This window comes from Diplotaxodon limnothrissa, linkage group LG17 (genome assembly GCF_057381915.1).
Source record: "Diplotaxodon limnothrissa isolate DT_005_m linkage group LG17, D_limnothrissa_male_GT1.1, whole genome shotgun sequence".
NCBI classification, from domain to species: domain Eukaryota; kingdom Metazoa; phylum Chordata; class Actinopteri; order Cichliformes; family Cichlidae; genus Diplotaxodon; species Diplotaxodon limnothrissa.
The window spans coordinates 27258972-27401174 of NC_140612.1; the positions used below are offsets into that span (position 1 = coordinate 27258972).

At 41.0% G+C, this 142203-nt stretch overlaps 8 protein-coding genes across 10 annotated transcripts; 5 read left to right on the plus strand and 3 right to left on the minus strand.

The window, feature by feature from the left end:
• Positions 1 to 5967: 5967 nt before the first annotated feature.
• On the minus strand, positions 5968 to 58626 carry lhfpl3 (LHFPL tetraspan subfamily member 3). The gene is made up of 3 exons (XM_085375715.1): positions 58191 to 58626; positions 7954 to 8184; positions 5968 to 5990 (listed from the first exon to the last, which is right to left on the minus strand). Exons 1-3 carry the CDS (start codon positions 58624 to 58626, stop codon positions 5968 to 5970), a joined length of 690 nt encoding a protein of 229 aa, XP_085231841.1.
• A 2130-nt stretch (positions 58627 to 60756) lies between these two features.
• On the plus strand, positions 60757 to 72713 carry orc5 (origin recognition complex, subunit 5). Its single transcript, XM_085375714.1, has 14 exons — positions 60757 to 60870; positions 61653 to 61745; positions 64264 to 64449; positions 64770 to 64844; positions 67786 to 67897; positions 68185 to 68315; positions 68404 to 68452; positions 70224 to 70314; positions 70419 to 70474; positions 70629 to 70741; positions 71045 to 71092; positions 71182 to 71292; positions 72406 to 72518; positions 72668 to 72713. The coding sequence occupies exons 1-14, from the start codon at positions 60757 to 60759 to the stop codon at positions 72711 to 72713; spliced, it is 1338 nt and encodes a 445-aa protein (XP_085231840.1).
• Positions 72714 to 74634: 1921 nt separating this feature from the next.
• Positions 74635 to 80873, minus strand: guca1aa (guanylate cyclase activator 1Aa). Its single transcript, XM_085375479.1, has 4 exons — positions 80676 to 80873; positions 78725 to 78874; positions 78532 to 78625; positions 74635 to 74762 (listed from the first exon to the last, which is right to left on the minus strand). The coding sequence occupies exons 1-4, from the start codon at positions 80871 to 80873 to the stop codon at positions 74635 to 74637; spliced, it is 570 nt and encodes a 189-aa protein (XP_085231605.1).
• Positions 80874 to 83267: 2394 nt separating this feature from the next.
• Positions 83268 to 103200, plus strand: golgb1 (golgin B1). Of its 2 annotated transcripts, none has more exons than XM_085375592.1 (20): positions 83268 to 83365; positions 85776 to 85854; positions 85980 to 86171; positions 86261 to 86374; positions 86563 to 86730; positions 86809 to 86931; positions 87406 to 87519; positions 87742 to 88435; positions 88515 to 88591; positions 90515 to 90572; positions 91863 to 96861; positions 96944 to 97355; positions 97434 to 97667; positions 97749 to 98582; positions 98697 to 98890; positions 99204 to 99363; positions 100441 to 100541; positions 100634 to 100705; positions 101274 to 101364; positions 101480 to 103200. In XM_085375592.1, the coding sequence occupies exons 2-20, from the start codon at positions 85786 to 85788 to the stop codon at positions 101615 to 101617; spliced, it is 8844 nt and encodes a 2947-aa protein (XP_085231718.1). In that variant the 5' UTR covers positions 83268 to 83365; positions 85776 to 85785; the 3' UTR covers positions 101618 to 103200. The 2 variants fall into 2 exon arrangements, with proteins under 2 accessions (XP_085231718.1, XP_085231719.1); XM_085375593.1 differs by having other exon boundaries at positions 86566 to 86730.
• Positions 103201 to 106255: 3055 nt separating this feature from the next.
• Positions 106256 to 113770, plus strand: hcls1 (hematopoietic cell-specific Lyn substrate 1). Of its 2 annotated transcripts, none has more exons than XM_085375924.1 (15): positions 106256 to 106339; positions 106445 to 106518; positions 107137 to 107260; positions 107406 to 107516; positions 108498 to 108552; positions 108640 to 108750; positions 108837 to 108947; positions 109023 to 109133; positions 109218 to 109273; positions 110515 to 110584; positions 110716 to 110876; positions 110949 to 111110; positions 112856 to 113018; positions 113102 to 113170; positions 113375 to 113770. In XM_085375924.1, exons 1-15 carry the CDS (start codon positions 106256 to 106258, stop codon positions 113509 to 113511), a joined length of 1599 nt encoding a protein of 532 aa, XP_085232050.1. In that variant the 3' UTR covers positions 113512 to 113770. The 2 variants fall into 2 exon arrangements, with proteins under 2 accessions (XP_085232050.1, XP_085232049.1); XM_085375923.1 differs by having other exon boundaries at positions 110716 to 110867; positions 110946 to 111110.
• A 1482-nt stretch (positions 113771 to 115252) lies between these two features.
• On the minus strand, positions 115253 to 117288 carry llph (LLP homolog, long-term synaptic facilitation factor). Its single transcript, XM_085376158.1, has 3 exons — positions 117204 to 117288; positions 115896 to 116123; positions 115253 to 115762 (listed from the first exon to the last, which is right to left on the minus strand). The coding sequence occupies exons 2-3, from the start codon at positions 116110 to 116112 to the stop codon at positions 115599 to 115601; spliced, it is 381 nt and encodes a 126-aa protein (XP_085232284.1). The 5' UTR covers positions 116113 to 116123; positions 117204 to 117288; the 3' UTR covers positions 115253 to 115598.
• Positions 117289 to 117416: 128 nt separating this feature from the next.
• Positions 117417 to 120107, plus strand: pex26 (peroxisomal biogenesis factor 26). Its single transcript, XM_085376361.1, has 5 exons — positions 117417 to 117682; positions 117764 to 117901; positions 119327 to 119652; positions 119754 to 119894; positions 119995 to 120107. Exons 1-5 carry the CDS (start codon positions 117510 to 117512, stop codon positions 120105 to 120107), a joined length of 891 nt encoding a protein of 296 aa, XP_085232487.1. The 5' UTR covers positions 117417 to 117509.
• Positions 120108 to 123461: 3354 nt separating this feature from the next.
• usp18 (ubiquitin specific peptidase 18) lies at positions 123462 to 130976 on the plus strand. The gene is made up of 10 exons (XM_085376257.1): positions 123462 to 123607; positions 125360 to 125456; positions 125575 to 125717; positions 125795 to 125874; positions 125964 to 126098; positions 126535 to 126630; positions 126945 to 127106; positions 127187 to 127318; positions 127489 to 127532; positions 130512 to 130976. The coding sequence occupies exons 2-10, from the start codon at positions 125362 to 125364 to the stop codon at positions 130582 to 130584; spliced, it is 960 nt and encodes a 319-aa protein (XP_085232383.1). The 5' UTR covers positions 123462 to 123607; positions 125360 to 125361; the 3' UTR covers positions 130585 to 130976.
• The last annotated feature ends 11227 nt before the right edge of the window (positions 130977 to 142203 follow it).

Consider the following 142203-nt stretch of genomic DNA (forward strand, 5'->3'; position numbering starts at 1 on the left):
GCGGAGGCCTTGGCGGACTGATCCCTGGCTGCCAAGACTGGCAATCGGGACATGGAATGTCACCTCTCTGGTGGGGAAGGAGCCTGAGTTAGTGAGTGAGGTTGAGAGGTACCGGCTAATCATAGTCGGGCTCACCTTTACGCATGGCTTGGGCTCTGGAACCAGTCTCCTGGAGAGGGGCTGGACTCTGTCTCAGTCTGGAGTTGCCCCTGGTGAGAGGCGGCGGGCTGGGGTGGGTATTCTAATATCCCCTTGGCTTGCTGCCGGTACGTTGGAGTTTTTCCCGGTGGATGAGAGGGTTTGTTCCCTGCGCCTTAGGGTGGGGGAGCGGGTCCTGACTGTCATCTGCACTTATGCGCCGAGTGGCAGTTCAGAGTACCCAGCCTTCTTAGAGTCCCTAGGTGGGGTGCTGGAAGGTGCTCCACCTGGAGACTCTGTTGTCCTGCTGGGAGACTTCAATGCTCACGTGGGTAACGACAGCGAGACCTGGAGGGGCGTGATTGGGAGGAACGGCCTCCCTGATCTGAACCCGAGCGGTGTTTTGTTATTGGACTTCTGTGCTAATCACAGTTTGGCCATAACGAACACCTTGTTCGGACATAAGAGTGCCCATAAGTGCACGTGGCACCAGGACGCTCTAGGCCGCAGGTCGATAATCGATTTTGTAATCGTATCACCAGACCTGCGACCATATGTTCTGGACACTCGGGTAAAGAGAGGGGCTGAGCTGTCAACTGATCACCACCTGGTGGTGAGTTGGATCAGGTGGCGGGGGAGGACGCTGGACAGACCTGGTGCACCTAAACGTGTAGTGAGGGTGTGCTGGGAACGTCTAGCAGAGGCCCCAGTCTGTGAGATCTTCAACGCACACCTCCGGCAGAGCTTCAACAGCATTCTGAGGGAGACTGGGGACATTGAGTCCGATTGGACCATGTTCAGCGTCTCCATTGCCGAAGCTGCTGCATTGAGCTGCGGCCGCAAGGTGGTTGGTGCCTGCCGTGGTGGTAAAACCCGAACCAAATGGTGGACACCAGAGGTGAAGGGAGCCACCAGGCTGAAGAAGGAGTCCTATCGGGCTTGGTTAGACTGTGGGACTCCGGAGGCAGCCAACAGGTATCGACAGGCCAAGTGGAATGCAGCTCGGGCAATGGCTGAAGCAAAAACTCGGGTGTGGGAGGAGTTCGGAGAGGCCATGGAAAAAGACTTTCGGACTGCCTCGAAGAGATTCTGGCAAACCGTCAGGCGTCTCAGGAGGGGAAAGCGGTGCTCTACCTGCACTGTGTATAGTGCTGGTGGAGCGCTGCTGACTTCGACTGAGAAAATTGTTAAGCGGTGGAAGGAATACTTCGAGAACCTCCTTAATCCCACTGACACGTCTTCCGAGGAGGAAGCAGAGTCTGGGGATGAGGGGAATGACCCGACAATTTCCGGAGGCGAGGTCACTGAGGCAGTTAAACAACTCCTTGGTGGTAGAGCTCCTGGTGTGGATGAGGTCCGCCCCGAGTTCCTGAAGTCTCTGGACGTTGTAGGGCTGTTCTGGTTTACTCGCCTCTGCAATTTTGCGTGGAGATCAGGGGCAGTACCTGTGGACTGGCAGACCGGGGTGGTGGTCCCCATCTTTAAGAAGGGGGACCGGAGGGTGTGTTCCAACTACAGGGGGATCACACTCCTCAGCCTCCCTGGGAAAGTCTATGCCAGGGTGCTGGAAAGGAGAGTTCGTCCGCTAGTCGAACCTCGGATACAGGAGGAACAATGCGGTTTTCGTCCTGGTCGCGGAACACTGGACCAGCTCTTTATCCTTTCAAGGATACTTGAGGGTGCATGGGAGTTTGCCCAACCAGTCTACATGTGTTTTGTGGACTTGGAGAAGGCATTCGACCGTGTCCCTCGGGGTGTCCTGTGGGAGGTGTTGCGGGAGTATGGGGTGTCTGGCCCATTGCTATGGGCCATTTGATCCCTATACAACCGTTGCAAGAGCTTGGTTTGCATTGCCGGCAATAAGTCGGACTCCTTCCCGGTGGGTGATGGGCTCCGCCAGGGCTGCCCTTTGTCACTGATTCTGTTCATAATTTTTATGGACAGGGTTTCTAGGTGCAGCCAAGTGGTGGGGGGCTTTCACTTCGGTGGCCTCAGAATCTCATCTCTGCTTTTCACGGATGATGTTCTGTTGACTTCGGGTGATGGCCTCCAGCTCACACTGTAATGGTTCGCAGCCGAGTGTGAAGCAGCGGGAATGAGGATCAGCACCTCCAAATCTGAGGCCATGGTTCTCAGCTGGAAAAGGGTGGAGTGCCCACTCCGGGTCAGGGATGAGTTCCTGCCCCAAGTGGAGGAGTTCAAGTATCTCGGGGTCTTGTTCGCGAGTGATGGGAGAAGGGAGCCGGAGATCGACAGACGGATTGGTGCTGCGGCTGCAGTAATGCAGACGCTGCACCGGTCCGTCGTGGTGAAGAGGGAGCTGAGTGTAAAAGTGAAGCTCTGAATTTACCGGTCGATCTACGTCCCTACCCACACCTATGGCCACGAGCTGTGGGTAGTGACCGAAAGAACGAGATCGCGGATACAAGCGGGGGAAATGGGCTTCCTCCGAAGGGTGGCTGGCCTCTCCCTTAGAGATAGGGTGAGAAGTTCGGTCATCCGGGAGGGGCTCAGAGTAGAGCCGCTGCTCCTCCACATCGAAAGGAGACAGCTGAGGTGGTTCAGGCATCTGACAAGGATGCCTCCTGGGCGCCTCCTGGGTGAGGTGTTCCGGGCATGTCCCACTGGGAGGAGGCCCCGGGGCAGACCCAGGACACGCTGGAGAGATTATATCTCTTGGCTGGCCTGGGAACTCCTTGGTGTTCCCCCGGATAAGCTGAAGGAGGAGGTGGCTGGGGAGAGGGAGGTCTGGGCTTCTCTGCTTAGGCTGCTGCCCCCGTGACCCGGCCCCAGATAAAGCGGATGAAGATGGATGGATGGATGGAAGTCAAAATCTTTTCCTAACATAAGATTTGAATTGTAAAAATTTGATTCTTTTTGGCCTTTGAATATTTTAAGGACTCATTTTGCAGTATTTATTTAGACCCTTCATACTTAGATCAAAATTTTTTTTGGGGGGGGGGCAAAAAATACCTCAGAAATTGCAACAAACTGTAATCTGTATGTTATTTTTATCTTTATATAAATGCATAATATGCAGTTTAGACTGTATGCACACATAAAGATGCTCAGGTAAATGCCCCATGTTACATACTAAGGTTTAGAGAGCTTCATAAACTTATTACAAGACTTATTCTTATACGAAAGAACAGACAGACTGATTATTTTCAACTGTTTTCTTTCATCTCTATTTTACAGATTTTATGCATGCTTCACATTTTGGTTTAAATAGAAGCTGACGTGACATTGTTAAAACACGCACCATTTCTCATCGTTTCTCTATTGACTTAGATTACTAAATGTGGCTTAACTCACAGTTAGTGTGGCCGTATAGTGGTATGATAAAAAGCGCCTGTGCTCGCCTGCAGTCTGAGAGCGTTGCCTGAGTTTAATTGCTGATTGTCTGCACCTGACAAGGGGTGGATAACAGCATGCCTGAGGTTGGCAAACTCTGGTGTCCTGGATTTAATGTTAATATTTGGCTCATATGCTGCAACATAAAATGGAGACAGACACCAGCATTTTTAGAAATGTTATTTTATGAGTCGAAAAAAAAGTTGATTTTTTAAGATTTTTATAGATAAACACTATAATATACAGTCCTGTACAAAGTCTTGAGTTGCCTCAAAATTGTTGTCATTTTTTAAAAAGTGGTTCTGAGCAATAGTTCTCCAAGCTTTCTGAAGGTCTTTCAAAGTTTTCAGTCCAGTGATTGTACCTGACCATTTTCAGTGGAAAGTCTTTTTTTGTTGTTGGTTGAAACACTCAGCATTGACTTATAAAGAATGAAGAAGCTTCTTCAGTTCAGAACTGAAGAAGCTCAGAACTGAAGAAGCTTCTTGGATGAGAGGTGAAAGGTGTTCACTAAACTTGAAGAAGTCCAGTTGTTTTCTTTCCAAGCTCCATATGCATACCAGGATAGAAAAACACACACAATGAAACACTTATTGGCCTCCCCAGAACCCAGACCTACATTGCTGAAGCAGTGTGGGATTATCTGGACAGAAAACAGAAGAAAGGGCAGCCAACATTCCAACAAGAGCTTTGAGTGTCCTTCATAAAGCTTCGAGAGCTACTTAAAGAAATTACAAGAAAGCATGGCTTCAGGCTGCGTTGAAGAAAAAAGGCAGTAACACCAAATATTGACTTTCAAGCTCATTAGAGTTGTACAAACTCCACTTTTGCCTTATATACTCAGTTTCCATGCATGCACATTGTTCAATAAGTTGCTGTAGAACCTAAAGAAGTGACAGGTTGCTCACAATACTGCACATTTCTGAATGGATATATGAGAGGTATACGCCCCATCATCTTATTCAATTAAGAGTGCAAGCTGGGGCACTCTTAACCTAACCAATGCCTATCTTTGAACTCTGTAAGGAAGCTAGAGTACCCATGGGTATGGCCCCAATTGACCAGTAGATTCAAACCAAGGACTTTCTCTATGTGAGGAAACAAAGCTAACTGTCTCACTGTGCTGCCCCAGCAGGAGACATATCGGGGCTAAATACAGGTCAGGCAAGTGTCTGGGCATGCTCCTGATCCAGAAAGACCTTCCATGATCTGGCGCTGTGGGTGTGGGCACAGTCATGGGTAAGGTTTTGCCACAAGAATGGCAGAAGTACAGTTTTAAGTGCCTCATCTCAGCACCTCTATCCAATCACATTTCCACCAAGAACAGTCAGCTCAGAGATGGTGCTCTCATGGATGTACAAGGCTTCAGCAAGAGCCGATGACAGAGTCTTGTACACTGTTCTTTTAGTGCTCTGACACCACTGGCCTGGGAATACAGCACGCTGAATCAGTTCTGAGTTGTACAAGTGAGTTCATTTGTGCTCGTTAAGCAAAATTACCAATCCCATCACTGACTAAAACCAATAAACCAGAACCGAAAACTACTCAGATAATCTGTTTGGGTGTTCTAAGAGATTAAAATTAGATACTGAGCAATGGATTTAAAACAAAAACATAAAACTCACCTCTCTTTTTTCAGTGTACTATATTTCAAATTACTACATATGAGAAGCCAGCATCAGGCATGCCGTTATCCACACCTTAGACAATCAGCAGTTAAACACCAAAAACACCAAACGCTCTCACACTATTACTGTAAGGTAAGTAGGGGTTGCAGAGGGGGGTAATGCGAGAGTTTGAACATAACGTGACAGACTGTCAAAAATATATTATTGCTTTATTATTAATAGATTATCATTTCTTATTGCTTGTGGCGACGGTGGTGGTGGTGGTTGTAGCTTAAAAAGTAAGACTGCTACCTTTCATGAGCTGCGGCCACTGTTTGCACTTCAATCAACTGCTTTAAACTTTCAGCCGCTTTAAACTTTAAAGCGGCTGATCGAGGAGATTGAGGTGTCTTTAAAGTTTAAAGGCACAGTCAACAGGCGAACTGACTCATGAGGCGAGAGGGACCACAGCCAGAAAATGAAGTCAGTAAATTAACTGAGTAATACAGCAACACATCTGCTGTTTCTAGACAGCTTTCTAACATTAGCCAGTACAGGCTCAAAAAACCCCAAGTTTATTGACTAATTTTATTACTCAGGAATTCAGGTATTGATTTGTAAGAGAGGCAGAATGCTTTAAAATTCATAGTCTCACTTTAATTGCCACGAAACCCTTTATTTCACCTCAATCAGTAAATTAGGCTTTTAGGTTTTAGTGGGCCTAAGAAGGAGAAAAAAGGATGGGATAAAATGTTTTTGTAATGAGGAAAGACATTATTATTTTTATTTGAATGTTTAGAGATTGTTCTTGTGCTCTACAATGACACACTTACCTGTGTGTGTGTTGCTGCAATGGCATCAGCAGACGTTATATGGCATTATTACCGCTCTCTGTGGGGGTGGAAGAAGAAAGGGATGTGAGTGGAAAGTATGAAGAAGTTGTCATAACCAGCAGGCGGCAGTATTGCATAACATTCCTGCCCCTACAGAATCAAACATCATACAATTAGCCCACCTCCCCCTCCTCTGATTTCCTCAGGTTTCAAACTTGGACAGGTGTCACAATCTATCCTCCTGAGTGACAGGATAAGAAAAACATCCCATTTACACTTCATCTGCTGTTTGATGAATCCCCCATTTTCACTTTGGGGATCATATTTCATCTACATTTGCCTCTCTCCCTCTCTCATTGTCCTCCTCGCCTCATTATCCCTCTCCCTCTGTCTTGTCCTCACTCTCCGGTCTCTAGGTTGATAATGGCTTCTTCCTCTCAGTCACTTTGCTTATATGAGCTAACAGGCAACTGTGTCCCGGCTGATAGGGTGGCTGTGATTCATTTAGACAGGCTGGCAGCAAGCTGTGTAAACAGCCATTAGTAATTCATGACTCTGTCCAGCATCCCCAGGCTTCAATTAACCCTTGCTATTGGTGCATTCTTCCATTCAGTTGCCCGTCTTTTTCTTTCTGCCCATCTCCGATTGCTTTTCATCTCTGTCCTCCTTCATCTGCATTCCTGCCTCCTTCCAGCCTCCTCGCGGTTTTAAATCATCCTCTTTGGGTTCGAGCGTAGTTGTCATTGAGCCCAGTCAAAGAAAGAAAAATCTCACTGGTAACAGGAGCAAACAAAACCAGCCGAGCAGGTGGTGTATAACGTCCCGTCTAATGTATGCAAATTAAGAGCTCGTGCATGTGAAATCATGCAAGCAAATAAAAGGCATTTTCTTTATTTAAAGCTGCTGCTGGGATGTGGGGAAACATGATGTCTTTGATGTGAGAAGAAAGGCCAGTTAAGCAGAAAAACACAGCAAAAGTAGTGAGGACTGAAGTCATAGGTTTAATGTCTCCAGGCTTGACAAAACAAACAAAATGCTTTGACTTCACCTGAGACTTTGAATACTTATGAAACATCCCCCAGGCCAGAAGTGGAATAAAATCTTGGTGGGACCTGCTGCTTATTCTCTTAGTCCAGCAGTCAAATTGATTTTTTAATAAGTTCAGTAGCACCTCTTTTGTTTTTCTTTGAAAACAGCCCGGATCTCATTTCAGGTATAATTGCACTGCAGCCGTTATTTGTTTGCTGTATACCCAACTGCCTCAATTACTATAAAATGGGTTTGGAAAGTAATAAAGATATTTATTTATTTATTCTTAGAAATTGCATTTGCAATGACGACACAAATCTGACGAACAACGGGTAATGACTTTCTGCAGGGCTTAGATGTTCAATCACAGGAAAACTTTTCCAGCTTATTTTTGAGCAGGTTGTATAAGTGTGCCTAACAACAAGTGTTTTGATGTGATTGACTGATTCATCTGAACCGAATTACCAGCAGGCTCATATTATCAGCCAATATTACCGATTTGTCAATTTATTGGCCTCTGCATTTATATGAAAATGTAAAAAATAAAGAGACAGGAGATACACCCTTTAACCACGTTATGAGTGTTGATGTTGCATAGTTTATCCACCAGAGGGCACTCTGCAGCTTCCCTGTTTGAATCATTTATTTGAATAAATAACTACACATAGCAAATATTAGAGAAATTTGATTGTGTTTTTGTTTGTCTGAAAGAAAATGTAATCGGCTGACATACTGGAATGTTGGTTTTGGTATCGGTATACACATCGATATCAGTCTTAAAAATTCTACCATACCATAGGTATATATATAATTTATATTGTTAAACCTCTCTGCACCCCTTATCGTCTTTTCAGACACTTCAGGTGTTGCCTAGGCTTAATTGCTAATTGATCACACCTGGTGAGGTGCAGATAATGTAATTTCTTGAAATATTACCATAAAACACCATAAAAACTGCCCCAAAGAGGAAGCGTGTGCAGGTGTCTTCTTACTGTCTCCTAGCAGCTCCTCAGACATCAGACTGTCCTGGCGGTTTCCTAAGACGAAGGCCAGAAAGGAGAGGATGAGAGCATCCAGGATGCCCATGATGGCCAGGATGTAGGCCCAGCGCACCGAGCAGGCGCCTAGTGTGTACTTATCCGTCTGTTCGCCACACATCCTTTTCACCTCGTCGCTGTCCCAGCCATCTGGGTAGATCATGCAGCCCAGAATCAGACACGTACCTGGAGCAGGAGGACACAGTGACAGACAAGTGATATTAGATGTCAGTGTTACACATTGCTGTGTAGTAATACATGTTATTCAGTGTACACTGTGGTCTGAGGAGGTGATGTAGGGCTTTATGCACATTTTAACCTTTAGGTATAGTAAATAAGCTGCATAAACTGACCTTTAAGCTGGGAAATTCAACCAGGATGTCACACTTTGATTTATAATTGGTCAAATTATGAATGTCACTGACTACAATTAATGTAAAACACAGAGCACACACATTCACTTATTGTGCATTCCATGATTTCCAATCAAGTCTGCTTTGAGAAAAAACTCGCTAAACTCCACCACCTTTGTTAAGGAAGAAAATAAACAGCCAAAAAACATATTGGAACAAAATTCCTCTTTAACAATGTGAGAGACTGATAAAGTCACACAGAAACGATCACTTCCAGTTATTGATGCTAAAGGTGGATCTACAGGCTGGTGTACTTAACTGTGACATTTTTTTTTTCAAAGGTAACCTAAATAGCCGACAAAGCTACTTTGCACAGAAAGGAAGAGGCAGTCACAAAGTGCCTTACAGGATAAAATAAGATACAACAATACAACTGGAAACAAATCCCACAACTTGGAGGCTGCATCTCAAAAACACGATCTTCTTTTGTCGTTAACCTGGACTGAAGTACCTCTAAGAAGCATCGATCAGCTCACTTCATACACCCCGTAGTTAGGTATGGATGTAGGCATTTACTAATTTAGGGAAGCATCTGACCATGAAGAGCTCTGAGAGTGAAAAACCTTAAACCTAATGAGGAGCTGGTGTCAACAGGACAGAATTGGTGTCACATGGGAGGTTTTAGATGACCTGGTGAGCAGTCTCATCTGTAAGCGATCCAGGGATGATTTGCTCAGGCAGAGTAAGAATGAATTCCAGAAAGTTCTGTTTTTCTTCTATATTTAAGGACAGGTAATTGTCTGCCATCAAATTCTTTATCCAATCTTAATGCAGTCATCAAGGACAGAAATGTGGCTGCATTCTGGTATCGCATCCTCTCCTCAGCCAGTGTGGGCTGCCAGTTTATGGTGGACATTCAACTTCAACTTTGTCTATGACCTCACTAGCCTGTAGTTTAGCTTAAAGTCTCTGTGTCACACACAGTTAAGTCCAGCAGCTATTTTTTTTTAACAAAGTGTTTAATGTGAAAGCATTTTGCTATGCAATTCTTCTCAAATATGTCTTATGGGTGTTCTCAGCATTTAAAAAAGGATAACTCACATTTATTTTGGATTAAAGTGGACTGCCTACAAGAATTTGGCATATACGAGTCCTCATGGTGCATTTCTGCATGACAGTGATGCCTTCGTGAGCAAATGATAGGACTGGGTGACCGAAGAATGATTATTATATATATATATTTATAGCCCACAGCAATGTGCTGTTGAAAAAGGCTTCATTCCAAGAGCCATCAGCTCTCATCAGGTTGACAGATGAGAATTTTTAAGCCAATGACATTTACATTTGTTTACTTTTTATGTTGTTCTTCTTCCTGTTTGTTGAGCTGAAGAAGAATTCACAATGAATATTTATTCCCTCTTAAAAGGAGACACATCCTCTGGAGTGCAGAGTCACCAAACAAAGTTGGTGAAGGAGGCACGAAGATGCCAGCACATGTCACACGGCACCATGTGGCGACTCGGGCTGCCTTCGTTAGCCGTCTGCTTGCACGGCTGACGTTGACACAGCGAGCTGTTACAGAGTAGAGTCATCTAACAACACTTGGAGTTGTTTTCACAATCGCACGCTCGCACTCACTCTCACACTCGCTCTCACAGTCGGTTGAGGCAGCGAAGTCAACGGTGAGGCTGTGAGGTCTGTAGTAATTGTGACACTGCTGCCAAAAGCTAAGTCAGAGGATCTGGGAGGGTTTGTGTGTGCATGCTTATGCTCATTTGTGTCTCATGGAGAGACAGTTTGGCCTTTTCGGAAAGGCACAAAACCTTCACGAGTAGATTTTTTTATGATGAATGATGAATTTTAATTCCTGTGCAGTTAGGCTGGGAGTCGTAGGGTTTTTCATCATTAAAGAAAACTTTTTAAAAAAAGCTGTCATTTGGGTTGAATCTGACCTTTGCTGGGCTGCATTTAGCACACTGCTGGGCTAAAGATAAAGGGGCAATCCACTGATTTTTATCTATAATTTAGCAGCCTTAGGCAGACGTATCTATGGCTTTATCCCTGATCGTCACTAAAATTTTAAGTGTGAGCCAGTTTTAACAACGGAACTTTAAAAGAAAGGATTAATTGAAATTGTGGTCTGCAATTTTGCACTTTTGTCATCCATTCCTATATTTTCTACCAATGTATCCATATATTTAAATGACTTTAATAATATATTGATTGAATTCCCCTTAGTCCACCTATCAATTTTCCTAACAGCCTAGCCAACAAGCATTGTGGGGGGGCTGAAGTCTATCCCAACTGACATTTGGCAAGAGGCAAGCTATGTTTAAATCTATCTATCCATCACAGGGATAATAGGAAGACACAGATAACTGCTGTCACTCAAATCCACACCTACTGCCAATTTAGAATCGCCAATTATCCTAACATTCATGTCTCTGCACTGGGGGAGGAAGCTGGAGAGAGCCCATGCAGGCACAGGCAGCCACCCAGAACCTTCTTGATATGAACTACATCCACTGCACACCCCAAATCCACATTACTTTATTTCAAATTTATGCTGAAGCCCTCCCTTTAGGGAAATGTGTATAACGTAACACACAAAAACATGTTGAAGCGGGTTTGTTCTCCTTGTGCCTGCAGGGATTTACTAATGAAGTCCAGGAACATGCACGTTAGGTTAATTGGTGCCTGTAAATTGGTGCTGATGTGAGAGTGTGTGATTGTGTGTCTCTCTGTGGTAACTAGTCCAGAGTGTGTCCTGCCTATCGCCATATGACTGCTGGGATAAGCTCCCTATATCAGATAAGAGGTTAAAAAAGATGGGTGGATGGTCTTTGGTATAAATATTTTATTTTATCATGAAGCTTCAGTGAAGAATTGGGACAGGCTGACAGAGATGATACAGTCCTGTCAGTGTATATTTATTGAAACATTTCAAACTAAATCAAAAAGAGGAAACTATGCCCAGGGGATGATATGAAGGAGCAGATATATTTACGATTTATGATGTTTAGTTATAGGAGTCCAAAGGGGGAAATAAATGCTACAGAAATTAAAATGAGTTAAGGACTAGCAACAAAGCATTTGATTGTTTTACAAAAGAAGGCTCTGGATTAAAAAAAACCATTCTGGTCATCTGGGGCCTGTCTGTGTTTACTTTGCATGTTCTCCCAGTAACTGCATGGCTTCTCCTCCCACAGTCCAAACACAGGCTTGTAAGGTTAACTGGTTGCTCACTTTGGCATTTCATTAACAGAAAAACAAACAACAACAACATAAAAATACATTCACAGAGTCACTTATGTGCAGCTGTGCTTGCACAGTAAGAGCCATTAAATTTACATTTAAAAGAACACTGCAAAATACTTTCTAATTAATAAACTTATGCACTGGGTCACCTTTACAGGGCACATAACAAGCTACTTTAAACCACACAGTTAACCTTAATGTAAAATTCTAAACACATTTTGTTTATAATTTTCTTTCTTATCCTGTCAAGATGACTCCACACTGTTTTGAGGTCCGGGCTCTGGGGAGGCCAGTCCATGACTGATGCGTTCCACTGTGTGTTTTCCTATCCAGGTGTGCTTTTACTGCACTGGCAGTGTGTTTGGGATCATTGTCATGCTGAAAAATGAAGCTGTTGTTTCAGATGCTTTCCAGATGGTACTGAATGATTTCATTTTGATTTCTCTTCCCTTACTTAATATTGGGTTTTTGACAGCGACCCTTTCACTGAGACCATTTCTGCTGAGGCTTCAGGGATCAGTAGATGATTGGCTGAAAGGACAGATGCCTGTGTCTGGATTTTTTCCTGTTTCTCAAGGACACGACTTTCCGATAATGTTCATCTGCTGTAGACAGTTTTTTAAGCATGTCACTTCTTCTTTTGTTCTCCACTTATCCAGTTTCCTCAGTTTTTTAAAGGCATATATGCCAATTTCCCAGCCAATAGCTCTTTGGGATATTTGGAAACAAAATACAAAGAAATAATGGGTGACTCAAGACTTTTGCACAGGAAAAATGGATTCAGATTTTTGTTTCTCATCCAGCAGTTCCACATGTTTTCCTGTGATTTTAACAGACTGCTTCCTTAATTGCTTTCTTTTTGTCACGGTGTGCAGATTGCAGATTTTGTCGTTATCTCAGCTGAACTGCAGGAAGAATTAAGAAGTGATCCAACAAATAAAAAGAGGAAGAAAAAACAAGATGACGCTTCAAAACAAAAGACAGCACATGGCTTCCGCATGCTTTTCTCATCCTAGCATCAGGGTCTTGTAAGGGATATTGTTTCTAATGTGAAAGCATTATGCCATTCACTGTCCTCACAAACACAGATGCCTAAACCTGTGTGAGTGTATGCACCAAGTTAGGACACTAATGTGAGCTTGCAGTAGCTTAAAAAGATGGATGATCTCTTGAAATGTCAGAGACTCATGCCTCTCAATCCTGCTCCTTTCCCTTCATCATCTCTAAGCAGTGAACATGAGAAGTTGATGGTACAGTAGTGACATGTGTAGTCTTTGTTATTCAGAGATGAACTACACAACCAGCCTTCCTCCTCACAACAGCAACAGGCTACCGTAATGATAACCAGTATTGATGTAAAAGCACTCTAATCCATTTGTAATGCCTACAATTCCCAGGAGGCAATGAGGGTATTGACTTCCCCCGCTGCCTTCCTGAGTTTGGAGATCAATTTCCTCAGTGTCAGGGAATTAAAGCAGCGTTGTGTTTGTTGGCAATTCATTTCTTTATATTATCTGTATTAGACGCAGCACAAACACAGGAACCTCAGAGTTCTGTCTTTTTCTGCAGGGTGGTTATAAAGCATTCATTAGGTATTTTTTCCTAATGAGCTTCCACTCATTTGGCGTCCGATCGCATTCATTAATATATTCCCCACTCGGCTTGTGATCGTGTCAACACAGAGTTCAGCACGTCATCCAAACAAAGACAGAAAGACAAAGATTCGAATGTGTAAAGAGTGAAATTCACAAGAAAACATTTCATGTTTTTTCTACTGAGGGTGAAAAGGAGATATTTTAAGTATTTCTTTATTTTGACATGCTCAAAGCTGCTGCTTGGTGTTTCCCTTTTTTCTTTTTCCAGCAGTGTTTGTCATGATCCAGGAGAGAGGATGCAAGAACAAACAAAATGAGGGAACAAAAAAAGCTTTAATTTGTTAGCCAAAAAAGCAAAATAATACACAAAAGTCAAAAGGAGGGTAACAAAACCAGCAAATTCCAAAACAGAAACAGGAGAAACACCTGCAGCTTTTCTATGTCCTTCTCCCTTTAACCCAAACATCAATCTCAATGTGTCACATTGAAGGTTGTCTCAATACCTCTGGAGGACAGTGGAGGCTGGCCTTAATCGAGGATACACAGGTGTGTCCTTTACCGAGGTGTTTTTACCTTTGCTGGGCTGAATGGGATCTTTTGCAGGTTTACATCTTGGACTCATTTTAAACAGAGACATGTTGGCTTTAAATTCTGATCATCACCAAAATGTTATGCAAAAGGCAGTTGAACAGCTGACAGCTGAAGTTTAAAAGAGAGGAAGCTGTAGGATACATAATGTTGGATGATTAAGCCCTGCTAGGGGCTGCAAGTCAAAATATCTTGATGCAACAGTTTTGCCATTCATCCGTAATCTGTCTCTTGCAGGTTTCCAGACATTTGAGTAATGCAGTACCCCTCCACAGTTATATGCTGACAGAAATCTGCCACCCTGCAGAGAGTACTTCTACACATTTCCTGCCAGTATATCTGACCATTTAACTGAAGGCTCAGAGGCAAGGATGTCTCACTTTATTACCATTTTATTGCTTTGATTCCTCTCTTCTGCCTCTTGCGCAACCTTGATTCCTCCCCTCACATCCTAGTCCCTAGTCCATGGCAAAAGCTCCGTCTAAAAAGACATTAGCTCATCATTCATTCGTCTTAAAGTGAAGTTGGGGAAAAGGTTGTGCAAAGAGACAAATGATAAAGCAGAACATTAGGCACAAACACAGGCGATATTTGAGGCGGGGCAGTAATTCACAGAGAAAGGAAGGCAGAGGAAAAGCAATCACCATGATACAACAAGATATCTGCATGGGGAGGCATGGTTGGATAGTCAATACTAATTCTCCAAATACTAAAGACAAGTAGTTAAGTGCTTCCTTTATTATTTCATTTAGCGGAAAATACGCTGAATTGTACATACAAATTTACAGTGATCTCCTTCCCTATCCTCCCATTTTGCTCAATCCTTTATTTATTGACTTGTTTGTTTGTTTGTTTTTCAAATTACTCATAAAATTACTTTATTAGCTTTTATTTATGCATGAGGATTATGTGCATGTGAATTAGGGTTTCTTGTTTTTTGTTTTTTGAAAGTAAAACCAAAGTAATGGTTACTTTATCAGTGATTTTTTTTTTCTGTTGTACTTGCTTGGTTTGGCTTTTTTGTCTTAATAAATAGATTTCAAATAAAATAAAATCTGCTTCTTGTCAAAGTGTTGGCATGCATTCATATAAGCTCTCTAAATCAAGACTATGAGCTATATTAATTAATCAAAGTATGTTTAAAGTTCATTTTACTTCACTTTGCTTCAGTACTGGTCACAGTAATCCTAAACAAGTTGCAGTTTAGGATCTCTCTCCAGCAGAGGAATCAAAATAAAATAGGATTTATTTAATTTTAATAGGATCTGTACTCATTGTTCTTCAGCAAAGAAAACACAAGAACACAGGACTGTGACAGCACTTTTGTTTTTTCAAGTGAAAAACAACTTGAATACAAAAATCAAACCAAGAACATGATCGCTGAAGAGACCCAAACAAAATGTCCAAAATCACCTCTCAACTCAAAAAGAGCTTTCTACAAACAGCATTTTAGGAAATAGTTGCTGAAACTCAAACGTTTCACCATGTCCTCACCACTACATTAGTGATTACTTCTTCTTATTTATATCAGAGGATTTGGTACAGTGAACAGTCTCCTGTGTAAACAACCTGCTCCTGTAGGCTTTCTGCTGTAATATTAATAGAATAAGATGAAGCGCACAGCATCTCAACGGCAAGCCTTAAATCTCCCACAGAGCCAAATACAGGAGATCAAAGAGACACCGGGTTTGTCTTCCTGACTCTCATCTGAAAGCCTGGAGATATGCAGTGTTGTTCCAGGCTCCAGCCTCTGGTAGACAGAGGTTTGATGCCACAAAAGTCAACATATATCTGAACTAAAGCCAAATACACACGGTTCAGTCTTTGCACGAGGGTACTAAAGAATTAGAATGTATGTCCCTCTTTACCTCACTAACTGATCGCACTGCTTTCCTGTTAGATGCCATCTTTAATAGTAAATACTGTTTTTTCCTGCTTTCAAACATGTTCTGAATCTGAGCTTCAGATAATGTGTAACTTCTGTCTTCTGCTGTTATCTCCAAAGCTGGAAACGCTCAGACAAACATTGTTTTTTTTTCCTATAAATACCTTGGAGTACACATTGACAATAAACTGGACTGGGCTAAAAACACCACAGCACTTTACAGGAAGGGCCAGAGTCGTCTCTATTTTTTGAGGCGACTGAGGTCCTTCAACATCTGCCAGAAAATGCTGAGGATTTTCTATGAGTCTGTTGTGGCCAGTGCGATCCTCTATGCTGTTGCATGCTGGGGGAGCAGGCTGAGGGTCGCAGATGCCAACAGACTTAATAAACTGATCCGTAAGGCCAGCAATGTTGTGGGGATGGAGCTGGACTCCCTCAAGGTGGTGTCGGAGAGGCGGATGCTGTCCAAGATAAAGACAATGTTGGATAACACCTCCCACCCACTCCATGACATGTTGGTCAGTCACAGGAGCTCGTTCAGTGAGAGACTGAGATTACCGAAAAGCACCACTGAACGACACAGGAAATCATTCCTGCCTGTGGCCATCTCCCTGTACAACGCATCCACTTAACACACTGTTTGCTGCTACAGCTACACATGTTTCTTTTCCAACTATTTATTTATGAGTGACTTATGTATGTATGTATGTATATATATGTATATATTGTACTATTCTTAGTTAGCGTATTGTCTGTCTTGTCTTAATGTTGGTTTAAAATGGAGCACTGTAACAAAAAAATAATAATTTCCCCCAGGGATCAATAAAGTATTCTGATTCTGATTTTATCCCCAAAACTGTCTAAAAAAGAAGGCTGCGAGCAATCGTTCATCTTCATGCCACGCAGCTACAACAATCCTACAGATGGCATGCAGCTAAAACAGTAAAAACATGCAGCAACAACAGGGTCAGCCTCTTCATCTCCTGTTTGATAAAGCCCCCTCATCTCAGCCGCAGAGGAGAAAGTAGCTGCCTGCACACAATCGCTGTCATGAATAATGAAAAATATTATGAAATCCTCCACCGAGGACTCGTGTCAGCTCAGTTTGAGTCTTCAAATGAGTGATGTTCTGAAACGGCGCAGACTAAAAGCTGACTGTGACATTTATATTGGCAGAAAGCAGCTGAGGGATCCAGGTTTTAAAGTCTCCTGATGTTTGAGGTCGACTTACGAAAAAATTAAATAAATAATAATAAAACAAATCGAGCAGTTCAGAAATGTTCCAAACAAGGTTCTTAACTGAAGGCCTCATTCAGAATGGCAGCACTCGCTGCAGGGGATGAGGAGTAATGAGCTAAATTTCACATTGGACTCCTGAGAGCAACTCTCCACCACGGAGAGGAGATGAGCTCGATTACTCTCATTCCTCTCTGGTCACTCTGGAGACTGTACGCCTGTTTGGTCAAGACAGAATGAAAGAGATTGAATTCACAGACGGATTAATTTTGCTTTTTCATACATATTGCAATGGTAATTTCATGTTTTACTGTGCTAGCAATGCAGAAATCCACTGAAGCAAAGTGGAATTAACCCTGTGAAGCCTGGCACATCAAATAATGGGCAGATAACATGGCAACAACACTGCTAAAAGAAAAAAATGAGTCATCTTATCAGGGTTAGAGACTCACTTCTTCAGAGTAGTATCTAGAGACCAGATGATACCCGATGATCTCTCTATAAATAACCTTTTGTAATATTCAAATGGTGCTCTAGAACATCTTAAGCAGCCGTGCACGATAAATAATATACTTAAATGGAGAATTGTCCTTAGTCAACCTTCTTCCTCTCTTTTCGTCTTCTTCTCTCTTGTAGATTTTCTTTCTCTTAACATAAACAAATCATTTTTTGGTCTCAAATTTCAGATATAAAGTATTTATGACTCAAAGAAGAGAAACTTTTTTAAACACTTTATTTCACCTGAAGAAATGATTTTTTTAAAAATCCCTGTGAAATATTTCTGATGATAACGTATATATATGATCACAGGTTTAATTAAATGATCAAAGCACTGACTTTATAACTGTAGCATTATGAAACATAATCATGAAAAATACCTGTAGTTTTATATTAGATACAATGTTACGACATGAGAATATCTGGAAAGACTGATCTTATATTAAATTACTTATAATCTTACCTAAAAATGGCAGATCAGACAGCATGAAAGCAGGAAGTGGTGCCCCCACAAAGCCACCCTCAGACATGTGTTTATCCTCACCTCCTTTACTTTCCTGCTTTCCAGCACTATATTCCTGCTAATTTGTGCTGGCGGTCCCTACTGTTACATTTATAAAAAACAACAACAACAAAAAAAAATCCAACCAAACAACTGGACAAAATGGATAAGTTACTCCACCAGCTGCTGCAGGGGCTCATTCAGTTGCCCCCAGGCTGCGGTCTTACTTGTGGTTCTCAGGAGTTTGTCAAAGTATAATAGTAGGGAGAACCTTCAGCTTTCAGGCTCCTCTCCTCTGGAACCAGCTCCCAGTTTGGATTCGGGAGGAGACACCCTCTCTACTTTTAAGGTTAGGCTTTAAACTTTCATTTTTGATATAGCATATAGTTATAGCTGGATCAGGTGATTCTGCATTTCTTCTCTACCCTCCTCTTTTCACTAGTGTTGTAATACAGCGGTCCCCAACCCCCGGGCCTCGGACCAGTACCGGTCTGTGAGTCGCTTGGTACCGGGCCGCGAAGGTTGAGGCTCAGGTGTGAAATGTATGGTTTTCAGGGTTTTTATCGGTTTTCAGCGTTATTTTGTTATCATTTTTATCGTTAACTCTGTTTTCCTGGGTCTTTTCACGTGTGTTATGAATAAATCTTTTTTTCGGTACCGGTACTAGTTTTATTTTGTTGTATTTATCGGCGACACCTTAAAGGCCGGTCCGCGAAAATATTGTCGGGCATAAACCGGTCCGTGGCGCAAAAACGGTTGGGGACCGCTGTTGTAATATATGCCCCTATGTGGTAGGACTCGACTTAAGCGGTCAAAGAAGTGCAGGAGACTGATGCTGTCCAGTGTAGCAAGTGATTTATTCACCATTCTGTGGCCCAACAATATTTACAAAGAAACAAATAAGAAACTCAACTCTATAATTAACTCAATTCAACTAAACATAACTGAACTTAAATCAACGGAAATTAAGGTCAAACTGCACACAGCTACACTGACCTGAACCCTTCTTCTGAAACACCTGAGTTCGTCTGCTTAAATAGTCCCCTTAATCAAACACTTTCTCCCCTGGACTATTCCATTCAGTAGGTAGGTGAGATGAACATGATTATATTCATCCTCTACTACTCCTCTTGACTGGCAACATAAACTCTGGTGTAATCAATACATATCACAACATTAAATCTATTTCTTTATAAACCCTTTAAAATCAACTTTATTAAATTATAAGAATTCTTCCCCTCCTGCCCTTGGTCCCTTCCTGTGACCTCAGATGAACCCAGAAGGTATAAAGCAGGAAGTAGAACTACATTTCCTCCTTTTGCTTCTGGAAGACAGGTAGGTAAAGGTAAGTTCAAAACAATACAAATTAACAGTTGAAATAAATAACATGTTAACTTAACAAACTTGTATGAATTGATTTAAACCAAGATGTTATATTATATAATCTGTAAAAGTGCAGAACATAAACAAACCCGGGATAGTAGATGTTTGCCTATTGCAGATTACATGTGAAATATGGTTAAATCAAAACAAGAATGTTAACTAAGAATGTAGACAAATGGTCTTCTCACCCACTTTGTCACATCCTATTTCTTCCCATAGTTTGTTTTGTCCTTTTCTCTCACCTCCCAACCAGCTGCCGTATATTATAGCCCCTCCCTGACATTGATTGTTTAATCATTGTCAGGGAGGGGCTATCAGGTCTTTTCCTGTTGGAGGAGGTTCTTTCTCCCCACCATCCACAAATGCAGCTCATAAAGAACAATCTGATTGCTGAGGTTTTCACTCCAGTGCCAGAGGATCTTTACCTTGCAGTATAAATCACCCATAGGAAACTGTAGTTGTAAAATGAAGCTATATAAAATATAATATCTAATGTGTTCATGTGAGGATATAAACTTTCTAAAGGAAAACGCCAGCAGATTTTAAAGCGGACCTACTATGGTCATTTCCATCTCTGGATTTGATTCTCAGTGTCAAAAAAGCTCCTATGGCTCCTCCCCCTTAAATCCAGCTTTCTTCTGACACTGTATCTGCAAACACAAGGTTTGAACAGCAGGCTTTAGGCTTGAGATAGCATTAGGGATGTCCACTCTTTCTGACATCACACAGAGCCAAAAGTAAAAAACAAACAAACCCTGAAGCTTGACAAGGAGTACTTTTACATTATTATTTGAAGCTTCAGTTGGATTTACAATGACAGTATATGCATGTGACAGAAAATAAGGAAAAGCAGAGTAGTTCCACTTTAAATAACTGTGACTTGACTTCCCTGGCTTAAAATATTGCATTAAGCCAACCTGGCAGGTTTCACATGTGCGCACCTAACTTTTCATTCAGGTGTGTGCGTCGCTACTGTCACACTTGTGCAGGCTCGGGAGCTGTGAGCCGCAGAGAGATCAAAAAGGACTACAGATTTCTCGTCTCCCACGGGCGCTCGCTCATCATACTACTCCTGACTCTACACACCTCTGGCTGCGCTGAGGGAAGCTGATAATGAGACGGGATGGTATGTAGTTCAACTCACTATATGATATCTAATGTTGTTAGATTCTTTTCCACATACTGACACTCAGCGGGAAATCATCTCTTCTCACTGAGGTCAGAGGTTATGTAGAAAAAATAAATTTGCCACTGAAAAGTTTCTCAAACATCTCTTCAGTGATTACATACGACCTTGAAGTCTCTGTAACTCTCCACACACACGCACACACACGTCCTCATTGCACTTCCTCTCTCCTTGAAGGCTTTCCAGCTGACAGCTGTTGGCAGCGACACCAGGACAATCAGAGGAGGAGGTGCTGTAATCTAGACCTCAGTCCAATCACCACATGATGTTACACACACACACACACTGATACACACACTGATACACACACATATACACACTCACACACATGTGAAGCCACTCATTGTGATGCATTTCACAGGCCCAGCTTCATCTGACTTCTGTGCACATATTCAGGTGAGTGTGCGCTCGTAAGGTATGCATGTGCATCAGCTTCAAGGTGGAGCATGGCAAGTGATATTAATGGGAGTTAATTGGGGCAGAAACTGGCAGATAAATGAAAGGGGACTAGAATACCTCCTCCACCTCCTCCTACCTCTCTCCACCCTATTGCCCTGAATCCTTCTGCCCTGCAGAGGGGCGAGAAAGTGCGTGTGTGTGTGAGAAAGAGAGCTGAGAGATAAGGCATGATTTGCGACATGAATCCTGCTGCATGCCCCCATCCTCATTAACACCTCTTGTATTACGTTCACTGCTTCACATGGCTGGTGTGCGCTATCGACTGCTGGCACAGCAGATTAATGAGCTGCTTAGAAGTCGCTGCACTTCCAGGCTTCATGTCTTACAGCGTCACACATTGTGTGCTACAGTAGAGTGGAAAATATGATTTCATGTGAAAAGAGGTAAATGTCAGCTAAAGCAGCACTTGAATTGCAAACTCACACCTGTAACAGGCGATACTGCAAATACTGCAAAGCTAACAACAAAATGCAGTGATGCGAATGCAACAGAGTGAGTGCCTGCATGCTCAGCCCATAAAATCTATATGATCATCATTTTATGAGCATTGGCATTACTACACACTTTGTTCAGCACTTCATCTGCATCACTAAAAGATATGCATGGAGCCAGAAGTGTAACTGCTGTCATCTTAATGCTCACATAACTTAAACAGGGATCCTAAAATACTGAATGCGGGACAAAATGGGATATGCTAGCAGTTCATGTCCAACGTAAAAATAAAAATGGAATGAGAAGCAGGTTTCTGGTTTTGCATTTAGCACATTAAACACAAATAAATGTTGAATGTGACTTTTCCAACTCTCTTTTTTTTTTTTTTATAAATACAAAAAGAGTAAAGCTTGCTCTGATAGTCTCTTATTTCACTAGCAATTTTCTTTTGGCCTGATACACTTATACTCTTACTCCTTTTGTGAAATTAAAAGGGGAAAAAAGTATCCAATGAGACAAAGAATTACAGAGCCCCGCAAGGGACATTGGAGAAAAAAAAATAAAGATGAACTTTTGCGAGATCTCGCAAAAGTTCATCTTTATTTATTTTTTCAATGTTCATTGCGGGGCTCGGTAAAAATAAAGTATTTACCAGTCAAAAAACCCCACATTTTCTCTGTGCTAGTTTCCATCATATTCACCAAAAATCTGCATTAGATTTGATAAGAATAAAATGCTTTCCTCACATGGACTGGGTAAAAGACAGACTATAGTTGAGCACACATCCTGCAGAGTCAGTGAAAGAATCATGGGAGCCTGTCTCGAGGTGTGGGACAAGACGAGGGTTATAAATACTGTAGTTCGACATAAAGAGGGACATCAGGTCAACATAAATTTATAATTAATTTTCTTTCGCTACAGCCAATGTCATAACGCCAACGTTTCTATTTATATTATTATTTATACCTATATTCCTTCAGGCTTCCGTTTAAGTCTCTTTGGTCTGCTTCCATGCAAGTCTAGTAGCGTGGGCATCTTCTATGTATTAGTTGAAACTGAAGTTACTTAACACTGATTTTAAGTTGGCTTGGACGGTTATAAGGAAACCTCTGCAGACTTTACTGTGGACATTATTTATTGCTCACGTAGTGTTTGAAGTTTTCCGATTGATTTCGAGAGAAGCATTTAAGCTGCGCTTCAGATGAACTATGAGGAGTCTAAAGTAGGTTTAAATTTATTCAAATATTGATAAGTCAGTGAAAAGAGTTTCGTTTTAATGGCCTCTTATTTCTTTAGAATTTAGTGAGAAAATTGGAAACAGGATTTTTTTGAACCACTGACATGTGTGAATGTTCTGGGAATACAACATACAAAGCAAAAACAGAGTTTGTGTAAGTGAATATTTGTTGTAACCACCTTCATTCTACAACACAACCTCGTAATTTCTTCTTAAAGTATTTTCCTTCTTTGGATGTTGGCTCACTTTTGTTGTTCACACACTGCTTGAATAAAACACACTTTAAAACCTATTTTTTTTTTTATGTTGAGGTCCCGGCTGTTCTTAAGGACTTTCATATACTGTTCACCTGCTGCTGATAGTTTTTTGGCCTACCACTTTCTCTTTTATCTTCCACTTGTCCAGTTTCTTCAGTTTCTTTAAGGACATCATGCTGAGATTTGCTGAAATACTATTTTATGCCTGTCAAACTGTGTTATTGTTGGAATTTTCATAGACCCAACTAAAGAAATGGGGAAAAAAAAAAAAAACAACCCATGTGGTTTTTTTTGACAGACAGCTGGTAAAAAAGTGCCTAAAGATACAATTTAAAATTGGTTCTTTGCCAATGTCTGTTATGTGCAGACACAGCCCGGGTTCATCCCTCCAGTTAGGTGTCTTTTTCATGCTTTAATGATTCATGGATCAGCATTAAGTACCTTAACATAAAAGACATATTCCTCTGAAAATGATCAAGTACAAAATAATAAATACAGAATAATAAATAACACAATTTATAAATAAAAAAATATATATAAATAAAAAAGAATAAAAGTAAAAGTTCTCTAGGTTTTTATAGAGATGCAAGACTAGAAACAACTGTCTGAAGCTGAGCATTTGTCTCACAGGGATTAATTGTGTGGATGGCAACCTCCTCATCTGAAACTTTAGGTGCACCCTGGGCAGGTTGCATGTCCACACCTTACAATCAATTTAGAACTCCCAGTTAATCTATGGACTGAGGGGGACAAGCAGAGGAAACCCATGCAGTCCGTCTGGCCCCAGAAGGCCAGAAATCTTATTGATGTTGAGGTGATAGTGCTGAGTGCTTTCTGAGTAAGTGCTTTTTACTGATCATTAAAAAGAAGTTTTGTTTATATCAGCAGCAAGGCTCCCTGTCTTTGCAAGCGCACATGACACTGAAAGATGAAAACTCTCCAAACCATTCAGGATCATCTGCTGGAAACACAACAAATGCAGAAATATCAAATAACCAAATATATCTCACTTTAATCTTATGAGAACTTTAACCAGTGCAAGCCTCACAGGGAGCTGTCCCCTCCCTGTGGTGCTGAAATCTCAACCAGGGCTGACAGCTGTTTCCCGCTCCTCTGTTCTGCACTACACAGCCTGAAGATTTCTCTGATTCAGATCCTGACCGAGGTCACTTTGAGCATCTGTGTATGCACGCCAGCGTATAACCCTCCCACCCATCCACACTTTTTTTTGGCTTGCTCACCACCTCCAACAACAGCTAAACACCATGCTGCTGTTGTTGTTGTCGCTGCGCGATAAAGCGGTAGGAGCGAGGGAAGTAAAGGTGGGGAAGAAAAAGCAAAAATAAAGAGACAGAAGTGAGGAGGAGTGACAGCAGCAGGGAAGTGGTTGATGTTCACAGCTCAGGCTTAAAATAACATTTGTGTCTGTGTGGTGTTTGCAGAAGAGAGAAGGTTAACACCAGCAGCGCAGGATGACAAAAACAAAAAACAATGAGGAAAGAAGATGTGATCATTAGTTAGGAGGACAGAAAATGAAAGCTGGATACTCGTGTCATTTTCAGGCTTGGCGAAGTAAAGACCAATGGGATACAACAGAAACAAGGGTTACAAGACTGGAATCCCAATGCACCTTATTTCTGACATGAAGGGAAGGAAAGCAGCTGCTTAGAAATGCAGCACCAGACAGGCAGAGCTGCTCCATCAGAGAATGGCACAGAAACAGCGAAACCACATTTCAAAGAGAGACTTCACTTCAAGTCAGGAAAAAAAAGAAAAGAAATAATCTGCTCTTTATTTTACTTGCAGTAGGACCACCTCAGCCATTAGACTGCCTTCATTCAATTTATGTAAAAGCAAATAAAATTTTACCCCGGGATAAAAAGAGGTCAGTTTGGGGGACGGTCTCCTGAGAGGACTATCCAATACCATTGATCAACTTTACAGTCTAATCATCTCTGAGTCGAGGGAGGTTTGTCAATGAGAGCAGGCTAATCAGAAAATTATGTTCATCATTCATTTAAGGCTAATTGACCGACTGAAAGAGAGGACAAAAAAGCTGGACAATTGTGTGGGGTTAAAACTGCTTTTGCAGCTTGAGATAGTTAATTAAACTGATTAACATTACTTGCCTTTGAAAACCTTCAAACATATCTTTTATGAGTCCTGTAAAAGCTTATTAAACACTTACTTGGTGGTTATGTAGTACAAGATATCATGCTGAGAGACAGCAAAGCCAAAACAGCATGTTGCAGGTGAAACTTCCCCGTCAATTTATGATCCATGCAGAGGATGTGGAAATAAAAATAGAACAGCAAACAATGCTTTTGTTTTGCCAGAGCCTGCTCCTGCACAGTGAAAAACACTAAAGCAGACTTACATATTTCACTCTGGCATATTCTTGTTTAGGTGCTTATATGCTTGTACTTATGTTTGGACATTCAAGACTGGGAATCCTGTTAGCTCACCAAACCTCTGTACCTGTCTCCCCCTAAGTTGTCCCAATAAAATAAAAATAGATTTTCTAAACCCTGAAAACCAACCCCAGAGGAGATGTAGGAGTTTCTATTTCTTTTTCTGTTTATTATGCATACTTTTGTCTGGTGGTGCCACACATGTTTCATACTCCCAGCATTATAAGCGAAATACCTTTTAACCTTGGAAATCCCTCTACTTTGTTTTAACTGGGAAAACACAGTTTAATCCAATCTTTGTGTGTTTGCTTTTGTATTTATGGCTTAGATGGTATAAAAAATGGATCCAGCTGTTGTGATGTCGGACCCTATTTCCTGTCCCGAGCCCTGATTAATGGGGAGGGTTGCGTCAGGAAGGGCATCCAGTGCAAAAACCAAATCAAACAAGGATGAGATTCCCACATGATTCATGTGCAGGTTACCAGCGACAACTTTCCGTGCTGCTGGTCAACAGGGTGCCGGTGGAAACTGTGCTACTGTTGGCCAAGTGCACAGGAATAGGAGAGGGGGAAGGCATGTTAGGAGGCAGCGAGAGAGAAGGAAAGGCTGGAGTGTGGATGGAGCTGTCAGCCAGGAGGAAAAGACAAATACCAGTGCAGATTCATGGGTGTTGTGTAGTTTTCATTTCACTGACCAATAATTTTCATCCTCAACCTTTATTTGATCATAACTAAATAAAAACTAATGAACAGGGACTAAAATTGCCAAGAAATGTAAATTTAATCAACAAATAAAAATGTGATGAAAATATTCTGGAGAGATGAGATCCAAACGGAACCAGTTAAGTTGTGAAGAAAGTCAGGACAAGTTAGGAAGTGAAGATTTAAAAGCCTAAACTATGACTAAAACTAAATCAAATTTTGGAGAGTAGTGAACGAGAACATGCAGAGGGTTGGTGTGACAGAGGAGGACGCTGGGTACCGGATGAGATGGAGGAAGATAATCTGTTGTGGCGAGGGAAGAGAGCAGCCGAAAGAAGGAGATGAAGATTCCATGTATTCAATGTTAGTGTTTTGCAGTTCTTTTGGGGTCTGAAGATACCATATTTGGATTGGAGGGTAGAGTGAGTGATAAGTTAAGGTATAAACTAACACTACCGAGTAAATCTGGGACTCTCCACCATTTGACCTTAGAACTGAAGAAGCTTCTCGGATGAGAGGTGAAACATCTTCAAGTAACTTAAAGAAGTCCAGATGCTTTTCTTTGCAAGCTCCTTTGACTACGATGACCTGGATGACTGAGAACCTTCACAGACATAACACTACCGAGCTTGGTTGGCAAGGCTCTAGTAGCACAGACATGCAGGAAAGTTTATCTTTAGTTCTCTTTCCAGCCTCCTCCCAGGATTAGACCAGGGATATGTCACTTGTTAAACACTACGCTATGAAGCCATCAACCAGAGGGATGAGTTATAAAATCATTAACTGTTGGTAGCTTTTTAATGCTGCAAACTCAGGCACCTATGGAAGCTGACTCACTGGATCCATCCTTACGTTGCCAGCAGAAGAACATTTTATTTATTTATTTATTGGTTGCAGTTTGGTTTACAGTTTTGGAAAAAGCCAAATTTAGAAAAAACCCCATCTCTTTCTCCAGTCTCAGTACATGCAGAGCATCCCTCTGCTGCTGCTCAACCTGGCATGCCCTTTCACAGCTACCACGCCACTGTGGTAAATAATGCAGTCTAATGTTTTGTAAATGGCTTGAAGCCTCTAAGGGTGATGAAAACAAAGTCAGATTTTTCCCAAGTATGTGAGGATTATTTCAAGTAACCATGCTGTTGGGGCTGCGCTGCAGAAACAAAGTTGCTTCTTTTTCTTTTAGTCATAATCTACATAGAAGTTATTATGATAATCCTCCTGGGTGCAGATATTGTTTTCCTCCTTCAGATACTCGCTCTAATGCTTGAGCCCCCCTGCTGCCTTACAGCACACAAGAGACAGTTTCTGAAGTTGCATCCAAACACTGATGCCGCCTCACATTTTGTGGCGCCTCCTGTTTGAAGTCGTTTTTTTCTTGGAACAGTCTTCTCTTCAGAGTTTTAAAAATGAGTGCAATCAAAGCTTCTTCTGATTTCTTTTTGGAGCGCTGAACATGTTTGGGAGCGAGAGGTCGCTTCCCCGCGCCGAGGATCCAGTCGGCACTCTGATGAGTGAGATGCTGCATCGCCATGGAGACGGGCTGCCTGCCGTGGCTGCTCCAACTGATACGTGGATTTGTATGGATGAGTGTCAGGATTGCATCAACACCTCAGCACTGTGGTGTGAATGCGACACAAAAGTCGACTCTTGTTTTCTTGTTTTCTCCCCCCTCTGCTTCTCTTCTCATGATTGAAACCCACGCCATATGTCCCAGCCCTCTGGAGTAATCGGCACGATCATATGAGCAACGCAGCGACACGCTTGACCATAATCCAGAGCAGATTTTTCCCTTCGAGTAACGCAGGACCCTGCTTCCTAATCAGCAGCGTGTGTGTGTGTGCAGGATTCGGTGATTTAGAGCAGGTGTTCCTATTAATTAACAGCTCCCACTGCTGAACCTAAGGTGTAAATCTGCAGAACAAGGCCCAGACAGACGAGAAACATGTGTTAAGCCTTGTTTGCTGTCAGTAAAGCTGAAATCCTGCTACAGCGTTAGTGTTTTTGGAGCTCAGCATCAGCAGGCATGTGAGGTGAGAGCAGAGGAATGAAAACATTTTATTTTCTCAGCTGGATGGTCAGATTACTTTCAATCCAACGAATGTTTCACTCCTAATAAGCCAACGTATGTTACATGTTTGATCAATCGCTGCGGCGTCTCCCTGCTCTTTGCTTCATCAGATGTTGTGACAGTATTCTTGAAGTGGCAGATGATTTTGGCAGTTCTACTGAATCTTTAACGGTTGTCCTTATTTTCTCTCCAAAACCGCCTGCCTTTGAAGTCGGACCGAGGGGGATTGCTCCTCTCCATTTCAGTAACTTCTAATGTGTCTCTGATGTGCGGTGACGGCAGGGAGTACATGTTCTCCTCCTTTTTCTTTCTTTCAAGCCCCCCCCCCTCATTCTGCCTCTTTCTGCATCACTAATGACTGATGATGTGGTGCAGGAAAAAAAATCCAGAAAAATGACTGACTGAGGGAAAATCCACCTGGCACAAACAAAGAAGTGCGATTTCGCCGTGTTGGAGCTCCTAAATTGCACTTCCCCAACAATGTGTCAGTCAGTACAAGTCAATGTTGAGCAACCAATCTCAAAAAATATCTCTTTATTTAGTTAATGCCAGTCAGTTTACATCACGAGCTCTGTGTGCTGTACGAAAGAATGAGATCACAAATACAGAGCAGTTGAGGCATCTTACTTAAATGCCTGGGCACCTTTTAGGTGAGGTGTTTTGAACATGTGCTACCAAGAGAAACCCCCGGAGCAGACCCAGGACATGCTGGTTTACGTCTCTTTGATGGCTTAGATCGCTGCTCCCATGACCCGAATCCAGGTAAGTAGCACAAAATAGATGGATGGATTGAAGGGGTTGCTGAGAAAATTTAAGGATGTGTCCTCTGTGTTGGAGAAGAAAAGAGGATTAAAATTTGTTTTGTAAGTTCAGATTCTCTTTCTGATGTCCTTCCAGGCCACTGTATATATATACATATATATACAGTGGCCTGGAAGGAAATCTCACAATTTCTACTAAAGAATCTTTAAGAATGACTGACAATACCTTTATAAAAATGCCAAAAAAAAAGTGCCATCCCCACAGACACAGCAGCCAGGGAAGCAGAAGAACAGCACATGAAGAAGGCCCTGAGTAAATGTGGTTATCCCAGCTGGACTTCTCAAAGCTGGGAAGGCGCTATAAGAAAGCTCCAGCCGATCCAGGAGAGAAGGACAACCACTGCCTAAGCGAAAACCTGTAGTGATCCCATATGTGTCAGGAGTATCAGAGCAGTTGAGACGCATTTTTTCTAAACACCGGGTCTCTGTGGCTTTTAAACCCCAAAACATGCTGCGCCAAAAACTGGTCCACCCCAAGGATCGGGTCCCCCGACACAAACAGAGTAACATAGTGTATGCTGCTAAGTGCCAGGAGGATTGCCAGGATTTATACATCGGGGAAACCAAACAACCTCTGGCGAAGTGGATGGCACAATGCAGAAGAGCCACCTCGTCAGGCCAGGACTCTGCAGTCTATTTACACCTACAGGCCAGTGGACACTCTTTCAAGCATGAGGATGTACACAACCTGGACAGGGAGGAACGCTGGTTTGAGAGCAGAGTCAATGAGGCCATTTACGTGAAAAGGGAAAGACCATCTCTGAATCGAGGAGGGGGCCTAAGGGTACATCTTTCACCATCTTACAATGCTGTGATTGCAGCCATTCCCCAACTGTCTGTGAATGGCACTCATGACCATTGATCAGTGGGTTTTGGTCAGTGGTTGTTGATCAATGGTCAGAACAATGGGCTGAAACCAGCCCATTGTTCCTTCATTATGCAATGTACTGTTTATAAGATTGGGGAAACCTGCAGTCAGCTGAGACTGAAGAAGTCACTTGGATGAGTGACGAAACGTTTCTCCCACAAAATGCTACGTCCAGATGAACAGAATCAACTTCTGGAGAAGTGCCATGAATGTGTTTATTTCATCTTTAAACCTGTGAAGGCTTTAAACATCACTTTTGGAGCCAGTCTCAAGTGGCCATTTGAGGAACTGCAGTTTTTGGCACTTTGCTTCTTGTTTGCAGACAGGTGAGTCCAAATTCTCACTGTCTTTGGTATCTAAAATTCCCGAGGACGACATCTGACTCTTTTGCTGCTGAACACTCCACTTTATCAACCAGATAATTCATAGCTTCAAATCTGGTTTGATACCAGCAGCTTCCTTTTATATACAAACAGAATCAGCTCGCGAGTACGTGGATGATGGGAGGTGAGTTATGGAGAAACTCTCTGCCCGCAGCTCCTCAAGGCCCCCACCGATCCCAAGCAGCTCGTCTCGGTCATCTCTCTGAGAGGCCTCTGGGAGTGATAGGATGCTGCCAGCAGCAGCAGCACGGAGAGGCGTTTCCATGGGAACCGGCAAGCTCGCAGTGAGGAAGAGCATTAATGGTTGGCTAAGGTGGCTATGAGCATCACTAAAACAACACACGTACCCTCCGCTCCTCTTTCTTTCTTTCTTTCTTTCTCTTTCTTTCTTTCCGCACACAAACTCAGCCCGCGCTTCCTGATCTGTGACCTTCTGCAAAATGATGACTGTAAACAAACGCACCTGTTAACCTGCAACACACACACACGCACACATACACACACAAGAAAACACTTGACTCACACCTCAAAAGGTACTGTTCCTCTACTGTTTCCCCTGTGTACTCATAAGTGAGTCCACTGGGACCCAAACATACCCATCCACACGCACGCACACACACACACACACACACACACACACACACACACACACTTCTTAACTCCCACCGCCAAGTTTATCAAATAACAACCTTCTCTGCGTCGCTACTCGAGCTCTGGAGCCTTTTGATGTCCTCTCAAGCTTAAACCTCATTTGTATTCTACTTCTGCCCCCAGTTTTCACTAAGCCTGCTTTGATTCAGTGCCCCCCCACCAACATATTTTCCAGCCTTAACATTGTTAGTCCTGTTTTCCACGCAGCATGGTGCACCTCCTCATTCACAGCTCAATAAAGCTGTTATAATTGTTGACAGATGATCAGTGCAATTAAGAGCGTACCTTAGAGGGGAACCGGCAGGGAACCCATTCTCGAATGGGTTTGAGCAGTTTGCTGCATTTGGTCTTTATATATAAGAGACAGTTTCAGCAGGTAAATGTGAGTAAAGCATGATGTAGATATTCCATTCTATTCTAGCCGTCATGCTTCCCTTCAGTCAACCCAGTGGAGCACTTGAATCCTCCGCAGAGCCCGCGATCAGTCTAAGAGAGAAATATATTCTGGATGTTATGTCTGTAATGCTTAAAGGCTGCAGTCGTTAAACACCTTCCTCATTCTGTTTTGAGGTATTGATTGTAAAGAGGATGTGATTGTGGAAACGAAAAGTTCTGCTGACAAAGCTGTCTGTGTAAATGTAGATTTTTTGTTTTGGCTCTTTGGAGAAGAAGTGGGGCTACGCGTATAAAAAAAACTGAATATGGTGCTTGAACTCTGAACTTTGGGCTGAGAATGTGAGGAAAAAGCCAGGTGAAGTGCAACAGCTCTGCTGGAGAAAGGCACGTGGGGTGTGTCCAAGTAATATCCTTAAAAAAAAGTGGCTGATCGAACAAAAGTCCTGTTATACTAAAATATTCAGTATACCCTCCATGCACCACATCTCATTGATAAATTCCACTCTAAAACTAAAGAGCTAACACAGACAACACCTTTTTCTGCTACTAAGGAAGCAGAGGAAGAAGAAGGGAGTGACTTGGTTTATTTATGTAAAACTTATAATTTAGGGACATTTATAAATGCTCCTCCTAAATGGCAGCATTTAGTTCATGTTTTCATGTTGTCAGATCACTTTTCCCTACAAGTGTCCCATCTTTCCTTCACTGTCTACCTCTTCTGTGTGGTTCTTGCGTCTGCCATCTGTGGCTAAAGTGTGGTGGTAAAGAGGGATTGACTCAGAAAAGCAGTTTTAATGCTGAACTCAAACAAAACAAAAAAAACACACAAAAGCCCAAAATCCTAGCAGTGCTGGATCAAGATGTCACCAAGGAAACGGAGAACTAACATACTACATAACTACGACGGATGACGGATGACAATATCGGCACTCACAGGATAACTGGAGGAGAGACAACAGGTGGGACGCACGGCTGAAAACTGTAGATATAACGAGGCGGGGGAAGTAAGCATAATACAGACGCATAAAACAACATATACCACAAAGAAACAGGGCACAAGGATTAGTTTGACATGGGGAGAAGAGGTGGACTCGACAGGGGGGCATGGAAAGACAAAGGACAAATGTAAGGACTGACAAGACCACAGACTTTATATAAAGGATGGACCAACCCAGTCCAAGTGTAATTTTCATATTACGCTGCGGTGTTTATATATTTTTCTGTCTTCGTTTTCTGTCCAGTTCAGGCAAAAATGCTTAAAAAAAAGAAAAATAAAAGAATGAAAAGTGTCCCTGATTGCCCACTGAAAAATAAGTGGTGTGCATTTTCAAGTGGAGATTAAGACCTGCAGTTTAAATGTGAGAAGAAAACTGAGCAGGTTTTAGATCCTGGTGTGTTCTGCTAAATTTGGAAAGTAGCTTTCTCAAGTGACCACCACCTGTAATATGAAAATAGAGCTGACAGCCATTTTTCAGCGTTTAAATGTGGTCTGTGTGATGTAGCCCTCACCCGGGTGCCTTTCCTATAAATTAAGGAGGATCCGAGCATCATTCAGTCTCAAACAATGACAGCCAGGTGTCAAAACAGGCCTCTCAGAGAGTTTGAAATATGAGGAAGAGCTGAGCCCGTGCATCCGTCTCCTGAGCACCGGCACCAGCATCACTCATTAGCTCAAACTGTCACCCACTGAAACGAGCATCAGTGAAACGCACACGCATGGGCACGCGGGCTTATCCGAGCTTCAGACGGGTCACGATGTCCTTGTCCTGCTGCCTCACTCAGGAGGAGGAAAATAAATCAGGCGGCTGTCTTCTCCATCCCAAGCCTGGTGATCAACAAGATAACCTCCCGTTGGGAAATCTATAAAGATGGCCAATCCTCAGGGCTCACAGACATGTGAAAGCCAACGGCAGAGGACGGGACGTGTTGACAACAGTTAAAACGCACTCTAAAGGAGACAACAGCAGCTACGGAGACTAACAGATCAAAGGGAAGCTTGATGTTGTCCGCTGGTCATTCATTTGTTTACAAAAAGAGGAAACAGCCTCCAGCTTTAAGTGTAGGGAAAGATACATTGTCCCCTACAGGGATATGTAGGAGTCTCTGTTCTGCTGTGAGCATCATTTTTGATGGTTTAGATCCACTTGTGCCCACTTGTGTGGGAAAGCGATGGTTCTGTGATGGGAATGGACACATCTAGGGTGAATATGCCTCCGTAAGGACATTGAATGCATTCATGGGTATGAAAATGATTCCATCCTTCAAATTAAACTGAAAGCAGGAAGTGGGTGTTTTATTTTGAAAAGGGTGACCGCTTCTGACACTTGCTGCTGCACATGCAATGTGACTGAAAGCACTGTCTCAGATTTCATTTAGATTCAGTGTTGAAATGTCATCGTCTCAAGCGTGTGTGTTCTTTTTTAAAATAAAGTGTAACTTTGCAAAGTACACGAGACATTTCTGCGCTCACTTTTCAAAATAAAAGATCCCTGGTATAATAAATGCATCTAAATGGTTTGCTGTGATTTTTCAAAAGTGGAAAAGGACAAGAGCGGAAAAACATGCATTGGAAATACACCCAGGGGACCCAGTACTAATATATATATATATATATATATACATATATATATATGTTACACTCCGCATTCATTCAGTTTTCAAACGTTTTTCTTTGGATTTTCTGTCTTCAGATGGTGGCAGACTGAAAGCTTCCATATTGGACATATCATGCATATCAGCTTTCAAATTTTGAAACTAGACTTTTGCAAACAATTTTTCCTGCCAACATGGAAACATGGAAATAGGAGGGAACAGCCCACGGACAGGCTGACGATTTCGAATGCATTCAGCATGAATAACTTGAAAGAAACGCGTATTTATGGAGCACACTCGTGCACAACCATCTCGTTTGATGGATTAACTGGATTACCTGATGAGCCTCTTTGCAGACAAAAAAAAACTGTTTAGCATCTTGGCACTAACACGCTTTTTGATACTATTAAACACATCTTTTATTGGTGACGTTTCTGTGAAATTGAGAACACTTAAAAAGTTTGAAATAGAAAAGTAAGACGAGAGTAAATAAAATGGGAGAGAGGGATTGCTGCTGATTTGACCAGCTAATAAATCCCAGATATGCCAGCAGAGAGAGTAAATCTTGTGGATTTATTATGGATCTAATGTAAAATCAAATTGAAAGGGCTTGGTCTTACACCAGGCCTGCCTTGTCTCTGTTTTCTGCTTAAATACTCAACATGATACACTCTGAATTTCCCTTCTCGAAACATAAATAAACACGCTTGCACAAATGTGATGTCCTGTTCCATATAATGCATCTCAAGAAACTATAAAAATCAAAAAAGGAGTTACCTTGTTGTAGACCTCGGGAGGCTGAGACTAATTGTGTAAAGTAGCCTTCTCTCCCTTTGCCCTCAGGTCCTAATTAAGAGGAATTCCACTCGCTTTGGCTTCATCATGTAATTATGAAGCCAGAGAAAGAGGAGCTCACTTTGGACCGAGTGTAAATACAAACAGACTGAAGAGGAGGAGGAGGAGGAGGAGGAGGAGGAGGAAGGAGGAGACGGGCAGCACCAGGAGTTTTGTTTTTTTGGGGGTTTTTTTGCTGCACTTTGCAGTAGAGATGTGCAATACTGCAAGCTTTGGCTCTGATGCCAAGTAAATACAGGGCCACTATTGTCAATACCAGTACCAATACTTTAAACCTAACGTAACCCTATTCGAAAAATGTTACAGATTTATTTGCATTCTTGAATGACGGTGAATTTAGACAGGCAAAGCTGCCATCTGCAGATTCATAGAGGATATTTACGTTATGAGACATATGCGTGACTGAATGTCTTTAAATAAATAAATAAAAGCTGCACAACAAGAAAAGCTCATCTCACTAGGAGGCTTTCATTCATGTTTACAGCTGCAATGATTTATCCAAAATCAAGTAGTTATGTTTGCATTCATAATTTATGCTTGCGTGACCACTGCCTGACACGATGGCAACAACAACAACAACAACAACAACAGCAGCAGCATCGTTTAATGTGCAAGGTCATTAGAATTGGCCAAGAAGTCCAAAATATTTCAGCTGTGAACTCAAACTGAAAGGCCAGAGGGATCAAGAAGCAACAAAGTCATTCGACAGTCAATTTGACGTACTGTTGGTTTGGGGTCTCGTTCCTTGCATTCAGCCTGTCACATCCCATCACAGCGAGGCGGGCCTCAAAGCTCAGTCGTGTTTTTAGCACCACGGAAAAAGCTCAGGCAGAAGTCTCTGGTCGTCTGAGGCTATGATGAGTCGCTTGAGGGTGAAAAGGTTGCGACAGACCAAAGATTAAGTCGGTGACACGGTATGTAGGTCTTTAACTCGCAAGGAGATGACAGGATGGGATGCACCAAGGCTGCAGGGGCGGGTCAGCATTTCTGTTCCATCCCTCCTCCATCCTGGTTACGCTAATTACGTTACTCCTGGGGAGACGGTAACGCCTTAATGAGGCGTAGAAAACTTCAGTGTTGTGCTTGACATGGCAGTTTGTACCAACAGAGATGCTGAACTTTTTGCTGATTTCCACAGGAGTCTCACACTACATAATTTCTCCAGGAAGACATTGTTGGAGACATTCTGACATGTAAAAATGTTTTTTTTAATGTTGTTATCTCACATATAAACTGTTACAGCAGTGGATGCTCATAATATCGTATCTTAGGTCTGTGAGTGCAGAAGCCCCACCCAGCAGCTGTTCAATCCCATCGTTTGCAAATAACAGCCAATAAGAAAAAAGGTGTGTTACAAACAGGGTTTAGGTGGCTAAAACAGCTTGTATGAACTGAGGGTTTTCACCTCACTCAAATACAAGATAAACAGGGATTATTTTACTCTGTGAATCAAGCAAAGCTGCTCTGGTAAAAGAAAACATATGGAGCTGGAAATGAGCATTAGAAAGAAGACATGCAGAGCTGCGGCTGTTCACAACATTTAATTCTTTTTTCCTCCATTTCATTATGGTATTTTGGCAGCTCTAAGTTAAGAAGAATTTCCTGTTCAAACTCTGCAAACTGGTCTGACTGGAAAGGACTTTTCAATTACTTACAAAGAGGAATCAATAAGGACTGAGTCCAGATGTAATTGATTAAATGGAGTTAGTCCAAAACTTTCAAATTGCTGGGATGGAAGGATTTTTGGAAAGCACATTTAAAAGTATCCACTTAATCAAATATAATGAGTTAATGAATCCCATAAATTATATATTTTTTTAAATCTCTTTTCTTAATGAACATACAGTGGGGCAAAAAAGTATTTAGTCAAAGCATAGTTAGCCGAGTTGGTTCATTCAATCATGTTTGTTCAGCCTTTCCAAACAATACACATCACAACTTCAGATAACTGTAAAACTGGTTTATGAGGGTGTCAAGGTCTTAGCAAAATGTGAATACTTTCATTTGGCAGCTGCAGATTCATCGCTCTGGTCATGTCATTTAACAAGAGCAAAGGTTCAGACTGGACTGTTGAGACACACTCAGTAATAGCCTTTAAGATGGAGTGTAATTAGGTCAGAACACAATGAGACTACTCAAACCTTTGAACAGCAGCCATTTAAGATGATTACATCTAAAGCCACTTACCAGTCTGAAATGGCTGCATCTATCTACTGAGCTCGTTAGCCATTACCATAATTGTTTGTCACAAAAAAGATTAAAAATAGATAAAAAGAAAAAGAAGAAGAAAAAAAAAAAAAAAAAAAAAGTATTTAGTCAGCCACCGATTGTGCAAGTTCCCCCACCTAAAATGATGACAGAGGTCAGTAATTTGCACCAGAGGTACACTTCAACTGTGAGAGACAGAATGTGAAAAAAAAAAATCCATGAATCCACATGGTAGGATTTGTAAAGAATTTATTCGTAAATCAGGGTGGTATTAAGTATTTGGTCAATAACAAAAATACAACTCAATACTTTGTAACATAACCTTTGTTGGCAATAACAGAGGTCAAACGTTTACTATAGGTCTTTACCAGGTTTGCACACACAGTAGCTGGTATTTTGGCCCATTCCTCCATGCAGATCTTCTCGAGAGCAGTGATGTTTTGGGGCTGTCGCCGAGCAACACGGACTTTCAACTCCCGCCACAGATTTTCTATGGGGTTGAGGTCTGGAGACTGGCTAGGCCACTCCAGGACTTTCAAATGCTTCTTACGGAGCCACTCCTTTGTTGCCCGGGCGGTGTGTTTTGGATCATTGTCATGTTGGAAGACCCAGCCTCGTTTCATCTTCAAAGTTCTCACTGATGGAAGGAGGTTTTGGCTCAAAATCTCACGATACATGGCCCCATTCATTCTGTCCTTAACACGGATCAGTCGTCCTGTCCCCTTGGCAGAAAAACAGCCCCATAGCATGATGTTTCCACCCCCATGCTTCACAGTAGGTATGGTGTTCTTGGGATGCAACTCAGTATTCTTCTTCCTCCAAACACGACGAGTTGAGTTTATACCAAAAAGTTCTACTTTGGTTTCATCTGACCACATGACATTCTCCCAATCCTCTGCTGTATCATCCATGTGCTCTCTGGCAAACTTCAGACGGGCCTGGACATGCACTGGCTTCAGCAGCGGAACACGTCTGGCACTGCGGGATTTGATTCCCTGCCGTTGTAGTGTGTTACTGATGGTGACCTTTGTTACTTTGGTCCCAGCTCTCTGCAGGTCATTCACCAGGTCCCCCCGTGTGGTTCTGGGATCTTTGCTCACCGTTCTCATGATCATTTTGACCCCACGGGATGAGATCTTGCGTGGAGCCCCAGATCGAGGGAGATTATCAGTGGTCTTGTATGTCTTCCATTTTCTGATGATTGCTCCCACAGTTGATTCTTTCACACCAAGCTGCTTGCCTATTGTAGATTCACTCTTCCCAGTCTGGTGCAGGTCTACAATACTTTTCCTGGTGTCCTTCGAAAGCTCTTTGGTCTTGGCCATGGCGGAGTTTGGAGTCTGACTGTTTGAGGCTGTGGACAGGTGTCTTTTATACAGATGATGACTTCAAACAGGTGCCATTCATACAGGTAACGAGTCGGGGACAGAAAAGCTTCTTACAGAAGACGTTACAGGTCTGTGAGAGCCAGAGATTTTCCTTGTTTGAGGTGACCAAATACTTATTTTCCACCCTGATTTACGAATAAATTCCTTACAAATCCTACCATGTGAATTCATGGATTTTTTTTTCACATTCTGTCTCTCACAGTTGAAGTGTACCTCTGGTGCAAATTACTGACCTCTGTCATCATTTTAAGTGGGGGAACTTGCACAATCGGTGGCTGACTAAATACTTTTTTGCCCCACTGTAGATAGATCCAGTATTATGATGGCCTTTGAAATGCAGAGCACATTGATATTCACATTTCTGTAGAAGAAATAGTTTATTAAAGTTATTCCGAAGCTTCCCACAAGACTTAAAAGGCGGCCAGGAAAAACAGAGAGGCAGGGTATTTTCTCCTCCTCTGGGATGAGCTTATGCTCCTCGAGATTATCACTTACCCCTTCTGGGGGATTTGTCACTGATCCCTCGTGCAGTGGGCAGCAGGCAAACTATTTAGTGACTGTCCTTCAGGAATACATAATACAATAGGATAATACAACAGTAGACTGGGAACATTTTCTTTAGCAGGGCGGAAAATAACAATTTTGATGACTACTGCATGCAACACACTTGCACTCTCTTGCATTTCATATATATGCTGTCAATGTCAGACTCAGAGCTGCCAATCACTTGGTTTCCTCTCCTAATGCCATTTAGCGCTCTCATTTCCTTCCATACCCCCCCTGCTGATAGCGCTCCTGCTGCTCCATAACAAGCACCTGATTAGGAGTCTTATTAAGGCCTATATACCTTCAGCACATCCATATCCTGCAGAGACTCCAGGGAAGACCTCGTTATCTCCCCATCAGCTCTGCTGCCACCTTCTCTCCATGTCTGGCAACTGGACACTCTCCAATCATCACCATCGCACCAATTTAAAGGGCAACGCAGCGCCGGTAAATGCCAACAGACTTCCAAAATCTGCTTTCTCTGGCCTCGGGAAAAACTTAAGAGAAGCAGGCAGAAAATGGAATGAAAATAAAACCTACTTCTGACAAACACAGGAGAAATCAAGGCTGTAGCCTACATCTGAGAGATGCTCGTTGCTCATTAGGGATGGTGCTGCCTCATGCAAACAAATTGTGGGTGTAATTAGACATTTGACAGTTTTTAAAAGCAGCGATGCTTAAGAGAAGCCCGCAGCAGTTGTGTGCAACATGAGCATAAATCAGCTGCTTTCTAGTTGGTTTAATGATGAGAAAATGAAGCCTGTGGTGTCTCTGATGCTTGTCATCCCTAAAGCAAAGACACACATTATATATGCACAATACCTAATAACTGACTGGGACTATTAAATCTCTGTACAAGGGGGAATTTTGCAAAATTTAAAGAGAATCCAACGCACAGTGGCTGAGTTCTGGTCAATTACATTTATCACTGAGTGGAAAAGTGCATGCTGTCATCATTTTCACAATTTGTTCAAGAGTTTGAAATTTGGCAGCCAATTGTTGAAAAAGGATATATCATGTGGCTAAATAACTTCTTCTTCACCCACCTGTTTGGCTGCAAACTTTTGTAACACTGAAATGTTTTGGAGGAAAGAGAGACAAAAACAGCCATCACAGATATAAAAGTCCAATACTTCCTCATTTCATGAACAGAAGTATGAAGTTTGATACAAACGATAAGGATCACAGTAACACTTTATGCTGTATTCACACCAAATTGTTGGCTTGATTGGACACAACAGGGTCATTCCATCTAACATTAACCAAATCTGAAAGCCTGCACCTCATCCCCTCAGATTTGTCTGCTGCACACCTATGATGACAACTTCCCATTCGTTTATGACCCTACCACCTGAAATCTGCAACAGATATTGAGACTCATCAGACCAGGCAACTTTTTTCTGGTGCTCTGTTGTCCAAATTACTCTGTGAGCACATACAACTCGTAACCCCAGTTTCCTGTTCTTGCTGATCTTAACTGCTGTAGTCCATCTGCTTCAAGGTTTGAGGTGTTGTGGGTTCAGAAATTCTTGCATAACTTGGATATTTGTGTTACTGTTGCCTTCCTGCCAGCTCGAAGCAGTCTGGCCTTTCTCCTCCGACTTGGATTTTCTCTCTTTCACACCATTCTCTGTAAAACCTAGAGATATTTGTCTGAGAAAATCCCAGCAGATGGCCAGTTTCTAAAACACTTAGACCAGCCTGACTAACACCAACAACAATACCACCTTCAAACTTACTTAAATCACCGTTCTTCCTCATTCTGATGCTTGGTTTGAACTTCCGCAGCTCATCTTGATCAAGTCCACATGATACGTACCGAACTTTAATGTGTAAATCTTATTTTCAAACTGTATGTGCACAGATCAGGCTGTGCACTAAGAACACTATCTGTTGGTACGGTCATCAAAATCTGTAGAAACATCTTTGAGATATAAACAAACAGAAATGAAACCATACTCTATCCCCACCACTCAGTCAAACAACATTAGGCAGTGTTTTCATGCTCGAATCAGTTGGCCTCAGGCCATTATATTATGTTTGTCAGTAAACACGCCATCATCGCTGCTGATTTCTTTGCAAATTTAACCTGAGCAAATGAGTATCCATTTTGCGGAGCATAATTGCAGTCCCAGAGCCTTTTGAAGAAGGGGGTCTTTGGATGTCATTTTCATTTGGCTGGCAGCCCCCGACCGTTTCTCCTGCCTTTCCCCGTCTCACATAATCTCCATCTCTCTGCTCATTCCACATCCTAACTACTCTGCAATCAAAACTGTCAGTCACACTTAAGGCTCTAAATACCTCATGATTCCCCAATCAGACACACCAGTCTCGCTTTACCTCGAACCGGCTCCAGACGCTGCTGCGACCCCATCTGTCCATCACACGCCGACTCATTTTTGAAAACGTCATCAAATGACAAGTTGTTTATCAACAAGATGCAATGAATGGGAAATGCTTTGACCTTCATGATGTCAGAGTCATGACATTTTCTGACTTTATCTCATTGTCTTTATTTGCTTGATAGCCAGTGTCGGTTGGTGGTGGGTGGACGGATTTCCATGAAATTTAGAAAGACACTGATGATCCTCGAGCTTTACTTTGGCACCAGCAGCAGTTCAAAGTTTCATTTTCTCTGTGAAATATCTCAGCTCACTAGATGTACCGTAGTATTTTAGCTTTTTAAAGGTTTATGTAAAGATAAAAGTTTGTGAAAGCCTTCTTTTGTCCAGTTCTTTTTGTTTAGATACTCTTTATTCTGTATATGATGTTCAGAAGTTTGGAGATCGCTTAAACTGACTGATTAAGCTAAAACGAATTGACTTCTGCTGCATATCTATATTATTGCTAATATATATTGTAATATATCTATATCATGGCTAAAGCACTTCTGGATGGATGCAAACTGCATTTCGTTGCCCTGTACCTGTGACATGTGCAATGACAATAAAGTTGAATTCTATTCTATTCTATTCTATAAAATAAAATAAATCTGAGTTTAAAGTTCCCTATGTCCCAAGCACACAGCAAACAGAAAACCTTGTGCACTCTACATATAAATATGCAGTTAGGTTTACAGAGATCAGTGCCCTCTAGTGCATGCAGGGACCTTGTGGTCACAACAAATTGGAGGTGCAAGGATGAGCAGCACATATGCCCTCTGATGATATTCAGCCATACTGAATTTGACCCTTTCTTACTCAAACATGAAGAGAGCAGAAATAAAACATCATTTGTTTTGGTAATAGTAACACCAGGTGGTTCTTTCTTGAATGTAAGACTTTATATTTATAAAAAATCTGTAACCATTTATAATTGGAGCATTATTTTCTAAAGCTCAGGGTCTGATCCAGTTAACTGTGAGAGACAGTTTAATATTTGCTAGTGTAAAGGCAGTACTGGTCGCGCTGTCAGCCATGAAACTGTTGGGTTTGTGAGCTGCTGACTGTCTGGCTGTGATTTCATCGTCTTGGGCACAAAGCTCAATCTCACCACTCCCCCAAACCACACACCTCGTAAAACAGCTCACCCTCTGTGACACCTTTACATCGCTGTGTTTAGATTTACTCACCGGCTGACAGCTCTATTAAGAGCAACGCTGATCATCAGGGCGGGAGCCGTTAACACTTCAATCTTCTTTTTTTTTTAAAAATTGTGGCTTTTGGTTTCATGAAGATATATATATCGCTTAAATTTCTCAGTTATTAGAAAAAAAACTTTTGGCTTTATTTGGTTGTTTTCAGTTGCTTCAACCCAACTAGCAAGATTTTATTGGTTTATTTTATTATTAATTATCTCATCAATTTAGGCTAGAGTGGATAAAGCCTTAGTCATACAAACTTAGAGACTGGTCTGAAACCATCTGGCAACCATCGGTCATCATGAAAAACACGTTTTTCTGTGATTCCTTTGGTCACTTATGTATTGCTAGTGTTGTAGTTTGAATGGAAGTGATGGACTTATCTACAAACACTGTCCAGTTTGTCTCTGAGCTGTAGTGAAACTGAAAATTGTTGAAAGTAGAGGTTCGCCTTCAAAGTAAAAGCTGTGCCGCAGAGCTGCAGACATGTTTCCGAAGGCACAACTTTTACTTTGAAGGTATTTGTTTGATGAACTTGTACCAGAAGCACACTACATCATCTGTCAAGCACTCCAGGGGTTTCTTAAAGTAAAGAAACTGGATATTCTTCAATGTCAAATCATCTAAACCCAACAGAGCATCCTTTACATTAAATACAAAACTGAATGCAGAGACACCAACAAACAAGCAGCAACTGAAGTAAAGGCAGTAAAGGCCTCGCAGAGCATCTCAAGAAAGAAAACATATTTTCTGATGATGTCTGTAGGCTATATTTGGCAAAGATTTTTCATCCAAGTATTAAAAGTATTAAAGTTAGGTAGTTTGTTAGTTAGTCCAATTAAATTTAATCTCTGAAAATGGGTTACTTTAAATGCCTGTAATTCCTGAACAGTTAATCCAATACTTTTGTTAACCCCCCTGAAATAAAGCTGAAAGCCTGCACTTCATTCACATATTAACTGCCTTATTTAAAACCCACTGTGATGGTGTACAGAGACAGAATTACAAAAACAGTGTCACTATAACTGTTCGTGTTACAATTTGAACAGTTTACAGTTAAAATTACAGGAGACCGTTTACATTAGTGATGATTTTTTTTTAGCCACCCAGAAAGCAAAATTCAGGGTTAATATCTCAAAATTTCAACCTAATTACTTATATTTTCAAGTTACATTCTCAATTTCGAGTTATTTTTCCACAAGTTTGAGTTAGCACAAGTTAAGAATTTTAGATAATAACCTAAAACTTTGACTTATACATGCCAAAAAGTTTTTTTTTTTTCAGTGACAGAAATAAGCTTTTGGATAAAAAATCTCAGAAATTATTACTTGACATATAAAAATTGTTAAATAATAGTGTGATTAATAGTTGATATAAATTATGAACTTTTCAAAGTTGTTTCTAAGCGTGCTGAATAGCTGTTAAACAGATGCGCTGAATGCAGATGTATGTGCTTCAATCATAAACTATATAAAAGTTTTGTTTTTTCCAGGACTAACATTGACTTCATGTTACAATTGATTGTAAAGACTTACAAAGCTTTAAATGACTTTGCCCCAAACCACAGTATAATGTAGAGATGCTAAAACCTCATTCGCTCCTTCACTACCCCATCACTGCTCTCGCACCGTTGCACCCGTAAAAGCGTCGGGGACACAGCCTTCTCTGCTCATGCAACCAAAAACACTTAACCATCTGAGATTACAGAGGAGCTCGGGACGCAAGTGAGCACAACATTTTTTCATTCAAATTCAAAGTAAAACAGCACTTTAGTGTATTATTAGAAATGCTTGCTGTTTTAACCTTGAGTTGAAGCCACTGTATAAAATGCGCTCCACAAGCTGAAACGTTTAAACTGAGCCATCGCTGTCCTCTGTGTTTGTATCTCAGTTTTCAAAGTAGGACTATTTTATGTCTGTTAAGGTAACACGTGTGTGAAGCTGTAAACACAGATTTTACAGGTTGATTACTGTCTCTTTAAAATCCTCATCAGCTGAAGGAGGCAATCCACTTTCTTAATCCACAGACTCGAAACGGGTCTGTAGTGGGAATCCAAAATCTCTTCCAGCTGACTTGGCAGCCTTTTAATTCGGTTGATACACACTGCGGCACTGTTTCTCTTTCACTTTATGCTTCTTTGACATTTTTTTTTTGTACTCTAGCCGCCAACCGTCCAACCGCTGTGACCTCTCTGAGCTTAAAATTGAAATGTTTTCCGTTCCAGGCAGCACCTCTAGGGCAGGCGGGCGGGGAGGAGCAGCTGAGCACTTTAGAGGGGGTAGAGGAGAAGACGGCAGAGCAGAGGGTTTCATCTAAACACCTTCAGGTGAAAGCCTCACTCACTCCTTTCTGCTAATGGACTCTTCCCTCTGTGTGTGTGCGCGCGTTTTCACATGTGGTCATGTTACATCACTTTAAAGCCTCTCAGACTCTTCCAGTAATTCATTATATGGATGACAGGATAAAGATTGAGCAGTCATTAGTGTCATTAGCACTTGGGTTTATTTTGGAGTGCACATGCATACATGCACAGATTAAATTAAGGGGTTATACCTTCTCCAGAGAATAAATAAACAGAACAATAAAATTAGAGTGATCCATCTGGTGGCACTTTTTTTGGTGCTAAAATTAGCCACAAGTAGCTATCTTTGACCATTTTCACATCTGAAGATTGTCCTGAAGATTTTTCCTCCACTGCCTTCCCGTTTCAACAGTCTGGTCTTTTTTAAATGCCCCAACAACATGCACTTTGAAAAGCAGTGTAGGCGTATAAATCTGTGCTGAAACGGATAGTGTGCAAAAAACAAAAAAGAAAAAACCCCCGGAATAATTAAAAAAGAAAAAGACAAATCAAATGTAGAAGTTTCTAAAAATGTGCACATCGCCTTGGGTTGTATGTGGGTTGTGCAATTTTTGCAGCAAATATAAATGTACTTTCGTCCCAGTTGTAAGGCAAACAACAGAATAACATTTTCCATAAATTAATATGGAAATATGGAAATGTGCCGAGCGGCACAAAGGATTCACACACAGGACACAAGACGAGTAAATCCTTGAAGTGTTCAGTGAAAAATGGAAATTTGAACATCTACAATATGCAAAACCAACCATTTTATGCTCATCTTTGGACCTACAAACAAAGAAATACACAGCTCATGTGCAATACTCAATCATGTCAGAAATGGACATTGCATTTTTGCATATTTGGATTTCATCATTACTTTTCTGATGCTTTTTCACCAACTGACCACAATACACAGATGTGTTTGTGCATACAAGTGCACAATTTATTGATAACACATATTTTAATTTAGCACTTTGCTACTGAAAGGAGAACAGTTACTGAGGCAGTTGTATGTACCGACATATCACATGCAAAAGTTACGTTTGCGTGATTTCCTGTTAATATTTTAGAGGCAAAATGTGAAGTTAACATGAACATTTTATGAGAGAAGTGTGGTAAATTATTTTTAACTACAATATCTGATTAATTTCAAGGGAGTTGTTACACTTTATGCATGTAAACAAAAACATCTCTGTAGAGATTTTTTTAAACTTAATGTAATATTTGTTAAAAACCAATTTATTACAGAAAATTCAAGATTTGAAAATGGAGTGTTTATTTATTATTATTGTCCTTATTGTTATTATTATTGCTATTTAATGGAGTGTTTATTGAACCTTCTGACGAAAAAAAGAAAAGGTAAGTCAATATCAATTTTCATGCATGAGTTTGTATCACATTTGCTACATCAGGCTTGTTCTTTAATTTATTGCTTAAAAACGTATTGTGTAATTTATTTTGTTTTTTTAGAAGTTTAAAAAAATCACAAAAACTCATGCATCAAATATGATACACTTGGCTTTACGGGGCTAAGGAACTTGTATCAAATCTCGCAAGGACCTTGAACTGGGGCTGATCCAGAACATGTTGGACAGATCACATCTCTCAGCTGATTGGTGGAGGTCTGGGCACCTCTGCTTAGACTGCTGCTCAAGAAGGCATATGAGAATTAAAGGTTTAGATTAGAAAATAAACAATGAGGTACAATGACTCTAATTGGATTATTATAACACATGGACAGGAAGCACACAAGTGGCATTTTAATCGATAGATTTCATCTTCCAGACATTTCCTGGATCTTTTCTCATTATCTGGCCTCCTCCTCCTCCGCCGTCGTGGTGAGGCTGTCTAACCGCCTATCTTTGCCTCTCCTTTCCTAAACACAATGTGACGGTGATAAGCTGTACGGCCCAGTTCCACTTGACATCTTTCTGAGGAGGTGTAAATTTGAATGCCACGCAGCACAGCGAGCATTCACATAATAATATCAGTCAGTCAGGAGCTGTATCAAACTGTTATCATGCATGAAACACAAGGCAACTAGAGCGTGCACGACTCACACTGAGTCTCTATGTCACTCACGCTAACACGTAGCTGAAGAGCCATCAAAAAGGCCATGCGTGTAGTGGCAGCTGTGTCCTGTTACAGCGCTGCTTCCTGTTGTTCTGGAAAGCAACATTTGGATCAATAAACCTTCAGCTACCAAATGGACCTTTTATTGCTACCTCTGAATGCCAGCTCCACTCTCTAGAGGACCACTTAGTACGCAGAGAGCACCATGAGGAGAGCCACTTACTGCACAGGGAGCTGCTGGTCAGGCAACCAGGAAATGGATGCTGGGTTGGAAATGCTTCAGCAGCACTTTGAGTAACCCACCTCTGATTCTATGGATTTTTATGGACTTATAGTCACAGAAAAGCAAGCAGCTGCTCATGCCAAAGGCAGTGTTCATGTATGCGCATTTGTGTGGGATCCAGATGGCCATCAGAGCTCTGGAGCCCATCCAGGTTATTGAGCATCGATGTGCATCGTCTTGTCAAGAGCTGTGTGCCTGCTGCTCCGCACTGAGCATGCTCACCTCAGCCTGCTTGCATCATCGGTGCCAGTTTATAATAAGGCATGCGTTTAAAAGTTTATAAGTTGTAACTAATGGATTTATTAATGGCAACTAAAGTGGCAGTTTACAATCTCTTTAATTCCTCTGAAACACAAAGTATGAAGTGAGCAAAAAAACAGCAGATGGGCGACAAATTACCAGAGAAAACAAGTCTCTTAATGATGTGTTGGGATCACGCAGGCATCCAGTACAATACTCAGAGAGCCTGTCACTGTATGTGACGTCCAGAGGATTTTGTTTACATGATGTCAGGTTTAAATGGCATCAGAGACACTTTCTGCTCTGATAATTAATGATAATTTTTATATATTTTGTCATCATCACCATCGCTCTGATCCACAAACCCTCAGACCCCTTTGGCTCCTCCTGGAGATGGAGAAGCCACAGGAGAGTGAACCTGTGTGGCTATTTTGGGCTGAACAAGGCTCCAAAGGCTTACACCAGGACACAACCACTTGCCAACAAGCCCTTCCCCCAGGCCTGTCTGTAAGGTGGAGCCCAGGTAACCTTTTCTGGGTGAGGCTGAGGCTCACCCAAGATAATTTGCTAAGAGCAGTATAGTATATAGGATCACTCATGAATAAAATTCCCTTCAGCATGAGGAGGTCTGCAGTTGTAGTGATGCTGTACTGGTTTGTTGTGGTAAAGAGAGAGCTTAGTGTGTCTACCAGTGTTGGTCAAGTTACTTGAAAAAAGTAATCAGTAACTAATTACTGATTACTTCCCCAAAAAACTAATCCCGTTACTTTACTGATTACTTATTTTCAAAAGTAATTAATTACTTAGTTACTTTTTAAAAACACGATTTACAACCTGAATAGGTGATAAAGCGATAGATCTTTCAGCCCAATTCTACTTTTTCTGCATAATCCATCTTACAAAATGTAATCAAATAGAAAAGTCTCTTTTTTTAACTTGTTTTATCAGTTTTAATCTTTTAACTTTATGCATCAAGCAAAAATTTAATTATATGCAACATTCTCTGACTTGAATAAATTAGTTTAACATTTAAACCTTTTTTTTTACACATTCCAGCACATAAAATAAAATATTTTTTGTGTTTACACTCACTCTTTCAAATAGATGCAAGTAAAACACAGCAGAAAATAAATAAAGTCAAAGACTCAGCGGTCCTGTTGCTCTATTTTCACCTGTAAAGCAGGAACAGGGTAGGCGGAGGTTTACCCTGGTGCAGGTGTGCCGCGGTCAGTTAAAGAATCCCGAGTTTCTCTGTGAGTTTCCCATTACGGCACTCGTGCTTGCTTGGAAGTTTAGGGGTTTTTTTCGCTGTAAAAAGAAGTTTTCTTCCCACGCACGATGGACGCTAATGTTTTTGTCACTTTTTATGGACTCAAACTCAAAGTAAGGTCAGTACTTCCACGCTTTGAACGCTGCACGCTCATACTCTCTGCCACAATCGATATGTGATCCATTGTTGATCTGCACACAGCTGTTGTCACTAACGGCGCACTCGCTTACGTCACTGTCGTGAGACATTCTCGCAAAAAATCACGGTTTTAGTAACGCAGTAACGCAGCGTTCCTACGGGAAAGAAACGGTAATCTAATTACCGTTTTTGCAATAGAGATTGAAAATGTGACGTCACTCAGGGGTAAAACCGCAAAGAATTCTGGGAACTCGTGGCAAGAGGTACTAGCGCAATTGAAATCAGTGATCAGCGATAAAAAGAAACACAAAAAATGGCAAGAAGCTGTTGTATTATTAACTGCAATAGCCGGTCGCATGACAGCCACGGAAAGCCGACGGGTAAAGAGAGCCATGTTTCCGAAGTAACAAAGAGGCGACTGGATTGCAGCCATTCAAAGACGTCCCAGCACACTCCAGCTCACAGGTTAGTCTGCTCGAAGCATTTCTACAAAGGTCAGTCTGCTGTTGTAGTTAATGCGTCATTTTTCTTAACATAATTGGTGATATAGGTTACAAGCAAGTCTGGCGCTGAACAGAAATTGTCGCGCTATGCTCCTTTATTTGTTGTGCATAAATAGTGAATTGTCCTGACACAATATTGTGTTTCGCTTCTGTTATTACCATGGTACATTGACAAAAACATAAAACAGTTGTTTTGTATCACTAATTGTCCAGTGCGATTACAGCATACAATATTATTGTCACTGCTACATTTCTGTGATGGGTACCAGAATTTATTTCTACTACTAATTAATTACCATTGAGCTCAAAGGTCCTATTAATAAACGGTTAACGAATGTGTGTTTATGAAGACGATTTGTGAGACTGGTAAACTTATGATATGTACGATGGTCTTTCGTTCTACACGGTGCATTTCAAGGTCCTGCACCCATCCGTCGGTAAACTGTACCTGGGCTTGTTGCAGTGACCTGAAGTTACTAAACTTCACGAGTGTATGCACTCACTCCAAGAAGCGTATAATTATAAATATGAGCGTGGTGAAAGTTGGGCAGCACACTAATGTATTTTGTCCCTCTGTGTGCTCGTAAGGATCTAACCCTTTCACTGGTTTGATTTTTTTCCTCGTATCTTTTCTTTGACTTTTCATTAAGTCTGTCTTTGTACGGACCAGCATTGTTCTCCTTCGTTTTGTACATACCTTTTTGGGGGGCAAAGAAAAAGCAAGAATTTATTGGAACCGAAGAATGAATGTTTTGCGGTGCTGCAAATGCTTGCATTTGATGCAGGTACTTGGATTGTTTTGCCACGAGTTACCGGCATGCAATGCGCGAAAGTCACATGGTCTGTCAATCTCTATAGTAATCCCTTACTTTACTCGTTACTTGAAAAAAGTAATCAGATTACGCCCATCTCTGGTGTCTACATTCCTACCCTCAGCGATGGCCATGAAGTGTGTCTACCAACAAATTTAGTCTGCAGTCATAAATTTAAGTAAATCAAATATATGACTCCATAAAGTGTCCAGTAAAGAGACCCTGCTGTTTTTTTTTTTTAAATCCAAAGACGTGAGAAGAGCTCATATAGCGTAAAAGACTATAAATAAACTGGCAGATTACTGGTATTTATCAGCTGTACAGCATTGATTTTGTACTAAATTTGGGCTAAATACTCAAATATATTGTGTTGAAAAGCTTTTTAAAAAGAGTTATTTTTCATTGTGAAAAGTTTTTATTTTCTCAGCACAAAGATGGGAATAAATAATGTAGGAAACATAAGAAGTTATTAATGTGTTTTTATTATAAACAGCCTGTTACACCCCATAAGCCAAAATTACACCACTTAGAAAGTAAATCTCCATCATCAAAACAGTCTCATCTTTGACCTCTTTGACCTTTAAACTGTGATTTTTTTTTTTAATCTAGTCGCAGAAGAGAGAAAATGGAGGACCCGATTAACTACTGTACAAAGAAATGCAAAAGATGACCATCAAAGCTGTGTTCTGTTTCATATCAAAAAAAGGATATCTCATCATTAAAGAGATCATCATTATTCCTGGCATATCTTTCAGAAATCTTGATGCACCAGAAGCCAATACTCATCAAACATTCAAGAGATCCCATTATTGGAAAGAAGCCTCTGAGCAGTATGTGCTGTCTTTGACAGCCTATCACAGCAGCCTCAGACCACCTGAAATGGCATCTGACAGGGAATATATGTATTTTTTTTACATCCTGATGGGATCAGACAGAGGAAGCTCCTCGAGATTGTGTATCCAAGCTGCCAAGAGAGCTTTTAGTGGCTGGTCCCACATATGGACTTGTTGGGACTTGAAAATGACATTGAGGAGGAAAGGTGAGAGAAGTGTTGATTCACTCCATTCAGATGTCGTAATGGAGGTCTTCAGATCAGATGAGTATCAGCGATCATCGTTTAAGGTCCTTGTATAGGATTTGCTGAGTTTTGGTTTCATTTTGTCTTGAGTTTCTCTTTTTTTTCATATCGTTATTACATTCTGTCTACATGCTAGCTGCCTCTTGCTCGTTATTTCTATTTAATGACGTTGCCTACATTCTGATTTCTTCATTGTTTTTGCTGATTCTTTGCAGTTGTGCCTGCCTCACCTTACTTGTCTCCTCCTGTGCTTTATTTCTGCCTTCTGTATATATATGTATGTTTTGTGTATGTATGTATTTGTATACATAAAGTCTTGTCTTTACTGTTGTTGGATCATTCACTCTGACTTCTTTTTGTGTGGTTTCCTGTTTTATTTTATTTTCTAGGACTCAGTATATTTTTTGGACCAAATTCATCATAACCAGGATATCTTTCCATTATTTAGCTTCATTTAATGAGCATCAGGAATCACACTAAGAGCTTGGTAAGTCAATCCAGGGTTTATCAGTTTAGCTACAAGCACTTTCACAGGAAGGGGCATGAGTTTGAAGCTTCTGACCAATCACAAGCATGGACATGTCTACTGGAAAACCAGCGGTGTGGGTGTGTACAACAGGAAAAAAGCATTGTTCTGGAGTTCAGTAATCAAAGGATTGTATGAGTGTGTGTGCTTCAAGTGCTTTGGTCAGCAGGACATTAATAAAGACCCGCTACATTAATAAAGTTTACCCTATTTGAAGGTTTTCCTTTCTGCCTTTGTGTCAAGTCTGTGTTTCTGTTCTTGTGTTACTTCCTGTTTTATGTTGATATCCCCTCGTCTCGTGCATTATGTTCAGTTTTGCTTCTTTGTCATAAGTTAGATTCTGTTCAGCTGTTTTCTCCAGGCGTCTCCACTCTGACCTCATCTCCTCTTGTGTATTTAAACTCTCTGCTTTTGTTCTCTGCTTTGTTGTGTCCTCTCTCATGGCTGTGTCCTTTGTGTGTTTCTCCAAAAGTGTTATAGTTTCAGATTATTTGTAACAGGCTTGTTGTTCTTTGTTATTTATCAGCAATAAAGTCATTTTTGAGTTTTATATCTCTTGTTTCCAAGTCCCGTGTGTGGGTTCAAACTCCTGCCTGCTATACAACAAGCCGTGATGTTCTGTCATTAAGACATGTTAGGATTATTATTTATTAATGTTTACAGATCAATAAATTCTTATTTTAAAAAACAGACGAAGAAGAAATCTACATTTCTTACTGAATCTTATCAGTGAAAGACAAAGACTCCAAACTCTCCTGCTACCTGAGAGATCTTCCAGGAATGGTGATTTTTCAGAGAACTCAAAAATAAAAAGATTCTTCACCCTCAGAAAATATGAAGCAATAATTCTGATTAAAATGCAATTGACATATATAAAATTACAGGTTTATTTAGTAAAATAATCAGTGGTTATAAGATTACATTAAATTTAGCATTTTACAGACTACTATTTTACATATGTAACAAAAAAACACGGAAAGTTTAAGAAACTGTCAGCATGTTGTCAGCTCAGTGTATAGTAGTTTGTTCTCTGGAAATGGCTCCCCAGGACATTAGCGCGTCCCTACTATTTGCCTTACGGTGCGACAACAATGTAACTGACTTGGTGAGCTTAGAAGATTGCCAAACTCTTTTCTGACATTTTACGATCAGTCATTAGCCATGAAAATAATCATTAGCGAGCGCAAAAACTCTGTTCTCCTGACTTGGTGGGAAACCCGAGGAAGGCCGACATGGCTCAGAGGAATAAGAAGCAGCTTTGATCTGTGAGTAAAACACCACAAAGATACCAACTGCTCCTCATTAGGAATGGCTCGTGATTGAGCTCATCATTGTGCTTTGTCTCCGAGATAATCCAACTCACAGCTGCTAGAGCTTCGGGGATTTTTAGATGAAAAGGGAACATTGTGCTGGGAGTAGGCCAACAGCTGGCCAGTGGTTCTGCTAACCTCTGCTACTTATAAATGATTAGGTATTTATTGTTTGGCCGGGTGGCCAGCAGACTTGAACCCCAAATGTGTGGGCATATTCAATCAATCAATCAATCAATATTCTGTAGGCAGAAAGCAGGAGTGCAGTTTAATGTGATTGTTATTGGTTATGACATTTAATTCCCATTTGAGAACAAGCAGTGTTTTGCTGCAAGCATTTATAAAGGTGCATGATGCGATGCTGGCAGATTATTTATATACACAAACGTTTCTGAGCCAGAGACTCGGCGCAGAATCGCTGTCTTTATCAGTCATTACTTATCATATGTTTCGCTGCGGGGGTGTAAATTTGTGCAGCGCCGTTCATTTTCTCAAGAAATGAAATCAAATCTCTTATTTCTGGATCAAATTAAAGCTCAGTGAGTCATGTAGCTGCTTCTTTCTTCCACCTCTCTCTAGTCAATGTTGAGTCAAGGTCAAGTGAAAGACAAATGGAAGATATCGGCTATATTCTTCTTTTTTGTTCCCAGTTGGGACTGTTGACCTTAAACCAATCTTTATGAGAATACAAATGAGCTTCCATACGTCCATCGGACTTATTTAGATAGATTTATGTTTGCATTTTTACACAAAAATCACAAGCTGAGGAAAACAAATATCAAAAGACTTTAAAAGGGAGCTCCTTCTATCCTGCACATCAAAGCCGGTTTACAGGTTTATTGGAGAACTTGTTCTATATGTGGTGAAAATGTTGTATCCAAATTGGATAAATTAAAAACTGTCAGCTGAGGACAAAGGCTACAAGCTTGAAAATGAACCCAAAAAGACAAGCAGGTTCAGTGGACCCCTGCAGATGTTTCTCATCTGCTCGAGGCTACACTCGCCTAAACTGTCAGAGGTTGACTCATGATGTGACTGATTAACGGTGAGTGTTGTGGTGCACCAGATTGAGGATCTGTGCTTGTGTTTTAATTCTGCTATTTAGTCACAGGTGAAGAGGTGGGGTTGGCATTAGGTGTGGGCAGAGTCTCCTATCTGGTTGTCCTTTCCACACCTGTCCTAGATTCAGTCATCATGTGTGGGTATTTAAGGTTGCCTCAGTTCCTGGTCAGATTGCCAAATGGAGCTTGTGACAACCCTGTTACCGGTGATTAGTGTTCCTATTCACCTGTTAACCCTGGTCCCTCTTCTGTTTTCAGTTACCAGTCACATGCCCTAGTGAATCATCTGTTATCTTGGCCAAGGATGTTTGGAATGTAGACTGGAGCATAAGAGAATGGAACCACCAACCTTCCAATTAACAGAGGACCTGCTCTACCTTCTGAGCTATAGTCACCCAAACTGAGGTATTATTAACGCTGTCTCTCTTTACTTTTTCACCAACTTATAAATAAACACTTGAAAGGCATAAACTCCTTTCTAAGTCTGCTTTCTGGGTCTGTGACAATCCTTAGATGAATATGAAATAAGATCAACTAATGTGAGACTTCAGCAATAATCAGCACTAAAATTATTGCAAGCCACACTGTGTGACACGGATCTAGTAAACTTGGTTAAAAGATCAGGTAAAATCACAGTACCTGGTGAACTGTGGTCTAGAACAGGATTTATGGTCCTGTGTTATTACCCATTTACTTAGCTTGTTAGCTTTTGAGGTACTGCAGCCATGAAACTGCTAACTTATTCCCCATTTTGGAAGTATGATAATCCAGGGTCATGTGAATGGGGCATCAGTGACACACAGGTCTAGAAAACTGGTCCACAACCATCTGGAAACTGGATTTTTCACTAGAAAGAAATGTGTATCGTGCGAGTGGTTGTTCAAAACCTCCTTTCGATTGCTTTGATCGCTAGCATATTGGTGCAGTTGTTGGTAGTTTTCATGGACTAATGGAAGTTGTCTGCAAAGTGTGACAGAAAACAAAAGAGTTCTCTGTTTGAGGTTTGAGTCACACTTTTCCAAATCTTACAGCCCCTCGGTTAGTATTTAGCAAGTCAGCGTCCTCCATGCATACAACAGGCAATCTGCTAGTGACCAAATCAATCACAAGGAGGTTTGTGGTGCAGCACTCTGTTTCTGGCAACGAGCAGCCCCCAGAAACCCAACCAGTCAGGGTATGCACATTTCTCCCTGACGTTCGGCAGTTGTGTAGCATCCATTATGGTGGACAAATCTCAAGCAATATGGACATGACAATATTCAAGAAACCTTCAACCAACAGAGCCTAAGGAGATGCACTTTATTTGCATTTCTCCAAAAACCCAAAAGCATGAACCTAATCTCAAAGATTCCAGGTTCACATAGACCAGTTGAAAAGTTGGTGACAGGAAGGTTTATCACAAAGAGGAAAATGTAGATAGAAAGCATGCATGCAGTGGAAAGCTTTAATTGCTTTTAATGAAGAAGTTCTCTGTAGAGGACTGCTGTCTTTTCCACAGCAGAGGTTAACATAGTAGACCAGCAAACATGAACAGCAGTAGCCCACATTACCAGTGGTTCGACATACTTTTAGCACCGCTCAAAGGTGACAGCACACAGCTGTAGACACGAGCCTGTAAGGCTCAGTGTATAGCGCCTACAGACTACCACTCTCGAAGCTCAGTTTACACAGCTCTTATACCTCTGCTGTTTCTTTCGATGCTGTCCTTGGTGAATGTTCATTTCAAAAATACACTGCAGCCCTGAACTTTTCCAGACATCCTAGCTGAGGTTCGCATAAGAATGCAAATGTCCAGAAGCAGTCAGATTGGACATTAGCCAGTGTTTAATCTGCCAACTCCCTAGTACAATGTCAGAGAAACGTTCTTCTTAAGAAGAACTCAGTAAATCATCTTAAATGCTTTCAGAAAATGAACAAGGTAGGAATAGACCATCTATTTCCTTAGCTGCTTATTTAGCTAAGCGCCATGGGGTAGCTAGACAGGTCACCAGTCACAGGCCCATCACACAGAAAACAATAGAATCACCAATTAACCTTAGAAGTATGCATTTGGACTGAGGGAGGAAGCTGCAGTCCAAAGACATGCTGCCCTTTGATAAGCCCACACATTTAAAATTGTCTAAACTAAAATGGACTTTCAGTAAGCGCTTCATTAATTGGCCACAATGCTGCTAACAGAAGTATTACAGCACATCTGGGCTCTTTGGGCCAACACTGTAAAAACCAGGGTGTCATATCTTGACAGCCACCTCAATTGGAATATGAATATCAGTTCAGTTGTCCAGTCATGCTCTGTTTTCTCTTGTAGACCGTTATTAAGTCCTTATACACAAAGACATCTACACAAAACTACAGCTTGTCCAAAATGCAGCAGCCAGAGAGCACATCAGTCATGTTTTAGCTTCTCTTCAGTAGTTACCTTTTCATTTGATGATTGATTTTAAGATTTGATTGATGGGTTTTAAAGCCCACTGTGGGCTCACAAACTAAGTGTATCTCAGATCTTCTGACACCTTATATGGAAGGATACAGCCTGAGATACCCAGCCAGGGTTCTGCCAGGCCTATCCCAACAATGTAAATTTGTAAATGTGTTTTAAAAGGTGTCATATAAATAAAATCTCTTACTGTTATCACAAATCAGTGTCAGCAAGCTGTGAACAAATCATAAGATAACTATAGTAATAACGCTTGATTCTTGCTTTATTGTCTCTTGGCCTAAAGTTGGCATGGGAGGGAAAAATGGCCACGGGGTACATGCTTCACTGGAGTAAATGTTTCTCATTCACATGTATATGAAAAATACTTTATTTTAAAACACTTGGTATGTGTGCAGTATTTTTGCACTGGGTGTAGGAGGTGGTGTTTGTATGTAGGATGGTAAATGGAGTGGTACTTATAGAGTGTCTTTCTACTCTCTACTACACTCTGCTACATGTCTCATCCTTCACTCTAAGCGCTTTCTAACATTCATAGACACGGATGTATCAGGGTTCAGTATCTTGCCCAAGGATACGTCTACATGCGGGCTGGAAGAGTCAGGGATTGAGTCATCAACATACCCTCTGAGCCACAGCTGTATCCTGCTTGTATTCTATTGTGACTTTAATAAGGACTCTTGGGAGATATAAATCTAAAGGGGATCCAAATAAACAGAAAACAGAAAAACAATAAAATGTACAGAAAACACATCTGTGATAAATGAAAGGGGTAAAATAAGAAACGATTTCACTATTAAACTCTCTGCTCCTGTATGTACAGAAATAGTTTGTTTTGGATGGAACTCTCTGCAAAAAGGAGAAGAACTAAAAAATAATTAAAGGCGGGAGGAAACAGCTCACTCAGTACTATACATCATTACATTTCTTTGTGTGAGTTTTTGTTTTCTTATTATTTAACGTCCTGGCTGGGATTGAAGATAAAACCTTCCCTGTGTCATTAAATGAGCAAAAGAAGAATTTGCGTTTTCCAGTTTATGTTTAAGCACACCACAGGAAACACTGAGAAGTTATAAAATCAACGATATATTGAATTGAAGTGGAAGAAACTAAGAAGATATAAGCTTATATTAAAACCTTCCATCTGTATTTTTGTACTTAAAATCGCTGTCTGTGTATGAAGAGAGTTCATTCACAGCTTCAGGTTCAGGGGGAATGAGTTCTCTGAAAGCAAAATGAAAATATTAGCATGCCTTCATTATTTCATTCTTGAGGGTTTAGTACAATGTTTGGAGCTGAAGATTTGGTCACTCCAAGGCTGTTGCCAGCCCACCTACACCACAGACAGTTATATAATGTTTTACAAGGGCTTTATTAACCAGAGAGAGTCTCTGACAAAAGGTCTCATCAGACAAAATCTACTCAATTTGGGCTCAGTGGCTTAACCTGTTGCACATTGTGATCATTTTTTTTTCTGTTTTACAGTTCAGGGTCAACTAATTTACATATGTAATTTGATGTAAACTACATGTTTTTGCTGTTGTTTTTGAAGTGAAAAAGCACTCCAACCTCTGAATTTGTTGGTGCCTTAAAACAATATACAGATGTTTTGTGCCAAAAACTATACAAGTCCACACCCTGACTGGGAGATGAGGGTAATATCTGTGCCTTTAAACAGTTTTAGGTTATAACATTTTGCTCACTGGACTCTTCTCACTCACCCCCAGAGCTCCCCTACAAGCCATCTTTCCAAACTTCCACCTGTAGTCATGCCTCTTACCTGCAGCCAGCTGCATCCAGCCGCAGATCTTGTACACGGTGCCGGTGCTACAGAAGAAGAAGAGCGCGAAGCAGGTGATGCAGGTGAGCACCAGCGCCATGGACATGCCGATGAAGAAGGAGGCAGCTTTGAACGCACCGGAGGGGATGCTGCTGAACTCGGTGAAGCTGCCCTGACAGGTCAAGTCCCGGGACAGCCCGTTTCCAATGCAGTAGTGGAACAGACCGAAGTAGCCCGCCTGCGGCGTATCCACGCCATCCCCGATCCAGTACGGCTGGATGAAGCACACCACGTTGACGATGGCGAAGAGGATGGTGAAGATGGCCCATAGGACGCCGATGGCGCGGGAGTTGCGCACGTAGTTTGTCTGGTAGATCTTGGCAGCCTCGGATGCGGGGAGCATGGTGGTGGTCGTGCTGGGGGCCCCGGGGACCATAATGTGAGGGTGGTCTGCGCGGTCCTCGGGATTTATCAACCTCCTCAGCAAACTAACATCTGCCTCATCTGACCACAATATCCCGCACAACTTCTCCCTGTCGCTGCTCGCGGATTTTTTCCCCCTACTGTCTGTTCAGTCACAGTTATCACAGCATCACTACGCTCTCATCCGTGGCAAGGTCGGTGTTTGATTTCTTTTTGCTTTTCACTCATTAGTCGGCAGAATCAAGACATGCGCTCCAGGGAGAAAAAAAGACGAGCTCTGGGAATCCAAAATTTAGGGGATTTCTTCCATATTTGCCTTCATGTGTAGGTTATGTTAAAATGTCTCTGCCTGAATCGTGTCCGCTGTTCCGATAAACCGTCTCAGCTGTGTGCACGGCTCTCCCTGAAATGGTCAGCCCGTTCTCGACGCCGACAGACCGACAGCGCAGCTGAGCTCCTATTGAATTAGAGTTGGAGGATAGCCTCGGATATTACAGGGCCAACCCACATCCCTTAATCCCACTCTGACGTACAGTCACCCGCGAAATCTTAAACAGACACTGATTTTTTTTTCTTCTAGAGCGAAGCGATTTTACGCCTGATCACTGCGACAATAATTGTATGGAAATTAGTGGATATAAACGCATCTGCTATTCAAATATTGATAATCAAATGCCAAGATGCAGGGTCTTTTCTCTAATGTTTTACCTAGACTGGTACATTCTTTAAACTGTAGCCCATTTTCTGGTCTGTGATATTAAGCTTTTTGAGCACAAAGACTAGATCAGTAGGCTACAACAACGATTTATTATATGTATTTCTTGCAACTGGCAAAAATAAATAAATAACAAGAAAAATAATAATGATAATCTCACATCAAGAACGAAACGTGCAGGATATTACGTCTTTTTCATCATTATTTTGCTAAAAATATTAAAAATATTATATTATAATATTAAGCAATACATTAAGCAGGCAGCACGGTGGCACGGTGGTTAGCACTGTTGCCGCACAGCAAGAAGGTCCTGAGTTCAATTCCAACATCAGGCCGGGGTCTTTCTGTGTGGAGTTTGCATGTTCTCCCCGTGTTTGCGTGGGTTCCCTCCGGGTACTCCGGCTTCCTCCCACCGTCCAAAGACATGCAACTTGTGGGGATAGGTTAATTGGATAATCCAAATTGCCACTAGGTGTAAATGTGCGAGTGAATGTGAGTGTGAATGGTTGTCTGTCCCTATGTGTTAGCCCTGTGACAGACTGGCGACCTGTCCAGGGTGTACCCTGCCTTTCGCCCTATGACAGCTGGGATAGGCTCCAGCGACCCTGAAAAGGATAAGCGAATGGATGGATATTACATTAAGCATTACATTGATATATAAAATGATTTTTTTTGTATTCCATATGGATGGATGAGTGGATAAGAATGTAGCTGAAGATTATGTATCTGAGTGAGTGATTAGCTAGAGAGAAAGAAATAACATTTTTAAAAAAGCATCAAATTGAAATAATATATACTTTTAATATTATGATGACTATACCTTCTTCTGTTTTTGGTTATGTTAGTGTACTACCAGTACACTGCAATGTACCAGATTACATCAGATGTTACCCATAGATTACTAGAATGTATGTTTATAAGTGTGTGAAAGCACAATTAAATATGTTGCAGTATGTAAGACTTGCTTTGATCCACGTTTATTGGGAAATATCGCAAATAGTTATCTTGAATCCGCAGTGAATTTCTAATGTGCTTGTTTCACTCCCAAAACTACATTACCCAGAATTCGTGTCTCACTTGTGATTCGCTGCTACCGAATGACAGCATGTGACGCAATCTGAAGGCGCGCGCGAAACTCCAGCAAGTGGTCTTGACTGAGTTTAAGGTGTTTCGGACTTTAACTGAAGACTTCTTCGCATTTTAAGTCTTAAAGACATTTTATTTACCGGCATGAATGTTTCCTCAGCACCCTATGGTTTTTACAGCACATAATTTTTGATGATATTACTCCTTTGACTCATTTTTTTTGTCTGAACAACGGAGTTCATTCGTCGTCTGGTTGGAGTTGGACGAGCTGAAGCTAACGTCAGTCAGTTGTTTTTAGCAGAACTCTGCTGAGCTCACCTACATAAACGGTGTGGTGGTAGCATGACGGCGCTGTTGCAGCACCCGGGATACGATGAGGAGAGGTTGAAGGGGGTAGCAGAGAAGTTGCCCTGCAGAGAGGTCCAGGCTGAAATGTTGCTGTCGCTGATGGGGCAGGTAAGAAGTCTCCACTCATCTCCGTTTAATGTTTTAAAGTATGCCACATTAAAAGACGCAGAGACACATGCTAATTCAGTTTTTAACGTCCTAAAAACTCAGTGTTTTATGTGTTTGATTTAAAAAGTTTTATTACTGATATATGATGCATTAAAGACCATTTTCACTCTTTTACAATTTTCTTGTATTATTATTATTATTACTATTATATTTTTTGTTTTTATAAAAAAAAGTATAGGAAAAATAAAAGTCATTTTCCTAAACCTTAAATCTCAATATCTCAGTAGCTCAATGTCATTTTCTTATTTCTAGGGTTAAGTTTTGCATTATTTGTGTTATCCAGTGTAATTTAGTAAATATGTCGACATATTTGGATCATCTGATGAGATTTCCCTTTAAAATTCATTGTTCAAAATGTTTATCTTAGATTATAAAATGTAGATCTGAAGCTTTGGACAGTTTAGTACCAGTAATTGATGTCTGTCTTGGATTAAAATCATTAATAGATATGCAATTTATTTTATCCTTGTTATAAAAATTAATTACTTGTCATTTGATCTCACTCAGGGTTTTAAATAGATTCGTTAAGTAAGCTGAGTCTATGAGCTGTTAGCACTATGGCTGATTACTGACATTAACACTGGGTTTAATCATATCAGAGCTTGGCTGTTATTACTTTGCGATGTGCTGATGAAAGCTGATAGAAGGTTTAAGTGGATAGTGGTCTTGATCGAGTGAGACAGTTCTACTGAGTGTAAAGATGCTGAATTTTGTTCTTCCAGCCGCACCAGTACAGCTACCCTTCAATCCTCATTTACGGTCATCGAGCCTCAGGGAAAAGCCACGTGATGCACGTTTTGATGAAGGAGCTGGAGGTGAGGGAGATATCTGCTATTTAGTGAACGTTCTGAATAATGTTCTTATGTGTTCATGCTACAGGGCCCTGTATTTAAAACCATAAAATAAAAACTAACTTCACTCTTAATTCCCCTCATACATGGCAGGTAAAAGTGCGATAAAGGATGGACAGCTAAATATTATTGCACTGGCAGTTACTTGAGTTAGAAAAATTTGACTTATGGACTCCTTTAAGCCTTTATAACTTTAATAAAAAGTTGACACTTGTGTTATTATGAACTTTTTCTTTATTCAATCACTTAAAGAGTCCTTGAAAATACTTAGTTTTACTGAAAGTACAAAATCACACAAGAACACAAATCTTTGCATAGTTTGAGTGTGTGTAAGGTGCATTTTTCCCTTAAAATCACTGGGAAAAAACATTAAAGAAAAGCAACAATTTTACTGCTAGCATTCTTGTATAAATTAAATTTAAAGATCAAAGACCTTCAGATGTTTTTCTCTCTTTGCACACATACTTTATGCCAATGCACTCAGTATAGATGGGTAATGGCTACCAAAGAAGTCTCTTTCTTAGAAAGCAGCTATTTTTTTTTTTAAATATCCAAATATTTTTAATATCCAAATATCTAGATAGTCCCATTGAGACTCAGCGTCTCATTTACAAGAGAGACCCGTTTCATCTGCAGTGAGTTCTACTGTAATTTTGTGCAGAGCCTGATGTTAAACATTTAAAGGAGACAACCTGAACTGTGGTGCATGCCAGCATGCTATCCTGTGCCACTGAGGGTGTCCATATCGCAGCAAAATAAATGTGGGGTAAAGCGTATGTTACTCTGGATCAGACCTGGACTTCCAAGAAACCCTCACCACCTTCAAAGAGATGTCTGGCAAATGTAAAACTCATAGCATGCTTTGTTTTACAGTTTAATGATACTCCATTAATGATCATATCTCGCATAGCCACAAAAATGTGACTTGACAACATGGAAGTCTTCTTCTTTTTTTAAAAAAATAAATAAATTCAAATACGGAGAATTTATAGCCTTCTTAGGACTATTGTTTCTTAAATCACTTGTTCTTGATCTTTTTGGTTCCTGCAGTTTCTGAATAATGTTTTACTCCCATCGGGTGGTTTCTCACAATGTGAAAATTTAATTGCCAACTAGGGCTGCAGCCTTTAATGCAGATTAATCCCTGATTATGATTTTGTTTATTATAGATGAATCCATATGTAGGGATGGGTACCGGTATCCGGTGCCATCATGGCACCGGTTCTGACATAAACGGTAGTAACCAGACCGAAAAGCAGCGCACATTTCGGTGCTTTATTTTGGTGCTTTTTTTCCCTGAGCTGTGATACACTTTAGATTCTAGCCAATCATTTTACGTTTCCGAGGATAGTAGGCGGGGCCAGGTACGTACGTTCTTTTAGAGCAGAGCTACAGATTAAAAATAACCAAGGCAAAGCGGTCAAAAGTCTGGCTGTACTTCACAGCAAAATATGCAAACTCAGCAGCCTGCAACAAGTGCTTTAAGCTGATACTGTGATACTGTCAAAGGAGGTAACACCTCAAATCCGATGAAATACCTGGCGACGCATAGCGTTTTTTTTAAAAGCCGAGAAATGCGCCGTATTTGATAGCTTGCTGTGAGACCTCACACCGAGCACATCTACTGCGGGTGGGTTGCCTGTTATCGGACCCGGAGTTAGCAACATCCCCCAAAAACACGAAGAGGAGAGTCCTGGCCCCTAGCCCTGCCAGTGTAGCAGAAATGATGACAGATGATGATGGCAGCAGCAGCCGTTCTTCTCTGCATGAGTAGCTTCATGTTGTTCGTGTGTAATTTGTTGAGTAGGCTAACCACGTTATTAAATTAATGCATGTAAGGTGAACTAGCAAACATCATCATAGCTACATACGGCTGTCTTCTTGTTTGATGGCAGATGCTCCCTTCACCCTGGCCAAAAAGGCTAAAATGACCAAAGAAAAAGAGGGAAACAGCTGAACATGAGAGGTTTTTGGACAAAGTTTGTCTTTTTTCCATTGATTAAGCACTGCTTCCAGCCAAGAGTGATGCCATAAATCCCCTATAGCTGCAGAAAAGGCTAACATTGTTATCTTTTTACAAAAAAACAGCTGAACATGAGAGGTTTTTGGACTAATTTTGTGTTCTCCATTCTTTAAGCACCGGTTTAAGCACCGGCACCGTTTCAAAAGTACCGGTTTGGCACCGGTATCGGATAAAACCTAAACAATACCCATCCCTAGTCATTTGGCTATAAAGTCCTGGGGAAAACAAGGAGTGACCTCTTAAGTTGGACCTCAAGATATTCAAAGTTATCTCTCTAATGAACCCACTGTTTATATAACTTGTCCTTGCTTTCAATAGGTAACACAAAATTATGTAATTTGTACATATTTAGGGTCCAGTGCAGTCAGAAGATTAAGTCAACACAGTGTGAAGATGTGTATCATCTCCACAGACATCAGACTGATTCTCTTTCATGCTTCCTTTTCCTTCTCTCTGCAGCTTCCTCACGCCACAGTGAGCTGCGTCGAGTGTGTTTCTATTGCGTTGCTGTTTGAACAAGTGCTGCTGTCCTTCTTTGGCTGCGATGCCGCCTCTCTTCTCCCCCGCAGTCCCTCCCTGTCTGACTTTGTCCGTGTCTACAGACAGCAGTGCTCCCAGTCTCCTGCCAAACAGACGCGATACATTGTGAGTGCCGTGCACTTTACACACAACCACTCCTCACTTGGCATACGAGATTATCCCTAATCCCATGGCATGTCAGATTATTTATTCCTCGCATGTGTCACCTGAATGTTTGTGTGATGATATGATTAGTAGTGATAACAAGTGCAAATAGATGCTAAACAAAGCTGCAGATGCATCAGCCTGGAGAAAACAAGTGTAATTTTCAGTCAGAACAGGAGTGGGTTTAATCAGTAATGCTCTCTGATAAAACATCCGTTCACTGCCTGTATTATAAATGCGATAAAATGAGATCAAATTAACATTAACTGTGTAATTTGTAGGTAATGGAGAAAGCCGAGCTTCTGAGAGATACTGATGCCAGTCTCCTCTCTGCTCTCCTGCGTCTTCAGGAGCTGGTGAGAAAGTGCTGCATGCTCTTTGTGTTATCTATAAAGTGAGTTGCTTTATTGTTGTTGCTCTGTGCGGATGATGAAGAGGGGACTGGAGGAGCCTCATTTGTAACGGATGACCTTGAGCTGAGTGTGTGGTGCTTTTTAATGCTATTAAGGAAGGAAGGATGGCAACCACTCACAGCATTTTAATTAAAAACACCAAAAGTAAAAAGACTTATGTGATTATTTGTGTTTCATCCCAATGAAAGCTAAGTGCTTAACGGCGGATTGTGAGCGTTAAGAGGAACCTGTCTTTTTAATGGCTTGCTGCTTCAGTGCTGCCACACTGGATTTTGAAGTGATAATGCAGATTTACACTTACGTGGAGGACGGGAGGATGATGAGGAGTTGTTTCATCTCTAAACTTCGGGAAAAAATGTAATAAAACATTAACAGGAAAGACGTAAAATGTGTGTGTGTTACTGACATGCAGAAAATAATCTGGCTTAACTTTTCCTATATTTCCTACACAAGAAAAAAAGGTGACTGGTGCAGTTTTCCAGTTTCTGTCTATCGTCCATGCATCCTTTTTCTGAACTGCTTAACCAGTTCAGGGTGACAGAGTGGCTGGAGCCCATCCCGTTTTTCAAAACAGGCAGGTTATAACTTGAGAAGGATAGCAGCCCATCACAGGGCTAAAAGAAAAAGAGAAGGAAGCTGAAGTACCCAGACCAAAAACCACTACCATACCAAACCCCGATAAACATTCAAGAAGTGCTTCAACTCTAGATTAATGGTCTTGTGTCTAAACACATAGAAGTTATAGCGATTAAGGCTATTTCTTGCATTAGGTAACAGTGGTGGTCACAGTGGACATATTTTATTGATGTTCACAGATCCCTTTTATCTCTGCACATTATATATATGCATGTTTCAATGATGCAGCAGACTTTTAGAATTAATAGCAAATTATGTTGTCATCTCTTGTTTATAGGCATCTGCAGTATTAAAGCCACTGTGTGTGTTTAAATTAAGTATGCTTAACTGCAGGTGGTGTTTGTAGGTATAAGAGCAGGGCGATATGACCAAAAATATTTATCACGATATACATTTGAAAATTTGCGATAATGATATAACTGACGATATAATTGATACTAGACAAAATACTTTACAACTCCACAACTTTATTAGTGCAAAAAAAAAAAAATCAATGTATTTTCACTTAAACAAGCAGCTGTTTTTAATGTGCATTAAAGTTATATAAAAATTTAACAGTGCAAATGCAAATTCCTTGTTGTCAGTTTACCCAAAAGGCATTTCCAGTGGAAACTGGCCGACCCATCCTCAGCATAACCATGTATAATATCCACAAAACTTAAAAAGAGGTTAAACACACACAATACAGTAATATTATGTTGAAGCACAGTATGCATCACTCCACGAGGCTCCTGCCTACGATAGCCGTAATGCTCCGACAATCCATCAAGCGCTGCGGGTTCATAGCTTAGCAAAGTCGTACTGAAACATTTGACAGATTTTTGAGCGCCATGTACCACATGAAATTGTTTCAAGGTCAGTAAACACAACCAGAATTCATACATAAGGCACACGGGATTATAAAGGGCACTGTCGATTTTCAGAAAAATCAAAGGATTGATTTTAAGTGAGCCGTATTTAACAAAAAACACGGTAATAACGACGGTCCACTAGCATGCTCTACCAAAAGTAGTGTTTTGTTGTGTATCTGACGGACGAAAGCCAAACCAGTTCCACACCACTGAAGTTGCAGAATTTTTTTAAAAACAATTCTGGTTCATCCGTTTCATTCAACGGTCCGCTTTCATTCTTCATTCATTTCATTCTCCGTCGCCGCCGCCATGCTTTTTCCGCCATGTGCGTATGAAAACAAAGGCACTGTGCATGCGCATTTTACCCATATTCTATCGCGATATTTCATTTTCTTATCATTGCCCAACATTATACCGGTATTACCGTGAATGGTATGATATGCACCTGCATGCTTACAAATTGACTTTAATAATAAATCTTAGGCCTTAAAGGGAATCTAAGTAAACAAATAAAATGAACTGCAGGATAAATCTTGCATACAATGAGGAAACCCAAGCAGTCATAGTGAGGCTTGAAGATGCTTGAAGGGACAGCCCTAACCACACTACCACTGTGCTGTCTTTCTAACATATCCTCTGTAGTCCTACCTCTGTCGCACCCTGATGGAGATGGGATTCCTTATTTACAGTATTTAATTATGATATAGGAAGAGGCATATGCCTAGGACGTCTCCTAGGTGAGGTGTATATGACATGGCCTACTGGAGAAGACCCTCGCGTACACTCAGGACATCCTTGGCAGACATTCAGAAAGTTCAGATGTACCTTTAGAAGAGCTGGAGGTAGTGGGAGGTCTGGTATCTATGCTTAGACTGTTGCTCCTAAGACTCACAACTGGATAAACAGCAGAAAATGAATTGATGTTTTCAGAGTAGAGGATCTGAACTGTTGTGTATGCCATTCGTAGGTGCAGTACTTCTTCCTGTGTTGTGGCTGCTTTAGCTTTAAAGTGAATTATTTCTTTTAAATTTTCCCATATATTTAGAGACTCAAATTCAGAAGGTCTTTTATTATATGCTTATAAAATATTGTTCTCTTTAAGGAAAAACAGAACTATATTCAGTTTCACATCACACGTAAGAAAAAAACCTACAAAATGTTCACATTTGAAAAGCTGAAACCTGTGAGTGTTTATTGTTTCTGCATAATCAAAAATGCGTTCATTTGTTTTGTTTAGTCAACATGTCCAGTAAGAACTTAATCAAGCAAACAAAGCTAAACATCTAAATATATAAAACACATGAATCAACTGAGGAAAGAGGTCTGTAACTGTGAAGTTCTCAGAGTCTTCATCTCTCTGAGCTCCCTGATCCTAACTACATACATCTGTTCTTCAGGTTGGGGACAACGTTACCGTCATCTTGCTCAGTGAAATCGCCTGGGACAAGTTCAGACCAAACACAGGCTGCTTTGAGCCGCTTCTGCTGCATTTCCCTGACTACAGTAAAAGTATATAATCCTCCTCACACATGCTACGGCAGCCAGTGTCACGAGCAACTCACAACACGCTGCGTATTGATGACGCACGGTCAGCATATGCAGCGTGAGCTGTGACATTTGTACCTGTGATACTGTTCTCACACTCCAGGCAGCGACTCTGGGGAAAAATGTTGCGTTCTTAAGAACCACTGTATAAATTCAGCACTTGGCGTGTGAATGAATCATTTTACTTTATATTGTGAGACTTGGCTGGTTTTTGGAGAAGCTTTATTTCTTGTTCCTTAAACCGTTTGTAGGTGAGCTGCAACAGATTTTGTCCCAGAACGTGCATTCTTCATATTCAGCTGGGTTTTACTCTGCGTACATCAACATCCTGCTGGGAGTCTTCTACTCTGTCTGTCGAGACCTCAGAGAGCTGCGACACCTGGTCAGAAACACACATTAACAAGTTGTTGCATTGATTATTTTTAATTCTTCCACCTGTTTTCTCATTTTCTTCTGTTCTTTTCTACTAGGCTGCCCTGAACTTTTCAAAGTTCTGTGAGCCTTTGGCAGAAGGGAAAGGTAATTGTGAGGAGGTCTTTTCATTCATCTGAAAAGAACACACTAAAACGCACACTACCTGTATAAAGTTATCATGGAAACTGTAATTGCAGAATACTTACACATCCAGCAGACACTGCGGATCATTAGCTTTTAGATATAGATGTGACATTTACAGTGGCCAGAAACAGACCTAATGCTACTAATCATTGCTTTTGTGACAACTTGCAGTCAAATGCCATCTTGAGAGAGACTTTGGGGCCTCAAGATGGAGATAAAACAGCAATAAGACAGAGTCAGACTGCTATCAGTTTGAGACTGAATGAGGTCAAGCTGGAAATTGCATTTAATCTGTGATTAACTGTGATAAATTGGCCCAGATCTCAAATCTGTTGCAAAGCTTTTTCCGTCTGTGGAGACAGAAACTCTCATTCTACAGAAATTCAAACTAGTTACACTCAGAGTCCAGCCAAAACCTCATACAGCTGCTGCAGGATGGTGATTTAACTGCAGAATGACAAAGGTGCTGGACAATCTTGCTTTAATATAGGAATATAACCTGAATACAATCAGTTGGCACCTAAGTTGTTTTCTATTGCGATTAGCCTCCTATTTCTAAGAGACGCATCACAGGCAAGTTGCGCTCATCGGAGTAGATAGAGTCAAATTGCAGTGTGTTGGCAGTCTGTCTACATATTAAATTAGAAGGCAGTTTTTTTTACAACCCTTTGCCAATATGTCTGAGAGTGATCACAGCCAGTCCAGTCCAGATCACCTTGCAATCTAAAAGTGGTCAACCAGAGCCTGACTTGCTGCATGCTGCAACCACTTGGTCACTGCAACTATTTCCGATTGGTCGCCAAATGTGAAAAGTTCAATGTGATCACCTGGTAACCACTGATTCTTTATAGTCAAAAATAGTTTACTGTCCTATTTTAACTCAAGTGTGTCTTTATCTTTGGAAATAAAATTGTTAAAATTTTATAATACAAATTACTTCCCAGTATAATGTGAAACTATGACTTTGCAGACCTGGAATTCTGCCTCTAACCAACCAAAAACATGTATTCAGATGATGTAAACACTCAGATCTAACAATGTTGCCTTAAAAATAAAAATAATAGAGCAAAACTTTTGTATTGCTTTGGGCTGCCTTCACTTGTACAGTTGTACCCAGTAAAGAGGCCACTGGGTGTATATTTCCTGAGTGTATGTTATGAGCGATGTTGTGAAGGCTCCCCTTTGTGCCATAACTGTCTTTGTGTTTATTTTCTTTGATTCAATGATGGTAATTTTCAAGCTACTTCATGTTGTCTTCAACAAGCTTCGAAGACAAAAACAAGAAGCCCACGCGGGTAAATCACAGTCCCTGCTTTCAAACCCTGTGGGGTAGCTCCACATTTCTGATATACTGTAGCTTCAGAGGCTCCTCATATTCCAGACACTAAAATGAATTTGACATTTAGAAATCCTATCTTGTCTCTTTTTGGGTCTATTGTGAAAACAGTATGTGGATGTTTGTCCGTTTGATGCTTCGGCTTCTCTCTGGGCGCCCGCTGTGATTGGAAATGAGTGTTATGAGAGTAGAGTTTGGAGACTGTCAGCACATAAAAAAATACCCAAAAAGCTTGAAGGAAATCTGTGAAATAGCTGAGCCGAGTGTTCATTCTCAGCTGGTTAAAATATTGATCTGTGCTGCTTTAATTGCTTTGTTTCTACAAATGTTTTTGAGGTTTTCCTGCTGTTTTTCCACCACTTTCTGATGGTGTTTGTAATTATGCTGTGTGTTTAGTGAAAGAGACTGACACCCACAAGCTGTGGAAACACATTGAGCCACATTTGAAAAAAGCCATGCAGACGGTTTACCTTCGAGAGGTGTCCAGGTCTGAACTTTTTGCATTATTTTGCTATGCGCTGCTTTTTAGACTATTAATGGGGGGTTTTTTTTAGCCTCATCATCCATGTGTATTCTCTGTCCTCTGCTTAGTCTGCAGTGGGAGCAAATGCAGCAAATGGAGGAGGAGGAGGCCGGAGCCTTGCGAGGTATTTGCACTGATTTCGATTACAGAGCAGATGTCAAACTGAAACACTGGTCACTTACGCTTAAATTCTTTTCTTCTATGCAAGAAAACAGAATTTTAGTGCAGGAAAGAATATGACGACGTGGACTTATTGCATTTATTTTGTCTTCTGAAAGGTTTATCAGCTCACACTCATGTTGAATTGCCTTATTACTCCAAGTTCCTGTTGATTGCTGCCTATCTGGCTTCCTACAACCCTGCACGCACAGATAAACGCTTCTTTTTAAAGGTAAAGGAATATAATAATAATACTTTTTTTATGTTCAGCCATGTATACACTGTAATGCAAAAAATTCTTATAATGAGGTCAGCATAAGTACAAAGTTTGCAGTGAGTCAAAAGTTCTTTTTTTCTTTATTCTTGGCTGTGTGATGTTAGTGAGAATGAATATCCCAAATATGCTCATCTTTGGGAGAAAAATACATTTATTAAGCTTTTTGGGGGGGGATTTTTTGTTTTCTTAACCTTCTCCCCTAAGTCATGGTTTTGTGAATGAATCAAATGAATCACATCTTCTGTTTCTGCTCAACAGCACCATGGTAAAATAAGAAAAACAAACTTCCTGAAGAAAAATGAAAAGGTGATTATTCTGACATAACTCTTACATCTTCGTTGATTTCATTTGGAAACATGTAACACAATGTTTATATTGATCTGTCTGTCTTCTAGACAAGTAATCACCTTCTGGGTCCAAAGCCCTTCCCTCTGGACCGCTTGCTTGCCATCTTTTACAGTGTGGTGGACAGCAGAGTCGCCCCGACAGCGAGCATCTTCTCACAGGTCAGTCTGGTTTAAAGCAGTCGAGAGTTGCTGTTTGTGCCAACTTTCACTAAAAATTCAGACCCCTGAGAGGATTGGCAGCTGTCTTGAATCTTTAACAGTTGTGGATAATATTTCTTAATGATGGATTTTGGACTTTTTGGGAATGGTATTAAAACCCTTCCCAGATTGATGGGCAGCCACTGTTGCTTTTTTAGCTCGTTCCCCATAAAGATGACATTTGACAACAACGTCAGTAGGTACGCAAGCGGGACATAGTTGACATTTTTCCTCCTTGGCACTGTGCTGACACATTTGAATGCTTGAGACCTGAAGGCTGCCAAAACTTCTGCTTTTATGGAGGTGCCCACATTTACTGAGCACATCTGATTAGCAGCTGGCTGCTGCTCATCCTCTTAATTCCTATTCCTGGCTTAATTTTTATTAAACAAATAATGGCGCTATTTTGTCATGTGTTGTTGTTCATCTGTTGTGTTTAAATGATTCTATAATGTGGTATGGAACAAATAATTTGAATTTGAATTAAAGAGTTCGTGTTTTCATTTCCACTGAACTGTGTGTGCACTAAGATAACTTATCCAAAAAGAATCCATCTCCTAAGAGATCTGATAATATTTCTCTCCTTAACTTGTTTAAACACCACCACCTTGTTATGTCAGAGCTCTGCAATAGTCTGTTTCCCCTCATTTAGTCCTGAAGTGTAGTTTCGTACCCTGAGTTGGCCTCAGGGTACGACCCAATATAGAAAATAATTTCACACTTTTTTCCAATTTGCCTGATAAGCCACTGAACAGGAATGTACACTGTTATAACAAAAGGATGGTAAAGGATTTTTTTGTTTCCTGTGTGTAACAGTGCAGTGTTTCATGTTAAATCAAGCCTGATTTTATTTTATTTTTTTTAAGTTTAAACAGTTTCCTAGCCATATGGTCAAAGGCAGCTAAACACAGACCTATCTATGGACCCAAGCATGAAATGTTTTTAGGCAATTAGGCTCGCCCCATATCTGTGTGACTGGCTACCATCATTTAATGGCTCTGCTTCAAAGTGGAGAAGCTGCGTTTTAAGAAGTGGAGCAGAGACTCATTTTGGTTTTCCTCTGTCCCCGTTTAGATTTCTTCGCTGGTGACCCTGCAGCTGCTGGCTCAGGTCAGTCATGACGACCAGCTCGACGCCCCGAAGTACAAATGTGCCGTTTCTCTGGACTTCATCTGCGCCATATCCAGGTCTGTGCGTGTGTGTGCATGCACGCTCATCCTTTTAATGCACATGAATGAGACTGACTGAATTATTCAAGTGAACTGACTTTTTACAGTTTTCCTTTTTTTTTTTTTTTTTTTCACTGAAAATCTGCTTTGTGTGATTTATCTTCCAGGACGGTGAACTTTGATATTGTCAAGTATTTGTACGACTTTCTGTGAGCCTCCAGTGCATTAACAGAGAGGTGACACGCAGTGACAGTCAGACAAAGGCACATTTGTTTCTGCAAGAACTCACCTAAGGACAAGTATTTGGAAACACAAGAAGCTCCAGGAGGAAATTAATCCAATTATTTCACTGCCCCCTTGTGGTTGATAAATGAGCTCCTCGTTTAAATGTTTGTATTTGTAGAAAATAAATCTTTGTAACTTGAAACTTTATTTTGGTTTATTTTTGTGGTTACATTTTCAGTGTGTTCATAACAAATATACTAGAGATTTATTTAATTTTTTAGCATATTGCAAACATCTAGTTTAGGCTTTAGTATAACAAAGAAATTAGTACATACTCTGTTTGTTACGATTTAAATAAGAAAAAGGAAAAACAAAACTGGTGTGCAGCTGTAGAAGCACTGATGCAAAGTGATCCTGGCACCATGCAGGTGAGTCATCGTCCTTGCTCAAAGGCGGGATTTTATGTCAGTAATGTGTTTTTAATCTGTTGTATGAGCGTACTAAGGTCAGAGCATATTGTTAATACAATTTATAAGTGTTTATGAAAGATGATGTCTAAAAACATCCCCTAAATTCTGCTCCAGGATTTACAGTAATTTGAGGTTGAAAGAGCAAAGATCAGAAAAATACTAAAAATATGCGAGTCTTTAAAGTAGTTGGAGGACTCTCTAAATAGATCAGTGAGAAGATAAAGAACAAAAGCAGATATGCAGTACTATGTCTCCAGGCTGATATTATCATACCCACAAACTGCTAAGCTGTAAGAATATCACATAGTTATAAATATTCACTCACCAACTTTATTAGGTACACCTGTTCATCTGCTTGTTAACGCTAATATCTAATCAGCCAGGTGACCTGCTGAAGCTCAAACTGGGGAAGAAATGTGGTTTAAGTGGCTTTGAACATGGTTGTTGGTGTAAAACTACGTCCAACACCCAGTTTGACTGTAACTGCAATTTCTACCTGTTAAATTAGTAAGATTATTTCTGGGATAATTTGTTCCTGGTAAATCTTCAAAACATGAAAAGTAGACAAAGTGTGTGTGTTGTTTTTTTTATTGTTTATTTTTAGTGTACAAATAAGCAAAAGCTGAACTCAAACACATTCTGTAGTCTTCCAACAGAAGGCACAAGATGAGCATAGCCAACAAACATAACAAAACTAATCTGCATCAATGCTGAATAAAAAAAGCAAACCATTCAGCCAAAGAAACTCCCACACACAGAGAGAAAAGCTGCAAAACCACAAGCCTGCGTTTCGCTCCAACTTAAACTTTTGTTTTCAAAAGATTAAAAAATAATAATAATAAAGTTACAAATGTATATAAAAGGTAAACTGTTTTTTCACTGCCACATCTCCCACCTGCTCCTGTTTTACAGCCACTGACTTAATCAAATTAGCATGGATGTTGAGCACACTGCAGTGTCATAGCTCCCTCCTGTAAACCCCCCCAGGCAAGAGCGGGTAAATAGAGATTTGAGTAATTTGGTGCAGAGGAACTCAGAAATATATAAAGAAAAAAAGATTTGGAAAGCCTAGTCGAGTGTATGTAATTGCCACTCTGCTACTCCACTATCTCCCTCCTTTATGCCTCAGGGTGTCTGAGGGTAAGTGGACCGTCTGAGAGATCATCCCTCATGCCGAGGTGGCCTTGGGAGCGATCGCCATCATTAAACAAGGACAATGAGCAGTCTGCAAAGGCTGACTGAGTCATCCCATTTAAAGTGCATATGTGTCACTCCTTTAGAGATCAAACATAAGATATGTGTCAGTCTCCAAGACACACTGGAATCATATTAAAGCGGATTCGATCTTAATAGAAATCTCAGTCTATAAAATGACCCGACTGACTGAGACACTCAGGTCAAATCGTGAATGAGGATGAGGTAATCGGAAGGGACGGATCCTAAACGCTTCGCCTCCGGTTGTGGATCATGGCCACGATGTGGGCGAGATCCAGACTCTTCATCATCACCTCCATGAAGTCTTCATCGCTGCGAGCGCCTGCCACAAACTCCTCCAGGGAAAGCTCCCCTGTTGGAAGAGACACATGTTGTTTTTGGTCAGATTTGAGTGGGTTTTCGGCTAATTTGTCATTTCTCCCTGCAACAAAGTCACGTTCATAACAGACAGTTTGATATATTGATATGATATTTTAATATTACTGGTGCCGTGATATTAAGTAAACAATGGAAAATGTCAGTAAATGTCACTAACTTTCCTCCAGCTATTTTCTTTTAAATTATTATCATTGGTAGCTTGCAACTACAAAGGCGATAAACGTGTTTTTAGAAACGTTTGAGATTCCAAAAACACGTTTAACACTTCCAAGTTTAAATTTTGATTTGGTGAATATTTTCATTTTATTTATGTCATTATTTTGTTTGTTTGCATCCCTTTAATCTCACAGTTATGGAGAACACATTCATACACTAAAACACCCACACCCAGCTAGACAGACACATAAGCTTACGAAGGTTTCTGGACTCATTTCACTCGTATTCTATAACCTATTTTGCAATTATAAATCCTCATTTAACTTCTAAACTTGCAAAAATTTTCTACATAGCTATTAATCATACAGAGGCAAGCTTACAGCATGAAGTAGAACCACTTATTACAGTATTTATAACTTAAGATAGTTTGCAACCTTGTTCCTAAATGGGTCTTTAAATATATAAAACCCAACAGTTAAAATGGACCTATCTATTGGTGGATGCTCATATTAAATATGGGGTCAGTGTATGTACCACTAAGTTCAGACTTCGGACCGCTCTAAATGCTCAGTTTAAGGCAATTTTTCTACTCTGTTGTCAAAGGGAGCAGATATTTATGGTGGCCCTGAGAGGTCAAACACACTGAACCTGCAACAACAGTTGCAGAAGTGACAGCAGAAACCAAAGCATGCGATTGCAATGAGACGATTAAAGAAAGCACAGAATCCATCTGTGTTGTGAAGGAAAATGAGATGCAGGTAACTGTGTTTTTAATCACATTGTTCATATGTTTGCTACGAGTTGTTTACTGTAGCTATTCATCACATCACTTGCATTGTGTTTTATTAGCTTTGACTTTGCCAAATTCTTCACTGAAAAAATCCAAAAAATTAGACAAGCAATTGGTACATCAACAGCAGATCCAGGATATGTACTGTGTCCACCAAAAAACTGTTTAAACACCATGAAACAGTTTCAACCTATTAACAGCAAAGACCTGGAGGACATCTTAGGTAAACTGAACTCCTCCTCCTGCTGTTTAGATGTCCTGCCAACAAGTTTTTTCAAAAAGGTCTCAAAGACTTTAGAGTCAGACCTGTTACAGATCGTCAACTTTTCTTTATTATCAGGTGTGTTTCCAGAATCACTAAAAACTGCTGTAATCAAACCTATACTGAAAAAGGACAATCTTGACAAGACACAAATGAACAACTACAGGCCGATCTCAAATCTCCCGTTTTTAAGTAAGATCATTGAAAAAGCAGTTTCTCAACAGCTCAGTTACTTCTTAAAACAGAATAATTGCTACGATGCCTTCCAGTCAGGTTTTAGACAGAACCACAGCACTGAAACCGCTCTGACCAAAGTGTTTAATGACATATGTCTGAATACAGACAGTGGAAAAATGTCAGTCCTAGTTTTACTGGATCTCAGTGCAGCATTTGATACAGTTGACCACAACATATTACTCAAACGACTGGAGAACTGGACAGGTCTTTCAGGAACTGTACTAAACTGGTTCAAAACATACGTAGAAAACAGGAAATACTTTGTATCAATAGGTAACTTCACATCTGAGCAGACAAGTATCACATGTGGAGTTCCCCAAGGTTCCATCTTGGGACCCCTTCTGTTTAACATCTACATGCTCCCACTGGCACAGATTATAAACAACAACAAAATAAACTATCACAGCTATGCAGATGACACACAAATATATATCACAATGTCACCAGGAGACCGAGGCCCTGTACAGGCTCTTGGTAAATGCATTGAGGAAATCAATGACTGGTTGTGCCACAATTTTCTCCAGCTAAACAAAAACAAAACTGAGGTAATAGTCTTTGGCGCCAAAGAAAAACGATTACAGGTCACCAGAGAACTTCAATCTATACATCTAAAAACCACAAACCAGGCGAGAAATTTGGGTGTAGTGATGGATGCAGACCTAAACTTAGAAAAACACATTAAGACAATAACAAAGTCAGCTTACTATCACCTCAAGAATATATCAAGGATAAAAGATCTGATGTCTCAACAGGACCTGGAAAAACTAGTCCATGCATTCATCTTTAGTAGGCTTGATTACTGTAACAGCATCTTTACAGGTCTACCTAAAAAATCAGTCAGACAACTACAGCTCATTCAGAACTCTGCTGCTCGAGTCCTCACTAAGACCAAAAAAGTGGACCACATCAGTCCAGCTCTGAGGTCCTTACACTGGCTGCCTGTCCGTCAGAGGATAGACTTTAAAGTTCTGATGCTGGCCTATAAAGCTCTGAATGGTTTAGGACCAAAATACATCAATGACCTCCTGACCCAGTATGAACCATCCAGATCCCTCAGGTCATCTGGATCCGGTCTTTTATCAGTTCCCAGAGTCAGAACCAGACACGGAGAAGCTGCATTCAGCTTTTATGCTCCTTATATCTGGAACAAACTCCCAGAAAGCCTCAGATCAGCTGAAACACTCAGTTTATTTAAATCCAGGTTGAAGACTCACCTGTTCTCAGCTGCATTTGAATAAAGCACCAAATCCACACTTTAAGCTTAAATTTCAAAACTTACATTTTAACTACTGATTTTATCTACTGTTCTGATTTTATCTGTTTTGATTTTATATACTGTTTTGTTTGTTTGTTTGTTTGTTTGTTAATTAGTTAGTTAGTTTATTTGCTTGTTTTAATCAATTTTAAATCATGCTTTTTATTTGTTCTTGTTTCTAATGTCTCTGTAAAGCACTTTGAATCACCTTGTTGTTGAATTGTGCTATACAAATAAACTTGCCTTGCCTTGCCTTTTATTTTATTTTATTGTATATTTTTTTTGTCTTTTGCAGGATTTTTCTATCTGCTTGTGTTTTCGTGTTAAGCTGCAGTGTGTTTGACTTGTCAGGGCTACTGTAGATATTTCTCATACGGTCTGAGCGCAAGTTTGTGGAAGGCAGTGAATCAGAGGAAAGCTGGCATGAAGAGAGAAAGCTAAAAGCGACAAGTTTTAAGGTGGAGTGTTTCAAACATTGAGATTTCCTATTAAATAACCTCAAAAAATGACCGACTGTACCTTTAAGAGCATATTTTTATTTCTAATGGTGGCCTTTTAGCTCAGATTTGCTATAAAAGTACCTTTAAGTATGACAGTAGTTTCACCTGTAGTAGTAATAATATAATAATAATAATAACAGAGTAAAACTGAACTGTTAGTACTTTCTCAAATTGTAAACAAATATAGGTTAAAACACATGTTGCGGTGGTCTTTGGCTATGGTTCATTTCAGTACATGATGAACCATGTAGATATCATTTATATTCCTAAGTATACTCTATGTGATAAGAACTACTATAAGTAGTATACGTCTACTGTTTCAGTACTTTGTATACATCTAACTGAGCAACATTATACTTCCTGTTTTTATTCATTATAAATGTGTATTGATAGATATTAGAAAGCTACTTTAAACCAGTAAAAAAAAAATCATCAGGTTTAGTCTCTTATGTTTTGTTTTGAGAGTGAATGTCTAATCTCTGTCCACCCATGATCTATTTTGTCCTAAACCCTTTTCTCCGTACTGTGCCAGCGCACACTCACCATCTCCATTTATATCAATCCTGTCAAACACTCGGTTAGTGAACTCCTCCGCAGATGTTTCCTGATTTTCATTTCCATTGATTGCACGGATGGCCTGGGAGAAGATGAGGAAAATCAGTATGTTTGCCAGATTAGAGGCTAAAACAAATATTCAGACATGCAGTGTGGCTGGTGCACGATGGAATGACTGTACCTTGATGATGTTCAGAAGCTCGTGGCGGTCAATGCAGCCGTTCCCATCCACATCATACAGTTTGAAATACCAGCGCAGCTTGTGCTCCATCTTTCCCCGCATCACCAGACTCAGAGCGGCCACGTACTCCATGAAGTCTATGTAGCCGTCCTGCAGAATCAAAGTGTCAACCACGACCATCCATGTTTTATATTCATTATAATCACTAAACAAATGCATCATCCCTCAGCTGAAATAGATCCCCAGCTCCAAAAACAATCCAAGGGGAAGTGAAGCACGCCAGGACGGAGGATTATCTCCTGTCTGCGTCTAAACAATCTCAGCATCAAAGCATGCATTCACAGATAATCTCACTGTCTAAATCATTCAGAGATTACCGTGGCATTTTTTGTAAGCTGAGCAGGGTGGGGGGCTAAATATAGCATGCAGCTCCTCAGACAGACATCCTGCCATGACCCCACTGCTACCTCAAAGATGCTCTCAATTAAACTGGGGATCAAAGGGGATACAGGGGACACACTCTCCCTATACTTAGAACATGCGTTTGCAAGTCTAATATATTTTGGTATTTAAAGTCTTTCTGTTAAATTTTTTTTTTTCCCCACATGGGTTTTCCAAACAGGCAGGAATTTCCTAGATATGTTGGTGCCTCACATTCACACTGGGTAGGACAGGTAGATTATGCACCCTACACTGAAACCACAAATCCAGGTATGACATCATCTGTTTTGTTTCTGTTTCTGTTGATTTTGCTTCTGTTTTTTGTGTGTCTCTGTAGTTTAATGGCGTCTTTGTGGTTGTTTTGCATGTATTGGTGTTTTCTTTGAATGTCTTAGAGGTATTTTTATCTTTGCTTGCATCAATTTGTGCACGTTGCACCTTTTTAGTAAGCTGTGTCTTTCAGTATAAAGTTTTCAGTCTCTCTGCAGATGTTTGGACTATATTTGTGTCTTTATAGTTGCCACATCAGCCTCTGGACCAGCCTGTCTGATGCGCAGTTTATTCATATATTCAAGCTTGTTGTAAGGGAGGTTAATTTTAGAGAACTCGTGTCCTTGAATGATACAAGTATTTTTAATCTAGACATGTTTTAAGAAGTTTTTTCTCTCATTTGTTTATTTTAAATGTAACATTAAAGATTTCAGAAGCAAGGAACAGACCATCTCAATTAACAGAAAGTAACCGTCAGGAAATATCAAAATAATATTTTCAACCCGCAGATATGAGGAATCCCAAACACTTATCTGTAAAAAACAGATAATTTTCCTACAATTTCTCATATTATGAAAGAAATACCTTTTTGCGTAGTCAACGTTCAGATAAATGTGGTAAGCAGCTATTTTTTTAAATAAAATATTTAATGCATTCAGTCTTATTTTACCTTTTTAACATTAAAAATAAAAAATCGATGAATTACTGGTAATATTTTGTTCCAGCTTCTACAGAAAGACTATCCTATGCTTTTTCTGCCTTTTTCATTATTGTGAATACACTATGTTATGACTCCTGTAGTTAAAAAATAATAATTCATCAGAACTTCCAAACATCAATTACAAATATGTAAATCAACAAAAACCAGCCTAAAGAATTAACTTTTTCTAATTGTGTCTAATTTTAATTAAAAGTTAATGTTTTTTTCACAAATAATAACAAGATAAAAGAGAAACAGTAATAATTTGGGTTCAAAGGAAATATGCAGGTAACATAAGCTTATATTTTTATTTAACATGTACATATGACACATTATAATAAATCCCCCATGGAGATACACACTGTTTAGACACACGTGTTGAGAACTAAAGAAAATTATTTGCTCATGTTTCATTTTCAGAGAATCATAGATGTATTCTTCTACATTAGCTTCTAATCGTTATATCGCTATTTTATTCTTGAGGCATCCTGTCATCTTTGATTGTGTTTAAATGTGTGGTGAAATCCAGACTCATCTCACCTTGTTCATGTCAAACGTGCGAAACATCTGCTCAATGTAGGCGCTGGCCTCTGGGTCCAAACCTCTCAGCCCGAAGAACTGCTTGAACTCGTGCAGGGTGAGCTGCCCTGAGGGGCACTCAGTCATGAACTTCTTGTACCACAGGTGCATCTCCACAGCCTGCAGGTCGTCCACGGTGCAGCCGTTTGAATTGCCCATTTTTTATTTTTCCAAAACTCAGATAAGGTAGCTGGACTCTGTTACAAACTGGACTCAGACCTCACAGCCCAAGTGGTCTACTGTGAAGTAGGCAAAGACCGTCCCTCTTCACAGTCACACAACACTGGGACTTTTAGAGTGAGAGCAGTGGCAGGATGGCCCCTTTTGTAGCTCAAGCGTGTGTGTGTAGAGGGGGGGTTGAGGTGATCCACGCCTCTTGGTCCTCTCCTTGTGTCTAATCACTCGCTGTAATCCTGAGAAACATGCAGATGATCATCTTAATCATCCAGCTTGAAGGGCAGCCTGGCTGTTCCACAATTACCCTGAGATGTGCTGACAGACACAAATGCAGCTTTCATCCCTCACGTGCAGTGCCTGCCTCTAAGCGATGGGATACATCTGCCTCAGCATGTGGACTCGGGTATGAGCGATGCAGATTTAATGCTTTGGGTGAAGACTAAGCAAGCTTCAAAACATTCTCATAGTTCTTCTGTGTACGTTCTATTTAGACCTATGATATAAGTTAATGTTGACGAATTTAAATGTTTAAAATGACCGGGGGCCGGTCTCATCAAACCCACAAAGTCAAAACAATTGCAAATCAAATTTCTGGTACCTGCAACTTTTGCTAAAAACATCAATCAGCATTCTATTGGTGATTATTAGTGTGGTTTTTCCACACTCGTAAAAGAAGTTTAGGCAGTTTGTTAAATAGGAGCGTTCAGGTATGCATTAACAAAATCCAGAAAAAAATATTCTTCCACAACGATGTGTGAGACTGATAAAGTTACAGAGAAGACGATTACTTCATGTTACTGCTGCTAAAGCGGGGGTGTACTCACTTTTTCACGCACTGTTTCTGCATTTCAACTTAGGGTTTTTTTTGTTAGATAATATCTAAGTATGTATGTAATATGTAGCTACTTGTTTCATCAATAAAAAGGCCAAAGCAAGTTTCTTTAACAGACCCTGTTTGGCATGCTGTTTAATAATTATCCTGTGAAACAAATATCTTTATATATCGCAGGTTATAAATACTCTGTTTATCCTTTAAGCCATTTTTAATCAAGAAAAAAAAAAAGCTTCAACAGCATCAGCTTTTCTGTGGATTTTTTAAAAAAATGAACCAGAATTAGAAGGTTACTACAAATGATCTCATTAGAGAAGTTTATTTGGATACCACAGATTAATGCCAACAAGGCGTTACAGTTAAAGTTAGTGTATTATTATATCAAAACACAGAAAATAAAATGACATTCGTGTCTAAGTGCTTTCATATGAAATTAAACATCAGTGCTTTGTTACAATGATTTTGCAGTCAAACTCAAAAGCATACATATGTTGTGTTCTGCAGCTATGAGTGCATTTTAATTTTAACAGCATATTCTTGTAAAGGTCATAAAAAGACATAACAGATATATACTCTACATGTTAGTGTTTAAACTTCTTTTAAATAAAAAATAAATAAATTATATATATATATATATATATATATATATATATATATATATATATATATATATATATATATATATATATATATATATATATATATATATAAATAAATAAATTCATTTGGGGATCATTTTAAAGCATCATTACAAGAAAGGTTAAACTAAAAAAAAAGTGTTCTTCCTGCAGATTTGCATTAGCTTTCATTACCCTGCGACAGAAGGTATAACGGATGACTGGCCTGGATATTGAGCTTCCAATAGTTTGGAAGAGCTTCTCCGAAACATGGATATTTATCCACACATACATCAACAGACGTATGTTACAAAATAAACTACATTTTAAAAGCTTAAAAAGGTAAAAAGCGTCAGTAAGGCATTATCTTCACTCTTTGTTCAGCTTCATATTCATTTACAGTGTCCTCTCTAGGTCTACTGCCCATGTAACATGGTTGGACACAGTTATAACAGATGAATAAATCACTGTGGTCGCACATCAGAGTCCGGGCAGATCTCTCTGGCCACACCATGGATGCTTTTCCTCTTCTTCCAGTGCAAGTGTCTGTAGATGGAGTCAAAAACTGCCACCGTGTAGTGTGCAAACAGGCTTGTCCACTTCACTGCATCCACCATCCACTGCACTGAGCGTCCAGCAAATGCCACAAACACTGTGGTGTAGTGTGCCAGCAGCAGAAGGCTCCTCCCCAACTGCTTGCAATGGTTGATGAGCAGGTGGACTCTTTGATCATGCCTTACCATTATTATAATTTGCTCTGTATTGCTCTACAAACAGATATGATTTTTTTAAATACCAGTCTTCGTTTTCTTAGTGTATATGTTTATGTAGATACTCCCCGACGAGCAGTAGGCGCTTGTAAATTTGCACACAGTCCCTTACACACGTAGCTCCCGGTCGTCCAATCAGAGCAGAGGAAGTTTTGTTTCCGGGAATGTTTGGTGATGTGGCTCTGCTCTGAAATCCATCCGAGGAAATATATCAAATAAAAACCAGACACATTTACCTGGAAAGCACTCGTACAGGTGAGTCAAAAGTGTTTTCTTTTAAAAGCCCACCCCTGACTGGGCTACATAACAGAGCTGTCATGCACAGAAGAGCGAAACTCTGCGAAGCCGCTTTAAAAGACGCTGTCCTTATTTACCTGTTATCAGCGTCGGCTAGCCGAGAGCTCCAGCTAACTTGTTACCGTATCGTGGAAACTACGGCCGCAATAAACGGATGTTTTCACAGAGCATCCTGTTCACGGCGCCGTCTCCTCATCTTCAGATGTATTTGCTGGTTTCTGAAAACATCAGCATCCAGCCGCTCGGAAAGTGTTCCCGTCCATTTTCGCGTTAGCTAGCTTATAATCTTTGCTGTTCTCAAAAAGAGTGACGCAGCCGCAGTGGAGCGTCCAGTAGGTTCGGAGAGATTCGGCTCTGTCCGCTCCAGCTCGGAGAACTTAGTAGGAATTTATGCTTCGGGGGGAAATATACACAGAAAAATACGTCGCAACCGCAAACTTCTGCGAAATCCAACGACCTAAACGACGACTTAACCTAGTTGTTGTTTTTCTTCTTTGGACCTCAATGGGGGGGCAGACCAACTTATACAGCGCACACCTCCCTAGAACTAAAACGAAACGACCCGTCGTCGTAGCCCGCATCTGCTGTGATTGGTCTGTTCAGTACCCTCCTAAGTACCCTCCTAAGCATTTCCGCAGTGGGAGAATAACAAACATCGCCTAGGAATAATAATTGAGATAATAGTATAAAGATAACGACTGACCAATCTCAGCAACTTCCTGGAGGGAAATTGCTAAAACTATCGGAATGGGCGTGAGGGGATCTACAAAGCCAAGTGGGAAAAACTTGAAAATTCCCAGCATTTTGCTTCTATAAAAAACAAAACAAATTACTGACTGGCACAGCATATAAAAACACTAGGGCACCACCATATTGTCATGAAAGCATACACTTTGATTTGTTGTATCTAATATGTTTGCTTATATTGGTTGACAACAAGATTTGTGTAGGAGCTATATATATTTTTAAAAAAAGTTACCCGTTTTGCTATGATACTAAGTGGTGTTAAGCTAAGCTAAAAACTGAAGAGATTTTTGGCTTTTTTTGTTTGTTTGTTTTTTGGCATACATCTTTGAAAAAGTTTGATAAATCTGACAAAACAACCTGTTTGCAGTTAGTGGCACTTTAATTGCTTTTGTAAAGCTTAAGAAAGACATTTGACCTGCTGTCAGAGCTGCAGATGATTAAACAAATTTGTCTACTTTGCTTCTGCAACAATGTGAATTTTCCTTCTCTGGGACTAATAAAGGCCATCTCATCTCAATATTTTTAAAATTTCCTGCTCGTTTTGGCTGAAGAACTCTCAGCCAAACCTCAGAACATTTTATACAATTAATGACAGCAGTGCCTTTGTGTGACGGGATAATTCATAACCTGCTACCTCCAAGTTTTGACCTTTACTCTCAAACACGCCTCTTTCCACTGCCTGCCTGTGCACACAAAGGAAAATCAATATGTTTGTATTCATGCCTTCACAGAAAGTGTTATAATTTCCACCACATTTGATGGGATACATAAATTTTACAGGAATAAATTATTTTTCCAACCTTTAATGTGATCACCTGTACAATTCAAATGAAAAACAAACAAATCTGTTATAGCACTTCCTCACTCTTCTTTACAAAAGCGCTCCAAAGGTGTCAGATTGTGAGGGCATCTCTTGTGGACAGCCCTCTTGAGGTCACCCCACAGATTTTCCTTTGGATTTAGGTCTGGGATCTAGCTGGACCATTTGAAAACTTCTATTTTCTTGTGATGAGCTCATTCTTTAGTTGACATGGATGTATAATTGTCTCCATGGTTGTGTTGAAAGTTAAAATCCCTTTATCTTCAGAATTCTAGCAGACACCTGAAGGTTTTAGGGCAAAAGTGACTGGTATTTTGAACTGTTCATAATTCCCTCCACACTGACTAAAGCCCCAGTTCCAGCTGCAGAAAAGCAACCCAAAGTATGATACTGCCTCCACCATGCTTCACCATGGGTATGGCATTCTGTTGGTGATACAAAGTGCTGGTTTTGCACCAAGTGTACCTTTTGGGTTGTGGTGTTGGGGTTAAACAGGCTCTTAAATTGAAGGGAAGTGTGGACAAAAGAAGACTGAATGCTTTAACAAAATATTAGTGTGAGGGTGTGCACAGATATGCAACCAGTTTATTCTACATTTCATTTTTTTATGGTAGTCTCATATTTTTAACATCATAAAAACCTGGCATTTTGACAGGGGTGTGTACAGTTTTTATATCTGCTGCATATAAAATTTGTCACATATCAGTACGGGACATAATTTATGCATTAGAGGTTCATCTAGACTGAAACCCATGATTTCTTTTTCTTTCTTTTTATTTATTTATTTTTTTACTTTCACAGTGCCATCTTTATGTTAAGCCGTCTGGCCACAGTCCTCCAGGAGCTCTCTGGAGAGGAGGGCCAAGATGGAGAACAGCAGGTGAGAGAGCATCAGATAAATTTTAACAGCCAATAATGAAGAGATTTTGAGCCAGCAGTGTCCCTGGTATTTAAAGGTGTAAACCTTATGTTGAAGAATCAGAGCTTTAATTACTCCTTTTACAGGGCACGCTAGTGCCTCAGCTCCCTTCTGATGACGGTCAGGCTCCAATGGGGTCAGAGGTACCTGAGGAGGCCATGGAGAGGCTGGCCCACCTGGAACAACTGGTGGTCCAACTGAAGGAGCTCATCCGAGACAAAGATACCCAGCTCCTCCAAAAGGACACTGAGCTGACCAACAAAGATGCTCAGCTTAAGGTAAGTAAACCTTTGTGTGTTTGTGCTTGTGGGTGATCCTTCATACTTTGACTGTCATATTTTGAGTGTTATTTTGCTTCACGTTACAGAACGAGAGAGAGGAAGCTGAGGCCCGTTTCACCAAACTCAAGCTGCAGGCCAAAGCCAAGATGGCGTCACTCACAAAACAGATAACTGAGCTAAAAGGACAAGAAGGCACAACAGTGAGTTTTAGTGCAGTTAAAAGTTGTGAAGCGAAGGCAGCTAACACCATTGGGTCTAATGCAAAAAAAAGGACATTAATTGATTTGTTGTTTGTGTAGACAAGGACACGCAGGTGGTTAACCACACACCAGCAGTAAAGCTCATGTCCTTTGATTTGATCTGACTTGAGCATCTGTTCTGTCTGCAGCAGAGTCCAGACAGCTCTTTCACTGGAGCCGGCGCTGCAGTCGAAGAGGAGCTCCAGGAGCTGAAGAAGAAGCTGAGCGAGGAGGAAGCCAGGAGCCGGGAGCTTGAAGAGCGACTTCTGGCTTCTGAGCAGCTGCTACAAGAGAAGGAGGCTGCCCATGCTGAACAGGTGATGCAGAATATCTGTGGATGTAGACCTTTAAAATTACTACTAGTGCTATCTCTGAATGGGTTCCTTTACTTTCAGCTGCAGAAACTGCAGGCGGTGGTCTGTGAGAAGGACGTGCGTTTCCAGGAACAGATTCAGAAACATGAAGAGGAGCTGCTGAAGGCAACAATGCAGTCTCAGGATGAGGGCAAGCTTCAGAAGGTAAAAGATTGTCAGTTTATTTCTCTAGCATAAGTAACAAATTAGGCTGTGGTTTCTTCATTACTAGCTGACTGATTCCACCTGTACTAGATGTACTGTTGTTTAACTTTGTATTAAGTGTTTAAAACGGTACAGAAACCCTGAAATATTGTATTTGTTCCATACAAATTGCAATACAAATAGTGGCTTATGTGAAATCTGACATAGCTGCTACTGTTTCTGAGGTCTAATTTAATTTTTGTAGCCCAAAATCATCCATGTGGCATAAGAATGATGCATCATTAAATGGTTTATCAGGGGAAAAGGGGGGACCTTTGCTCCTAAAAGTGTCAATGAACTACAATCAACCTTAGGGTCATAAACACACAAACAGTTTCAGTTTGTGAAGCAGTGAAAGTGCACCATAGTTTCCACCCTTCACATATACATTGACGGTGCGTTACACGCTGCCTGTTTTTATGGTGTTTTCCTCAGGCCCTGCATGCAGCTCAGCAGCGCTGTGAGGAGCTCGAAGAGGCCCTGATGTCTCGTGCAGGAGAGCTGGAAATGCTGCAGCAGGAAGTGAGCAGTGCTGATCAGCAGAAACAGGTACAGATCCTGTTTGATTAGATAGCTGATATGATTGTTTGCCTGCTTAAAGCTTGTTGGTTTTGACGCTGTTCTACATTATAGCAGTTATTTGCGCATGATAAAAAGATGATCAAACAAAGACACGCCCTACATTTTGATGACAAGTTGTTATTATTATACGTTGTTTCTCTGAGCTAGATAAAAAACACCCACTCATACAGTCTTTTTTGTTCTCCTCAGATCCTGACTGGTCAGTTCCGGCAGATGGAGCAGGAGCTGGCGGAGGCCGCCAAGCTGAGGGAGGAGGAGAAGCAGCAGTGGGCCGAACAGGCGAGCAGGGCTGATGCAGAACTCGCGGGTCTTCGAGCCAGCCTGGAGGCCCTGGAAAGAGAGAGAATGGAGGTGGTGAAGCAGGAGAGCGAGCTGGCCTCCGTGAGAGAAGCAGAGCGTGCGAGTCAGGAGGCGCTGGAGAAGGAGAAGATGGAAGTCGCCAGATTGCAGGCAGAGCTAACTGTGATGAAAGAAGCTGAGCTTGTAGCCACACAAACAAGTGAGAGAGACAGGGTGGAAATCGCTCGGCTTGAAGGGGAGCTTTCGTCAGTGACAGAGGCAGAGTCTGCAGCTGTCCACGCCAGGCAGGACGCCTCGGAGAGGGAGAAATCTGAAGTGGAAAAATTGGAGAAAGAACTTGCTTCCCTCAGGGAAGAGCAGGAAGATATGCAGAAGAAGGGCGAGCTCTTCACTGAAATCTGGAAGCTTCTACATTCTCTGGCTGAAGAAAATGTGACCGAGGAGATCCCTGTCCCCGTTGACCGGTCTCATCTCCTGGGCACCGTGCACTCCATCGAAGCACAAATGACGAGACTGAAAGACAAATGCAGTGCAAGTGAGGAACAATGTGCCCACCTCACTCACAGCATGGAAACTCTGCAGGGTATGAGTGCTTATCTTGACGTCTGTTTGTGGGATTCTGTGAATGAATCTTTTTACTAATACAAACATCTTATTTTCAGAACAACTTGAAAGAAAAACTACAGAACAGGAGGAGACCAACACTAAGATACAGCAGCTGGAGCAGCAAATTGTAACGGTGAGTACAAAAGTACAGAAGCAACTTTTAAACCTGCTGAAGTCTGACAGTTGTGGCCCTGCTTGACCCTGGCTCACTTAAACCTTTGTTTGTTATTCCCACTGTTGCCTAGTTCTTGTTCATATGGCATCATAATTGATCATTGGGATTCTCTATAATATTACAGGGGGTTGACCGCTACACTTATTTTATTTATGAAGTCATTCCTTTGCTCATACCTTTCTTAAAAAAGTTTAAGTTGTTGTGTTGTTTTTAGTTGTGCGTAGTGCCGACGTGGGACAGTTACCAATTTTGTTGTACTATTGTACTAGGTATGACTGTGCAATGACAATAAAGAGTTGTCTTATCTTATCTTATCTTACACCAGTAAGGTGAACGCAACAATACTTCTCATTATTAATTTCATCTTTATTATCTTGAGGCTCTCCACACCAGTCCCAGCTTTTCATGAGGGAAAATTAATTTCCCACCTGCACCTGCCTGACAGCATAAATGTCATTTAGATGAGTGTTTTTGTGAAGTGGTGCTTAACTGAAAATGGAACTCAGTAGTAGTAGTAATAGCTATAGGCTGTATTTAAAAGAACAATGTAGTCACAGTGTCACTCATCTGTGCGTGGACTTGGTTAGTATTTTGTCCTTTCCCATGTTGGGAGTTTTTTTGGAGCTAGGAGTGACCATAATAGTGGAGTGCTAAACTACCAGCTAATGCTAGCTAGCTTGGTTAGGCTGTATGGGTAAGCAATTGCAGTTACCTGTTACTCCAGAGATGCTACAGTGCTCGACGTGTCCTTTCTGAATGCATTGCAAACCGATCTCAGTATGCAAATAAATTGGTTGTGACCCACAGCCAGCAAAATGGCGCACACCCAGGGAGGGACACAAGGGTGTTTTTCATTTTCAAAGGGCAAAACTTACAGCTACTACTCAGAAAGACTGGGTGGTATAAATGGTGTCCTAAAATAGAGGGCTTAAATCTTGCAAATACTTACCTGTTTGTTTAACACAGGATATAAGCAGCCTGGTTCACTAGAGATACACATCACAAAGCAGTCCCAAATAAGCTCTGTGATGACATGAAAGCTTTATCATCTCTACGGAGCTTCGGCCTGAGTTTCTTAGTGTCTTTGTCCTGCGGTTCTTTTATGGCATCTCTGTGTTTATTATTAGAAAAAGTGTGAGACTGGTAGCTGAGTATAAGTACTTCTGCAGATGTAGACGTGTCATTTGTACGTTTTGCCATCCGTCAACAAAGTCAACCTTTGTTTTGAGATCGGGACGGTCAAACTGGTTTTATCGGCTACTCCCAGTCCAGGTCACAGCTTCAGTCTGGACAGGTGATCTCTGTCAGACTCAGACAGGACAGCAGACAGACAATACTTCATGTCTGTGTTAGGAATATCGTCTAATCCCTCCTGGGCTGATCTGATGGTCAGACCGACTGACCCGACCGACATACAGCCTGCTGCTGATAGAGATTTAAACTAGACGAGCAGCCTTGGAGGGTTTCTGTATCAGTTTTTACTAATATTTTAATGTTTTATATGCTTTATATACTTTATTGGTCTGATTTCTATTTAGTTATATTGTTGAATGGTTTTAGCTTTGTTTAAGCACCTTTCACTTTTATTTTGAAAAGATTAAAAAAACATATGATCATCAAGTTCAAAGCACAACAAGAAGTCTTCTCCTGCATCCTTTCAAACTTAGTTTAAAGTCACAACACTGGTAAGAGTAGTGTAAACACAAAAAATGACATTTACCTGTGGACTGGGTGAATGTCAAAATCCTTATCCACTAGCTTTCTGCTTTTTGTGTAATGTGAAATGTCATTGTGGTTTCTTTGTTGAAGTCCTTTTTTTGCACCGTTGTAGTTTGCAGGATGTCTTTAAACTTGTCGCTTTTTTTGTTGTTGTTCTTTTAGATGTCGGAGAGACAAGAAGCGGCTGAACCAACACACGATTCATCTGAAGCTGAAAAAGGTACGGTATGATTCCTAAAATAAATGCACTCATTATTTGGAGACAGAATCGAACAGGAAGTTAAAATCTGTATAAAATATTTCTTTGAGATTCCAGAGTTTAACAGAAGGCTTCCATATTTGTTTGTCTTTATGAGGGCAGTCCATTTAGGAATGAGAATGACATTCAGGTCCTAATTTAAACCATTAGATAAGGTTGAATTCTGTTGCTTTTAAAATCGTTTGACTAAATTAATTTTTCCTAATTTATTAAAAAAATATAATGAAGGTGAAATCAGAGTGGATTTTCTTTAGAGTGAAGGTGTCTCTACTTTTATTCTGTGAGTCATGTTTCACTGCAAGAGTCCCACTTACAGATAGAATAAATTAATAATAAAAATATCATCCCACATTCATAAATATACATCTATAAAACTACAGTAGAACTATAGAAATACATCACAGCATTTTATTATTCTGTATACTCATTGCTTTTAGACACAAATGATCTTTATCATTATTATTATTATTATTTATTTTTGTATGCTGATTATATACGTACAGTTTTTCTTCAATCACGGTGACATCCAACACATTTTGATCTCAGGAAGGCTGAGCATAAACCACCTGCTTTTCTTTAAATGTAAAGAAGTGCACTGTAAAATCCTTAATATTTACATTACAAAGTCTTTGAAAAGTTCATAAGAAAAATTTTATTAAAAAATCGTTTTATTTTAATCTACTCATATTTGGTAAGTGTTTATAATTTCAGCAGTGTGTGTTTTTCACATTCAGTCTGCCATTGTGACAAATAAAACCTGCTGTTGTAAATCAAAGAAAGGCGTCAGTGCTGAGCTTCTGCTTGTCCACCCTACTTTGGTGTGACAGAGCAATAAGGAAGCTGTAAAACCGACAATAATTCAGACCTCGGGTTTAACTAAATTTAAAATTCCTGACAACCGTTCTCAGAACTCGATCCATTTTTAACAACTTGATCCATTTTCTGTAAGTTAAACACTTTGCACAGACATCCAGTGAACTTTCTGTTCCTTTGCCGCCAACTGTATGTTTCACACTCCTGGACCAGACAAGCTAAGATCATAAAAATGTTCTTTGGCTTTATTTGTCAGGTTATATATTCGTTTTCTGAATGCCAAATTATCTATGTGAACTTTGAACAATATCGTATTGCAGCAGCACACACCCTCTTTGGGTGTTTGTTTTTAGACTGCACTTGCATTTGTTTTTGATTTGGTACTGCTTATTTTAGATCATTCTTATCATTCGTTTCCTATTTAATTTTATCTCACAGCACACATACTGGCCCTGGAACAGCAGCTGCTGGAAAAAGACAACGAGCTGGTTGTTTTGCGAGAATCCCTCATACTTGCTAATAAGCAAAGCTTAAGTGAGCTTTCACCAAATGAAAACTGTGATCAGACCCCAGATCAGGTTGAGGATGCTGTTACGGCTCCCCTCGATAGCTCTGCAGCCCTTTCTGACTTCATGGCAGACACCCAAGAAGAAGAGAGCACTTTAGTTGCTGAGGACACCTCTGTTCTCTCCATTTCTGCTGAGAATCAGAGCAGTCCAGAGCTAATAGGAAACCAGTCAGATTCCCCAGAGGAATCCAAAGGCACCTCATCCGATGAAATGGTCGCCAGTAGTGATTCAGAGGTGGCTCACAGCAGCTGGACACTCCTGGAAGCTGTGAATCAAGATGGAGGTCAAGAATGGCCCTCCATCGTCCAGGACTTTGGTCAGTCGTGGGTGGCGACAGGCATGGAGCAAGAAACCACCACGGTTCAAGTCGAGTCCTCATCTGTCGTCATCAGAGAGACAGTTCAGGTTCATGTAAGTCAGCAGAGTTCTTCCTCCTTGTCCCATGAAGCCAGTGCTCACTCTGGCCAGGTCTTCGCTCAGGCCTTAGCTGAGGAGCTCCAAAAGAGGTACAGTGAACTTCTGGCTGAGCTGCAGAGGCTCAGAGAGACAGCTGCAGAGTCACAGGAGAAAATAAAGAGTCTGGAAGAGGAAACAGAATCCCTAAGTGCTGCTAAAGAAGAGGCTGAGTCCAAGGCTGCGAGTTTAGCAGAGGAGCTCGGTTCAGCCAGAGAGGAGCTAGATAAACATTCCCAGGAAAGCAGCTCTGTAGCGAAGAAGCAGAGCGTTGAATTTCAGCTTCTTGAAGAACAGATAGACATTTTAAACACTGAGAATAAAACCAAGGAAGACAGGCTTCAGGCTTTGCAGACAGCTCTGGAAACAGCCCAACATGCTCTCTCTGAGCAGGAGGGTCGGGTTAGGATGCTCAGCACTCAGCTCGAGGAAAGAGAACTCCTCGCCTCTGAGCTGGAGAGGAGGCTTCAAGACATGGAAAGCAGCATGTTGGAATACTCCCAGACATCAGATCTCAACACTGAGTCTTTGTCAAAGAAGGACTCTGAGATTAGCGAGCTACAGCTTCGTCTCAATCAGAAAGAGCAGGAGATGCTGGAGCTCAATGACAGCATGTCTGCTAGACTCCTTCAAGCAGAAGAAGAGAAGTTCCAGATTGACAGCGAGATGAACAAACTGAAGGAGAAGATGGAAGAACTTCAGAAGGTTAAAGAGGAGGAGAAACAGCAAGAGACCACTGAAGACTCACCTGTCCTTGTAGATGATGAAGTTGCTTGCTTACGGCAGGAGAAAGAAGTCATGGAAAAGCAGCTGACAAACACAAAGAAGAAGCTGCAGGCAGCACTTGTGCAGAGAAAAGAGCTCATGAAGAAGGTTGCTGACTTTGAGGCAGAAGCGAAGAAATGGAGCGAGAGGGATGAGGCAGCAACGGGAGAAATTCCTGAAAAGTCAGAAGGACACAAGATTGAGGAGATGGAGGTAAAACTTGTGGAGCTCGAGCAAGCTTTAAGATCCAAAGAGGAGGCAGTTGAGAGTCTTGAGAAAAAAATAACAAAGCAGGACCAAGTTCTCGCTGAGACTCTGGCTTTGAATAGAAAGCTAAGTGAAGAAGCTGAGATTTCTCCTGAAACAACCGCATTACAATCTCAGGTGACGTATCTCGAAGCAGAGTGTGAAACGCTGCAGAAGAAGCTTCAAGAGGTGCAAGAGTCTCGCAAAGAAACTATCCGTAAGGCAAAGGAAAAAGACCGGCACCATCGCGAACAGCTCAAGCAGCAGAAAGAGGAATACAGTGGCCTTATGGAGCGTTTTGAGGTCCAGAGCAGTGAACAGGAAGTTCTTCTCACTAAACTGAGAGAACTAGAAGGAAAGGTGAGCGCTGAAAGAGAAGATCCGACTCCTCAAGAACCAAAACACAGGGTGGAAAACATGGAAAAGCCTTCAGGAAATGTTTGGGTCCAGGAGGACTGGGTTGATTTTGCTTCACCTGAGACTGAGTCATCACAACCGCAGTCCAGCGATCCATGTCAGCCTACGTCTGAGGTCCTCTCTGAACAAATGGAGGATTCTCTGAAAACTCTCAGAGAGGAGATCCAGACTCTACGGACAGCAGGTGAGGAACTCGAGAAGCAGCTGCAGGAAACCCAGGCCAGCCTGTTGCAGAAGGAGACTGAGTTATTGGAAGTGGGCAAAGAGCTGCAAGCACTCAGAGAAAAGGAAAGGCAGATTGATGCACTTTCTGCAGAAGTTGATGACCTCAGAGAGAAGTATCGCCAAGCCGAGTCTCACGCTGAAGCCCTAAAAGCAGAAATGGACGCTGCAGCCAAAGCAGCAGCCGCAGAGTCCTCGTCTTCAGTTGCAGCTCTTCAGGATGAAGTCGACAGCTTCAAGCAGTTTCTCGACAACAAGAATGTCGAGATAATGGAGCTCAGTCAGCAGCTGAGTGAGCAGAACATACTTATAAATTCTATGCAAGATACAGTGGCCCAGAAGGATCAGCTGATAGCTTCATTACAGGATGAGCTGAAGGCCGAAAAGGAAAAGTCACACAAGTTAGAGGTTGAGGTTCCACAGAAGCAAGAAGAGGACAAAGACAGCGAGGAGAAGATCCAGCAGCTTCAACGAAAGCTTCAGGCTGCTCTGATCTCTCGCAAAGAGGCTCTTAAAGAGAACAAAACCCAGAAGGAGCAGCTCGCTTCGACCGAGAAGGTTATAGCTGAGCTACAGCAGAAAATTGAATCTGCTGAAGATGAGCTGGAGAAGCTGAGAGCTGAAAGAGTTCGACTGATTGAAGAGGTTGACCGGACATTATTGGAGAACCAAAGTTTAGGATCCTCGTGCGAGAGCCTCAAGCTGGCAATGGAAGGTGTACTCAATGAGAAAGATGCCTGCAAGAGAGAAGTGGAGCTGGCAAAAGAAGAAGCGGCCAGAACATGCAGAGGATGGGAGGAAAAGGTTCAGACCATGAAGGATGAGTACGAGACACTTCTCAAATCTTATGAAAATGTGAGCGATGAGGCGGAGAGAGTGAGACGAGTCCTGGAAGCTGCGAGGCAGGAGAGACAGGAGCTGGCGGCAAAAGTCAGGACTCGTGAGACGGCAAGGCAGGAAGCTGAAAGACAAGTGGAGGAAGCGCAGAAGGAGGTCAGTGCAGTGAAGGATAAAATGAGAAAGTTTGCCAAAACAAAGCAGCAGAAAATTTTAGAGTTGGAGGAAGAGAACGAGCGGCTCAGAGAGATCCAAGAAAAGCCGTCAATAAAACAAGAAGACAGAGCTCCTGGGGATGAACTTGAGCAGCTTCAAGAGGAGCTGAGAGCTTTGAAAGCTGAGCTACATGCTACAGTGGCAGAAAGAGACTCTTTAGGGCAGCGGATTGAAGGTCTGAGGGAAGAACTTGCCCAAATGAGAGAAAAGGAAGAGGTTGTCACTGCCCAGAAATCAGATGCAAGTACGATGACAAATGAGCCTGCTGAGATTCAGAATGAGGACAAAGAAAAACCAGTAACGCCAGAAGAAATTCAAGATGACCAAATAGTGGCAGCAACTGCAAAAGAAACCCATTCGCAACCTGCCGAAGAAAATGAAAAAGCAGAAATGAGTGAAAAAGCTCAGATGCTACTGGAAAATAAAATGAGGGAGGTCGAGGCTGCTTTCACCACTGAGCGGGAACAATGGCAGGAGCGAGAAGCTGAGCTCAAAGCTGAACTGGCCTCTCTCGAGCGACATCTCCAGGAGAGTAAGGAGAAGGAGAGCCTCTCAGTCTCCTTAGAGAAGTGCCTTGAAGAGAGCAAAGAAAGAGAAAAGAGTCTGATTGAAGAGGCTTCAAAGAGGGAAACCCAGTTCAAAGAACTCCTCAGAAGTCTTGAAGCCGAAAAAGATAATCTGGAGGAGCGTCTGATGAACCAGCTGGCTCAGCTCAATGGAAGCATCGCTGGCTACCAGCAGGAGGCAGCTGAGAACCGGGAGCACCTCACCGAGCTGCAGCGGGAGCTCGAAAGGTTAGAGAGGGAAAGAGCCGAACTCGAAGCTGAGGCTCGGAGCGAGAAAGACCGAGCTGCCAGGCTGGAAGAGGACATGAGGCAGGCCCAGCGGGAAAGAGCTGAGGCCGAAGCAGAGTCTGGTAAGCAGAGGGAGCTGGAGCAACAGCTGAGGTCTGCTCAGAGGGTCAAAGAAGGCAGCCAGAGCAGAGCACGACAGCTGGAAGAACTGCTGAGGGAGAAACAGCTGGAAGTCCGTCAACTGCAGAAAGACTGCATCCAGTACCAGGAGAGGATCAGCGAATTGGGAAGAGAAGCAAAGGCGCTGCAGATAGGTCACAGTGAGCTCTGCAACAAACTGGAAAAGTCCCAGCTGGAGGCCTCCAAAACTCTAGAGAACCTGAAAAGAACTGAAGCAGAGGTTGCTAGTAATAAATCCCAACTAGATGAGGCCCAGAAACAGGCGAGCGAGGCATTAGCTGCCAAAAAGACCATTGAACAGAGCATCCAGCAGAGAGAGGCTGCTCTAAAAGCTGAAGCAGAGGAAACCCTGGACTCTGTGAGATTCAGGCTGGGGGCTGAGCTGAAGGAGATGGAGCTGAGACTGGAGGAGGCTTATAGAGAAAGGGAGAAGGAGGAGGAAGCTACTCTGGAGGCCAGAGAGATAGCAGAAGACCTTGAGAGAAGAGCCCAGGAGACGCAGGCTCGTCTGGATGAGTCTCTGGCCAGGTTAGCTGCCTTCTCACGCTGCATGTCCTCCCTGCAAGATGACCGGGACCGAGTTGTGGACGAGGCCCGGCAGTGGGAGAGTCGCTTTAATGGTGCCCTGCAGGCTAAGGAGGCTGAAGTTCGAGAGGCTGAAACACGTGCCAAAGGCCTCACGGAACAGCTTCAGAAAGAAACAGCACTGAAAGAGGAACTGCAAGTCACAGTTGAAAGGTAAGAATGTTCCCTTTGAATTTGTCTGTTTTACTGAGTTTTTACATTTTAGCCTATAATCCAGTTTGTTGGTCCTTTTCAGGTTAGAGAAAGCAGACAAGGATTGGCAGCTAAGATTGGAAGAAAAGGGGAAGAAAATCACAGAGACCCAAACTGCTCTGGAGGAGGAGAAGAAGAAGCTTCAGCAAACCGCAGCTGAATTGGAGTCTGCACAAAGTGAAGCTCACACCTTGAAAAATGAAATGGAGAGTCTTCATCAGAGACATCAGGCTCTGGAGGAGGCCGTGGGTAGGCTCCAGGGCGATGTCGAACAGGCCAGGTTGGAGCTACAGGAGAGGGAAGCAGAGGAGAGACGACTTTGTCTGAATGTGGAGCAGTTGGAGACGGACCTGCGATCCTCCAAAGCGCTGACAGAGACCTTACAGGCTGAGTTAAATGAGAAGGAAAGGAGAGAAGTGGAAATGCTTGGAGAGCAGGAGCAGGCTGTTGCTCAGGTATGCATGGACTTTAATTTACTGAAAAATTCAGAGAGAAATGTTGGAGATTCCTAACGTGTGTCATCTATTTCTAAGGCTGCAGACGAGGCAAGGAAAGAGGCCGACAGCAGGGCACGAGAAGCTGAGGAGGAGCTCGAGCAGAGAAGAGGAGAAGTGCGTGATCTGGAGGAAAAGCTGCGAAAAGCTGAGGAAGAGAGCAACAACAGAAAAGCCAGGCTGGACTCTTTCACAAAGGCAATGGGCTCCCTGCAGGACGACAGAGACAGAGTCCTCAACATGTACAAGCAGCTGGAAGAGAAACACTTACAGGTAATGTGTAAAAACAGTACAGACTCTAAGATGTACAGAGCTTGTTTTAGCATGCATTATAATATCTTTATTTTGTTCCAGGTGATGATGGAGAAGGATGGTTTAATCCAAGAGGCGGCAGGAGAGAATAACAGCCTTAAGGAGGAGCTGCGCTCTCTGCTGGTCCAGAGAGACGACTTGTATGCTGAAAGGGCCCAGCTGTCTGCTCAGCTTTATGGATATCGAGATGAACTTAAACAGGTTTTAAGCATGAAGGACTCCCAACACAAACAGCTTTTGGCAGCCCAGAGGCAGCATATTGTATCTTTAGAAAAGGAACGAGAGGAGTTGGAAAGTCAGTTAAAGAGCCTCAGCACAGTCAAAGAGACCGAAGTGGTGCACAAGGTCGAGAGCGAGACTCTTAGTCAGGCAGCTGAGAGGAGGCCTGCATCACAGGTGATGGATGCACCTGGTGCAGAAGTTGAGAAGCTTAGGGAGCAGCTGCAGGCAGCAAGAGAGCAGGGGGCGGCTTTGGAAGAGACTTTACATAGAGAGAGGAAAGAGCACGAGAGCAAGAGCAAAGAGCTAGCAGAGCTGCGATGGGAGGGAGGGGTGATGCGGACAGAGTCAGAGAGCGCTCAGGAGAGGGTGGCGGAGCTGGCCCGAGACCTGCTGGCTGTTGAACAGAAGCTGCTGGAGGAGAAAGAGGTGACAGAGAAGCTGAGACAGGAGAATCAGTCGTTCTCTAAAGCCATGGCTTCCCTCCAGGACAGCAGGGACGAGGCAGTGAACAAGGTCCAAGAACTGAGCCACAAACTGGAGGAGATGAGCAAAGCAGGGGGCCACACAGCACACAGCGGCTCTGCAGGCTCCACTGGAGAAGTGTGGGGACTGAAGAACGCACTACAGGCCCTGCAGAATGACAGGGAGAGGCTGGTGAGTAACCCCAAGTATGACAGATATTAATAGGGCATGCTTGAGTTTATATTCTGGTGACATTTTACAGAATTTCAACATATTTTTCATAGATTTTCTTTTCTTTATGTGCAGCTGGAGCAGCTTAAAGCCCAGGAGTCTGAGCTGAAGAAGCAGAAGTCAGAGCTGGCTCGGCTGGGAGCAGGAGAGCTGATTAAAGTCAGCCAGGAGCTGCTTGAGGAGAAGCAGAAGAGCGAAGACATGCTGGGTGTCATAACGCAGCTGGAGAACATGGTGGAAATGGGCAAGCAGGAAATAGAAACACTCAGGTGACACGACAAAGCCGGAATAGCATTTATTCAGATTTTTGTTGATTTTAAAGAAAAGGAGACTTAATTCAACTGTAGTGTATATAGTTTATGCCTCTGTGCTTATATGCTCTTTAAAGCAGGTTTTGTAAACATCATTTGTAGCTTTACAATAATACAATTATTAACCAATCAGTAACCACTGCTATCATTTCACTGTTTAATTAAAGTTCAAACTAAAGTTGAATTAGCTGCCAGTTTCCCATTTATTAACAATGGTTATTATAAAGTGCTCCCCAGAAAGGCACCAATTGATTTTGATTGACTTTTTCAGGCTTGAACGCAGTGATTTGATGGCTCAAGCGGAGCAGCTGAAGCAGCAGACTCTCGCCACGCTGTCAGAGAGGGACCAACAACTGAAGCAGCTCACCGCCATGCTGGAAGAGACCCGGGTGCATAAACCCAAACTCCAGCAGGAGCACTATCAGAGAGAGGTAAGCGCCTAGACATTTGCTTTTGACTCAAAAGGGAAAGCTATAGATTCCCGTGGGATTGTTAAAATATAAAGTGTTTAACTTGTTGCCTTTTAAATTTACACCTAGATCTGCTCATGAGGCCTTGTTATTAGTGTTTCAGCTCAGGCTGTTTTATCTTTGCCACAAATTCCCAGAAGTTGTCTTCTTGAATCATTCGTGTGGCACTTTAGTTATTTAAAAAACGATTTATAAGTTAATTTCCCTCCATGCTTCTTTACTATAAACACAGACTGTACGTAACAGCTGGCTGTAATTTCTGTGTCTGAAAAGTGAAGCCAGTTTCAAATTACCTGCTTTCTTTCTAATGATCAGCGGGAGGCGACTCCACAGGTTACAGAAAGTCAGCTTGTGTAGATATAAAATATTTTTAATAATAATATTATAAAAGGCAAATATATGTTTGGATTTGTAAAAAAACTGACCACTACAAATATAAAACAAATAAGCGTATAAAAAAACACGACCGCAAAGGAATTAACACAAAATGCACAAACATGTGACGGCAACAATATCGGCCACTTACAAAGGTAACACTCTCACCTCTGCAAAGATTGCCCATAGAAGTCTGAATCGGGCATGTGAGAAAATCACGTTATTGCTCACTTAATTATCTTGCCTGTGTTTTTTTTTTTTTCTTAACTCTTGCTGACAGGTTTATGGCCCCAGTATCAAATTTTAAGACAACAGTGCGCTTCTTTTGTAAATGATGGTCCTCATTAAAGTCAGAAAGGAGGATAAAACAAGATCGACATGTCAGGCAAATATGTGACGTCATGAATATAAACTGTGGAAACGCCAAACCACAGAATAGAGATGTTAGACTTCATGTAAAAGTCAAGGTCAGGTTTATTTGTATAACACATTTCAAACAACAGAGCTGACCAAAGTGCTGTACATTAAAAGTGTGTAGCACCAAAAGGAAAAAAGAAACAACAAATTAAATAGAAACTGACAATAAAATGAAGTCATCTATCAGGATGTCACACTGGAGCCAAATGCCAAGGGGAATAAATGTAGATTTGTTGTCTTCTGCAGGGCGCAGAGGTGCTCTCTAGCGCTCCCGGCGCCCCTCAGGAGCGCAGCAGCCTAATCGAGAGCCACACCTACATGGCTGAGGTCAAAGAGCTACAGCGGAGGTACTGTGAGATCCAAACCTTTAGAAACGTGTGAATATGGCAGGCTGGGAAGCATGAACACTGATTTTTAATTTCTGATTTTTTAAAATCAGACTGGATGAAGAGACGCAGCAGAGGATGGCTGTCGAGGAACAGCTGATGGCCACGCAAGACCGACTCAAACGGTATGAACTTCAGTAGGAGATAATCTCATACTGGAAGTTGAAGGTGCTATAAGAACATTATGTTATATTTATACTAGATGATATGAGGATGGACCAGTTCCCTGCAGCTCTGCGGTGCTTACTGGTGTCTCTTAGCAACTCTTGTCTTTAAGTTTCCTGTTTTGGTTTGGTGTAATCGCAGGCAAGGACGGGTAAACTTACCAGCCAGCTTGTAAATATGTGGGGGCACATAGATGCTAAAGAGGGTGTCTAAATAGGCTTATTAGAAGAAGAAGGTTAACTGGTCGAGGTCATTATCAGGGATGAAGTGATTTAATTTTGGAGTCAACCCAGTGTTGATATCAAGGGAAGGATCAGGAGAGTCTTACTTATTCGCTTAGGTCAGTCCAGGTGGTTATACTCCATGTTGCCTCAGTTACATGTTTTTAATTGTGTGACGCCGTTATTAAGAATCAGCAAGCAATCAGCAAACAAGGCACGTTTGCATCTGAATCTCTCCTTTTTTAGCTGCGATAAATTTGCTCCATCGACAGCGATGACAGCTAACTTCTGTTTTTATTGTTATTAGCCACGGCCAGGCTAAATGGCACTCTGCACTGGACGGGGATTCCTCGGAGACTGCCGTTTTTATCGAGCCGCCGGAAGGAGCTGTCACTCGAGTAAGGCGCCGCTAATGTTGTCCCGCACCTCATCTGTCACCCTAATAACCGTAATAATAAAGACTTACGAGCTCAATGTTTCCCTTCACCTTGTCTCTCTCCTCTGCTCTCGCAGACCCGGAGAGGCGGTCCCGGTTTGATGCGGATGCTCCGAGTGGCCTTCTGCTCCCGTCAGCGCACGCCTCTGCTGCTCAGCCTCTACCTGCTCACTGTGCACGTCCTGCTGCTGCTGTGTCTGGGTGGATACCTCTGAAACCAGCTCCCTTTATAATAAACCTGACAGATAAGACGTGGGGAGAAACTGTAATGTGACCCAAACCATCGCTATGATTTATATTGTTACAGGAATTAATGAATTAAAGAAGGGCACAAACAAACAAACGTTGCACTTTACAGAAGTTTACCTTTTAGCCAAAGCATTTAGATTCATAAAGGGAGCGGATACCTTCGATTATAACTATTTGGTCCTAGTACATTGAGTGTGAATGGTGTCTTTTGAGCACCGAAGCAGAGGAGAAATAAAGGGACCACAGCACATAAAGAGTTTTAGGGGAAGAGTAGATCCAGAGTTGTTTTAGGAGACCGTGTTCGTCTTGTGCCTTTACATGTGGATAAGCTTTGTGTAAAAGAGAATGCAGTCTGTGAGTATAACCTGAAAGGGTCACTTTAAGTTTAACATTTTGGAAAGTGTGCTTTTTAGCTTTCTGGAAGAGTGTAGAGGCTCTGAAATGACTCAAATCTAATCCCAGAGTTAGTGACTGATGCCAAAGTCCTTCTAGACGAAAGCTATGTTGAAACACATCTGGGCACTTATCTGAGCATTATCGAAAGCATTATTGAGGGGCATGTCTGTCTGATCATTTATAGCATCTGTATGCAATCTAAAATAAGGCTAACTTATAGAAAAGGTGAAATGGTTGTGGAACTTTCCTATCAGCTGATTAAAACCCCTCATATATATCTAAATCTCTGTATGTAAGTAGTAAAAACCCCACAGTGTAATGACAGCTCTCTGTTTTGTAAGCTCTGAGCTGTTAATAGCCAACCAGAGAGAAAGAAAGCTGTGACCAAGAACCAGATGTTTTTATTGATCAGATGAACCACATGTAACCTGTTAATTGCTAACTGCCTGCAGCGTAAACGCAGGGATTTTGTGGAGCTAACTCCACCAGAAAGCGTTAAGCCTCTTTCTCCAAATGCCGGCTCTTCTTTTACGATGGCTTGAGGTTCAGGGCGTGCTCTTCTAGTCCAGTCTCTTCCTTATCTGTTCGTTTCATGCACAAAAATGGAGCGCAGTGCAATTTGAGTTACTTACACATTCCTGTATTATGCTGTCCTTTCTTTCCTTTTTTCCTAAATGGGACATTATATTAATATTTGTACATATGAACATGCGTCGTGTGGGGTTTTCCTCTTACATGTCCAGTATGATTCCCACTCCATGCTTCTGCTGCAGATTTAGATTGTTCACAGTTTGCTCTGTACTTTTGATGGCAGATGAAGATGAAGTTGCCTTCAGGTGCAATGTTACCACAGTGAGGAAGACTGCTGTGATTTCTAATGATATCCGTCCCATTATATTATGGACTTAACCGGATGTAGCATAACTTATATCGGAACCCTCACCCTCCTCACCCTCCTCACCCTCTGTTTAATCATTGTGTTGGTGAAACTCTTTACATTGCTTCACACCTTAAACACACACCTGTATTTGTAAATAACTGTTGAAAGGGCTGTGTAGGATAATAAAGTGTCATTAAAGTGTTGGTGGTTTAGAATCAGGTCTCTTCAAGAATGGATCCATTTTCCTGTTAGACAGTGGGCGGTTTTTAATTTACCCTGGTTTACCCTTTATTTGGGCTTTGTTAGTTTTAAATCACTTTCTTTACTTTTACATTCATAAAATGATTCTAAATAATTTGGTTATTATATTGGAAAGCCTGTTTACTCGACCATTATCATCTTCTTCTTCTTCTGAGAGATCAAATGAAGCTCAGGTCCAGGCCAGCTGAGAGAAATGGTGGCACACTGTAACTTTTTGAAATGCCCACATAATCTATAAAACACTAAAACTGCTTTTCTTTATGGGAGGAGGATCTGTATACACTCACTGTTACTGCTGACACAACAATCACAGCTTTTAATAAAGATATTTTTAAATGTAAGTGACGTCTGGGTGAAAGTTTTTTGCCTCTAGCATTTTTTTTTCTTGTAATAAGTCAGGGACTAAAAGACAAAATAAACAATAACCTGTTTCTGGTACTTAGAAATGATGCACATAGTTTATTTAATCAGTAATTTTAAGCAAAATCTGCTTCTCTTGTAGGTCTACAGATGCTTTTGTGGATCTAACAGAATAAAGACCCAATATTTCACAGTGCTTCTTTTTTTGGACATTTTCAGACATCTGAATATTGGAGCTTTAAATAATGCATGTTTTATTAAAGTTGAATTGTAAGGTGAATATATGTGTCAAAATGACCAATTAAATGGAAAAATGAGCTAAAGAAGTTAGAAATTAAATCATGAAATAAAACATTCTTTAAACAGGTGAATATAATGAAGACTTTAATATTTTAAAAGTAAGTAAAACGCTAAAAGTAATACAATTATCCATTTAAATATGAAAAATGCTCAAACTTCAATTAAACAATATATAAGGTAAAATGTGGACACTTTATTAGGCACACCTTGTTGGTACCAGTTTGGAAACTGTTTTGTCTTCAGAGCTGACCTAATTATTAATTTCACAGATTAAACAAAGTGCTGAAAACATTTCTCAAAGATTTTGGTCCACATAAACATGACTGACACAGTTTCTGCAGAATTGTCCGCTGTACATCCATTATAGACATCCCAAAGTTTCTCTTGGTTCTAGATCTGGTGACTGTGGAGACCATTTGAGTAGCGGGAATTCCCTGTCAGTGTTCAAAAACAAAGTGTGAGATGATTTGAGCTTTGTGACAATCTGTAAACATGTTGAACCCTAGTCCTCAAGGGCCAGCATCCTGTTTGTTTTTGAGATATCCCTGCTCTACCTGCTGCCGATTACCTGGATCAGGTGTGCTTTGCCAATAAGAAGCTACAAGGGCAGGTTAGTTGGAAAACAAGCAGGACAGCGACCATTGAGGCCTGTAATTCGACACCTGTGAGCTAAGATGAGCTTGAATGATGGTGGCATACCTCCTGTTACACTGACTCACTGCACCATCTTGTGGTTCTCGGTGGTATTACACGAGAATACAGCCCAGTCTTAATGCGCCGTTCACGCTCACATCTGCACAATGACACTTAGAAATCTTGCAAATAAGGTCACAGCTTTTGTTTCTTGACATTGTTTTTGTAGATTTAGTTTATTTTAGGTGTTTGACTCACTTTAAAACTGGTTTTATTACTTTTACTATGTAGGAGCGTTTTCGTTTGCTGACGTTATATAGGGAGGTGCACCAGGATGCATTGCTTGCTTTTTGGTAACGGGATTGATTATTTTTCCCGAATACTTTAGGACCTACCCTCCCATTTCGCACCAGTGGCCCTCTGAGATTGGTTTTGACAAGCAGAAACTGCAAACGCTTTTAACCAACCCCATTTTTATTATTGAGGCATAGACAGACTCCAAAAGTGAGTGCTCATTATCATTTTTCCCAGCTGTTTTAAGTTGTGTAAGCCCCCAAATGTTGCAACTGCACCACAGCAGCTGGTCTGTAATCAGTCTACTTAAATCGGTCTTAAACTGCTATAGCTTGGAAAACATAAGAGGAGATTTTTATGACCTGAAACTGTTTAAGAGCGCATGTCTGGTGGACTTTCTTTGATTTCGGACGGTACTTGAATGCAGCACTTCACTATCTATATATATTTTTAAATCCCTACAATTAATTTAAACGCTTATATATGAAAAATAAAAGAAAACGGCCACGCTGCTGTCAGGTATGAACTCTTAAATCCCCAGGGCAGACAGGGGCGACACTTGTGCAGGTATTTTCACCAAAGCGCGCTCACGTGTGCTAGATCCGCGTTCACTCCTCGCCCGTTAGAGTGCGGCGACTCGTGCAAAGACCCCGCAGGACCGCTTACTGTTGCACATTATTCATCTAAACACGGGCAAACTGCGCAACAACTGAAAGGTAAAGATCTTATATTTGTATTCAAAGTGAAGCCACTAACAAGCCAGCGTCTAACTTTCCTCTGTTAATATTTCCGTTAAATTAAGGAAGTAGATGTAAGCAGTCGCAGTTTAAAGTGCTGCACAGTGAAACGTTAGTAGCGACAAATGTGACTTAACAGCCTCATGTTTTCAGATGCGAAGCATTTGAATGACATAAAAGTGATTAAATAATACGGGAATAACCTATTTTCTGCTTTTAACTCAGTGTTTACCTGAACTGTGTGTCCAATATTAAAAATAACAAGCCCAGCATTACTGAGACTGTCATTACTAGCCTAGAATTACCATTTATGGCAATAAAAGTGGCATAAAAATATAATTAAAGATAAATTGTAGCCAGCTACTGAAAAAGACTTCATTTTTATTAGATTATCTGCTTCCCTCACGACATAAAATCTCTCATTTCCACCTTATTAAAGATGATTTTAACATATGCAGTGCATAATGTTCTTAAATAATATATTATAATGCAGCTTTTTCAGTGTTTTAGTTACATGTTTTATAAGAAAAGTGTATGTTCTTTTTGGGGAAATGAACCATCACGTTCAGAATAACTTCCTTTTTGAGACTTGAGCAGAGTTTGGTCAGAGCTTGTGGTTGTGCGTTAGTTTATTTTTAGTGATCACCTAAACAGAGAATAATCATTTTAATGCACGAAGGGGTCGTTGATCTTTATTGCATCTGTCCTTTGTGGCTCACTGTGTTTTAATCTCCCACCCCCAGATGTGGAAGTCAGTGGTGGGCCACAATGTGAGCATGAAGGTGGCTGGAGAGGGGGATGACTGGGAGACGGACCCTGACTTTGAGGTACTGTGTACTTCCTGGAGTGAGCGTCACTGTAGGGAGGGTTGGGTAGACACCTCTGTGTCAATCATTTCTGATTTTGTGTTTATGTGTGTGTGTGTTTTTTAGAATGACGTGTCAGAGCAGGAGCAGAGGTGGGGGGCCAAAACCATCGAGGGCTCAGGACGTAAAGAACACATCAGGTGAAAAGACGTGCAGCCTGTTCCTGGAAATATTATTTTTATAGTGCACGTAGATGAGTTCAGGACACAGTGGGTGCTGTGCAGCAACAGGAAGAGGAAGTGAGAGCACAGCGTAAGCTGTCAGGCCGCGAGTCTTTCCTAATATGGATAATGTATGATGATGGTGATGTTGACAACTCTTTGACAGTGATATTTAAACCTCTGCTGACCGGGTGGGACAGATTTTGTATCAATTGTGGCTTATTCAGGGTCAATAATTCACTCATTAATGAATATTTGGTAACCTTCAAAGTTGCTGTGGATCCTCATCAAGCAGAAAACTTAATTAATCTTCTAAGAGAGTGTTGTGGTTAGTTAGACAGACACATGACCCACCCTATTGGGAAAACCCGCCCATTAGCAGTATCCGTGTACTCAGAGCTTCTGAGCATTTGTGACCTTGAATTTGTGACTCGTAAGAGATTTTAATATTGGAACAGATTAAGAGTAAGCAGCAGAGGAACAACTACTATACTAACAGTTTAAAATTACCATGATGAGTGTATGAGTGTTAGTGATTGAGTTCGCAATAGCATGAACTCCGTCTGTTTCACTATTCATGTGTTTTGGCCCCTGCAGTGTTGCAGAGCTCAGAAACAAGGTCACTGAGGAGCATGAGAAAGTGAAGCAGAAGGAGAACATTCCCAAAGCATCGTACGGATATGGAGGGAAGTTTGGAGTGGAGACGGATCGAATGGACAAGGTTAACACGTTTTTCTCATTGAAATCGGAATTATGGTGATATGCTTCTATCATTTACTGCGACTCCTTTTTACCCTCGACTCTGTGCCCACCATTTCTTTAAACGGTGTCCTTTTTGTTTGAACGGATGTGTCTCTGCTGTCCAGGTGGCTCTGGGTAGCGACTATGTAGCAGAGGTGGAGAAGCACTCTTCCCAGAAAGATGCAGCGAAAGGGTTCGGAGGGAAATATGGTGTTCAGAAGGACCGCGTGGACAAGGTGAGAAGACAAGCAGACTCTTTCACAATAGGCAACAATAAGTAAAAGGGAGCACACTGCACCCACATTAACATCTTTTCTTTGATATTCTGTAACTCAGATGTGATTTAAATGACATGATGAGGTCTCCGTCTCTGCTGTGTTTCTGTCTGCTGCTCTATGCCATCAAACAACAGGATTCATTCAATTCAATTTTATTTATATAGCGCCAAATCACAACAACAGTTGCCCTAAAGGGCTTTAATTATAAGGTAAAGACATTACAATAATACAAAGAAAAAAAAGAAAATCACTACATTCATATGACCCACTGTGAGCACGTGCTTTGGTGACAGTGGGAAGGAAGAACTCCCTTTTAATTGGAACAAACCTCCAGTAGAGACTGGCTCATGGAGGGGCGGCCATCTGCTGTGAACGGTACAGTTAAAACTGGGATCTATTATACTTTCCATTGTTTCTATTATACCTACATATACTGGTGGATACTCCTTTTAAACATGGTCAAAGTTAGCCAATCAGAAGCTGACTTTAAAGGAAAGGGAAAGGGATCAATGATAGCCTGTTTTTATGACAAATAGAGAAATGAGACTCAGTTTTTATGGGAAGAGAGCTCCAGCAGAGGCAGGTTCAGTGAGGGGCAGCCATCTGTTGTTGGGGTGTGAGGGGAAGGAGAGGAGAGGACATGGAGTAGTGACATATAAATGCATCGGTAGTGGAAAAGAAGAGCTCAGTTCATCATGGGAAGTCCTGTAGCATCCCCAGCTTTACAGCATCTGTGGGTGAGGCTTCAGTGTCACCTGATCCAGCTCTATTTATTAGCTTTGTCAAAAAGAAAAGTTTGAACCCCAATCTTAAAAGTAGAGAGAGTGTCTGTCTCCTTAATCCACACTGGGAGCCTGTTCCACAGCTGATGTTTCTTCAGTAAGAAAAGTTCCACACATACGATGCTTAATCTTTATTATGATTTCAATCTTTGTGCAGTCTGCCGTCGGCTTTGAATACAAAGGAGAAGTGCAACAGCATGGATCTCAGAAAGGTACGTCCACTGTCCTACATCTGTCATTCACTATTCTCCTATCAGAAGTTTGTCTAAATCTTACATTCTTATAACTCACTGCTTTAGATTACTCAAAGGGATTTGGAGGAAAGTACGGTGTCGAGAAAGACAAAGTGGACAAGGCGGCTTTGGGGTACGACTACAAGAGTCAGACTGAGAAGCATCAGTCTCAGAAAGGTGAGTTCAGGTTGTAGCAACTGTCTCTTTTTATATTATGTGCTTTATATTTGCTTTTTTATGCATTTGAAATTTATGTTCACCAGACTACGCTAAGGGATTTGGAGGGAAATACGGGGTGGAGAAGGAGAAGGTAGACAAAGCTGCCGTGGGGTATGACTATAAAGGAGAAACAGAGAAGCATCAGTCGCAGAAAGGTGAGTTAAAATTGCAGCTTTTGCAGGTTCGGCCACCGTTTTTTTCATGACACTTGATTGCTTTATTCTGTGCAGATTACTCAAAGGGATTTGGAGGAAAATTTGGTGTTGAGAAGGAGAAAGTCGACAAAGCTGCGTTGGGGTACGATTACAAAGCTGAGACGGAGAAACATCAGTCACAAAAAGGTTAGAGGAGAGAGCCACGGATGTGTTATTTACAGGAACAGACTTCCTGTATTCATCACACTGATGAAGTGCTTCTGTGTTCAGATTATTCAGCAGGTTTCGGTGGCCGGTATGGCGTACAGGCAGACCGCATGGATAAGGTCAGCATCAAGGATGAAATTCTGTATTATTGTCTTTGGATTCATTGTTTAATCTGGAATAAAATGGAAAGTAGCCATAACATCTGGGGAATAATTAATACTTTGGAAAAAGTGAGGCACACATGCTAAATGTTGGAATTAACATCGATTATTTCTGTTTTCATTTTCATAAAATGAACTTAAAAATGTTTTAATACCTACCTAAAACCTTAAAGCCATTCTCCACCACTGTACATCTTATTCTTAGCCTGAATAGTCTGCTTGTTCTGTATAACCAGAATAAACATTCTTATTTATGAGACCAATGCTGGTCTGTTCCCATCTTACTCACTGATTTGACTTACTGTCAAAAAGGTAAAGGATGTTATTGTATTCACACAGTGGTGGATCTAGAAAATTTTACATGGGGGGCAAAGGAAGGGCAAGAGGTCTAGGGTGGCACATACCTCTTCAGTGAAGTATGTAAAAATACCTTATATGTAGTTGGGCCAGTTGCCCCCTTTGCCCCCCTGTAGATCCGCCCTTGTCTTTACAGCCCAGCCTGTTTCATATTGAGATGGTGACTGTTTGGGTCTTCTTCCAGACCTTTGCAAAGTGGTGACATATCTAAATAACTTGTACTTAGACGCAACTGAACTGATGTCTTGTCATGTTCAAAGTCACTGTAGAACCTTTGGCACAACTTGTTAAAAGATTTAAGTGAGTGGGCCTGAACCTTACTACACCCCCATCTGGCCTGAGGCGACACTGACAGTTACCGATGCTTTATTGTATAATTTTTTTGTATATGTTGTTGCTGTGTAACCACTGTTGATTCTTAGCCAAGGAACTTCTGCAAAAAAAGATTTTTAATCTTAAGCAAAAGCATTAAAAAAAAACAAAAAACCATCAAACATCTTGCTTCTTGGGACTTTGATCACATTTTTAGCTCCACTTATTTTGTGGTTTAGCCCGAGTATCAGAGGTCCCCAGTAACAGATTGGCCCAGATGTGCCCACATCATCAGCTGAAATAAGGCTGTTTCATAGCCTGTACATCATCCTGACCTGACAGGAACAGACAAGCAGCAGATTGTCAAACCTCCAGCTTTTAATTTTTAATTTTGATTTATTTCCTGCCAGTCAGTTAATCGCCTGCTTGAGTATTCTTGCAGCTGTAACCGTCATTATTGAAACATGATATCTGTAGTGACAATTCAAACTTCTGAAAAATAATTCTTTCTTTCTATTATTAACCTCTAGAGTGCAGCAGGCTTCACAGACATGGACTCCCCGACCTCTGCATATAAAAAGACACAGCCAGTAGAGGCTTGTAAGTTCATTTGTTTCTCCAACATAATCACTCACACTCTGCCATCTGTCTGGCAAGCAATTAAATCCACAACTGTTCAATGGTTTCCATGATGCACTGCATTCATATTCACTTTGGATTTTATTATGCAGCGAGTGCAGGTGCAGGGAAACTGAAAGCACGCTTTGAGAATATGGCCAAGGCTTCTGATGAGGAGAACAGGAAGAAAGCAGAAGAAGAGAGAGCGAGGAGGCAAGCCAGAGAGAGCCGAGAGCGAGAGGAGGCCAAACGCAGACAGCAGCAGGTACGCTGCGCTGCAAAAATGTAAAGAGCTACAAGGTGAGCTGTTTTCAGCTCACGTGATTGATGTTCTTTCTTTTAGGAGGAAGAAAGAAGAAGAGAGGAGGAATCTCAAGTACCACCAGGTCATCATGTTGATCCAGAGGACGATATGCCAACACCAGAAATCCACCGTCGCACTCCAGAGATTCAGAAAGAGCCGGAGCCGGAGCTGGAGCCAGAGCCAGAGCTGGAGCCGGAGCCGGTGGTGAGAAACACATATGAAAAATCAGATGTACCAAATAACAACTCGTGTTTAAAACATGGGACTCATATTCACCCATCTTTCCTCCAGCATGCACATATTTATATATATTTATATGTTTTTGTATATATAGGTATACATATACCTATATATGCAAAAAACTTGAATTTTACTATGTTTATTTATCGGATAAAATAAGTTAAATGTCACCGTTATTATAACAGCAGGGGTGTCCAAATTCAGAGGCTGCATCCACCTGAGGACCCGGGCTTCGTGGTCCTCAGGTGCCGGGCAACCGGAAATGAGCGATGGTGAAGGTCTAGCCTTCAGAATTACGTCACGAGCTCTCTCGGTGCAGTGAAACTCTGCCGTCTGCTCCTTGCTGTCTAAAATATAACCAGACGCTGGCGTAAATTCTCTACCATCTCACATTTCTGTTTAATCACTTTTCTGTTTGACATTTATTCAGCTGTGTGAAAACCCCGGAGGAACCCTCCCGAGGGATTAATAAAGTTTTATTTAATCTAATCTAATCTAATAACTTTAATCTCAGCCAAACCCATTTACTCACGAACAAATAAATCACTGAAAAAGGCCACACAATGTTTAAGTTATCTAAGTGACTTATATATCATGTTTAACCTGAGTAGCAAAAGGCCGCGGGGGTTTGAAAACGATATGCCGGGAGTTTGTTGTTCTCGCCGGCTCAGATATTTGAAGTTTACACAGCTACATTCTCGCCTGAAAATATGTTAAAAGTTTATTTTGCGACCCAGAAAGATTAATAAGAGTAATATTAAAACTAAGTGGCTGCAGTAGTAGTAGCCATTGTTGGAAACTGGCATTGGCTGGGCCAGTCTGGGATATGGTTTTTCAATTTTGTTGTCCGGATGGAAAATCGGGAGAAATTCGGGAGAATGGTGGCTCCGGGAGATTTTCGGGAGGGGCACTGAAATTCGGGATCCTCCTGGAAAAATCAGGGGGGTTGGCATGTATGCCAATCCATGACTGATAGTGTTTGGTTGTGTGCATTGTGATTTATTCAGGTATGCAGGTATTTCAGATACTGTTCATCTGCTGTAGATAGTTGTTTAGATCTGCCACTTCTTTTCTTTTGCCCTCCACATTTCCAGTTTCCTCAAATTTGTAAGGACACATACTATCACATACATATACTGCACACCATACTATCAAGATATTCTGTGTTTTTAGCTAACAGCTCTTTGGGAATCAACCTTATTGGTACAAAGATACTATTCAAGTCTGTCAGACTGTCAGACTGTCGTATCGTTGGAATTTTTCATAAATTCATTAAAGAAATGGAGACAAATTATGTGTTTTTGTGACAAATGTGTTTTTAGGCAAAGTCACCATTTAAAACCGGTTCTTTCTTAAGTTGTCTTTTACGTGTAGACACCTAATTGGTGAGTTGGGTGCTTTTTTTATCCTTGGACAATTCACAGGTCAGTAGTAACATAATTCTGCAGAATGTTTTTGGTTTGTGGATGTGGAAAAGCAGAAAGAAAATAGGTCCCATGTGAAAATGTTTACAGCAGACTTTGAGGCTATTAGTTTTTTTTTAACAAAAAAGACAAAACCATGTGGTGCAAAATGCTGTAAGAAGAGAGACATCTTCACAGCTGGTATCTCCAAAACTCAGCAACTAACCTAAGTCTCTGAAACGGGTTCCTTTCTAATGATCCTCACCTGTGATGCTTAACTACAAATCATCTAACTTCACTTTTCAGGAGGAACCAGAATACGAGGAGCCCCCGGCCTTGCCACCACGCTTGGACGATTTTGAGGAACCGGGCGCCCCTCCTCTGCCTGAAAGGTCAATAGATGTGGATGATGATGATGGAGAGTATGAAGACATCGGTCATCCCCCACCTCCTCCTCCTCAGCGTAAAGGTCTGCCTCTAAGCAAAGCCGTGAGTTAATCAGGACCCCTTTCGTGGCTACTGATCATTAATCTCGCATATTTTATCTCCCAGCTGACGAGAACGACTATGAAGACCTGACATGTGGCCAGAAGGCAATAGCGATTTATGACTATATTGGAGGTAAGACTCTCCATTTTCTGTTTCAGATGTTCTGTTTCATTGTGGAATAGCTGATCTGGGCTACTTTGGTTTGCCTTGTTTACATACTGAAAGGGGATCCTGAGCACAGGTGTTCCTTTGGCGCTGTGACACAAGTGCTTTTGTTTGTATTTATTTTTCCTTTTAATGTGAGCATAAATCCTTTGCTTTTCTTTTTTCACGCAGAGGCCGATGACGAGATCTCCTTCAATCCAGACGACATAATCTACAACATAGAGATGATTGACGAGGGCTGGTGGAAGGGACAGTGTCACGGACGTACCGGTCTGTTCCCGGCCGCTTACGTTCAGCTGATCGAGTGAGCAACACGCTCCCAAAGTCTATTTTTGCACAAGCTTCACTTAAACAAACTTCAATATTGTTGAACAGGAGGAGGAATTTGTATTTAACAATCAAATCAGAGCAAATTTTTAAAATCAGTTGATTTGTGTAATATTTCGCTTTGAATGTGCCGACTGAAAAAGCATCAGGCCAAACCTGATCAGGAGCAAACGTGTACACCTCTGCAAGGAACTGATGGTATAGGACCTTATTCTTCATTTCTTTCACTGGATTTTTATTTTACCAATGTAATCACAGTTATGACCAGAAATGGCTCTGCTATTCTAATAAAAGCTTCCTGGTAACCTGTGCTTTGTCTTTCCTCTGATGCGGTTACAGTGACCTGAAAACACTTATGTGGAGCACCAGCTGATCATTTTAGCCATCGCCATCTTGGTGTTTGGACACAGTGATGAGCGAGGTGATGATTAATCCTTAAACATGTAACGACTCTGCAGCAGGCGCGATTTCTTGCGCACTTAAACAATGCATGTTCATTGGTATAACACCATGTTTGTGTTAGTATTACAAAAAAGGGAAGAGTTATCTAGTGTGGGAAAGAAAATACTTAATATGTATTTTACTGTGAAACAGTAGCTTCAAAGCTATGCAGGCCAAGTCATCTTCTCTATGCACAGCCACAAACCATAATGGCTGGAGAACATCTGTTTCATTATTCTACCCGTGTTTACAAAATTAAATTATAAGAAGCCAACATTGATAACATTTGGCAGTCTAACAAATGGTAAAAGTAGAAAACCCTCACAAAAACATTAGGCCAGTATCACGTTAACTATGGCTAAGGACCGGCATTAAACAGGTCACTTTATTGTGCAGCGGTTCAGGCAATTACCTGACAGGTGAAAGATCCTGGTTCACTTTATTTTATTTTTTTAATTTAAGACCTATAACTGGGGAGACACAGGTCTGGCCTTTTATGATATACCTCCATAGCATCCACTGCTACACAGATGTAGCAAAAACAAATCACCAGATGATAGACATAGCCTATGATGCACATTTTAAGAAATGTTAAAGTTTTTCTTTTCAATATATTGTACGAGCCGGACCTTCTTGTAATTTTTTAAAGTGCTCTTGACCTGCTTCATAGTTTTGGACTTTGGCTGCTTTTTTTTAAACTCAGTTTTAGCCCAGTCATTGTACCCGACCAATTTAGAGGAATGTTTGTTTGATTGTTGAAACACTTAACACTGACCTATGAATCATTCAAGTGTAACCCCCCACACACACACACACACACAACTCAAGATTTATGTGTATACACATAACAGACAACTTAGCAATGAACTAATTTTAAGTTGTGTTTACTAGTCTGTCACCAAAAACATCATTTATTGTCATTTCTTTAGTTGAATGTATGAAAAACGGCAAAGATAACACAGGGTGAAGGGCTTGAAATAGGAGTTTTGTACCAACGAGGTGATTGTCGGCATATCTCGGCATGTTGTGCATGCAGTGTGTCCATAAAAAGAGGAAACCGGACAAGTACACGATAAAAGAGGCACCATCACATCTGCATCCACCATGCACTTTTGCACAGTACTGGAATTGTAAAGAATGTGCGTAATGAATTAAAGTTATGACAGACAACAATTGAAATTATAAATCATATTAAAATACTAATAATTCTGTTTTTTTGACACACCTTCAGGGGCCACTGGAGGTGGGCAAGAGTTGCACGATGTCAAGAAAATGAAAAGAACAAGTGAACAGAATAAATCATAGGACAGATTTTTTTAATGGGAGTTTAGAGACTTAACTTGCGGCAGAGAATACACGTGCACCACTCACATTTCTGCAGACACACTACACACACGTTTTCCGTCCTCTGATCTCAAGTCAGAGAGGGTTTTGCTGTTCCATGAGAACAAACCAGTTTCTGCAGTGAACTTCTGTACGATCTCAGGCTCTGTGGCAAAGCCCGGAAATCTTCAAATCCACCAGACACAATGAAATTTAATTAAGAAACAACAATTATCACGAAAGGATGCTGTGTTTCAGCTTCCAGAGTCTTTAAGCTAGAATTACGGTCTTCCCGTTTAGTGGTTTACCAGGCAACATTCTTCTTCTTCTTTCCCTTGCCACCTTTCTTTCCCAATCGTTTGCCCCTCATTTTCTTGGCCTGCCGCTGGCTCATCCACGCCGGATACTGTCCATGTTCATCCAGAAGAGTTTTCTTGTTGCGCTTGCTGTCCATGTCCATCTTGCCATCTGAAACACAGACACACAGACACGCACACATGATACGATACACGTGACACAGAAAAAGGTGTGACATCACCTCGTAATTAAAAAAAACCAAACAAACTATAAAGTCTGCTGACTGTGGTGCTCACTGTCTTACCATCAGGCTCTGCCTCCTCCATGTTAACGTCGGCCTGCTTCTTTATCTTCTCAGCTGGCACCACTGTGGCGATCTCCTGCATGTCGGTCATGGCGACTTCTCCTTTCTTATCGAGGGTCAGAGCTTGTTTCAGACGATTCAGCTCCTTTGGAGCGTTCTTCTTCCTCTTCTCTGCCCGCATCTTTCGCTTAAATTTACTCCGAAGGCTTTTTGCCATTTTTAAAGATGCTGCGAAGACATTAACAAATCACCAGTCAAGCAAACTTGGGTTCACGAATTTTTAGGACTTTCACATGTATCCTTACACCACACAACAGTGAAAACAAGAGAAGACAAATGGATGGTCTGAGGCGACATGTCTCGCCAATGACTGCCGATTTCTTCCACACTGCCTGAGCTGAAGCCCGGGATTCAGGAGGATGTTTGGATTTTAATTAATTTATGATTTACTTTTAAGAACCTCAAGACGATGTATATTATTTAAATATGACATGCATTTGTGTAGGTAGGTAGAATAAAAAAATCCATTTATAACGTATTTTTTAAGTAATACTACTAACAAAAAAAAAAAAAAAACAGAATGAAAATAAACTGCAACATCTTTACAAACTAACTAATAAAGTTAAGTAAACCTGGGGGAGAGAAGTCTAAATAAAACTGATTACGCATTCAGACTGTCTTCTTCTACAACTCTATAAACATTGAGCTGGTCTCTAGTACCCAACACTAATATTAAAAATATTATAAATCCCAGCAGATCAGCATCTTCTTAAACACTCAGACCAACAACTATGCCGTATTCAAACTCGCCTACATCACCTTTCTTTCACATTTCACTAAATCCACCAAGTTGCTGCCGCGTGATTGGCTGAATCGTAAACAGATGTATCTTACAAAGTGGCCGACAAGTGCAGTACTACAATTTTCCTTCCATGATTAATAACGTAAACCTAAAGATTTTATAGGCAAGTTAGGATTAGCGAATCCACCGAGCTGTTAAATCTCAATAAAACGGGAATGAGCAGCTTCGGTGATAAACTTTAACGTTTGGTCTGTTGAACATTTACAGCACTGACAACAACATCATCATCATCATCATCACCCACCCCCCTCCAACAAGAAATGGTAAAATGCTGTTAATTCCGTTTAGTTACACGATACTGGCCGTCACAATAAGCCTAGCAAGTTAGCTACCCAACTCCTAGTGAGGCACCAGTCTTAAAAACACATAAAAATAGCCTCTTTCCCTCATTAAACTCATACAGGTGTGATCATTAATCCACTATATAACATACAAGTGTGACTTACTTTTCACAGAAGCAGCAGATGAGCTTTTTGACGCTTAAACTGTGTGAACAACACACTCTTCTACTCCGCACACGTGTTTAGAAGCTTGGGAAAAAATGTATCACGTGCTTTGGAAAGAGCTGCAATATGATTGGCTGCCTCGGACATTCTGAAGACTGTGGCGTCTGATTGGACAGTGGGCTAATACCAGGAAGCTAAACGGAAGGTAAACAAACCGTTGTGGAGAATTTCGTGCTTAGCTGCAAGCTAAAGTGCTTTAAACCCTTTGAGTGTTTGTTGGGTTTGTTTTAAGTTCATCCGGGAGTCATGAACAGCTTCCAGGCCGCCAGCCCTCCGCTCTCTGCTGCTGTGACCCAGATGTTCAACACTCTGGAGTCGGCTGCAGAACAAATGATGGTGCACAGAGACTTCCAAGCAGCTTTTGACACATGTCTCAGTGGTCTGGAGAGTCTCGCCGGCCTGGAGCCCGAGGACAGCAGGTGAGGGTCCTGAAGCTTCACGCACATGTTTAACTGGAAGCTTGGATTTTTGTGTTATAACAGAAACATCTGTTCCTGCAGATGTGCAGAGCTCAAGGCTGGTTTCTGCATCTTAGGGATTCAGGCTCTGGCTGAGCTCAATCAGTGGCGTGATGTCCTCTGCTGGGTTCTGCAACAGTATGAGCAGGAGAAAATACCAGCGAAGATCATGCAGATGTGGTGAGGAAAGAGTTTTATTGTTATTATTATTATTATTACACACTGATCTATTGATCCCCAGCCTTTGGGCAGGTGGACGCAATATGAAATAAAGTATAAAATACAAATCGTATTACAGTTCAAATATGCAAATTCTCCAAGACATGTTTTTTCAATCAGCACATTTGATCCGTCATTAATTATATAATTAATCATGAATTAAAAATGAAAATAAAATGTAATTACAAATAACAGAAATATTCAAATATGACAAACTTACTAATAACGACGTTTAAAAATAAAACTTTTAAAAGACATGAACAATTCACTGTTTTTTACTGACTGATCTCAATTTAGATTAAGAGGGTACATAGTCACAGTTTCACTCAAACAGTATAAAGTCTCTCAGATGCTGAATTTCAAAAGAATAGCTGTTTGAAATCACTTATAGGAGCTGTGTTTTTCTGCTTCATTCTGAGTGCTATTATAATCAAACCTTATATTAATGACTTCAGCCTTTTGTGATAAAGAAATGTTGTTGTAGTAAATAAAAGACATCTGTCATCACAATTATTTAGGCTTAAATGAATAAATGTGTAAAATGACAGAGCGAGTTCTGCTAGCTCATTGCCCAGACTGTCCCATAAATAGAAAACTAGAAGTTTTGACTTGATGAGCCATATTTTTTTACCCAATGAGGTCACATTTGTAAAAGCCCACACTATTGTACAAAGTGTAAGAAAAAAAATGAACTTTTATTTATTACTCAATTGCTTTGATGAGGTCTGAATGGCTATGGAAGAGGTCTTTATCTGTAGGAAAAACTATAAAGTCTGTGAAGTCCAAAGTGTATGCCCTCCAAAGCTCTTCAGCAGGCAAAATTGGAGACTATAATCCCAAATCTATTATGTCAGTGGGTAGGTCCAATGAAAAACGGTTGGCTTTTTGAAATATTTGGACAACGACTGGAAATGGGTGATAAACTCAAAAAAATCCTACATAAAAGTGCCTTGTTCTAGTAACGAAACAGACATTTATCACGCCTTCATATCCATAAATTTGGAGCCAAGCTTCCCAGATACTGTGCCAATACTTAGGAACGCCATGTTTCCTACTTAAACCTCTGACTTCTGGGACTGATGGTGATATGTGTGGTGCCATCATTCTCAGAATTAAAGATTGAAGGACAAGAATGCAGGACACCCAAAATAACTTATTTCTGCTAAAAGGTGTGATGTGTTTGTCTGTGTTTTACAAAGAATTGAAAGATATACTTGACCACCACAGTGGATTTTAAGTCAGATGAACAAGATTTGACTCATGTCTAGACTTTAAGCTTTAACATAAGGGGTTTAGAAAAGTATTGCATTAACTATTTAGGATTTTATTTCTTTAAAAACTTCAGTAAAATACTAACTAATGTGATTTTGTGTCTCATTTTGGCAGTATACTTCTTTACTCCAAGGTGGGTGAGCCTGCTGTAATGCAGGAGGTGACCAGAGCCTGGTTACACTACCCATCCAACAGCAGGGCAACTAGCTTCGGGACGGTGGCAGAGCTGTACCTGCTGCATGTCCTTGTGCCGCTGGGAGAGGCAGACGAGGCTCGGGAGCTGGTCACAGGCGAGGTTTTTAGCAGCGCCTTCACAGAAGAACACAGACAGACAGCGCTGGATATCATAGAAGAAAAAGAGCGACAAAATCAAGACCCTCCTCTAAATCCCAGGATGAGTGGAAGCTCTGACGTCACCGAACATCCTGTCTCATCCCAAGGTCTGACACTTCAGCCTCAACCCTTATGAGATGCATTACACCAAGCGGCCTAAAAAAGACTGAAACTGTTAACTGTTTGTGATTTTGCTTTTGTTCTGCAGGTACTTTAGTCCATAAACTTGAGGCTGTGATCAGGTTTTTATACCGAAAACTCCTGATGATTGGCTCCGGCTCATTCCCTTTCCGGAGAATCTTTCTGACTGCCATCCTCCTCTACATGCTCTTTTTTCGGATGGATCCAGGTTGGGTGAAACCTTAGTTCTGCTGGTACATCATCATCTTTTAGAAGTTAAAATAAAAGTGACTATAAATGCGTTTCTGTTGTGCTTTTTTTACCTGCAGCTCTCCCGTCTGCGTTCATGTGGATTTCTAAACTTCTGCAGCTGCTCAAACAGATGTGGAACGCCATGTTTGCACCGTATTATCAGGCAGTCACTCAGAGCAAAGGACTGTAGAGGACTGAATATGCTTGGTCTATCATTTTAAATGAATTCTCTAAGGACTGTTTGTAAGACAACATGGATGATATTCACGTCAGATCTATAAAACATTTAAAGTACTCATTCCAGGAAAACTTGCATTTTTTTTAAGCTGCAGACTCTTCAGCTCACATGACACAGCTTCCCATGAATTCTGCCCAGCTCCTCACTAATACATCCTTTGTTTGTCCATCTCAAAGCAACACATGAGTCATCAAGAGTCTGATGTGTTTTTTTTCCATTCCTTTTTTAAGTCTAGGAAGTGACTCACTGTTCTGGTTCAGAGTACCTAGAATGATGAATAGGGGTAAGAAAACAGTTGCAGTCAGTGTATCACTGTAGGAATATGAAATTTGTTAAATGATTATAACAATAGTTATAATAGCCGGTTTAAGTTTTGTGTACTGCAATGTGCTGAGGTCCTGTGGCTGCAAAACAAGCCTAAACCATGACCCCTCTGCCACTGTGCATGACACGAGGTATTTGTCCTGATATGCTGTATCTGGTTTTCAACAAACGTGGTGCTCTGCATTACAGCCAAACATTGCCACTTTGGTCTCGTCTCTCCAAAGGACATTTCTAGAAGTGTTGCATTTGACATGCTAACTGAGGTCGGTAGAGTCTGGGATGTAGTTGTTTGCACGTCCAAGATCATGCACTGGGTGTGGAATTTGCTGGGACGTTTACTCCTGAGAAGACTGGCGACTGCTTTGAATGTTTTCCAGTTGTGAATAATTGTTCTCACTGCAAAATGATGGACTTCAGATTGTTTGGAAATGACCCTGTAACCTTTCTCAGATCGATGGGAAGCCGCAGTTACTTTTTTAACTCGTTCCTCCACAATTACGACATTTGACAACAACGTTAATGGGTGTGAAAGGTGGACAGAGATGACGTTTTTCCTCCTTGGCGCTGTGTTAAGACACCGGAATGCTCCATTCCAGCAAACCTCAGCTTTTATAGAAGTGGTCATGATCAATTAATCAAGTGCATTATCAACATGTTACCCTTTTAATTCAAATGGAAGCTGTCAGATTGTAATTAGTTTTTCACAGGATTGGATCTCAAGAAAATGTACTTTCAATGTCAAAGTGAAGATATCTGTTGTGCATATAAGTGTCCCTGTGACTGTTCTTATGTATTATTTTATTGATAATTCTCATAAATGAACCTTAAATTTTTATAGGTTAATCAATTTTGAATAATAATTTTGAATTATATGTGGATGTGACAGTGTGTGTAATAGGGCAGAATCCATTCACCTTGTTTTTTTATTAATTTTTTTTTAATGGATGGATGGGTAGTTAAGTAACCGATTACTTAACATGCTGTCAAGCCTTTCCAAAAGTATCATTAGTAAAAATTTAAACAGGGAAAAACAAACTTTTTTATAATCCTATATTCCTGTTGTGAAAATTTGAATTTAATTTCAAATTCAAATCAAATCAAATTCAAATTTTATTTGTCACACACACACACACACACACACACACACACACACACACACACACACACACACACAACCATACACAGTATGACATGGGGGTGAAATGCTTGTAGCTGTACAATGCCCGACCATTAAATGACAGAAAAAAAGTTTTACAATATTTACAATTTACAGGTTACTACAAAATTTACAAATTAACTTAGGAATTTACAGTAAAGAATGTGCAAATAGCAGAAGAGATTATAAAGATTATAAATTATAGGATTATAGGAAATGTGTGGTGGTGCGTGTGGTGATGTGATGTGTGTGAGAGTCCAGTCCTACACCTGGTTCAGGGCCCGAATAGCCTGGGGGAAGAAGCTCCTCCTCATTCTCTCTGTTTTGGCCTTAAGGGGGAGCGGAAGCGCTTCCCAGACCTCAACAGTGAGAAGAGTCCATTGTTGGGATGGGAGAGGTCCATCATAATCTTCCTAGCTTTGGACTTGCACCGCTTGGTGTAGAGGAAGAAGAGACGCTGACGGGCTTTCTTAACCAGGGTGTTGATGTGGCAGGACCATGACAGGTCCTGAGTGATGTGGACACCCAGGTATCGGAAACTGTCCACTCTCTCCACTGGCGTGCCACTGATGATGAGGGGTTTGTAATTCCTCGCCTGCTTTGTAGTGAAGTCCACGATCAGCTCCTTAGTCTTGCTGATGTTTAGGAGGTTATTCTCCTGGCACCAGGTCTCCAGGTTCCTAATCTCCTCCAGGTAGGCCGTCTCGATGTTGTCGGAGATCAGGCCCACAACAGCAGTGTCGTCAGCAAACTTGACAATGGAGGTGGTGTCTGATGTGGCTACACAGTCATAAGTGTACAGTGAGTACAGCAGGGGGCTTAAAACACAGCCCTGAGGCGCTCCAGTGCTGAGTGAGATGGAGGGGGAGACTTGTTTTCCCACCCTCACTGATTGGGGTCTGTCTGTGAGGAACTTGAGGATCCACTGACACAGTGATGAGCTGAGTTCTAGATCCGTCAACTTGGTGAAAAGCTTAGAGGGAATTATTGTGTTGAATGCTGAACTGTAGTCCACGAACAGCATCCTAACATAATTCCCTCTGCCAGTGTCCAGGTGACTCAGGGATGTGTGGAGCAGGTGAGATATGGCATCGTCTGTGGAACGATTAGTCCGGTAAGCAAACTGAAGTGAGTCGATGGTGGCAGGAAGTGAAGAAGTGAAGTGAAGAATTTATGTGAAGATCTATTAAATGTAATCTTATGCAGCACTGTTAAGCAGTTTTAAATCTAAAACTGATTTAAATGTTTAAGTTGTTTTCTGAAAGCTTACAAGTAGCGAAAAAAGTGAAAGAGTAAATAAAAGTGTTCAGGTAAACGTACATGTCCCTGAAGTTTAGAAAAAGTGGCGCTGCAGGAAATTTAGAATATATTATCTGTAATTCATAAAGTTCTGCATGCATGTAAAAAAAATTAGGGGCCTTTTTTTTTAAAAAAAAAGTGGAAGTCACATTAGTTTAATCACATTTTTAAAGTGGGGCTGGGGTCACTCATTGCCCCCCTCTTTGGACACGCCCCTGGGTACAGGTGAGAAGTATTATTATAAAGTTGCACACAGTGGAAATACTTAAGTATTCGAGTACAGAGTACTGCCTGTGACTGTGGAGATAATCTGGACGCGTGTGTCACCAATTCTGCAATTCTGTGTAGCTAATAAGCGCCGACGTGATCGCCGTAACATGTCGACGTCATAGTTCCAGCCGGTTTGCGCATGACAGTTTGTGAGTTTCGTTTCCAGCAAAGCGAAGAGAAAGCTGTAAAATGAAACTGCTGCTGGGAACTGTTTCTGTGGCGCTGATGTTTACAGTGGGGTGAAGTACAACAAACGCTCGACCCTCTGTTGGTTTAGTGACCGTCCTGAGACCCTGAAGAAGAGCAGAAGGCTGCACTGATGTCTACTGGGATCTGCCATTTCTTTTCTAGACTTACTCTGGAGAATCACTTATATAGTAAGTGGATCATTCTCAACCCGATGGTGATGTTTTTATATTATTTCCTGTTTGCTTGAGAACTATAAATACTAGTTTAAAGGTCCTACTTCAGCGAAATGCACGAGATGCTTGTTAAATACGATTAAAGCTCCTCAACGATTCGTAGACGCACTCGTTATTAATTTCACAGTAAATAAAAACGGAACAATTTTGAAGTCAAGTTTTATTCACAGATAGGAAAAATTATTTTAGTCAGTTAACTTTCTAAAGCTGTAGTGCTTTTTCGGTCATGAACAATCATGAGTAATGTAGTGCACAGTGTGCCAAAAATGCGCTCACAGCCACTTTGTTAGGTACACCTTGGTGGCGCTGGAATCTTTCCTCACATGACAGCATCGCACATTTGCTCCAAATCTGTTGGCTTTGCATCCATAATGGGAATCTGTTCCACCACATCCCAAAGGTGCTCTACTGGATTAAGAACTGGTGACCGTGGAGGCCATTTGAGTAGGCTACAGTGAACTCATCGTCACGTTCAAGAAACCAGTTTGAGATGATTTGAGCTTTGCGACATGGTGCGTTAACCTGCCCGAGGCAGGTATCAGAAGATGGGTTCACGGTTGTCATTAAGAGATGGACATGGTCAGCAACAACACTCAGGTAGGCTGTGGATTTAAATGATGCTCAGCTGGTGCTATAGGGCCAAAGACAATACCCCCCACATTACTCCCTCTCCACCAGCAGCCTGAACTGTTGATACAGGGCAGGCAGGAAAAGCCATGCTTTCACGCAGCAGAAATCAAGACTCATCTGACTAGAAAACGTTTTTCCAGTTATGTATTGTCCAATTTTGGTGAAGCGTGTGAAGTATAGCCTCAGTTTCATTTTGGTTACCTAATTTTAGTGAATATTTGAGTTGCTGTTTCTACTCTTCTAATCGGCTTGAAGCAGTCTGGTCGTTCTCTTATGACCTCTGACATCAAACTTTACAGTGTAAACTCTAGGGATGGCCGTGTGGGAAAATCCCAGTATATCAGCAGTTTCTGAAACACTCAGACTAACAACCATGCCATGTTAAAAGTCACTAAAATCACCTTTGTTTCCCACTCTGTAACTCTGTTTCAACTTCAGCAGGTCGACTCGACCACGTCTACATGTCTAAATGCTCTGAGCTGCCGACATGTAATTGGCTGATCAGATATATGAATTAACATGCAGTTGAAAAGGTGTACCTAATAAAGTGTCTGGTGACTGTATAATCTAATCATTTACTGGCTGATCTGTTTAAACTATGCTAATAGTCATATAACTGATCATATTCATGTTCATATTTACTCATATTTATCATACTGGGTTGTTAAGGAGGTGGTAATGCTGTTTAACAAACCTTTAAAGGATTTCTGCACCTCAAAAGAACTCTTTAAGCCTCATAAATTTATGACTGATTCATAAATGCTCTTTTGTCTGTTGTTGCATTTGACCTTCAGGTCAGGCATATTTCAGTGACACAGAAACCAAAATACTGACCGTGAGTCTGTGTGAAGTGAAGTCAACTTGCTCCACATCTGCTCAACACGGGGCCTAAAACTAATAAACCGAACAAGCCTCATGCTCTGTGATCTCTAAAACCATGATTTGCTATTTTAATAGAATATATATCAAAAATGCGGGGTTCTCCACAGCTGACTGTGCTTTTCCATTTTTATTTATTTTCACACATGCACACACCCGCTGGTGCTCTGGTGGGTTGATTCACGGTGTCACAGGCTGCTATTTAACCCTTGTTACTCTTACAGGGATGAGAGGCCTCTCCAACTATTGTCTATCATGCTGTGTGAACAGCTTGCTGCAGACTTTCTCTGCTACCTGGGAAATAGCAGAACTGCTAGAAAGGTACTCACACGAATTACTACAGCTGCTTTCATCTTGACTCAGTGATGTTGTAGTGCCACTTACTGTGGAAATCCTAAGGCTGTTTACAATATTAACAAGCTTTTATGAATTTTAAAAGGTGGGATGTAGCTGGTGCGAGAGGAGATGCTCGTAATGTCGCGCTGCATCTAAAGAGAGTTCTTGAGGCCATGCGGGGTGACCTCCCTCAGCTCGCTCCACATCGTGACTTCCTCCACTGTCTGGACCGAAACCACTTTCGACGTAAGAGCCATGCTTTTGCAGAGAAAATACCTCCTGCCGATGTGTCTTATTTCACACCTTCTAATGATGCTTTACAGTTAATGTGCAGCATGATGCAGATGAGGTGTTCCTCTCGATTCTCAACTTCATTCACCAGCAGATGGACAACAGAGTTCTGGTTGGACTGCGATCAAACTACTCTAATATTATTCATTTCTGCATGTGTTATCTGCAACAGTGTTTGTTTGCATTTGCCCTCTCTGAAAGGCTGGGGAAATTCAGGATCTGTACAAGATTTCAGTGGAGACACACCTGCAGTGTTTAAAGTGCAACTCCATCCAAACTGAAACCAGCTACATGCTCAGCCTGCCGCTTTATGTAAAGGAGGACGACAACTCTCTTGTGGGTCTTCTTCTTCTTTTGTTTAAGAATACTAAAACTGTTGGGAAACACACTATCTCTGTTTGTTATTTTTTCCCTTTTATTGGAGGCCGTATCTTAAAATCTCAAATTTTTACAGTTTATTGAAGCCAAAGATTTTAGCCAATCCTGATCCAATCATATGGGTGTAATAAAATACAGCATTTTCGACTGGGAAGTATTACATGGAGGGGGAGATTTTATAAATCCACACAACACAAGTGTAAAGAGGGAGAAAATGCACAAGTTTATTAGGATTACAAAAATCAGAGTCACCAGCAAATAGTCCAGCACAGAACCACTCATAAAAGATCAAATGAATGACATATGACTTGTTAGGTTACAAACCTTAGCTGTATTGCATTGTCACTGTTTATTTTACTCACTATTTATTTTGTTACGTTTGTCATATTTTCAGGAGGGCTGCATGAACTCTTTCTTTGAGCATCAGGAGCTCAAGGGCATAAACTCCTGCTTTTGTGCACACTGTGGAACTAAGAACCCATCCAGACAGGTGAGACTCGGGTTTAAATCGCCCTCCAACACATTGAAAAGGCTCTGATGAAATCAATTACAAGATATGTGAATGTGTCATTAATCTGTATTCTATCGTGTCAGCTCAAACAATCATTGTGAAATCTAATTGCTTGTTGTATAACAAATCTGTGTGTATCTATTTTTCTTCATTGCTTCAATCTAATAAAAATATCTTTGAGGAAAGAAAAACTTATTTAAAGGGCTGAGTGGGATGAGTGGACGAGAGTGGGTGGGTGAAACATATTTGCCAGCATAATCATGAACTCACATTCACTCATTTGTTTTGTTCAGGGTGTCAAACTCCTCTCACTGCCTCGTATCTTGTGCATGAACCTGAAGCGATTTCGGAACAGCCGCGGTTCCACACACAAACTTGACTGCAGGGTTCCTTTCCCAGAAACCTTTGATTTCTCCCAGAGTCTCCAAGATGTGTTCTCCGAAAACTTTGCACAGGTACGTCTGAATTCTTTTTTACGTGAATATTGCATCTTTTGCTTGTGAATACTCTGATTATTTATTTGTTTTTCTTCCAGAATGAGTGCAGGTACACCTTGTACGCAGTGGTCGTGCACTCTGGTTATGCAATGTTTGGGCACTATACTGCTTACGTCCGCCACAGGGAGAACAAGTGCTGGTACTATGCAGATGATAGCCACGTACAGCAGGTACATCGGATCTAAAAAATAATTACAAATAATCGCAGTATACAGTTTGATGTGAAAGTATCTGCAGATATCAAAGGGAGAGAGGGATGTAACTTTTTCACCCTCTGTGCTTTTTATTGAATTGCCAATTTCTGATGAATTTTCTGTCTGATTCTCATTCAAATCCACAGACCTCCTGGGAAGAAGTGCAGAGAACATATGGAGGACGACACAGGTAAAATGCCCAGTTTCTGACTGGGGTCATGAAGTCCTCTCACACATTTTACACTCATAAACATGAAGCTGTCTACAGCAGCTGGAAATGGCTCATCAAAGCTTAATGAGGACACATTTTAACCTAGTCAGTCTGATTCTGGTCTGAATATCTGGAGCAAGGAGGTAGTAAGACTTTGAAAACATTAGATTTTTTGCCATCCTGTCACCAGCTACTTAGTACATAAATAATAGACTGTACATAAATGACCGAATGACACCGAAGCACCTTAAATCTGTTTTATTTTGACTCACCTGGTTGCAAAAAGACTTCAGAAACGCTTTCCTGGAGACATTAGTGCTACTTTCTACTTTACTGAATAAAACAGGCTGTTGGTTAAGTTATGATCCGCATTAGAGTCACAGTAAAGGCCTGCTTTATTTTAACAGGCTGTTGCCATATGACTGTGTGGTTTCTCAGTTTTTCAGTCAGATCCACCCTCAAAATGCCAAGATGACGATGGCGAAGGCTGAACAAACATCCCAGTAGCTTCTTTCAACTTTTTATATATGGCACAGACGTGAGAGTGATATCAAAAGTCTCATCTAACTCACGACTGTGTCAAAATGTCAGTGTGTTGTTCTTAAAGAGGAAAGTGTGGAGAGACCACAGGCTGAAGGATGTAGCCACGATGAGGTCAGACATTTCAACGCATCATTTTCAGCATTTCGCTAGTCGTGGTCTTAGTTTTTGGGAAAAATGCGTCACTGAGGTGTGGATCGGACGTGATGTCTAGTTTTAGAATTAGAAGTCTTTTATCGTATGTTTTTGTGTGTAAATAAATTACATGGCTGCACTTACAGATGCAAAGAGAAAAAAACAAATAGTCATTTGCACAGTAAATAAAAAAAGAAGGAATGAGTTCAGTGACCAAAAATGTAAGACACTGCTCGCTGAGTTGGCTTATATTACACAGAAGGGAAATTATTGCAGGAGTGGAAGTTGCTTCAGAGTCGGCCTTTCTTTGATTTGAGGGATCTGTAACGCCTACTAAAGGGCAAGAGGTTGTACAGCTGAGAGCCAGGAGGATGTGATGGTTTTTAAAAAAATGTTTCTGAAGGTTCCTCCTCTCTGCACAAGCAGTGTCCACACAGAAAGGTTTAATTCTTCAGCTGGTGGATTCAAACCAAGACCTGTTTCCTGTGAGGTGACAGAGCTAACCAGACAGTGCGTGCCGCAGAATTAACACTATACAAAACCCCCCCAAAAAACAACCTTTAGTTTTTAGTCTTCCACTTTTTCCAAGGATATTCATCTATTATTATCAGAGCACCTACATTTAGTTTGCAGGAAGAACCTGCAGCAGTCCATCTATTTATAACCGTCCCATTTCCTCTAGTTTATATGTCCTTCCATCCCCTGCAGTTGAAGAGCAAAAGTCACTTTTTCTGTTGATCACATTGAATTTGCTATATTTATGAAAAGACATCTTCTGAAGCTACCATTAAGCTTTCTTTGTTTGTTTGTTTACCTGCAGCCATGGCGATCTTTAATAGTTGTGCATCATCATTTTTTTTCTTTTATCTCTTTTAAGAAAAAATGACAAATCTGCCCATAAACGTCCTTTCTGTCCAGTTCAAAGGACACAGTTTTGAAATTATTTAGTTCTTAGTTTGTTGTGTTACTCCAAAATGGCATTATACCTGTTAAGCTGTATCGTTTAGGCCTAGTTCACCTAGCCTCATATGTCAAACTGGCAGCTGCGTCGTTAAATACTTTACACTTTTGGGTCCTTTTGGTCCAGATGAATCGGGATATGTGCTTATCCCTCTCCCTGATATTCCCTGTTTAGTTGGGACCTCTACTGGAAGGTCACACATCATCATAGCGCCATCATTTTTCTCAAAAATAAGGCCCGAGGGCCAGAATCGGCCTGGCAAAGACTCCCACTGGACAGTTTTAGAAAATGTGAAGGAGGATGTACATTTCAGAATTTTAACTGTATTTTCACAAATTTTACAATTTTTCCTACTGAAAAAGAACTAAATGAAAAAGTATCCTCGGTGAATTAACGCAAACTTTCTGTTTCATAATTACAGGACAGTGTGAGCAATGAGCTACCAGAACTGATAGTACTGACAGATTTATTTCATGTCTTTATCACATAGAAAAATTGAGGAAATACTGTTGGAATTGCACCTCTTTTTCTTATATTGAGATATTTCAGGGATTAACTGGCTAATTAAACTTTTTTACACTGACAGTAAGGGCAGGTTCACTTCTCCGACACACTTAAGATCAATGTGGGCTGTAAAATGACACCGACAACCCTGCTCTTCTGCATCCAGAAGAGTCGCCCCTGCTGACTGTTAGAAAGAATGCAACTATGAGGTGCTTAGTGACTTCACCATTCATGTTTCCTACAGTTAAAATAGTTCAGAGAAATATGAAGGAGATCTGTTCAGAGAATTCTCTGCATTCGGGCTCTCACCTTCAAAAACTCCCTGTAAAACAACAGCCATGCCTAGAGCAAGGAGTAACCAAACATGTGACTCCCATTTTATCACACTTTAACTGGCTTCCACTTCTTTTCAGAGTTAAATCAGAGATTTTAATAATAACATTTAAAGCCCCATTTGCTTGACTCCTGCTGACATAATGGAGCTTTCATCTTTCTCCTTGCAGAAGGAGCTTTAGATTTTTAGACAAAGTCTTATTCTCTGCTCCGTGGTCTTGATTAAAGAGGTGATTGTGTTTTTCGCCACGAACACTCTCAAACTTTTGAACCCCTAAACAGAGGAAATCCGTCATGTCTGTCATGTTGTCTTGTCTTTGAACAACAAGCTGGTTTCTGGAAAACACCTGGAAGTTTTAGTTTCACTTTTCCTGTCATGTGAATTGAAAATGCCATCATGGTTTCCTTTTCTTCCTTCCTTATTTATGTTGCCGTTTGCTATATAAGAATACTTCATTGTTTTCTTTCTTCTTCTTTTGTTGCAGTAGAACGGCGTACATGTTAATGTACAGAAGAGATTCAGAAGAATGGAGGCCACGGCCTGAACTTTCTGGCTGAGTGGATGGGTGCAAAGAAATCAGGGGACATGGTGCAATAAAATATGGAATGCATTGATTTTATGGAAGTATTTCATGGGAATTTCTGACCTTTTTCCACAATGTGAAAGGTTTTATAGTCTATATTTTTTCCTGATCTCACTGAGCTCAACCAGCAAATGAATTTCTCTTAACCAGTAGGTGGCGTTGAAGACTTTATACAGGAAAGGGTTTTCCATCTCAGACCACACACACTGTGAACACACTCACTGGTACTGGGGGGTTGGTCTGAAGTGACTGCTTAGCTGAGATATTTGCTGTTTGGGGAAATACCTGCATTGAGATCTGGTGTGCATTTTCCTGATATAGCTGTTTATGAGTCATTCTTGAAGAACACTCGATGCATTTTTTTCTCATTTGGGTGACACAATCATCTTTTATTTTATGTATTCTGTCTATTTAACCACTATTAAAACTATGCTTGGGTATTAAACCTCCCATTATGTTATGTATTTAATGCTCCAAACCATATATATATATACATACATACATACATACATACATACATACATACATACATATGTGTGTGCGTGTGTGTATGTGAATTACCTGAGAGGACCAAAAACATTGCAGTTGCAGCCAGTGCTTGGTATAACTGAGCCACTAAAATTCCCATTGTGTTGGCCAAGAGGTGGTTGGGGGGGGGTTGACCGTGTGAAACAGTGCCTATGTGCTGCAGAGCTCTGACAGAATGGAACATGTCTACACGGTGCCAGAGGCAGCAGGCTTCATGCTTAGTCATCTCGATGGTTTCTGCATACAGGGTATACGTTCTCCTACTTGCAGCACACACCCCGGGGACAGGTCTTGAGTTGAGTCAGTGTCACAGATATGGTCAGCCGTTTATTGCTGCATTTGTGAGATCCGTATGACTCTTCCTCTGACTAAAGTGCAAAATCACCTTTAGAAATCCCGCCGCCGCAGATGATTAAAATGAGCTGAAAACATCAGCTACTTATATTTACAAGCATCACCGTGCAGGGTTTGTGTTAATCTGTTGCACAATGCCAGTGTCGGAAGAAGAACTCAGATCAGTAATTTATTGAGCTATAAATGCACCGAGTGATAAACTCAAAGAGTATTAGCCGCTGGCAAGAAATGCTTCCAGATGTGTAAATAAGGCGTCTGTTTGCTGATCAGATTGAAATGGGGTTTGTCTTTGTTGTATCCATGTCCCTCAAGTAGTCATGAATCATCACTTTATCATGTTGGGGGGGATTTGTGCGCCCTAGAGCAGAAGCTCAAGGGACCAGTTTACCCTGTCCAGGATGTGGTTGCTAGGGTCCCACCCTGGAGCCAGGCCTGGGGTAGGGGTTTGACGTCTTGTGAATTGGGCTTCTCTGCTGTGACTGCTGACCCCATAAACAAAATGGATTTATAATCTTGTGATAAATATAAAATGCAGTCGTATGATGAAGATCTCAGTTCTGTAGCTCCTCCTGCAGAACCTATTTAACTATTATGTGCTATTATTAACTATTAGCATATTAAATTGGCAGTTTAATCTATAAAATCAGAATGACATTTCATTTGTTGCCATTCAGATTGGCAAACCTAAGCTGCCAGTAACTTACAAGAAGACGAAGAAGAAGAAAAAAGACAGCACATTTCTTTCTAAACTGGAAAACCTCAACATTGTGTTAATTTACTGCAACCGTACCACAGCCTTATAATAGTGTGTTGAGTAAAAGTCACATTTGGTATGTACATCCGTTTTGTTTCTCCATTTCCAGAGAACGGCTTCTTCCCTTTTGTGTTTAGGGTTTTGATTAATTATTCATGTTGTAAGACCATGTGCAAAGCGCATGTTGGATGAGCACCTGTCCACCCCCGCATTGACTTTGACCACATCACAGGTGCTAAAGAGTGCAACAGCATGACGCATCCAGGGCACCTTTGGGCTGTAAAGTCTGAACGACCGGACGTCTTTCTTTTTTTTCTTTTTTTTCAAGCAGAAATGCGTGAGGTCTTTGGCTTTATTGTTTGCTTGAGCTTAGATCCCTGCATGCATTTACTCATACTTTTATGGCCGATCATAATCTCTGCAATTAAGTTTTTAGCCATTTATTTTGGTCAGGTGTTACCCAGGCAGCCAAGGCCATCTCATGCTGGCATATAGTTTCTGAAGGAATGACGGTGCTTGTTACCCAGTGCCATTAGGCACGTAGGCCAGAGCAGAAGGCACGATACTCCTCTGGGGTGTTCAGTGTTTCTTTTGGAGAATATATCGAAGTTCATTAATGCTTTTAAGTCATTGTTGATGTGTGTTTACCAGTTACTAGGTGAGCACACTACTGTGATGTGTGGAATTTGGCTATTTGAGAAGCACTCTTAAATTTTCCCTTTTTTGTGTGTGTGTGGAAGATTTCACAGGCTTAGATAAATGCATGTGACTGCTTTGATATGTGTTCATATATGCTTTTTAAAGCAAGCGCGCAAACAAATCTCACAGCCTTTCTTTTGTTCGATCGCCACTTCACGTCACTTATCAAAGAACGTCGCTCATGCTTTTCTGCCAAGAAAGGTCAGAGAGATCGGCGAGGAAGCAGTTAAGCTGAACTGTGAACTGGTGGGCAAACTCTAATAGACACAAAAGCTGCAATTCCTTTTTTTACTTGCCTTTTTAGCCACGTTACCAACACATCTATGTCTGTCTGTCCAATATTTTGATCAAAACCGAAACTGAATTGCACAAAAGTTTCGTCTCATTTAGTGAACTGCAAACCTGGCAATCCCATAGCTTCAGCTTTAGTTTGTTGTGTTGCCAGATTATCAGTCTGTGGGGTCATTTAGAATCAGCAACTCTTAAAATACTTAAATACACAATTATTTTGATATGTCATTATTGGTTTTTCATGCTAGATGGCTGATTTAGACCCTGCCTGATTATTTATTGCACCCCCTACTAATGACTCGATCATATCCCTGACATATATATACATATCATTAACCAGTGAACAGAAACATACTAGCACTAAGCATTCTAAACTGGGGTGGCACAAAAGTGGACATAATATTTGATTGCTCGTACCCCCACCCCCAACACACACACACACACACACACACACACACACACACACACACACACACACACACACACACACACACACACTTTTATTTTTCTGTTTCCCTTTTATTATATACTTCCAAATGACAAGAACAGTCACCTCAAGATGCTTTATGTTGTAAGGTAAACCCCACAAAATAATACATTTAAAACCCCAACAATCAAATAACACTCTTTTATCAATCACTTGGAGACAGTGGGAAGGAAAAACTTCCTTTTAACAGGAAGAAGCCTACAGCACAGGCAGCCTCAGGAAGGGATGACAATCTGCTGCAACTGGTTGGGGGTGGTAGATCTTAAATGTTCAATTTGGGAACCCAAAATTGTTTGATGTGAATACAACAAGGAGGTCTTGTTCCACCGTTTCTGTAAAAACCAACTCTTAGCGCTATCTGAAAAAGTATTCCCCCACCCACCCTTGACCCCAACAGTCACACAGTCACACATGGTGGTTGTGTGGTGGGCTGGAGCTGCTTTGCTCCTTCAGGACCAACGTTGGTCAAGTTGCTTGAAAAAAGTAATCAGTAACTAATTACTGATTACTTCTCAGAAAAAGTAATTCATGTTACACAACCTGAATAGGTAATAAAGCAATAGATCTTAAGCCCAATTCTACTTTTTCTGCATAATCCATCATATAAAATGTAATCAAATGAAAAAGTCTCTTTTAAAAAACTTGTTTTATTAGTTTTAACCTTTTAACTTTATGCACATTGCATCAAGGCATAAATTATATGCAACATCATTTAATTATGCACACGTCTGTTAAAACAAAGGTTGCACGTGCTTACGTCATTGTCATGAGACACTCTTGCAAACAAAATCACGGTTTAGTAACGCACTAACGCAGCGTGCTTATGGAAAAGTAACAGTAATCTAATTACTTTTTTTGCAATAGTAATCTCTTACTTGTTACTTGAAAACAGTAATCAGATTACAGTAACGCGTTACTTGTAACACATTACTGTCCATCTCTGTTCAGGACCTGGGTGACTTGATTGATGGAACCATGAAGAAAACCAGAAAATCCTTAAATCTGAAAGTCCATCCATTTGTGCCCAGAAGCACAAGTTCACTTGGGTTATGCAGAAGGACGATGATCCAAAACACACCAGCTAGTCCACCACCTCTTAACCCAAAAATGAAGGTTTTGGAGTGGCCTAGTCAAAGTCCTGACTTAAATCTGATTGAAATGCTTTTGCATGACCTTAAACAAGCCATTCACACTAGAAAACCCTCCAATACGACTGAATTAAATCATTCTACAATAAAAAAAAAGTAGCCTAGTTGACTTGATAACTTGACAGTTAACATAAACACTTCTTTGTAATTGTTGATGCCAAGAGTGGCACAACCAGTTAAGTTTAGTGGGAAATGATTTTTTTCCCCACATAGGTTCTAGTAGGCTAGTTAGTTAACTTCCTTTTACGTTATCTTAGTTTTTGTGCTTAGAGTCACCAAGGGTGAGTTTGAAGCATAATATTTTGTCTGAGACCTTTTTGATATGTTGGTGGCAGCTCTTACTTTGAAGGGGAATCCTCTCCATTTCATTGTTGCTCAGTCAGTAGATGGCAAGCACTCAGTTGGAGTCTTACATGCCAATTAACAGTTACTGTGGCAGTCTGATTTTGACTGAAGCAATCACAGGGAGCTTATTTGGCTCGACACCCTCTTTGTGAATCTTTCAGCCAGCTGCTCCAGTCGAGAATACACATTTTTTCCTCCTGATTAAAGGTTGCCACTAGGCCACGTGACTGAGACCTAGTGAGCCTTTTTGTAGTTATATTTTAGTTTATTACAATGAGTATGGTCAGCTTAAAATAAATACAAAAAATGCATTAGTCAAGTTAGTTTCAGTTGAGCCATGGCCATCTCACAGACTAGTTTTAACCTGTAAGTCACACACCCTTAGATGTTTTTTTTTTTTTTTAACTGTGTTTTCTAGTAATCACACAATTTGAATGCTGATTACCCATTTACCCTGACATTTTAACTTGTAAGAGTAAATGGATGCAACAGGTTCACCTCTCACCAAATTTGTGACTGCATTATTTACTGAGGCTTGTTTTCGCAGCTGTGCTGGAGCTGTTTTCATTCAGAATTTACATGTTTCACCATCTGGTTATATTTTTACAGCCTTAAAAAAGGAACCAATTCATGCACCATCTCTTTGCACTTCTTCTTTTTTTGGTCCACAACAGATTGTGAATAGCGGTTGGTTTAAATTGCAGGAATACGCCCCTTTGAGATGTATTTGTTAGCAAAAACATTTCCTCCATAATGTCAACCCCGAGACCCTTTAACAAGCCTCGTCATGCTCCTGTGTAACCTATCTAGCAGCAAATCTTTTGATGCTTTGGGACTGACGAGCGGGCTCGCACAGCCATTCTATGGTTATGTAATGAGGTTTCAAATAGGAAATGATACTCTTTTTTTTCTCTCTCTCTCTCTCTCTGTCGTGTTCAACTTGCAGGCCCTGGTGACCATGGTGAAGTCTGCTTTTGTAAATAGCAAACAAGAACTGAAGACAAATGTCTGCTGCATGACTTAGATTTTTTCGGTCATACAAAAAAAGTATTAATGAGATAAAGCAGCAAAAGACTGAACTGAAAATTAGTTTGCATTCATAAAAAGAAAAGTCTGTATATAAAATGACCAAAAGGTTGACGTGAACTCTAAACGTGTTGAAGATTTGTGAATGCGCTTCAGTGAGTTCTGCTGCATGAGCGGTCATGTCAAGGAAGAGGTCTTATCTTTCCTGGTGAGTCCATAAAATTTCCTCTCAGGAGGAAGAAGGGGAGGGGGAGTCCGGTCCAGACAGAGTTTGCCTCTCTCTTCCCGTGTTCAGTTGTCCTCCCCAAGATTCTTGGCAATCGAATATTGTAATAAAATGAACATCTGCTAGGTTTTCTAGGAAAAAGGGTTGTTGGACAGTCAAAGTGCTACAAGGGAGCAGCAAAGAAAAGTGCGGTTCAAGGTTTGGCTTGGAGCAGAGCTGGCGCTGGGGTTGATCCGCTTTCATCTGACTCAAAATGGTAAGTGACACCAATATTTAGCGGCTATTCATTCTCAGTTATTTCTCAGGTCATTTATATTAAGAAGTGGACTTCCAGCTGAGAGGAGCTGGCCCTAACAGAAGGTGACCCCGAGGCCCCTTGATAATTGCGGGCTCGACATATAGGGGATACATGACCTGATGGCCCACCCTTCATAAGTCTGTCGTTACCCTTCAGTTAGCGCCTTATCTTGTCTCCTTATCATCAGACTCAGGATCCAGGGATGATCAGCCGTTGTCTCAGAAGTCAGACTGCTCATGTTACAGTTGAAATGGCTTTACTGATGAGTCCCGGTAACTGTCTGCGTGTGAGCGCCCCTCCTCAAAGCCAGCTTTGATCATCAAAATGAAAGTTATGTTTTTGTTTTGAGGTGCTTTACAAAAGAATTGAATATGAAAGCCAAAAGTAAAAAAACAAATTCCTGTTTTGACTCGTTGACTTGAAAAAAAAAAAAAAAACTCATCTAAACATGTGATAGTATCATAATAAACCTTCATCTTCTCATGGCATCCTTCAACTTAAAATCCTCCCTCATCTGTCTCAGTCTACAGGAATGACTGGAATTGCACCTTGAGGCTAACCGCTGCTTTACCGATCCAGCTCTCAGCGAGTGATAAGGTCACAACAACCTGTTAACTGCTGCACACACACAGATACATTTCAGCTGTGTTTGTTTATTCGTTGCTCCACCAGCGTTTCAGTTAATAATTTGTCGAGCTGTTGAAAAACCTGCAGTGGAATCGATGCAGACAGCGACACTCTTTTCCCCTTTTCCATGTTTAAGGGATTTGATCCGGGTCCTGCTGCTCGCTCACTCTGCTATACGGGCTGGGCACCTTGAGAAGTGAGCTATCCATTGTCAAACCTCTTTGACCTGCTCTCTCCTTCAGCCTCTCCTATTTCCGCACAAAGACTCTCTAATGCCAGGTAGCTGGCGCTGGCATTCCTGATGCATTCCACCATGGGGAAGTTGCTGGGATCAGGATGAAAAATGCCTGAAACAAAGGCCTACTCTCATTCACAGGGTTTAGGGTTCTGTGGGAAAGTCCAGGCTGGACAGAGGTTGGATGGCAGAGGAATGCAAAGCGGGGCATAGCTCACACAGTCTCTATGACACAGGCCCAAAGACACATTGACAATGCAGAGGTCTTCTTACATGGAGGAGTCAGAAGTCAGGAAAGAGGATGATCGGACGCAGGATAAGTGCAGTATATCCCTGTTTCTCATGCTTACACATGACAGTTCAGTCGTCCATTTAGCTGGTGTGATGAGAAGGGCTTTGGTGGAGTGCCTGCATGGGAGAAAATTTGACGGTTGCTAATACACCTCATTAGTTGTATTTGCCTTTATTAAAATGCAGCAGGATCTGACTTTTTGAGAAGCTGACAAGTATTTCTTGCTACAAAAATGAAAGTAGTCCCGAAGCTGGCTCAACTTGAAAGTCGCTTGTTAGACTTTCTAGCAAGACAAAGTTTATGTGTTAAAGAAATTCTTTGTGTTATCCTTTAGTGCGGTGGTCCCGACCCCCGGTGACCTGGGGGTGGCCCGGTGTGATATTTATAGTTTTCAGGGTTTTTAATCGTTAACTCGGTTTTCCTGGGTCTTTTCCCGTGTGTTAAGAATAAATTCTCTTTTTTTGGTACCAGGCCGCACAGAAAAAAATTAATAACTTACATTAGTTCCATTTTATTTATTATCTGACTCTGAACAGTGTTTTATTTTGAAAATGACTGAATTCTCTCCATTACTTCCATTTATGCCTCACTCTTGACGCATGTTAAGATACATTAACCCTAATATTAAACCCGCGAGCTAGCAAAATGAGTAAAAAAAAGACATCTTTTGATGGTTTCTTTGCAAATGGAAAAATGCCCAGTGAGGAGACAGAAGAAGAGCATACGAAAACCACTAAGAAAAAGAAAGCTGCATTTAACAGACAATACCAAAAGATCTACTTGAAATATGGATTTGTCTCAACAGGTGATTCCCACCCACTAAGCCCACTCTGCAATAACCGGCTCTCCAATGAGGCAATGAAGCCTTCAAAACTGCTTCGTTACTTGGAGACTAAGCACCCGACATTAAAAAGCAAGCCTTTGGAGTATTTTGAAAGAAAAAAGCGGGAACAAGAGGGACAAGACCAATTACTGAGGGCCTCCAACAAATGCAAGTGCACTGAGAGCATCATACTTGGTGGTTAACCGTATTGCTTAGGATAAAAAGTCATTCACTATTGGTGAAGAATTGATCCTTCCCGCCACTAAAGATATTTGCTGTGAATTTTTCGGAGAGGCGGCGGTTAAAACAATAGCATAGGTGCCTCTGTCGGCTAGCACCATCACTCGTCGCATTGAGGAAATAGCAGAGCACATTGAGACACAGTTGTGTTGTTAGAGTTATTAACCACATTAAACACACAGAAGCAAGGTGGTTATCTCGAGGGAGATCGCTGGCCAGAGTTTTTGAATTATGAAATTATGAATTCAGAAAAGCAGTTACCGCTCGTAGCACATTTCAGTGACAAAGGGTGGGTCGCAAAATTAGATTTCTTATGCGACGTAGTCAGCCTACTAAATGAACTCAATCTGTCCCTTCAGGGGAAAATGACAACTGTCTTCAAGTTGGCAGATAAGGTAGCTGCATTTAAAGCCAAACTGGATTTATGGAGACAACGTGTAACAGAGGCATATTTGACATGCTTCAAACATTGGTGGGATGTTTGGAAGAGACTCAGCCTGAGGGGTCATTCTCCCAGCTAGTGCACAATCACCTGTCTTTGCATTTAAAAGAGTTTGAGTGCTACTTCGTAATCACAAAAGACGCACGAGCTGACAAGGAATTGATCTGCGACCCATTTGTCAATAAACTGGGGGAATCCAGCATGTCTGTGCAAGAAGAAGATCAACTGTTTGAGATCACAAATGATGGCGGCCTTAAAAGTATGTTCGAGACATCAACTTTGCCGGTATTCTGGATAAAAGTCTTGGCAGAATACTCCGAGATTGCCACAACAGCATTAAAAACCCTGTTGCCATTTCCGACATCATATCTGTGTTAAGCGGGGTTTTCTGCAGTTACAGCTACCGAAACAAGATTGCGGAGCAGACTGAGCATAAGCAACACACTTTGGGTGTCATTGTCCCCCATTACGCCCAGGTGGGACCGTCTCGTTGCAGAGAAACAAGGACATTATCATGTACTTCATATTTGTTTTGTAATTGTGTGTCTTATTTTGAAAGAAATATTTACACTTTACCATAGCAACCAGAGAGAATTAAGGGGCAGAGAGGAGGATGTTACTCTCAGTGTTGTTGGTGCATTTCAGGAGGTCGCTGCTAATAAAGTTACACAATTACACAGTGAATTCACTTTTATTATTATATTTACAAAATACCACAGTTTTTGTCTTGGTTGTATCATTTTATTTTGTTGTATTTATCTGCGACACCTTAATGGCTGGTCTGTGAAAATATTGTCTGACATTAAACCGGTCCATGGCACGAAAAAGGGGACCGTTGCTTTAGTGGATTAGAGAAAAATAAAATAAACATATTTGTGATTGAGAGAAGAGTTAGCATATGCTAATACTGAGTAGAAAAACCAGTTAGCACCCCGCTATGCAGGCCCTGAGGGTTGGAGGGTTTGAGGAAGGTGTGAACTGCGCACCTGAGAAGGGGACTCCGACGTAGGGCAGCTAGGACACACTGGGAGTTCGGTTTTCCTCTGAGGGGAGAGTTATTGCTTGAGAGCCAACTGCCAAAAAGTGCCCGTCCTTCCCTCCAGTGGAAGTTGATCAATTGAGTCCTGTGATAAGCTGGCAACTTGACCAGGGTGTAAGCGCCACACTGAATAAGCAGTTAAAACAATTATTGATGAATGGTTCAGAAAAGAATAAAAAACCTGGAACTTTTGTTCTAGGGCAATTTTTAAGGTCCTTCTAAACTAACTGGCTACAAGAAACTTATGTTAGGGAGCAGATTGACCGATGCTTTGACAGTCGATCATGTTAAGTTGACAATGAAGTAATTGAGATCATATTTAGATGTAGATAATAATAAATGGCTTAAAAGTTTTCTTGAAATTTTGAAAAAACCTCTGGAAATGCTAACATGTATATATTTTAATTCTCAAAGAAATACTGATGAATTTAAAAAAAAAGAGGAAAGCACGCATTTATTTTCATCTTTGCCATAATCTGATCTGTAAGTTCTTGCTTTATTTAACAGTGTAAAGGGACCTGTAGTCTGCCGTGCTCCTTACTTTGGACTACTTGCTGTCAAGCTGAAAACGAAGACTGACACTCTTATCTGCCTTTTAAATAGGAAGCTACGGCTAGCAGCAGTTAGCTTATCTTAGCACAAAGACTAAAAACAGCGGAAACAGCAAGTCTGGCCCCTATTAAACTCACTTATCTAATAATTTTTAACTGGTTCCTCAGTATGTTTTTGTTTGTTTGTTTTTGTTTACATTGTGGGTTTTTTATCTAATAAACCAAGATGAAAGCTATAAAAGAAATATGAATAATGAGGAAAAAATGATTTTGTGTAACTGAAATAGAAATTGATCAGCATTTCTGCTTCTAATTTTAATAACAAGAAATTTTCAGATTATTAGACCCACAGTAAGTTTTGTGTGTGTGTGTGTGTGTGTGTGTGTGTGTGTGTGTGTTTTTGTAAAGGTATGAAGTTAATTCCTTTAACGCCTTATGTAGAAATCAACTGCCTGGTTTTGCTTCACCCACCTGCACCGGAGCCATATCTGAACTGCGGCTTGTCATGATTTAGAGAGAAATGTTCTGTCAAAGCTTTTTCGCTCTCCAACCACAAATTCACTTCACCTGCTATGTGGAAAGGCAGTAGGCTGAGTATAATTTAAATTACCTGTAATTAATGACACCTGAATGCCTTTCATGTTTTGACAGAACGAATAAGTAATTATTTCCAAGCTCGGCTCAAGGCTTCGCTTCAGGGATGCTAGCGTGTCTCTGTCAGATAGTTGCTGAAATATCTCGATAGCTATCTGATGGTCTGCCATGATAATGTCTACAGCTATTTATGGTGCCCAGAAGATAAACTGTAATAATTTCACACTATTTCCTCTCCCTATGGGGTATGCAAATACATGCAAAACTAATGAGGGAGCTCCTTTTTTGAAAGGCACTCTAATCAGATAAACTAAGGTGGGAAACACAGTAAACATCATACCTGTGCAACGCAGGCATGTTTGCAGGCTGATGTTAGCTCAAAGCACTGCTGTGCCTCATTTGCTAAAACATGCGTGTAAGGTCAGCAGGCATAATAATAATTTGGTCCCTGCCACTGTGTTACTTTAAGTATATCGTAAGTGTATCGTAAGTGTATTGCCTCAACTTCTTCTATTTTTTATTATATGTTTTTTTTAATTTAATGAGAAATAAAATCTTAATAAATTGTATTTTGTTGGTTGTACAAAAGTCTTT

What these genes read in the sequence shown, in the direction of transcription:
- pex26 (XM_085376361.1), top strand. Translation starts at nt 117,510, where the DNA reads ATGAACAGCTTCCAGGCCGCCAGCCCTCCGCTCTCTGCTGCTGTGACC. An exon ending in GCGAAGATCATGCAGATGTG is followed by an intron (nt 117,902 to 119,326) that starts GTGAGGAAAGAG and finishes TCATTTTGGCAG; the next exon opens with TATACTTCTTTACTCCAAGG. An exon ending in ACATCCTGTCTCATCCCAAG is followed by an intron (nt 119,653 to 119,753) that starts GTCTGACACTTC and finishes TTTGTTCTGCAG; the next exon opens with GTACTTTAGTCCATAAACTT.
- golgb1 (XM_085375592.1), top strand. Translation starts at nt 85,786, where the DNA reads ATGTTAAGCCGTCTGGCCACAGTCCTCCAGGAGCTCTCTGGAGAGGAG. An exon ending in CAGCATGGAAACTCTGCAGG is followed by an intron (nt 88,436 to 88,514) that starts GTATGAGTGCTT and finishes TCTTATTTTCAG; the next exon opens with AACAACTTGAAAGAAAAACT. An exon ending in ACGCAAGACCGACTCAAACG is followed by an intron (nt 100,706 to 101,273) that starts GTATGAACTTCA and finishes TATTGTTATTAG; the next exon opens with CCACGGCCAGGCTAAATGGC.
- llph (XM_085376158.1), bottom strand. Translation starts at nt 116,112, where the DNA reads ATGGCAAAAAGCCTTCGGAGTAAATTTAAGCGAAAGATGCGGGCAGAG. An exon ending in GGAGGAGGCAGAGCCTGATG is followed by an intron (nt 115,763 to 115,895) that starts GTAAGACAGTGA and finishes TCTGTGTTTCAG; the next exon opens with ATGGCAAGATGGACATGGAC.
- lhfpl3 (XM_085375715.1), bottom strand. Translation starts at nt 58,626, where the DNA reads ATGGTCCCCGGGGCCCCCAGCACGACCACCACCATGCTCCCCGCATCC. An exon ending in CTGGATGCAGCTGGCTGCAG is followed by an intron (nt 8,185 to 58,190) that starts GTAAGAGGCATG and finishes CTCCTGCTCCAG; the next exon opens with GTACGTGTCTGATTCTGGGC. An exon ending in TGAGGAGCTGCTAGGAGACA is followed by an intron (nt 5,991 to 7,953) that starts GTAAGAAGACAC and finishes CCACCCCCACAG; the next exon opens with AGAGCGGTAATAATGCCATA.
- hcls1 (XM_085375924.1), top strand. Translation starts at nt 106,256, where the DNA reads ATGTGGAAGTCAGTGGTGGGCCACAATGTGAGCATGAAGGTGGCTGGA. An exon ending in GAAACATCAGTCACAAAAAG is followed by an intron (nt 109,134 to 109,217) that starts GTTAGAGGAGAG and finishes TTCTGTGTTCAG; the next exon opens with ATTATTCAGCAGGTTTCGGT. An exon ending in TCCTCCTCCTCAGCGTAAAG is followed by an intron (nt 113,019 to 113,101) that starts GTCTGCCTCTAA and finishes TTTATCTCCCAG; the next exon opens with CTGACGAGAACGACTATGAA.
- usp18 (XM_085376257.1), top strand. Translation starts at nt 125,362, where the DNA reads ATGAGAGGCCTCTCCAACTATTGTCTATCATGCTGTGTGAACAGCTTG. An exon ending in AGGAGGACGACAACTCTCTT is followed by an intron (nt 126,099 to 126,534) that starts GTGGGTCTTCTT and finishes TCATATTTTCAG; the next exon opens with GAGGGCTGCATGAACTCTTT. An exon ending in ATGATAGCCACGTACAGCAG is followed by an intron (nt 127,319 to 127,488) that starts GTACATCGGATC and finishes TCAAATCCACAG; the next exon opens with ACCTCCTGGGAAGAAGTGCA.
- orc5 (XM_085375714.1), top strand. Translation starts at nt 60,757, where the DNA reads ATGACGGCGCTGTTGCAGCACCCGGGATACGATGAGGAGAGGTTGAAG. An exon ending in TGCTGTCGCTGATGGGGCAG is followed by an intron (nt 60,871 to 61,652) that starts GTAAGAAGTCTC and finishes TTGTTCTTCCAG; the next exon opens with CCGCACCAGTACAGCTACCC. An exon ending in TTTTGATGAAGGAGCTGGAG is followed by an intron (nt 61,746 to 64,263) that starts GTGAGGGAGATA and finishes TTCTCTCTGCAG; the next exon opens with CTTCCTCACGCCACAGTGAG.
- guca1aa (XM_085375479.1), bottom strand. Translation starts at nt 80,873, where the DNA reads ATGGGCAATTCAAACGGCTGCACCGTGGACGACCTGCAGGCTGTGGAG. An exon ending in AGCTTCTGAACATCATCAAG is followed by an intron (nt 78,626 to 78,724) that starts GTACAGTCATTC and finishes ATCTTCTCCCAG; the next exon opens with GCCATCCGTGCAATCAATGG. An exon ending in GATTGATATAAATGGAGATG is followed by an intron (nt 74,763 to 78,531) that starts GTGAGTGTGCGC and finishes CTCTTCCAACAG; the next exon opens with GGGAGCTTTCCCTGGAGGAG.